At 43.8% G+C, this 144179-nt stretch overlaps 2 protein-coding genes, 1 non-coding gene and 2 pseudogenes across 3 annotated transcripts; 1 reads left to right on the top strand and 4 right to left on the bottom strand.

Moving 5' to 3' along the window:
* Nucleotides 1-8796: 8796 nt before the first annotated feature.
* On the bottom strand, nt 8797-9541 carry LOC133235867 (large ribosomal subunit protein uL23-like; annotated as a pseudogene).
* A 44335-nt stretch (nt 9542-53876) lies between these two features.
* On the bottom strand, nt 53877-81988 carry COPS7B (COP9 signalosome subunit 7B). Its single transcript, XM_061388245.1, has 9 exons — nt 81841-81988; nt 78187-78342; nt 77014-77278; nt 75137-75314; nt 71228-71303; nt 67638-67726; nt 65521-65723; nt 62334-62439; nt 53877-55110 (listed from the first exon to the last, which is right to left on the bottom strand). The coding sequence occupies exons 4-9, from the start codon at nt 75296-75298 to the stop codon at nt 54952-54954; spliced, it is 795 nt and encodes a 264-aa protein (XP_061244229.1). The 5' UTR covers nt 75299-75314; nt 77014-77278; nt 78187-78342; nt 81841-81988; the 3' UTR covers nt 53877-54951.
* Nucleotides 81989-82344: 356 nt separating this feature from the next.
* On the top strand, nt 82345-137450 carry PDE6D (phosphodiesterase 6D). The gene is made up of 5 exons (XM_061388268.1): nt 82345-82601; nt 132953-133041; nt 133575-133700; nt 134648-134753; nt 136868-137450. The coding sequence occupies exons 1-5, from the start codon at nt 82552-82554 to the stop codon at nt 136947-136949; spliced, it is 453 nt and encodes a 150-aa protein (XP_061244252.1). The 5' UTR covers nt 82345-82551; the 3' UTR covers nt 136950-137450.
* Nucleotides 105819-105891, bottom strand: TRNAK-UUU (transfer RNA lysine (anticodon UUU)). The gene has a single exon. It is a non-coding gene; the product is annotated as a tRNA-Lys (tRNA).
* On the bottom strand, nt 108666-110005 carry LOC133230578 (phosphoglycerate mutase 1-like; annotated as a pseudogene).
* Nucleotides 137451-144179: the final 6729 nt, after the last annotated feature.

Here is a 144179-nt window from a genome sequence, read left to right as displayed (position 1 = left end):
GTGAGACTTACAGTCACATTTAACTGGCCAAAACAAGTCACGTGGCCCGTAACTTACTTTTCAGAGCTGAGGAAGCACAGTTCTCCCTTGTGCCCAGAATTGGAGGAGACCTGGACTTCAGGGAACAGGAGCGAGTGCCTGCACCCACATGTAGGCACCACTTAAATCCTTCCTTCGATGTGAGCTGTCCACTTCCTAGCAGATTCTACGTTATCTGGTGTGAATGTAACAGCCCTACTTAATTTTTATTTGTGCTTGATATCTTTGCCCAAGCTTTGATTCTTTCCCTTTCTGGTATTTTTTTTAAATTTAGGTGTGTTTATAATGTATTAGATTAAAAATATGTAATTCGAGACATTTTGCCTTTTAATAAGGAAACTAGATTGTTCACAGTTATTGTCATTATTGCTTATGCTTGGCCCAACTTTTTCATCTGAATTTTGACTTTGTGTTTTTAAGGTTCTTTAAAGCTTTTTGATCCTTTTAATTTAATTTTTTTTCTTCTGTAGACTCTGGTGCTTGCTTTTATCTTCTGCAATGATTTGGAAAGTAGATATCCTGTTTTTAATTCTGTTAGCAGTTCCATTTAGTTTTTCATGAAAATTATTAAACACACATTTATATTATTATCAAAATCAAAATCACAAACAAACACTGAGCTCCTTCACATGAGGGACAAGAATTCAGCCCATTTGCTCCTCCCCCTGCCTCCTCTGCCATCTCTGGGTCTCTATTAACATAATCTGAGGACAAGCTCCCTCACTGGATGTTACAGCTACCAAACACCCTCTCTCCAAAACACCTTCAGCTTTCTTTTTGTTCCCCCAGGTTCATCAAAGATTCTAATTTTTCCACCCAAACCCACTTCTCCAGACAGGGCCCCATTGCACACATCTTAGTCTGGGCTAGCTTCTCGCTCCACGGCCTGTTCTCCATGGCAGCCGGGCCCATCCCACGATTGTGAGGTTTGAATTTCAGGTTCAGTATATGTATGGGGTGTTGTGAGCGTGTGTGTGTGTGTGTGTGTGTGTGTGTGTGTCAGAGGTTTGATTTTCAGGTTCAGTATATAGGGTGAGTGTGTGTGTGTGAGAGAGAGAGAGAAAGGTTTGAATTTCAGGTTCAGTGTATAGGGTGCGTGTGTGTGTGTTGGAGGTTTGAATTTCAGGTTCAGTGTATGGGGTGTGAGAGTGTGTGTGTGTGTGAGTGTGTGTGTGTTGGAGGTTTGAATTTCAGGTTCAGTGTATGGGGTGTGAGTGTGTGTGTGAGTGTGTGTGTGTTGGAGGTTTGAATTTCAGGTTCAGTGTATGGGGTGTGAGTGTGTGTGTGTGTGTGTGTGTGTGTTGGAGGTTTGAATTTCAGGTTCAGTGTATGGGGTGTGTGTGTGTGTGTGTGTCGGAGGTTTGAATTTCAGGTTCAGTGTATGGAGTGTGAGTGTGTACATGTGTGTGCGTCTCAGGGCAGTACAAGTGCTGTGCGTTACACTGGGCAGCACAGGTGTGCTTCCCCACTAGAGTCAGCCAAACCTTTCATTTCTCCAGTGGCTGTTCAGACATGAGCTCTGCACTGCATTCCTGAGAGAAATTCACAGCTGCAGCGTGTCCTCCTCTGGCCGAAGAGTAGTGGGTCCGGAGCTGGAGAATGGACAGACCAGTCATCTCTGGGGCTGTCTGGCTCTCCAAGGCATCTCTTCTACCCGGGCTGGGGTAGGGGACCCCAGGTGGGCTTTGAGACCCAAGAAGCACTGCGGGGCTCCCTCTCCTGGCTTAGGGCTCGGGTCACTTGGGGGGTCTGTGGACACCAGGGCTGGTGTGAATTGTGAATGTGAGCAAAGAGAGGCAGGCAAGCTGTAGTGCCGCCAGGGCTCAGGCAGCTCGGAGAAGGACTGGGAACCTTTGGACGGCCGTCTGCAGAAAGGCTGCCAAATCCACTCGAATCTACCTCTTTTTCATCACTGAACATACCCCATCAGTAAAAGGTTGAGTATAATTATTTATTTGAACATTAAGTGCAAGCATGTGCATGCTCAGTCACGTCTGACTCTTTGCAAACCTATGGACTGTAGCCCTCCAGGCTCCTCTGTGCGTGGGATTGTCCCAGCAAGAATACTGGAGTGGGTTGCCATTTCCTCCCCTAGGGGATCTTTCTGACCCAAGGCTCCAACCTGCATCTCCTGCATTGCAGGCAGATTCTTTACCACTGAGGGCTCAAATAAATACAAGCACTTCTGTGTTAATAAAAGTATGATAGTATTGTGTGTATACACACATACTTTCTTCCCAGGCCATGGGATGCACTCACACTCCTTTTGCAGAGCACTGACCCAAAGAACCTTCAGCAACTTTGCATCCATGGCCTGCTGGGGGGAAGGTGTCCCTCTCCTGTGTGATCCATGACCCATGAGCGGGGAGGAAGCAGGGCCCAAACTCAAAGAAACCTTTTAGATAATTTCTGAGACTAGAAATGGGATAACATCTGGTAGGATGTCTGCCAGTGATGACAGCTATTACCTCTAGGTGAGGGATTTCAGGTGGCTGCTTTTATTTCTTGTACTTTTTGGTTGTACTTGTTTGCAATGAAGATATATATATATGTGTGTATGTGTGTGTGTGTGTATACATAGTATACATACACATATATATGTTATTTGTATGAACATGTATATAGGGGCTTCCTCGGTGGCTCAGTGGTAAAGAATCCGCCTGCAATGTAGGAGATGCGGGTTCAATTCCTGGGTCAAGAAAACTCCCTAGGGGAGGAAATAACAACCTACTCCAGTATTCTTCCCAGGATAATCCCATGGACAGAGGAATCTGGCGGGCTACAGTCCATAGGATCAAAAAGAGTCAGACACTACTGAGCACACACACAGACACAAGCATATAGACACACACAGGTGTTCACAGCCGCATTATTCATAATAACAACAACAAAAAAAATCTCAAATTAATTTCTTCAGTTTGTTCTGATATACTACTAGCGTTTTAAAAGCTTGTGAAAAATTTAATACTAAGAAATGAATCAAATTTAGCTCTAATACCAAGCTTAGCATCTTATCCACATATATGAATAATTACTATAATAAATACTATAATATATAATTATAGTATTAATATTAAATAATTAATAGTCTAGCTTCATAATGTTAATTTATAGTAAGAAAGCCATTATTATATTTTAAGTTTGCCATTTAGTAAAAACTATTTTGATTAATAGATCTTGGAACCACTCTATGAGTAAAAGGAAATGTTTTGATCTATCTAACATTTAATTATCAGAGTAATAAATAAATTAATAATTAAAAAAAATTTTTAAAGTCCATCACAACCCAAATGTCCATCAATTAGTGGATAGATAAGTAAAATGTGGTCTAGCCACATGTGTGCGCTTGAGTGCTGAGTTGCTTCAATGGTGTCTGACTCTATGCAACCCTACAGACCGTATTCCGCCAGGCTCCTCTGTCCATTGGATTCCCCAAGAAAGAATACTGGAGTTGCCATTTCCTACTCCAGGGAATCTTCCCGACCCAGGGATCGAACCCATGTCTCTTACGTGTCCTGCATTGGCAGGTGAGTTCTTTACCACTAGCACCGCCTGGGAAGCCCCTGGTCTATTCCCACAGCAGGATGTTATTTGGAAATAAAAAGAAATGGAGTTCTTATTCGTGCCACAACATAGATGAACCTTAGAAACATCATGTGAAAGAAGTCAGACACAAAGATCACGTATTGAATGGTTCCATATACACAAAAGGTCCAGAACAGGTGAATCTCTAGAAGCAGAAAGTACTGGGCTGGCCAAAAAGTTCGTTCGGGTCTTTCTGCACCGTCTTATGGGAAAACCTAAAAGAACTTCTTGGCCAATCCAGTACAAGACGAGGTGCAGGCACGCTCTACCACACGAGCGCCCAGGCTTCCCAAACTGCACACGAAAGCCAGGTCTCATCAACCTGAATTACCACAGCCTGTAGGATTGTGCCTCCCCTCACAGTCACCCCAGTAATTTCAGGGAAATCTCCAAACACTTTCGTTCCCCATCCTCCAGATGGACCATCGATGGCTCACAGCCCTCGAAGGGGACACTGGCCACCTCACACTGTCGAAGCCCCCACCCCCAGGAATGCCACCTTGCTGGACACGGAAACTGCCCCCTGAGGCCACTCTGAGGCTTGCTGGGCGTTCCTGTTTGGAGCTGGGGTGTGGGAAGCTCTGATCCCTAAGCGGTGCTGCTGGGTCGGATCTCATGAACCCCTCCTTCAGCTGCCCCTACCAGCCGCTCTGGTCTTTGGGTCTTGAAGTCAATCCATAGGGGGAGGGGCAGGGGCGGAGGGTGGCCGGTGACCCCAGGTTCTCGCCTCTCTTCTCATCACACTGTTGTGTTCGTCCTTTGCTTTGTCCTTACAGGCCATCCAACACCTCCTAACACTAATCCCCTCCCAGACTTCTTTCTCCTTCAGCCAAGCGGTAAAGGTCTTTGTGCCTATTGACACCGACTAACAGGTAGTCAGATGGCATCATTAGCTCCCAGTGAGAACAATCCCATTTGGGCAGAACCAAGATGCTCCCCCAGAGTGGCTGCAAGTTCTTCAAGGGCAAGGTTGAGGTCTTCTCATCCTGATGTTCCCAGCATCCAGCCCAGTGACTGGCACATCACTGGCGCTCACTGAAAGTTTGTGGCAACAAAGAGCAGGCTCAAGATTCCAGCGCTGATCCCTGCTGACAGGAAAATGAGTGACTCTCATGGGTGAAACCCCTGGGGTCTCACAGAAGGGTCAGGGAGCTGTGAGCAGATCACACTCTTATTTCCAGTAAGCGAAGCCAAAGTGGCTGGCCTGGGGATGTGAGCATCTGTCCCTTGAGATGGTCCCATAATCAGAGTGCTCAGGACAGGTCGCATCCAAGTCACGTGGTAAAGGAGAGAGGCCTCTAGGAAAAGCCCCATTCAGAACTGGGCTTACTCCCTGCACATCGCCGCTCAAGAGCAATAGAAATGGCTGCTCAGTCTCCGTCCTTGCCACCACCAAAGTTTCAAGACTGCCTTTATGACCCCTGTTGTCGTTGTTCAGTCGCTCAGTCGTGTCCGGCTGTTTGTGACCCCATGGACTGCAGCACGCCAGGCTTCCCTGTCCTTCACTATTTCCCAGGGTTTGCTCAAACTCATGTCCATTGAGTCAGTGGTGTTATCTAACCATGTCATCCTCTGTCATCCCCTTCTCCTCCTGCCCTCAACCTTTCCCAGCATCAGGGTCTTTCCAGTGAGTCAGTTCTTCAGATCAGATGGCCAAAGTATTGGAGCTCCAGCTTCAGCATCAGTCCTTCCAGTGAATATTCAGGGCTAATTTCTGCGAAGCCCATTTTCCCTGGCTCATGGTTTCCATCTGTCTTCTGACAATGTTCCCAATCTGCTAAGTCTCTCTGATCCTTTGGACTTATGAATAACAACTTAGGAGACGTGTGGTCAAACAAATATCTTTGCCTGTTTGAGTCTCAGTTTCTTATTCTGTAAAATTGAGATAAGACCTAATTCAGAGCTCTGTGAGAGAGCTAGATGTCCGAATAATGTCTCAGCTATTGGCATGTGTGTGAGTCTAGTCATTCAGTTGTGTCTGACTCTTTGAGACCTCATGGACTGGAGCACACCAGGCTCCCCTGTCCTGCACTATCTCCTGGACTTTGCTCAGATTCATGTCCATTGAGTCAATGGTGTTATCTAACCAGCTCATCCTCTGTCACTCCCCTTCTCCTCCTGATCTCAGTCTTTCCCAGCATTTTGGTCTTTTCCAATGAGTTGGCTCTTTGAATCAGGTGGCCAAAATATAGGAGCTTCAGCCTTAGCATCAGTCCTTCCAATGAATACTCAGGGCTGATATTCTCTTGATAGATTCGCTTATTAATATTATTCAGGTCTTTGCTCAGATGCCAACGTCTTAGCCAGACCGTCCCAACTGTCTTATCTGTAATCTCCTGAACCATCTTATTTGAAATATCTTCCCATCTTACCACCCACACAGTGGTTATGCCCTCACCCTGCTTTATTTTTCTTCTGACACTATATTCTGTAAGTTCCAGATGAGTTCCAGAAAAACATCTATTTCTGCTTTATTGACTATGCTAAAGCCTTTGACTGTGTGGATCACAACAAACTGTGGAAAATTCTGAAAGAGATGGGAATACCAGACCACCCGACCTGCCTCTTGAGAAATCTGTATACAGGTCAGGAAGCAACAGTTAGAACTGACATGGAACAACAGACTGGTTCCAAATAGGAAAAGGAGTACGTCAAGGCTGTATATTGTCACCCTGCTTATTTAACTTATATGCAGAGTACATCATGAGAAACGCTGGGCTGGATGAATCACAAGCTGGAATCAAGATTGCCGGGAGAAATATCAATAACCTCAGATATGCAGATGACACCACCCTTATGGCAGAAAGTGAAGAGGAACTAAAAAGCCTCTTGATGAAGGTGAAAGAGGAGAGTGAAAAAGTTGGCTTAAAGCTCAACATTCAGAAAACTAAGATCATGGCATCCAGTCCCATCACTTCATGGCAAATAGATGGGGAAACAGTGGAAACAGTGGCATACTTTATTTTGGGGGGCTCCAAAATCACTGCAGATGGTAATTGCAGCCATGAAATTAAAAGATGATTACTCCTTGGAAGAAAAGTCATGACCAAACTAGACAGCATATTAAAAAGCAGAGACAGTACTTTGTCAACAAAAGTCCATCTAGTCAAGGCTATGGTTTTTCCAGTAATCATGTATGGATGTGAGAGTTGGACTATAAAGAAAGCTGAGCGCTGAAGAATTGATGCTTTTGAACTGTGGTATTAGAGAAGACTCTTGAGAGTCTCTTGGACAGCAAGGAGATCCAACCAGTCCATCCTAAAGGAAATCATTCCTGAATATTCATTGGAAGGACTGATGTTGAAGCTGAAACTCCAATACTTTGGTCACCTGATGCAAAGAGCTGACTCATTGGAAAAGACCATGATGCTGGGAAAGATTGATGGCAGAAGAAGAAGGGAACGACAGAGGATGAGATGGTTGGATGGCATCATTGACTCAATGGACAGGAGTTTGAATAAACTCCAGGAGTTGGTGATGGACAGGGAGGCCGGGTGTTCTGCAGTCCATGGGGTCACAAACAGACAGACACAACTGAGAGACTGAACTGATTGATGATATTCTGTGCTTATTTATTGCTTGCCTTTCGCACTAAAATGTAAATTTTGTAGGGGCAGGATTTGTGTTTACACTGAAAGCCTAGCATCTAGAATATGATAAGTACTCAATAAATATTTGTCAAATGAGTACTTGACAGCTGAGTCCTAGATAAACATTCGGTTACAAGTAGGTTTAAAAAAATATGCAAGTTGGGACTTCTTTTATGGGCTAGTGATTAAGACTCCATGCTTCCACTACAGAGAACATGGGTTCAATCCCTGGTTGAGGAACTAAGATCCTGAATGCCATAAATAAATTAAAAAATTTTTTTTGAATACATAAAATTTATCCAGTTCTGAAAATCTAGACTTCTCTTTTACGTTTGTATCTTGTTCAAAACCCTGCAAAGCCCTGTGACCTGGAAGAGCACCTGGGTACCCGAGGGAGGTGTCTAGGGGCTTTGCAAACTACACAGAGAGACTGCTGAGGTCTGAATTGTTCTCAAAAAAAGGACGTCAGCAACCATATGAGGCAGAGAGCCAAACGCTCCTTCGAGGTGTCACCAAGTTGGACCCACCGAGTCACTGCTGGACCCTGTCCTTCTATTGGGACTTGCAAGAAGGGATTCCCTGCCCAGGGCCCACTGATCTGAGTTCTGAAGTGCACTTGGAGGCCCTCAGGTGCCTTGAAAGTGAAAGTCACTCAGTTGTATCTGACTCTTTGCAACCCCGTGGACTATAGAGTCCATGGAATTCTCCAGGCCAGAATACTGGAGTGGGTGGCCGCTCCTTTCTCCAAGGGATCTTCCCAACCCAGGAATCGAACTGGAGTCTCCTGCATTGCAGGCGGATTCTTTACCAACTGAGCTACCAGGGAAGCCCTGATATCACGGAAGACCTATCAGGTGATTTAATAGCCACCAAACACTGTGTTTGAAGGAAGATGGAGAGAGGGAAATAATTGGGTCCATCCTAAAGAAAATCAGTCCTGAATATTCATTGGAAGGACTGATACTGAAGCTGAAACTCCAATACTTTGGCCACCTGATCTGAAGAACTGACTCACTGGAAAGACCCTGATGCTGGGAAAGGTTGAAGGCAGGAGGAGAAGGGGACAACGGAGGATGAGATGGTTGGATGGCATCACCGACTCAATGGACATGAGTTTGAGTAAACTCCAGGAAGGTAATGGACAGGGAGGCCTGGCGTTCTGCAGTCCACAGGGTCCCAAAGAGTCGGACATGACTGAGCAACTGAACTGAACTGAACTGTAAGTTTCACTTTTAAAAAAATCCATGGGGGCAGTGACTACATTTTTCAAAGTGTATTGAATTTAATTCATTGTACACTTCCAGTGGGTACACTCACCATATGTAAATTACACCTCAGTGCAATTGATTGGAAAATAACAACAAGGGAAAAAAGAGGCAACCAGAGGGAGGAAGGGACACTGATGAGAGCCAGGCTCTCGGCCCAGGGTGCACTCCCCCAGCCATGGTTATAGAAAGTCGGGAAATGCAGAGAAACAAAAAGGAAGAGCTGTCTCCTGCTTTTTATAGAATACAAACATTTCTTAAGCGATCATCTTTTTTTTTTAACATAGTGAAAACTTTTATATTTGGAATTAGCCACCTGGACTCAGCTTAGGTGATCCCAGTTTTGTTGGTAATATCCAAAGCATCATGCTGCTGCTGCTGCTAAGTCACTTCAGTCGTGTCCGACTCTGTGTGACCCCATAGATGGAAACCCACCAGGCTCCCCCGTCCCTGGGATTCTCCAGGCAAGAACACTGGAGTGGGTTGCCATTTCCTTCTCCAATTCATGAAAGTGAAAAGTGAAAGGGAAGTCGCTCAGTCGTGTCCGACTCCTATCGACCCCATGGACTACAGCCTACCAGGCTCCTCCATGCATGGGATTTTCCAGGCAAGAGTACTGGAGTGAAGTGCCGTTGCCTTCTCCCCAAAGCATCATAGTCGGGAGCCAATCGAACATATGCCTTCTTCTCTCCATCAGGCCTGATCAGAGTACTGACCTTAGCCACAACAATGTCATAGAGCTTCTTCACAGCCTGTTTCATCTGGTGCTTGTTGGCCCTGACATCCACAGTGAGTACCAGTGTGTTGTCTTCTATTCTTTTCACGGCTGACTTCATGGTGATGATGGCATAGTGGTCAAGTTTGTTTCTCCTAGGGGTGCTCTTCCAAGGATATTTGGGCTGCCTCCTGAGTTGCAGTGTTTTGGGCCACCGGCAGGTTGGTGACGTCTGGATCTTATTTTTTGTGTGAGGCTGTGGACACTGCTTCCTTGGCCTTCAAAGCCTTTGCTTTGGCTTCGACTTTAGGAGGGGCAGGGGCTTCCTTCTTCGCCTTCGGCGCCATCTTCATGAAAAGCTTAAGTGATCGTCTTTACTACTGACCCATAATGCTTCTGCATTTCTTGATGCTCCAAACAAAACAAGTGCTGTCAAGTATGTTCCACCACTGCCAAAACACTGGGTCCACGGTCGAGCAAGGACCAGAATGACAGCTCAGTTTGGCCCAAACACGGTGGCATTTAAAGTTTGTCGATAATTACCGAAATATCATCAGGCAATCTTTATTCCAATTTTTAAAAAGGAAGAAAGTGTTGCAAGGTCTCTGTCGCAGGTCCTTAGAGAATGAAAAAGTTGGCAAGGCAGGGGAAAATCACAGCCTGCTGGTGCCCTCTGGTGGTAACGTAGAAGGGCTGCGTTGGGATCACAAAGGTGCCAACCAACGGTTTCCCAACTGTTGTTGTTCAGTGTGGCTAAGTCGTGTCGGACTCTTTGCCACCCCATGGACTGCAGCATGCCCAGCGCCCCTGTCTTTCACTATCTCCTGGAGTTTGCTCAAACCCATGGTTCCCCAATTGGAGTTCATCAAATCTATTCAAGCAGAGCTGGCTGGGCCCCACCCCGGTTTCTACTTTGGAAGGCGAGGCCTGAGACTCAGCATTTCTGACACTGCCACTGCTGCTGCCATTCCTGAGGCCACACTTTGAGAATCACTGGTGTAGGTTTATCCATCCCAGCACCTTGTTTGTGTCATACTAAACTGCGTGCTAAGAAACGGGGCTTCACTGGTGGCTCAGTGGTAAAGAAGTTGTTTGCAATGCTGGAGACGCGGGTTCCATCCCTGGGTTGGGAAGATCCCCTGGAGAAGGATATGGCAACCCACTCCAGTATTCTTGCCTGGAGAATCCCATGGACAGAGGAGCCTGGAGGGCTACAGTCCATGGTGTCACAGAAGAGTCAGACACGATTTAGTGACTAAAGAACGCTAGGAAATTAATTAAAACAGCAGTTTTCAACATGTCAGTAGTAGTTTATGGGTGACGCTTTTGTTGATTTTTCTAAATTTTGTACCATGGCCATGACTCTAAAAAAAAAATTTTAGCAAAACCAAGAAGACCCGAAGTCCATCACTCTTGTTGAAGAATTGTTACGATAGTGCCCTCCCAAGAGACGAGCACAGACTACTTTTGTGAAGATGGACTGGGCACTTCAGTCTGGCCCTTCTTGGCCACTCTAAGCCTTCTGTCTAAGGCGCTGTGCTTGCAAAGGCCCAACGGGTAGATGAGGGCTGTACCCCAACGCTGTGGGGCTGACACCCCAAATGAGGGCTGGGCCCCCGGAGGAGCCACCTCTTCCTCTGAGCCATCTCTCACCTTCTTCCAGGACTCCAGATGCCTTTCCTCCCACCACCCCCAGTCCCCGTCCCACTTGTTTGCTGATGTCAGGCTTGGGCTACACTTAGCTCTACCATGAGCACTGATGTTCCCACACCTTCCCCCTCCCAGCTCTACCATCACAGAGGGTCTGGGGGCTTGGGCAGGGGTCACTCTGGAAAGAAAAGTCCAAGAGTTGGACCCCAACTGGCCTAGCAGGGGTCAAATACCTACCTGGGGCCAATTAACTGTAGCCAGAGTTCAGAGGTCTCATGAGAGCCACCTCTGCCCATGAGGACAATTTGGCTTGGGACAAGATTCACCCTCCTGAGGAACAGGGCAGACAAAGCAAAGGTCCCAGCAGCTGGGTGGGGGCATACACTATTCCCCAGGCTCCCAGGGGTTGGAGTTCAAGTCCAGTGCCAAGGCAGCACCCCTGCCAAGACATAAGCTCCCTCCCTCCGTGGCTGCTCTCCTCCCAGCTGGGCTCTGCACAAGGCTGTGCTGCCCCTTCCTGAAGCAGGTGGGTGCTCAAGAATGTAGTGCCTCCAGGGGGCTCTATGCCACCTCATCAGAGTGGAGTGGCCCCTCCATCTGTAGTGCCAGAGCAAGTGAACGATCCCCCAGGAGTACAGAGCTCTTGGAGGGCCTCAGGTCCTTCTTCACCAGGAGCCATCCCAGAATAAAAGATCTTTTTGTAACAGTTTTATTGAGCTATCGTACAATTTGCCTTTTAAAGTGTACAATTCATCATAGAATGTTAAATGTTACCTTACCACCTCTGGACACAGCCTCCACCTTTTGTTTGTTTTTTGGCCACACCGCATTGCACGTGGGATCTTAGTTCCGGGACCAGGGATCGAACCCATGCCCCCTGCAGCAGAAGTTCAGAGTCTTAACCACTGGACCACCTAGGAAGTCCCTGGCATGCACCTTTTAACCTCCGAAATATCCATCATTAACAAACTCCAAGTATATCGCCAGAGGCTTACATAAAATATTTTCATAACTATAGCTGGTTTTTAAATTAACAGTTGATATCAAACAGCTCATCCTTGTCCAGTCGTGCTTCCTGATTCAGAGGTTCAATGTCAGGTGAAAGGAAGTAAACTTGTTCTCAGTTTAACAGCTGGCAGCAGAGACCCCATGGGAGAGGCGCTGTCTTTGTAGAAAAACACCTTGATATTTTGAGAGAAAGGTGAGATTTCAGAACATAGAAGGTGACAGGCGTCTGGGAGGCTGAGCTGCCTGAGTTGTTCCGTTTGTGGTGGTTGGGGGCGGGGGACGGGCGTGATGAGGAAGGACACTGATGCAAAACCTTTGAAGATGTTTTGCTGAGACATAAATCCACCTCCCATGGCTCAGCTTTTGAGGGGACGAGGGATGAAGGCCTGAGCCCCAGCCATGAACTTTGCTTGCAATGCAGGGTCACTTCACAGTGACCTGGGGAAAGCAGGCCCCACCGGGCGCTGCAGGAATCTAGCGCAGTCTCCTGGGAGAGTGCTCAGCATGTGTGGTGGGCCCCAGGCTGAGCTTCTGTCAAATCCAAGGCGCAAAGGACACCGCCAGCTGACACGCACACCAGCCGAGCTCACAGGCACACAGTTGGGAAAGGACCGCAACATTCTAGATGCATCATACAGCTCTTTAGCTTTCTTGAGCCAATGTGTCCATGTCAAAATAGTCAGTGTTTTGAATCACCAAGTAACCAGTGTCCTCCTGGCTCCCTTCTGTGTTTCTGTCCCATGGACAGATGTCCGGGTACCTGCACCCCTAACATTTGTTCCCCTCCATGTGGGCCCTGAGACTGTCAAGCTCTGGGGTGTGACTGGGGTTGACCACCACTGCTCCAGGAGCCTGCAGGGCATCATGTCTTTCAGCAACGACCAGGTGTACAGAGGCTCGGGCTGCTGGTGGCACTGGGCACATAGGGGTCTGGAGCTTTGGCTGGCATCACCTCCAGCCAGCAGAGCACCACCAGGTGGACTTCAGTCTGGGGCACATACCTGACCACACCCCCAGGACGAGCTGGTTCAGGATGCCCAGAGTTTTTCCAAAGCCAGTTTCCCAGAAGCCCTACAACTAAGGTCCTCTGTCTCTCAGGGATTCTCCAAGAGGTTAGTCAGAGTTTTTTCTTTTAAACCTTTGAAACAAGAGGGTCTGTTTACCTCCCCTTTGCACAGGCCATTGTCATGTTCCTTCTCTAGGACCGGAGTCATCTCGCCTGACCCCTCTTCTCCTGCAAACTCAGTCTAGGGACCCACGTGTCCTTTCCTGCTCTAATGGGGGTGAGGACTGCCCTCGAATCCAAGGAGGCTTTCTGATACCTTCTCAAGGAGAAGAGGAACAAAATGCAAACATAACCCCTAACAAGGAACACTGAACATAACAAAAATGGTGAACATTTTTGTATACTTTACACTACAATTCATGTTTATTAAATTATCTGCTTTTTATACTACTTAGATTATTTAAGACATTGCAGTCATCATGTGTTTTATAAACTAGCACAAACATTGCTTTGTAATATGTGAAAAGTAAATGTAGAACCTCAGCTCCACGCAGGCAGGGATTTTTGCCTATCTTGTTCATCTCTGCTTCCCCAAGTGTCGGGAAAAGAGCCCTGTCACAGAGCAGGTGTGCAATATGTATTCGCTGAAGGAGGGGATTATCCAATTAATCAATTTCACAAATTTAAAATACCTTTGGCACTATAACTCATAGCTTCTTTGCTATACTACAGAAGTAATACAAGACGGTCATCCTCACATTCTTCTTAAGATGTTTAATCTGCCCGTTGTGTCTTACAGTAAATGGATGCAATGTTTTATTAAGAAACAAGATTGGAGCTTCCCTAGTGGTTCAGGGGGTAAAGAATCTGCCTTCCAATGCAGGAGACAAGGGTTCGATCCCTGATCTGGCAAGATCCCACATGCCAAGGAACAACTAAGCCTGAACACTACAACTATTGAACCTGTGCTCTAGAGCCAGAGAGCCACAACTACCGAGCCCACGTGATGCAACTATGGAAACCCGTGCACCTAGAGCCTGTGCTCTGCAACCAGAGAAGCCAGAGCAATACGAAGCCCAGGCACTACCACTAGAGAAAGCCCACGCAGCAGCAAAGACCAGCACAGCCATAAATAAATAAATAAAGTTATTTTTAAAAAGAAACAAGCTTGGAAATTCTTACGGCATCAAATTTATTTTCCTTGAAATGAGAGCATCATATATTAGCATTAATAATTCTGAAACGTATGAACTGATGGAAATTCACTGAAGAAAGATTTAGCCAGCTTGGCTCTAAGAAACTGAAAGTGAAAGTCGCTCAGTCTTGTCCGACTCTTTGCGACCCCATGGACTGTACAGTCCATGGAATTTTCCAGGCCAGAATACTGGAGTGAGTAGCCTTTCCTGTCTCCAGGGGACCTTCCCAACACAGGGATCAAACCCAGGTCTCCCACATTGCAGGCAGATTCTTTACCACCTGAGCCACAAGGGAAGCCCAAGAATACTGGAGTGGATAGCCTATCCCTTCTCCAACCCAGGAATTGAACTGGGGTCTCCAGCATTATAGGAGGATTCTTTACCAACTGAGATATCCAGGAAGAAGCCATGATATAATAAACATTCAGAGAACTACAAATGAACCCCTGACTACTTACTATCTCTGTGACATCAGGAAAGTAACTTCACTTAACCTAGGGCTCTTTATTTGTAAAATAACATCAGACCTCACCTTCCTACTGTATGGAGCTGCTAAAGATCAAGTAGGGTCACACACAAGGGCATTTCATAAAATACCACTCAAAACTAAGGCTTCTGAAGAATATGTATGGATGTCTCAATCTGCATACCAAAAATGGATGTCTTTTATTTTTCTAAGATTTTTTTGATATGGGCCATTTTAAAAGTCTTTATTGAATTTGTTACAATATTGATTCTGCTTTATGCTTTGGTTTTTTGGCCATGAAGCCTGTGGGATCCTAGCTCCCCAGTCAGGGATGGAACCCACACCCCCTGCACTGGAAGGCGAAGTCCTGACCACTGGATCGGCGGCGAAATCTTTGAAACATTTTTGAAGTCAATCAGATAGTTAAAAAATAATAATTAGGTACTAAACAACTGCTATCATTTGTGTTTCTTTGAACCTCACTGCTTGTTTATTGGCCACTTGGATTTCTTCCTCAGTGAAGGACTTGTTCTTATCCTTTGCCTATTTTCCTCTTGGGTGCTGCTGCTGCTGCTGCTAAGTCACTTCAGTCGTATCCGACTCTGTGCGACTCCATAGACGGCAGCCCACCAGGCTCCCCTGTCCCTGGGATTCTCCAGGCAAGAACACTGGAGTGGGTTGCCATTTCCTTCTCCAATGCGTGAAAGTGAAAAGTGAAAGTGAAGTCGCTCAGTCGTTTCCGAGTCTTCAAGACCTCATGGATGGCAGCCTACCAGGCTCCTCCACCCATGGGATTTTCCAGGCAAGAGTACTGGAGTAGGGTGCCATTGCCTTCTCCGTTCCTCTTGGGTATTTGCCTCCTAATTGATTTCAGTAGCTCTTAAGCTGTTTAGCATATTTACTCCTTATCTGTCATATATGTAGCAATTACATTCCCCAGATGATTTAATTTGCCAGATAAATCTTACAATGAATCTTTATCAGTCTTACATATATATTTATAGGCTTTAGATCAATGCTTAAAGAAATGTCTCCAACTTCAAGGCTATAAAGTATTTTACTTATATTTTTTTTTCTTTGACAGATTTGTTTTTATTTAAATATTTAATCCATCTGTCATTTATTTCAGCATAAAATGAACAGTGCATGCATGCTAAGTGGCTTCAGTCATGTCCGACTCTGCAACTCTCAACTCTGACTCTTTGAGACCCTGTGGACTGCAGCCTGCCAGGCTCCTCTGTCCATGGGACTCTCCAGGCAAGGATACTGGAGTGGGTTGCCATTCCCTCCTCCAGGGGATCTTCCCGACCCAGAGATCGAACCTGCATCTCTTACATCTCCTGCTTTGGCAGGCAGGTTCTTAACCACTAGAGCCACCTGGAAAGCCTGAGAAGAAAAGTGAAGTGAAGTGAAGTCACTCAGTCGTGTCTGGACCAGGCTCCTCCCTCCATGGGATTCTCCAGGTAAGAATACTGGAGTGGGTTGCCATTTCCTTCTCCAGGGGATCTTCCCAACCCAGGGATCAAACCCAGGTCTCCCGCATTGCAGGCAGATGCTTTAATCTCTGAGCCACCTGGAAAGCCCAAGAGGAAAGGAGGGAATCTAATCTCATTTCCCCCAGTGATGAGCCAAGGCCATTTACTGACTCACCTATACTTTTCAGACTAATCTGAATTGCCATCTTTTTATCTGCTGAATTCCCACTGTAACTTAGAGTCAGATCTGGATTCTCTTCTATTCTGTGGATCAATCTGTTTATTCCTATGCTAACCTGACACTGTTTTGATTTCTATTCAGTTCAGTTCAGTTGCCCAGTCTTGTCTGACTCTTTGTAACCCCATGGACTACAGCACTCCAGGCCTCCCTGTCCATCACGAACTCCTGGAGTTTACTCAAACTCATGTCCATTGAATCAGTGATGCCATCCAACCATCTCATCCTCTGTCATCCCCTTTTGTTCCTGCCTTCAATCTTTCCCAGCATCAAGGTCTTTTCAAATGAGTCAGTTCTTTGATTTCTATAGGCTCAATAAATTTTTATATCTGATAGTGTATGAATCTCACAGACATCAATCACACTGAGGGAAAGAAACTAGATGCAAAAGAGAACATTCTGTAAGTTCCTAGTCAGATGATATTCCAGAGCAGGTGAAACTAAACTCACCTATAATGTCAGATCAGTGGTCACCTGAGTCAAGTCTAGTGTTGGGACCAGGGGGGATTGGACGAAGGTTAACCTAAAGGGGCACACGGGAGCCTTCTGGGGAAATGGAAATGTTCTATATTTTGACTGGGTTGGTGTATACATTTGTCAAAACTCATTCAATTTTACACTTAAAATGTATTCATTATGGCGTATGTAAATTATCTCAATTAAAAATACATGACAAGGTAAGCCTTCTTATTTCATTGCTGTTTCCAAAAAAATGCTTTTCTATTCTCAGTCCTGAATATTCATTGGAGGGACTGATGCTGAAGCTGAAACTCTAATACTTTGGTTACCTGATTTGAAGAACTGACTGGAAAAGACCCTGGAACTCATTGGAAAAGACCCTGATGCTGGGAAACATTGAAGGCGGGAGGAAAAGGGGACCACAGAGGATGAGATGGTTTGATGGCATCACCGACTCAATGGACATGAGTTTGAGTAAATTCCGGGAGTTGGTGATGGACAGGGAGGCCTGGAGTGCTGCAGTCCATGGGGTTGCAAAGAGTCGGACATGACTGAGCGACTGAACTGAACTGATAATTATTATTCTTCCAGATGAATTTTACAATACCTATATAAAGTTAAATTTTTCTCATGGCTCTTCATAGGAATTGTGTTAAATGTGTTTATTCATTTGGGGTAGAACTAACATCCACAAAGACTTTCCATCCTGAAAGAGAATACATCTCTTCATTTATTCAATTCTTCTTTGGTAACTTTCTGCCATCTTGGTAAAAGTTTGTTTTTTCAGGTTTTGGTATCAAAGCTGCCTCAGGAACTGGGTCTCCACATTCATTTCTAATTCTGAGGATTTTCCTCTGTAAGACTGGCCAGCAAATTTCATCATTTGTTGATATTTTCAAAAAATGATTCTCTTTTCCCCTTTATTTTGTATTGACATCATTCTCAAACTAAAGTCTATTGTGAAAAAAAAACCAAAACTGATCTGTTGGAACTGGCTCATTTTTTAAAATCATTTCACACTATTTTAACTTTTATAACTCTACAAAGTATTTTAGTGTCTCTTACCCAGATATTTGGTAAATCCGTTGAGCATTTTAAAACTCCTCTTTTCTAACTGCCCTGCTCCCTCCAGGCATCTGGTAGAAGGTCAGGAGAGAATGACCTCATTTCGGAAAGGCTTCTCCACGTGCCATTCAGCTTGTTGGCAGCTGTTGCTGTGTAGACATGTGGGCCCCCAGACTGTCAGGCCCGAAACACATGTGCACATTAATAAATCCGCTCTACCACACGCTGAGGAGTCCTGAAGAGGAGCCTGGACTCGGACCAACGCAGCCAAGAACACTGTCCCATCTTCCATTTTAATGCCTGCTAAAGGAGGCACAATTTAAGTATATTGTTTAAAAAGACCTTCCACTGGTTAAATTTTGGTTCCTGCAATAAAACTCTCTTCAGGCACATTCTCCAGCTTTGGGCCCTGGAGGGCTGAAGGTTCTCTAGACTGCACTGCAGACAGGGGTCTCGAGGGGTCAGGTTTCCCGGTGGTGGTTTCAACTCTCTGAGTCAGGGCATCAGGAGCTGCCCTGACCTCCAGAGGACTTCCTCTGTGATCCGAGTGATCCACCTCTAGAGTACTCTGGCCAGCTAGGAAAAAGTTTACTCAGTAAAATATTTCCAGTGAAACAGTGGGCTGTTTTCCTTTGCCATGATCAGGCAGGTCCTCCCTCCCACTCTGCTCTGAATGCACTGAAGTCCTGATGCTCACCTGCCAGGAAGAGAAGGGCCTTCGTGAGCTCTAAGTCACCTCCCAGTGTCAAGGTTGGGCTTCCCCGGGTCCCCACCAGCAGGCTCTCCAGGTTCAGGTGGCAGGAAAGGCCTGGCATCCAGGTTCAGCCTGGTCAAAGCCCCGAGCGGCTTTGTCTTGTTCGCCACTTTGAGGGCTTTTCCCCTGAGCTTCCAACATCCTCTCCTCCATTCAAGGAGTCACCTGGGTCCTGCTAACATGAGGATGGACCAGGACACAGAGTGGCAGAGGGGTGACGCAAGGCAGCCAGGACTATGCAACAGGGGAATCTGGGTGAAAGGCAGGCAGGGCTGTGCCAGACCCTGCTTCTAACACAGAAGGATGGAGGGGCCAGGGCAGGGCACTGGGGTGAGAGAGAGGTGAGAATTCGACTGCATGGCTGAGTGACCTGCTGTCTGACAACCTGTGTTCAGGGGAAGGAGGGATGAATGGGACTGGGTTGGTTGTCTTCATGAGGTCTGGGGCTGAATTAGGTGGAGTAGAGAGGCTGGGCTTGGGGAGGAATGTTCAGGTGGCTTAGGTATTGGCAGAGAAAAGAAGAGATCAGATTGAAAAATTGGTTGCATTTCAGGTGAGAGGAGCCTTCGCCAAGGACAGTGGATTTCACTCCACAGACCCTGGCAACGCCTGCAGCCAGAACTCTGCTATTGACACTACTCAGCCTTTGAGGTTGAGAACATTGTTATCAGACAGGTTCCTGCTGAGTCCTGCTGGTAACAAACATACTCAAAAATCTCAGTGACTGAGAGCGGCAGCCATCGAGTTCACATTCACAGGTCTGCAGGTTGGCTGTAGCAGCTCTACCTCAGGCTCTTGATGGTGTTTAGTTCTCCATGTCTCACATTCTGGGACCAGTGGCCACCTGGAGTTTGTTCTTTCCATGATAAACATCAGAAAGTGCAAGAGGGGTGGGTGGCAACACAGATGCTCTTTGAACTGACCTCTGCCCATATTTTAATGCTCAAAGAAAATCACATGGCCAAACCCAAGAGCCACAGAGCAGAGAATCACACTGTGCCTACTCTAGTGGGGATGACTCAGCATCCCCCCAAAAAGGGCGTGGGTCAGAGACTGGAAACAAAGGTTTGTTTACTGCCATCACCAACCTACCTTCTTCAACTTTACCTCCTGGTTCATGAGTGGCTGTGTAGTATAACAGAGTGCTGGGAGAGGTCTGGGGTCCTGGATTCTAACCCCAGCTTGCAAGTCATTTCATCAACAACCTCCATTCTCCTCCTCCACATACGATGGTTGTTTGGGTGGGTTCCCAAGATCTCCTCCAGCTCTGGCCATCATGAACCTTCAGTACTCAGAGAATTCCATCTGCTACCAGCCTGATGGCTTCAGGAGGCATAGAGACCAGGGGCGGGAGACCTGTGAGACGAATGTGCAGGAATGCAGTCAGGGAATGGAAAGAGGGGACTGGATTTGCAAAGTGTCAGGAAGGAAGAATAAAGCTGGGTGTTAAGGAGATTCTTATACTTAGCCCTGTTTTATAGATGAGAAAAGCAAAGCATCACTAGGCTGAGGAGAATTTGAATGGGGATTCAAACCCAGATAGTCTTGGTTGAAATCACTTAATATTTCCATGAATATCATTTAATGTTTCTTCAGAGGTTGCCACAGGAACTCAGGACAAATACTCAAGAGGTCTGAATCAAGGGAAACAGGGACTATTTTGCAGGTGCCTGGAACAGGAAATAACCATGAGACCAAAGGAGACAGAGATTGGGAGAATGCAGTTTTTAAAATTCAAAAAATAAAAGGATGGAAAGCTTAAAAAAAAAAAAAAAACCTTTGAGGATTTCTCTGAAGTGTTGAACTGTGGAGAGTTGAAAGAGCTGCTAATATCATTTCATTCCCACTTCAACTCCTACCTGGTGAGGGACTCTCGCTTCCTGTGGGTTCCCGAGCTGGTTTGTATTCTGCTCCTGACTCGTCTCTCACGCTGACAGACCCGTGTGTGGAGCCAGGTGTGGAGCTGAGCACAGCTGGCTCTAATTTGAGGGGCCTTCCACCATCTTAAGATGACTTCACCCCATTCCCTTGACTTTTCAATATGCAATTCACGTCACTTTTCTAAACTTCAGGTAACAATTTATTGGCCTTTTTTTTTTTTTTTTTTTTTACTATTCTGCAGTGTGAGGTTTTTTGGTTTGTTTAATAACTGCCCTTGATAGGAGGGTTGTCAATGTATCTATTGGATTGACCAAAATGTTCGTTCAGGTATGGAAAAACTCAAATGAACATTTTGGCCAACCCAATACTAAAGGAGAGAATCAAAAAAATACCACTTTCTTATTTCTACCTTTCTGGCTATTCTTCCTGTATCTCCCATATCTACGTCTGAAAGCCCAATGTAGACCAAGGGACTGAGTGGCTTTGGAATGAGCACGCTCAGATTTGCAGCTTGCCTCTGGCACTTGTAACTGTATGCGTAGGGGCTGTACTACAGTCAGTCCTGGGAGCAGCAGGGAACCCTGTTCTAAAGGGAACACACTCTACCCCTGGGTCCTTTCTGAAAGAAGCGGTTCCTAGTAAGGGAGCCCACGGGCAGTGTTACACTGACCACAGCCGATTGGCCAGAGTGGGCGTCTGACCCATGAGTGCCTGGCATGAAAGGAGAACCAATCAGACTTCATTTCAGAAATCTTAACTTCAAAAAACAAGGAGCAAGTCATTCAGTTGGTCAAGGGGTGGGCTGGGGACCAGGCACCGGTGAGCAGCCAGAAAGCCTGGCCAGCTGCAACTCTTTTTTAAAAAAAAAAAAACCTTTTATTTTGTACTAAGGTATAGCTGATTAACAATGTTGTGATATTTCAGGTGAACAGCAAAGGGACTCAGCCATACGTACACATGTATCCATTCTCCCCCAAACTCACCTCCCATCCAGGCTGCCACATGACACTGAGCAGAGTGCCCTGTGCTCTACAGTAGGTCCTTGTTGGTTATCCATTTTAAATATGGCAGTGTGTACATGACCTTCCCAAAGTCCCTAAGCATCCCATGCCCCTGTGGTTCCCCCCAGCAACGGTAAGCTCTTTCCTGAAGTCTGTGAGTCTGTTTCCGTTTTGTAAGTAAGTTCATTTCTGTCATTTCTTTTTAGATTCCACCTATAAGGGATGCCATGATAGTTCTCCTCCTCCGTCTGACTTACTTCACTCAGCGTGACACTCTCAGGTCCATCCACGTTGTGAAGCTCCTCTTTGGAACAGATGACAGGATATCTGGTCCTGGAGTTGCCCTAAATCTACAACTGCTCATCTTCAAGCAGGGGTAGCCCAGGGTCCCTGTGCTTGGAGTGTGGCAGGACACTTCTCTGTCCTGTTATATAAAGAAACCACCTTTGCCTGGGGTGGAGGAGGAGGTGATGGACACAACCTGCTTGTGGGGGAGGTAAAAAAAAAAAAAAGTGGGAAGGGTAATGCCTCTGGCACTTCTTCGGTGCTTCCAAAATGTGGGCTAGGGGAGCTCTCTGTTTAGCAGAGAATATTATTGGGTTTGGGGTGCCCAGGGAGGCCCAGGACCCAGTGTGGGGGGAGTTAAACTGCTCAGCATAATGAGAAGGATCGAGTTTTAAGGGAGCAGAGTGGAATCCACTTAGGTTGGGGGCACCTCTCTGGCACTCTGGAGGCTACAGGCAGTTAAGAGGGATTCAGGGAAATTCCTTGTGATGGAGACAGAAAGCCTTCTTAAGACTATAAAAATATTCACAGTGAAGCAGTTTGTGCCTTTCCACATCCAACACCTTCAGTAAAATAGTACAAAATGGCCATTTAAAAGATACTGCAGAAGACAGTACCTAGGAATTTCCAGATCGCTCAAGGAGCACCTGCAGCCAACGGCAGCCAGAGTAAGCCTCTTGCTCCTGGAGCCAAGAGTCTGCAGCAGAACCTTGCCCACCACGGGCTGCATGGACCCAGGAAACAGTGTCCACTGAGTGCCCAACACAGCACCTGGCCCAGAGCAGGAGCCCAGCGCACATACCACACAGAGGTCAACCAGGACCAGCTCCAGAGTATCCACTGGGAGGAACATGCAATGATCTTACTGAGATAAGCAAGAGCCTTGTTGACCTAGGGACTGAGAGGGCAGGTGCATTTGTCAGGAGAAAATTTAATGCCCCTAAAGCATCTTCCTCAGATGCTAGATGCCTCAAAGGGACCACTGTGCCTCCTGAAACACCAATGTGCTCTGGATTTTGCATGGCCCATTTCCCCAGACCCCGTGGTAGTTACCTGGTGTCTCGCTGTTCCTCACTGTGCACACGGTTCGCTGAACCCGGGGTAGGCAAGGCGCAAGCGGGGAAGCTGGAAGAAAGTGCCATAGGAACTGCAGTCACGTTTATTCTCTGCAGGCTGGCACAGCAGCTGTAGCATTAGACATGCTGTATTCTCACCTCTCGTGGTTGATACAGCTGAAACAGCCACAAGGGCTTCTCAGGTGGTGTTCATATAGATCAAAAGTGGCCGGTGGTCAAGCAGGTCCATCATGACATGCACGCGCAGTAGTATAAGTGACCTCAGCTGTTACATGCCCTTGTATTTACAAAATGCAGGGCAAGAGAGCCTGACCACCGCCATCTTGGCTAATTTGCTCTTACCCCTTCAGGGTCTCTCGCCTCACAACCTACGCACAGTCCGTCTTTTGCAATATTCTCTTGGTGAGTAACACCGACCTTTGAACCCCCCTTCTGCAACAGCAGTAGATGCTACAACAACAAACAGTCACACCCCCAACACATAGCAAAACTCAATGCCAGGTATCACCTGGAACTCCTGTTGCAGTCCTTGCCCTCATGGGGCTAGAACAGCCCCACTGGGACTGGAGTGCCTTTATCTTCCATGGGCAAGGCCAGTCCACCATGTGTCCTTGTGAGATTGCAGGAAAGCCCCCACAAGGGCAACCCCGCCTTTCGTTTCTTTTCCCCCCAAGGACTGAAAAACCCCCCACAGGCAGGAGGCCCACCCCTCCAAGGAGGGGATTTTTGTGGTGTTCACAGCCCACCACGTGATTCCAAATGCTTTCACACTGTCCGAAATCTGCAAGAGAAATAGATGTTAGTAACACACCACACACAACCTTTACAGCACACTGTCTACTAAATCTACATCATCTGGCCACGAGAGCCAGCAATGTAGGCTCTAGGGCCAGGAAACTGCTTCAGCTTGCTGAAAGCACGGCCACGTTCAGCACCAGTGTCAACCAGGGCTGTTACTCTCTGTACATCAGCCGGTGACCAGTGAATTGCAAGTTCTACATGGGGCCTCCAGTCCCTGGCCTGGGCTCTTTGGGTGGGCACCATGGTCTGAGCCCTATTCAAAGCGGAAAAGGACATCTAAAGGAACATCCTTGGGAGCCACGTGATCTTCTAACTGAACCGCCTGTATCTCTTGCTGTGGGTGCTTCCCAAACTTGGTAAACTGCTGCTCCGGCCTCAGTTGCCTCCATAGCTCCAGGAGCAGAGCGTTGGGCTGTCTATCAGTTTTATTCCTGTCAACTCCCGCTGTCAGAAAATCTGTCCACATTTGCGATACCCGGATTGGGCCTTTACCAGCTCGGCCCTCTTCGGAGTGTATCTCACTCCTTATCCCCTTTGCGTGCTGCCGTCCCTCGACCTCTCCCCAAGCTTGCCACTATCGAGGTAGCAGTTAGGGAACCAAAAAGAGGTGGACAGGGCATCGTTCAAAATGACATCTCGTGTGATGTCTGTAAAACACCCACCATCTGCTGGAGGCTCCTCCGCCTGCCCAGCCAGTGTAGAAGCTGAGAGGGTGGACCTCCAGCCAGCTCCAAGCATTGCAATAGTTTCCCCCATCGTCGTCCACCACCCTGAAGTCCAGGTCCTCATTGTATTTTCTGAACTTCATTTGCCGTCCTGAGTGATGTTTCTGTCTGCAGACCCAGTGGACTCCTCTGGGCTCTGCAGGGATGGGCTCAGCAGGCCCTGATCCAGCTCTAAACTCTCCCCTGTGGTTTCCCTTCCCTTTTTCCTTTCTTCTCTCTCTCCAGTGGGATTGGTCCTTGCTCCTTGTCGGCCTTCCTGGACTTCCTCGTGGCTGCAGAGTCGGGCACTGGCCTCCTCAGTGCCCAAGGCCTCCCAGGGCTTCCATGCCTTCTTGGCCCCATCCTGCTGCAGAACAGGCCTCGCTAACCAGTGAGGACCCGCAGTCTCAAAACGTTCCATAATGTTTATCATCACTGTCCCTTACCGCCTCACTCTCAGAGACGCTGGGCTCTTCAGGGCCACAGGGTTCTTGCTCTAATGTCAGCGTACATTGCTCTAGTTCTTCCAAGCGTCTCTGCACATCACATGCCTGCATGGTTTCACACAGGGCACTGTCCATATTCGCTTTCAGAGAAGTCTGGAAAATCTGCACCACAGTGTCAGCAGCAGTCCATGCCACTTTGTCTGGCAAATGGGAACTCACTGCCCGTAACACCTTTTCAATGTTCTCCAGTGACCCGTCCACTACCTCCCAGTCTTCCACTGGGCCCATGCCGAGAGGGCCACAGCCACTGGTACCACATGCCATGTGGTGGCCCTTGGCTTCCTCCATCCATTGGCGCCTCAGGCTTCTCCACCTGCTGGGAATCCTGCCGACCTATGCCAACTGTCTTGCTGTTCCTCACTGTGCACACCATTCACTGAACCGAGGGTAGACAGGGGATGAGCAGGGAAGTTGGAAGAAAACTCGAGGAGCCATAGGAACTGCAGACATGTTTATTCTCTCCTGGCTGGTGTGGCAGCCTTAGCAGCAGACATGCTGTATTCTCTCCTCTCGTGCATAACCCAGTGGACACAGCTGTAACGCAGCCACAAGGGCTTCTCAGGTGATGCTTATATAGAACACAGTGGCCCATGGTCAAGCAGGTCCACCATGATGCATGCACAGTAATATAAGTGATCTCAGCTGTTACATAATCTTGTATTTACAAAACGTGGGGCAAGAGAACCTGACCACTGTCATCTTAGCTAATTTACTCTTTCCCTACATCTGTATTCTGGGGGAATAACCCCCATCTACTCCCAAGAATGCTCCCCTTTGCAAAGTTCCCCACAGGCATGCTCTAGGAACCCCTGGAGGTTACATAGGAGCTCCTGGGGTGTGTGACAGCCACCCCATCTGTTCTAGGCAGGCACAGATGTCTCCCTTCAGCACAGCCTGCAATACTCTGGATGCCTCAAAGGGCCAGAGCTGCATCAGTGTCCCCTGGGCAGATGGCACTCAAAGGGCTATGAGGCATGCCCAGAACAACGGTTCAGATGTGAGTCTTAAAGAATGTGTCATTCTAGGGACTTCCCTAATAGTCCAGAGGTAAAGACTTTGCCTCCAATGAAGGGGGTGTGGGTTCAATCCCTTGTCAGGGAACAAAGATCCCACAAGCCACATGGTGAGGTCAAAACAAAAAGAAGAATGTCATTCTGCTCCTTGACCCAAGCTATCAGAACCACCAACTGAAAAGGCGCTCAAGCCAGCTTCAACACCACAAGCGAGTTGGCTCCAAGGTCACGGTCATCAGCTCGTTCCTCTACAGAGCAATGGCTCACTTATTCATCCAACATACCTGTTCCAAGGGCTCCACCAGGTTTACACTGAACCTGGCATTTCCAGTCCAGATTCTGTGAGGGGTGCTCTGGATGTCTTGTGATAATCAGTGTGCCATCTGGGGCACAAACTGTGATCTGTTCACCAAACAGTGTTCCCTTCCTCCTAGGCATCTCTCGTTGTCTCTGCCCAGTCTCCTCGTGGTGAGGTGCGGCCCTGCAGCTGAGTTCCAGTCTGTAGGTTGTGGGCAGAAATGACATGTCTTGCTCCCAGGCCTGGCCTGTGGAAAGCTCCCATGTATGGGTCTTCATACTCCTCACCCTCAGGACAAGCATGATGACCCCAGAAGCGACATGCTGCAGAGATCAGAATCCTGGGTGCAGGCATCAGTGCTTGGAAGAGAGCCAGCGAGCCAAGCACAATACCCACCTGGATTTCCTAGATGTTTCAGCCCTAGGTATTTTGATGTCTGTTTGTTATAGCCACTAGCATTATTTTAAAGTAAAAGCTGGAAGGAAAGCCAGCTGGAAGATATATTTGACCATTAGAGAAAATGTGGTTCTATTCTAAACTTTGAAACTTATATGTGTTTGTGATAAACATCTGCTTCCTTCCTAAAAGCTGCTCAAACTAATTCGATTTTGCAAAATACTGAAAATTAGTCTATGGTGCTAAGTGTATGGGCTTCCCTCATGGCTCAGACAGTAAAGAATCCACCTGCAAGGTGGGAGACCTGGGTTTGATCCCTGGGTTGGGAAGATCCCCTGGAGGAGGGCCCACTCTAGTATTCTTGCCTGGAGAATCCCCATGGACAGAGGAGCCTGGAGGGCTACAATGCGTGGGATCACACAGAGTCAGACACGACTGAAGCAACTAAGTGTGCCGAGAGGAACAGTGGGACTTCACTCCACCAGCTTAGCATACAAAAAGGAGTCACATCTCTCTGAATTTCCAATCTCATGTCTACAGGCTTCTATTAGCAGGAAACTCAGTGCTTCCACCTGAGGCCTCTCTAACATGCCCCAGATGAGGGCAGCCAGATGCTGTCTTTGCCACCGATGCTATCACCCAGCATCACTGCTGAAAACTGGTCCCAAAGTCTGCAGGATGCTGAGGGCCACTGCAGTGATGCCGCTGTAGGTTCTGACCCAAGGGTACCCCTCTTTGGGGCTCCAAAGCCTCAGTTTCCTTAGGCCATCTTCACAAACCTCCACACCAGCAGGGTGGCTGGACTTCCGGGCTCAGCCCACACTGTACCAGGAACTGCATAGCCCTGTCAGTCAAGCAACTTTGGCCAGAGTCCGTTACATGACTCTATAGGCCTCCCTAACTTCAAAATCTCAGGGAGAAGGGGCTGAGGTCTCAGGACGCCCTTGGTTTGCTTGTGCCAGATCCCTGCACACAGGGGAAGCCAGCACCTGCTAAGCATGTTCTTCACTGACCCCCACCTGGAAAATGAGAGATCACTCTCCTTCCATCATAAAACAAAGGGGCCACCCAGTGACTCTCCACAGACCCAGCTCCAAGATGTCCTTCTGTCTTGGCTTCGTAAAAAAAAAAAAAAAACAGCTGGCAGCTTTTTCTTCTCTATTAAAAAAAAAAAAATTCTGCATATTACACTGAGCCGAGGGAATGGATGATGAGCCCCTGGGAAGAGATTAATTTCCATTTTGCTACAAAAACATGCAAGTAGGTTGCTGAGAATCTGATCCCCTCATTTTGTTTGTAAAACATGTTTTGTATTAGTTCCTTCCTTTTTCCAGAGTATATTAATTTGCATTTGCTCCTATTTAGAGTTTGGCTAATGACTTGTTAATTTTTTTTAAGGCTGACTGTAAGGGGAATGGCCCCTTCAGATAAACATAACGTTAAATCCTCAAAAGAACCAGTCCCCAAAGAACCTGTGAGCCCAGCATAACCAGTCTCCCCTCTCTGAGCCCACACTGGCTGACCTGTGCCCCAACTATACCCAGCACAGGGTATCTGACCCCCACCTGCTCTGGTTGGGGAGCAGGCAAAACCTTTTCTCCATCAGGGTGAAATTTTTTGGACTGTTACTAAAACCAAGGAGACAGAGGGAAAGGAAGACACAACAAGCAGCGTAAGGCTAGAGGGGCTTACCCAGGGCACACACCCTGCTCACCGCAAGCTCTGCACCTCGCTCTCCCTGCATACTGGGTCCACCGGGTGCTGTCCTAACTGTGAGCATTCTCTACCCCACCCCACGAACTTCCAGGCTGGCTGGGGCAAGAACTCCAGTCAAGAGTTCATGGCCAGTGGGTGGCCACAAGGTCAACAGAACCCCCTAGCTCAAGCCCACCTGCCTCCCCGCCGCTCCCCACCAACCCCCGGCATCTGAGTAGAAGGAAGAGCCAGGCTGCCGGGTGGAACCCAAGTCTCTTCCTCCATCCTATCCCTCTTTGCCCCACTCGGCTGAAGGGCCATTTCTTCCCATGTGCTATTGATTAAATTTATCAATTCTCTCTCTTCTTCCCCCATTTTGCCTAAATTTATTACTTCCTTTTTCTCCTTTCTCTTGGTTTCTAACTTAAAGGGAACAAAGTTCATCAGGTATCGACTTGATTTATTGTTTTGCTCTTTTTTTTTTCCCTCCCTAATATAAGCCCTGGGAACAATAAATCTCCCCTAAGTACTGCATTGGCAGTTTCCCAGAAATCGAGATATGTCACTTGCATGCTTTTATTCTTTAAATATTCTGTGGAGTACTAAATGTCTTCCCTAATGAAAGGTTTATTTAAGAAAGGATCTGCTCTGCCAAACGCAATAAAAAACAGCTGAAAAAGAGGTTCAACTAGAGGAAGGGAAGGAAGGAGATAAAATTGTCATTTGTTGATAATGTGATTTTATTCCTAAGATAATCAAATGAAAAATTCTTAGGATTGATAAAACTTTAGTTAAAGTGAATGGATACAAAGTAAACATTCACAAATCAATTCCTTTCCTCCATACGAACAATTAGAAAATAAGAGTCGGGTGGAAGGGGGGCAGATACCGCCATGATAGCAACTGTGAGAGTAAAGTACCCTGAAAATGACTTTAGCAGTAAATATGCAGGAACTATATGAAAACTGAGAGTCATAAAAGAAGACAAGGAAATACAGAGACTTGTGGTAAGACTCAACATTGTAACGATGTCATTTTTTTTTTTTCAAATTGATGTATATATTTAAACAATGTCCATCACAATCTCAGTGGAAGTTTTTGGGAACCATGCCCAAAAAATTCTGAAGCTCATCTGGAAAAATAAAGAGACAAGAGACTTACCTTTCCCTACCTCTCCTCCTGGGCTGCGTGAGGGGGCCTAATGGCAGGAGTGGGAGGGACAAATGAGGACAGAGGACTAGCTGTCACTTGAGGTCTAGCTGTGCCTGAGCTTTCAAAGGAGACTTTGGGTTTTTCCCACTGAGGAGGGTGTGAGTTTATTTTAGTTGTTCAGCAAATATTCACTGAGCTTCAGGTATGACTGTAGGAACCAGGGATGGAGTGCTGAACAAGACAAAACCCTGCCCTGAGGAGTTGATGTTAGCTGGGGAGGCTGACCACAGACCAGGAACTTGTGTTAGCACATCAAGGTGCTGTAAGGACCTGAGTCAGAGCCAGTGGGCAGGAAGGCACCCATGGGGGGTGGGATCATTGCTGCATGGTCATGCAGGGTGAGGGCATCGCCAGAACTGGACCCGTGAGAGCAAGGGGCAGGACCCGGGCAGGGGAGGGCTGGGTTGGCCATTCCCTCCCTCCTGCTTCACTCCTTTTTCACAGAAGCCTCGCTGCCTTAGAAGGTGTAGCCATGCCCAGTTAGAGAGACACCGGACCTGAGACAGCCAGGCAGTCTCTCTCAGGGAATTTTAAATCAGACACATTGACTGAACAGAATCCTTGAGTAAAGGGGCGCTGAGCAGTGGGGGGTGGGGAGTGAGGGGCAGTGGACAGGCTGGACCACCTGCCAGCTGAGGAGTGAGAGCTGAAGGCAGCTGAAGCTGTTTAAGGGAAAGCAGGGACTTGGCTGTCCCCAGAAGAGAGAGACAGAGAAAAACACAGAGGGACAGAGAGAGAGGGGGACAGAGAAAGAGAGAGATGCAGATGGAGACAGAGGGACAAAAGAGAGACAGAAACAAGGAAACAGGGAAACCACCCATGACCTTCCAGGGCCCCCTGACTCTCAGTTTTGTGGGTCTCTCAATTCTTTTTTATCAATTGGTCCCCAAGTGATCACTTCACCAAACTTAGCATGTACATTGATTTTCAAAGCACTGTTTTAGGGAATATGCTTTTTAAATGTTTAATATTCTTTTTTTAATATCTTACCATCATTTTAAGAAATGTTCAAATTGTTGAAAACTATCCCAAATTAACCTTTTGACTTCACTCTTTATATTAAGATACTCCAAATTTAAAACAATTCATATAGAAATTTTCAGTTTACACTGATTTCTCTTGAATTCTCTTGAGTTATCTTCTGTTTTGTCAATATTTAGCACCGTTAGAATTCTCATACCAATTTCTCTGAGTGACCAATCTGATAAGTTTAGCTGATGTACGGATGTACAGACTCGTGGCTTCTCACTGTGTATAAAGCTGACAATTTGTATTTCATGGAACATTTTACAAGATGCAAAAGCAGTTTTGATTTTGTTTTCTATGGTATTCTAAGGAATGTTCAGTGTGCCTCTACCTCAGAGCAACAGAGAGGAGAGAAAATAGAAAGGAGATCTGGGAGGCTGGGGCAGAGGGAGGGAGGAGAATTTGTAAGCAAGGGGGAAAGGGCTGGTGGATCTTAGGTGCACATGAAGGCTGTCAAGAGCAGCTGGGGGGTTAGGGCAGACACACAAGGAAAGTGGAGCAGACCGCAGGAAGCCCCAGAGGAAGGATGAGAGCCTGTCCCGGGCCCCTGGCCACCTTGCAACAAACCCCATGTGAGTCTCTTCCTTGCAGCTGGAAAAACCAAAGTAAAGTACAAGTAGATGAAATATTTACCTAACCCCATGCATATGTATAATGAGGCTGTTTCTGCTTTTTTCTATTATAATAACGTTATACTAGATATAGTTGGACATTGAGCTTTCACCATGTATAGAATTATTGTCTTAGGATTGAATGCCTGGAAATTAGTGGGTCAGAAAGTTAAAACACCAATGTTCATGCCAAAGGACTTCCCCACTTGAGGAAAGAAGGTTTTACCAGTTGATACCAGCAGTGTCTAACAGAGCCTATTGGCCTGTACCCTCTATGCCCAGTATGTGCTCCTTAAAATAGCCTATGGTTTCATGATCTACAGCTGCAAGGGGCTTCCCAGGTGGTGTTAATGGTAAAGAACTCACCTGCAATCCCTGGGTTGGGAAGATCCCCTGGAGAAGGAAATGGCCACCCACTCCAGTATTCTTAACCGAAAAATCCCATGGACAGAGGAGCCTGGGGGGTAAGTCCATGGGGTCCCAAAGGGACAAACACAACTGAGCGACTAACACACACAGCTGCGAACCACGAAAGGGTAACTTCGGTTTTGCTTCTGAAACATAAATCAAGCCCGACTGCCAGCTCCTCATCTCTCCTGTCACACAAATCAGATTCTGAAGGAGTGAAGCAGTGGTGTCTTCTGGCTGTGTTACTGCATTCGAGGTGCCTCTCCTTCATGTTGAGTCCTGCCCCAAGGCCGCAGGTGCGAGGCCTTACACCAAGGCCACAGAGGCAGAGCCCAGAATCAAGGACACCTCCGAAGCTGACTGAGCCCCTTTGCCAAAACCTCACTAACCATCACTAACAAGCTTCCTGATTCCCCATTTGGCAAAGATGCCCACTCCAGTAAACACCCTATAGCACCCCAACCAATCACCTAACGCCAACCTCCAGCAGAAATTTTCTTTGTTTTGAGGCTATAAAAATTGACTACTAACCCACAAAAACTGTCAACTTTCCCTGGTTTGTCAGGAGGTTGGCCCACTGTGTTCACAATGCCCACATTATCTCTGCTCTTTGTTCTTAATAAACTCCCTCCATTCTGAAATGCTCTGTGTCTGGAAATTCTTTTTCAACCCGTGCTTGGGCTGCCTCAACACTTCACATCCAATCTGCAAATGCTGAACCTGGAGCTCTGCATTCCCCAAACAAAGGCAGTGACTTTCATCACTGCGCACTGTTAACATTCTCGAGAAGCTGACTGACCTGCAGAGGGAGTCCTGTCATGGAGGGAAAAGAAGTGGTGGAAAAAGTCCTTGGTAGAGCTCCAAAAGCAGAAAGTCTGGCAGGAACAACAACAAAATCTCATGCTCGCTTATTCTGAGAGTGAACAGAGTGGAGGGAGGACCTTCAAGTCAGCTGCCCTCACTGTTCTCTCTCCTGCAGGAAAAAGGGCTGATGACGGCAGAATGGTCAAGAGAGGGGCAAGGAGGGGGCCTCCATGTGGACCCTGATGTCTCAGTACAAGTGATTGTCCTCAGCAAACAATGGACAAGTTCAGAAATCATGCTACATCTCAATTTAAAACCTCACATTGGTTTCTGCTTTGAAATGCTCTTCATTTAGTGATCAGATGTGTGTGTGCTAAGTCACTTCAGTCATGTCCAACTCTGCAACCCCATGGACTGTAGCCCACCAGGCTCCTCTGTCCATGGGGATTCTCCAGGCAAGAATACTGGAGTGGGTCACCATGCCCTTCTCCCAACTCAGGGGATCTTCCCAACCCAGGGGTTTAAGCTGCATGTCCTGCAGCTCCTGCATTGTAGGTGGATTCTTTACTGCTGAGCTACTGGGGAAGCCCTAGTGATCTCATATGAAGAGGCAGATTCTTGCAGAAAAAAAATTTTTGTCTGGGTGTGTGTTAAGTCATTTCAGTCGTGTCTGACTCTTTGCAGCCCTATGGACTGTAGCCCACCAAGTTCCTCTGTCCACAGGATTCTCCAGGAAGAACACTTGAGTAGGTTGCCATGCCCTCCTCCAGGGGATCTTCCCAACCCAGGGATCAAACCCTTGTCTCTTATGTCTTCTGCATTGGCAGGCAGGGTTTTTACCACTAGCACCACCTGGGAAGCCTTTTGTGTGGGAAAAGTATTAAAATGGTAGGTTTTTAATGGTTTATAGGAGAACTGCTGCCTCAAAATCCTGGATTTCACACCTACTGCCCCCTCTCAACAGATGAAGAAAATGCCCAGGGAACAGCTTTGGACTTTGTACTGGTCCAAAGGGAGAAACCAGTGTCAGCGCCTGTGTGGAAACTCCCAGCACCCTCCAGTTCCAAGCCAGTCCCTGTTGGAATCCTCGGGTTGGGGGCCATGGACTTTGTTCCTGGATCTGACCGGGCTGCCCACACACTGACAGCTACCTATTTGGATTTCCTTAGGCACCCATCCAGGAGACTCCAAGTGACTAGCAGGAGGACTCTCAGAAGCCAAGGACCTCAAAGAGGGGGTGACAGATTCTCTCGACTGGGCCCAGACCTAAGCTCCCAGATTTCACCAGGGTTCCCAGACCACTGCAGAGGCTTCACCCACCCAACCCAGACTCCCTACCCCAAAGGTTCTGCCTCCCCTGGTCTCACCTGCCTTCTGAGTCCCGGGGGAAAAGTCAGGAACAGTAGGTGGGGAGACAAGAGCTCTGGAGGCCAGGGGATTATCACCTTCCCCTAGAGAAGGATAACACCCAGAGCCAGAGCCAGGACTTCATTCCTGGAACCTGGAAAGCTCGGGACAAGTCTCACTCTCCAAAAGGAAGCAGTAGATCGTGTATTCATGCATTCATCAAGCACCTACTGTGTGCCATGTACTCTGCTGGGTGCTTCTGTAAGGTTAGATACAAATCTAATTTAAAATTAATTTTGATTTCCCTTGGTGCCAGTTGTGTCTGACTCTTTTTTGGACCCCATGGACTGCAGCCCACCAGGCTCTTCTGTCCATGGGATTCTCCAGGCCAGAATACTGGAGTGGGTAGCCATCCCCTTCTCCAGGGGATCTTCCCAACCCAGGAATCAAACTCAGGTCTCCTGCATTGCAGGCAGATTCTTTACCATCTGAGCCACCAGGAAAGGGAATGTCCCTCCTCTTTAGCATCCCCTTTAGAAATGTGAAATTGGAATGCTTTCTATGTCTCTGAGATGTATGTAAATCTTTTTAAAAGCCAGATGAGTCTGTTGTTTTGCAGCCGCTGGAATGCCTTTCTTGGGGGTCTTGAAGCCATCTCTGAAATGTGACCATCAATAAAGGGGACCCCCTTCTGTTTGTCTCTATGGGAGTTTTAGCCTAGGTGCTTGACTCCAGATGCAACTTCCTGCTGATTGAGAAGATCTGAGCTGTTTTGCATGGAGAACAAACATATAGATACTAAGGGGAGAAGTGGGGGTGGGGTGGATTGGGATTGTCAATTATACACTACTATGTATAAAATAAATAACTAATAAGAACCAACTGTATCAGTTCAGTTCAGTTCAGTTGCTCTGTCGTGTCCGACTCTTTGGGACTCCATGAACTGCAGCACACCAGGCCTCCCTGTCCATCACCAACTCCTGGAATTCACTCAAACTCACGTCCATCGAGTCGGTGATGGCATCCAGCCACCTCATCCTCTGTCGTCCCCTTCTCCTCTTGCCCCCAATCCTTCCCAGCATCAGAGTCTTTTCCAATGAGTCAACTCTTCGCATGAGGTGGCCAAAGTACTGGAGTTTCAGCTTTAGCATCATTTCTTCCAAAGAAACCCCAGGGCTGATCTCCTTTAGAATGGACTGGTTGGATCTCCTTGCAGTCCAAGGGACTCTCAAGAGTCTTCTCCAACACCACAGTTCAAAAGCATCAATTCTTCGGCGCTCAGCCTTCTTCATCAACTGTATAGCACAGGGAATTCTAATTAGTGCTTTGTGTTGACCTAAATGGGAAAGAAATCCACAAAAGAGGGGATATATGTGTATGTATAGCTGATTCACTTTGCTGTACAGCAGAAACTAACACAACATTGGAAAGAAACTATACTCCCATTTAAAAAAAATAAGAAGAAGAAAGAAAGTAAAGGATCTGAGCTGTTTTACCTTTCCTTCAGATAAAGACCGTTAACATGTATGGGCTGGCTCTGCCTGGCTATATGAAAGGCTGAGATTTCTTTCTGTCTTTCCAATCTCTTTGGTGGATACCTGTAATGTTCATGCAGTCTTGTTCAATGTTTATTCAATAGTAAAACTGTTTTCTTTCTCTTCCACCTTTGTGGAGAGTTTTTCTGGGTTGGCAGGTATCTTAGTCCATTTGGGCTATGATAACAAAATAACATAAATTTATAACATTTATCACAATTCTGGAGGAAAAATAGTTCAGAGTTCAGCATGGTCAGGTTCTAGTGAGAACCATTTTCCAGGTGGCAGACAGATGATCTCTGTGTCCCCACTGGTGGAAGGGATGAGCTAGTTAGACACCACCCTTGTGTGGGGTCTCACAAGGGCACTTACTCCAATCCTGAGGGCTCCACCTTCATGACCTAATCACTTCCCAAAGGCCTCACGTCCTATTACTATTACCTGGGGGGTTAGGTTTCAATGTAGACATGTGTTTGAGCAAACTCCAGGAGACCGTGAAGGATAGAGAAGCCTGGTGTGCCATAGTCCATGGGGTCACAAAGAGTCAGACACAACTTAGCAACTGAACAACAACAATAGGTTTCAACATATGAATTTTTTTTTTTTTTTGGAAGGGACACAGACATTAAAACCATATAGCAGAAGGAGCATTTATTTTTAGTTACTTTCCTAACAATTGGGATATAGCAGTGAACAAGGCAAAAATGGTCCTTGCTTTTAGGAGTCTCCAATCTATTGGTTTGAGGCAAGATACAGATGGCACCCCACTCCAGTACTCTTGCCTGGAAAATCCCATGGACGAAGGAGCCTGGTAGGCTGCAGTCCATGGGGTCGCTAAGAGTCAGACACGACTAAGCGACTTCACTTTTACTTTTCACTTTCCTGCACTGGAGAAGGAAATGGCAACCCACTCCAGTGTTCTTGCCTGGAGAATCCCAGGGATAGAGGAGCCTGGTGGGCTGCCGTCTATGGGGTCACACAGAGTCGGACACGACTGAAGTGACTTAGCAGCAGTAGCACAGAAACCTTTAAACACTGAGGAAGTAAAGACAAAGGGTTAGGAACAACCCTGAACAATAGGAGAGTCCCTCTTCTCAGGACCATCCAGGCCCCTTTTCCTGGGGGAGGACAGGGAGGCCTGTTACCCCCAGTTTCTCCTGGGTTATTAGCACATCAGCACTGGAAGTGTTACCCAGAATACAACTAGAACGAAGACCAAAAGAACCTGATCGACTGTCAAGTTAAACTCTGCTGACAGAAGGAATATACTGTACTCAGATGCAAAGGAAGAAATCACAAAGGAAAACATGAACAGATGTGATTATATAGGAATTTATAACTTCTGTATTTTTCCTCTTTTACCTTACCATAATCATAAGGCTTATCCAAGTACAGAAAATATTTACAACAAAATTATATAAAGAGTTCATAAAGACTGATAAAAACACTAAGCCCTTAAAAACAGATGGGCAAGGGGTGAAAACTGGTCCTTCTCAAAAAAGAAAGCACAGCATAGGAAATACATTCCAGCTGGAAATAAAAACATCCACAACTTAAACCAGGAACAAGAGACCATTTCTCACGTCTTGTAAATAGAGCACCTGGTGGCTCAGTAGTGAAGAATCTGCCTGCCGATGCAGGAGATACGGATTCAGTCCCTGATCCGGGAAGATCCTGCGTGCCACGGAACAACTAAGCCTGAGCAACACAACTCCTGAGCCTGGGCTCTGCCATGAGACGCCCGCGCAGCACAACTAGAGAGAAGCCCCCGCTCGCCGCAACTAGAGAAGAGCCCTGCAGCAGCCAAGACCCAGCACAGCCAAAACATTTAAAAATTAACTAATTCAGTTTTTTAAAAAAGAATTACAAACGGAGCACCCACTAAGGGCAGGGCTAGAGGTAACCCAAAGAGGAACGGAGTCCAGTGAGCCTCGGGGAGCCTCGCACCCACAGGTGGGTGAAGAAGGGATCAGGTAAGTGCTTTAAGAGAGGCCCCGTGATGAGGTACAGAAGGAGAGAGGCGCTGGGTGGAGGCTACGTTTGGGGAGAAGTTTTCAGGGAGGACTTAGCCTTGAAGGAAGGTGATTTGTGGACAGGGACAACTAGCAGCAGGAGGGAGAACTAGATGACAGAAGAATATTCATGTGGGCTCAAGTGTTGTTAGAGAGAAAGCAGGAGAGAGAGGGGTGGCCATCCTGCAGCACATATATTCACACAGGGGGTGGGGCAGAGCATATGGGAGAGGGCGTCAAACTCACACCCAGGCTCCAGTTCCCTAAGAAACAATCCTGCCCTGTCCTGCAAAGGCACCTATGGGCCTCATACCAGCCACATGCCCACTGCCCCGAAGTAAGTCCCACCCTACCAAGGCCTCTACCTCGGGGGTCTGAGCACCAGGCCTCAGGGGACAGCTGATAAGAATCATGGTTTTGGAAGCGTATCATTTATAAAGGAATTTCGCTACGATGGGAGCTCATTCTTGGTGAAAGTTCGGCTGGTTTGTTTAACTCTCTTGTGTGTGTCGAAGGACCATACATCTTCAAAGAGCTATAAAAAGAAAGCTTCCGAGCCAGATAATAAACTTCCATTGTGCCATTTACTGACAAAGATAAGGAAGTTTTTCAATGACAGTGTTAAAGTATAAGTGGGGTGTTAAATGCCCATATAAATTATGGCTGAGGCCAGGTTAATTTTTTTCTAGGGTTACATATGGATGAGAAAAAGAGTGTTCGCATTTTTATGAGGTCACAGAATGTCAGAGCTGACTAATGTCTCTGGTGAACTATATCATGGATAGAATTTAATCTCCCAGATGCTTCTGAGAGGAAAGCCCAGATAGGGGGACAGCCACCTAGAGTCTGCCATTCTTGTGTTAGAGTACTTACTTTCCAATGTGGAGGCCCACGGACTCACTCTTCGTGGCAGAAAAGCACTGATGACCACCCTCCTGTTCCTTTGGGACGCTGGACCAAACAACAAGACGTGCATGTGCCTGTCACCATACCCACTGTCTTCATGGTTTGGAAGTCACATTTCAGGCCCCATACCCAGAGGCCCTGCAATACTGCCTGATTAGTTATGGATGAGTGCTTGACAGCACTCCTCGGGGCTTACAATAAGGCTTTTCCCACCTCCCCAGTAATGTAGAAGACAGAGGGGAAAGACTGTCCTCTAAGTGGTATCAAAAACAGCCTGGAAAGAACACTCAACCAGGAGTCCGCCTGATCCATCTTTGATCACCGCCTTTCAATTGAAAGAAGGGCTAACATTCATGTACAGGTTTCTGTGCAGACGTGTATTTTCAGTTTTCTTGGGTATATACCTAAGAGTGGAATTGCCATATCAAATGAGAGCTCTGGGTTAAACTTTTTGAGTGTTGCCATATTGTCCAGAGTGGTTGCACCATTTCACATCACCACCAGCAGTGTATGAAGCCTCCCATATCTTCACATTCTCACCAACACTTGGCATTAACTGCCTTTTTGATGATAGCTTATTCTAGTAAGTGTGGCATGCATGCTAAGTCGCTTCAGTTGTGTCCAACTCTTCGTGATGCCATGGACTGTAGCCCACAAGGCTCTTCTGTTCATGGCATTTTCTGGACAAGAATACTGGGGTGGGTTGCCATGCCCTCCTCCAAGTAAGTGTAGAGTGGTATCTATTTGTGGTCTTCATTTGCATTTCCCCAATAAAATATGTCGGGCACCTTTTCATGTGCTTATTGGCCATTCGTAGATCTTCTTTGAAGAAATGTCTATTCAGATCCTTTGCCCATTTTTCAATTAGTGAGTGTTTTTTTTTTTTTTCCTGACACAAACACACGGTATCTTTTCCAATCTCACTTTTCCAACTTTCCAACACCAACTGAAGGGAGTCCTACAATTTAAGCCTACACTGACACTACCTGGAGTGAGCATCAGATTCCACAGGTTTAAGAACTCAGTCCTCTAAGACTGGCCCATTTCAGATACCAGCCACAAGGATCAAGTTCCCAGGTTACCTGTAATTCTGTCCAACTTGGCTTACAGTCAGAGGCTCCCACCTGCCCCAGGTTCAACAGTTTGCTAGAACAACTCACAGAACTCGGGAGAATGCCAGCGAATCCTGAGCACAGGGGCCTCTGTCCCTGTAGAGTCCCTGTGTACACCCTTCTGGCATATGGATATGTTCACCTACAAATCCGCTCTCCTAACAGCATCATTTAGGTGTTCTTATGAGAACTTAATGTGCCCATTGGTGGCTTTTTTTTTTTTAACACTTTCATTTTTTATTTTTGGGTCTCTTTTGCTGCTCACAGGGTACTCTCTAGTTGCAGTGTGTGAGCTTGTCACTGCAGCAGCTTCTCTTGTTGAGGAGCAGGGGCTCTAGACACTTAGGCTTCAGTAGTTGTAGCTCTCGGGCCCAGTAGTTGTGGCACACTGGCTTAGTTGCTCCATGGCATGTGGGATCTTCCTGGACTAGGGATTGAACCTGTGTCTCCTGCATTGGCAGGCAGATTCTTAACCACAGGGCCACTACAGAAGTCTCGACCATTGGTGATTAACTCTATCTCCAGCTCTTTCCTCCATGAAGGTTGGGGTATGGAGCTGAAAGTTCCAAGCTTACAATTGAGGCTTGGTCTTTCTGGGAACCAGTTCCCATCCTGAGCTACCTAGGGGTACACCCAAAATCACCTCAGTAGTAACAAAAGATGTTCCTATTACCCTTATCACTTGGGAAATTTCAAAGGTTTTAGGAGCTCTGTGCCAGGAACTAGGACCTAGACCGCAGTTGCACTGTCTTTTAATTATTGAGCTATAAAAGTACTTTATATAGTCCCCTAGCAGATATATGGAGAAGGCAATGGCACCCCACTCCAGTACTCTTGCCTGGAAAATCCCATGGACGGAGGAGTCTGGTAGGCTACAGTCTATGGGATTGCTAAGAGTCGGACACGACTGAGCGACTTCACTTTCACTTTTCACTTTCATGCATTGGAGAAGGAAATGGCAACCCACTCCCATATTCTTGCCTGGAGAATCCCAGGGACGGGGAGCCTAGTGGGCTGCCGTCTATGGGGTTGCACAGAGTCGGACACGACTGAAGCGACTTAGCAGCAGCAGCGGATATGTAATTTGTAAATTTTTTCTCTCATTCAGTGGGTTGTCTTTTAATTTTCTTGTTGGTGTCTTTTGAAGCACAAAAGCTTTTGCAGAAGTCCGATTTACCTTTTTTTTTTCTTGGTTTCTTATGCTTTTGGTGTCATATCTAAGAAGCCATTACCAATAAAGGTGATGAAATTTTATTCCTATGGATTTTTTCCTAAGAATTTTATAGTTTTAGCTCATATTTAAGCCCATGATTCATTTGGGGCTAATTTTGTATCTGGTGTGCTGAGGGTTTACAACTTCAACTTTTTTGTACTTCAATTTCCAGTTGTCCCAGCACCACTAGTTAAAGACACTGACTTGTCTTGGCAACCTTGTAAAAAATCAATTGACTGAAAATATGAGGTTTATCTGTGGACTTTAAATTCTCTTCCATTGATCTACATGTCTATTCTTAAGCCATTACCGCACCGTCTTAATCATTGTTCTTTTTATTAAATTTTGAAATCGATAAATCCCCCAACTTTCTTCTTTTTGAAGATTGTTTTGATGTTCTTGAGTTTTCATATGGATTTTAAGATAAGTTTGTCAGTCCCTGCAAAGAAGCCAGCTGGGATTATGACAGTATTGCATTGACTCTTTCATTGACTAGAGGGCTACTCCATTTCTTCAAAGGAATTCTTGCCCACAATAGTAGAGGTAATGGTCATCTGAATTAAATTCACCCATTCAGGTCCATTTTAGTTCACTGCTTTCTAAAATGTCGATGTTCACTCTTGCCATCTCCTGTTTGACCACTTCCAATTTACCATGATTCATGGACCTAACATGAATCTTTACAGCATCGGACTTTACTTCCATCACCAGTCACGTCCACAGCTGGGCATTGTTTTCACTTTGACTCAGCCCCTTTGTTCCTTCTGGAGCTATTTCTCTGCTCTTCTCCAGTAGCATATTGGGCTCCTCCTGACCTGGGGAGTTCGTCTTTCACTGTCATATCTTAGTAAATTTTAGTAAATTTACTGGATAGTAAAGGGGAAAAATCCTTTAGACAACTATGGAGAAAGGAATAAGTGACTTATGAGAAAATGAAAATTAGATTATCATCAGACTTTTCAACAACACTGCTTTGCACCAGAAGAAAAGGGTGTGACCTATCTAAGGGGGTGAAAGAGTAAGCCAAGGAAAACTGACTTTATATCCAGGAAAACTATCAAGTATAAAAGGTACAAACTGTTATCAGCATACAAGAACTCAGGGAACATTGTTCCTAAGAACCCTTCCTGAAGAATTTACTGGAAAACAAGCCTCAGGCTGCCAAAATTACTAGACACATCAGCATAAGAAAGCATAAAAACTAGTAGAGACCATTAAATACATTACTTGGAGTACCAAAACAATATGAGAAGTAAAAGGAAGAGAGTATAAATGTGGACTCTAAAAAACAAAACAAATAAGACAAAACAAAAACAGATTCTTGGACACAGAGAACAGGCGGTTGCCAGAAGAGAGGTGGGGGGAAAATAGACAACAGGGATTAAGAGATACAAACCTCCAATTAAACAATAAGTAAGTCAGTAAGTCACGGGGACGTAGTACACAGCATAAGGAATATGGTCAGTAATACTGTAATAACTGTATGGGGACAGATGGTTATCAGATTTACTGTGGTGATCATTTCAAAATGTATGCAAATGTCAAATCGTTATGTACACCTGACCTAACGTAATATTGTACGTCAGCTATGCATGCATGTCTGCTAAGTTGCTTCAGTCATGTCTAACTCTTTGTGACCTCATGGACTATAGCTCCGGAGAAGGCCCTGGCACCCCACTCCAGTACTCTTGCCTAGAAAATCCCATGGACGGAGGAGCCTGGTGGGCTATAGTCCATGGAGTTGCTAAGAGTTGGACACGACTGAGCGACTTCACTTTCACTTTTCACTTTCATGCATTGGAGAAGGAAATGGCAACCCACTCCAGTGTTCTTGCCTAGAAAATCCCATGGACGGAGGAGCCTGGTGGGCTACAGTCCATGGAGTCGCTAAGAGTTGGACACGACTGAGGGACTTCACTTTCACTTTTCACTTTCATGCATTGGAGAAGGAAATGGCAACCCACTCCAGTGTTCTTGCCTGGAGAATCCCAGGGACGGCAGAGCCTAGTAGGCTGCTGTCTATGGGGTCGCACAGAGTCGGACGCTACTGAAGTGACTTAGCAGTAGCAGCAGCAGGACTATAGCTCACTAGGCTCCTCTGTCCATGGGATTCTCCAAGCATGAATACTGGAGTGGGTCGCCATGCCCTCCTCCAGGGGATCTTCCCGACCCAGGGATCGAACCCTTGTCTCTTATGTCTCCTGCATTGGCAGGTGGGTTCTTTACCTACCTGTGTCACCTGGGAACCCCATACGCCAACTATGTTTCAATAAAAAACATAAGCTAAAAATAAGAGAATATGGTATAAGAGGCTATAGGCTCAATTGATGTAGATATTCAATAACTATAATGGGGGTGAGAACTTTAAAACTATTTTCACTTGTCATTCTGGTGGTGGTAGCATTAGTATTCCCTGTTGTGTGTGTAATGTTGCCTGAAACAAATGAGTAATTACGGGATATTTTAAATGTTATCCCCTGTGTCCTAAAACTAGGATTCTCAGTATGGAAGAAAAGAGATACAGCAGTAATTTTTTTTAAAGATTAAATATAAAATCTGTAGTCCTGAAACTTAATTGAAAATAACAGCACGACCTTATAAGGTATTTGATCTATCATTCTATCTGTATCTATTAGCTCTAACCACTGAAACGACCTAGGAACCATGACCCGCTGAGTACCACTGAGAATACCCAGAGTCCACACTGTGGTCAGGAAACATCATTTCCCACTAAAAGTCAGGGCTGTGTGGAGAAGTGACTGCTGGTCTGAGGAAAAAATGTACAAAAGCAGCCTGGAGCATCTTGACATAAACGACAGCACACAAGCCACCACAGATAAGCCATATGCAGACTGGAGCAGTGCCAAAAGAAAACAGGAGGGCCTTTCTCTGTCTGTCCAGTGATTACAACTTCACCTTCCAATGCAGGGGGTATGGGCTTGACCCCTGGTTGGGGAGCTAAGATCCCACATGCCTCGTGGTCAAAAATCCAAAACATAAAACAGAAGCAATATTATAACAAATTCAATAAAGGTTTTTAAAATGGTCCACATAAAATAAAAAAAAAAAAAAAAGCACCCACCAAGAATCTGCCTGACAAAAAAGAGACGTGGTTCAATCCCTGAGTTGAGAAGATCCTTTGGAGGAGGGCATGGCAACCCATTCCAGTATTCATGCATGGAGAATCCCAGGGACAGAGGAGCTTGGCAGGTGACAATCCACAGGGTCGCAAAGAATCGAACATGACTGATTTGACAACAACAAAAACTCACCAAATTTATTTAAATCCATGAGTTCATGGTGATATTGAAAAAATGAAATGGTCTCCACCAGATGATAATAAGGAACCAGTTTATTATTTTGCAAACTGGCAAATACAGGAAAAGAAGGGAGCATTTATCCTGCCTCTCTTCTGTGAGCTATACCACTGGGTAACCTCATGATAGACGAAAGAAAGCATCTGTTTATGAAGAATTCCAGCAAATAAATGAAAAAGAAATGATGGAATTAGAATAGCATCATCATTTTGCAGGGGTGGCAGCTGTAGTGCTTTTCATTACCTTATGTAAAACACGGGAACAGTCTCATCAACGTTGCCATCATCTGTTGAACTCAAGTATATTTTTCTCAAAGCCTATTTACTTACAAATTGTGTGCAATGACAAAATTAATAAGCAATAAAATGTGAACCACAGCACAGTGAAAAGAATGTGTCACCATGTTGGCCCCCCAGTGAAGTAATGGATCCAGGGCCTGAGCCTCCACGGCTAAGAACATCCAGCAGAGAGGCAGCTGGTGCAGGAACCCATAGAGCCTTGTCAAAAGGACAGAAGCTGGGTCTGGTGGAGCCTCTAGATCCAGCTGACTGTCCCAAGAGTGGGCAGCCAGCAAAATCCAGACTGTGGGAAAAACTGCAGTCAGATGGCCTGGTTTCCTCAAGCAGTAAAATGAAAGGAAAAGAAAGCAATGAAGGAAGAACTTGTGCATTATAAGAGGTAAAACGTTGGTTTTTTTAAAGGGGGCAAGACTGAACCATAGTTGAAAGATGCACACTTGGATGATGCAACTGTCAAGAAACAGGAGGAAGTGACTGCAATAAAAGTCAAATGGGGATGGTGGAGGAGTAGGTGGACGTGGAGTACGTCTCTCTCCATGGATACATCAGGAATACACCTTCAGACACGGAAGAGCTTGCAGAACACCAGGGGAGAGCAGACAGGAGTACCTGACCACGGGGGAAAAGCCAGGTGGTGGTTCCTCCGGCTGTGGCAGAGAGGGTCTACCACTGGAACAGGCAACATGGAGGAGCTGCTGGGGTGGCTGCAATGTTCCATCTCTTGGGTTACAAGAGCACTGCGGGTATTTGCCCTATTAAACTTTATTAAACTCTATGTTTATCTCATAGCTTTTTCTGTATTTTATTTCACAAAAAGATGTTCAAAATAAGGACTGTTTACAAATAAATGCGTATCTATAAAAATAAGTCACAAACTAGAATGGTATGAACAGCATGCCTGGAGAAATGCCGACCTTTTCCATAAACCTGAGTGACTCGGACCCTAGAAGCCACCTTGCCCACCTTCCCGTAGCCTTGGGAATGCATGGACTTCATGGAGGGGCAGAGCAGAAAACTGATGTCTACATTGGACAGCAGGAAGGTACAAAGGGCAGCCAGTGGGCATGGTGCGCTGTTGGGGAGTCCTACCTAAATACATCCCAAGCCCAACATATACAGTTGAAACCCAGGATCCTGCTTCAAACACAGCATCTCCTCTGCTGTTCCCTGGGCCCCTGAAGACCTACAGCAGGCCAGCGGGAGTGGCTAGAAATGCCATGACCAGGTTAACATCCTAAGGCGAGGGGAGATGGGCAGTAACACTGTTTTAGACACATAAACCCTGACTGTGGTAGAGACCTCCTGGGGCACCTGTCCAACACTCACTCCCCGGAAGCACGAACTGACCCCTATCCCAGGAGACATGTCTGTACCACATGGTCCAGTCCTCCCGGTCACAGCTGATTTGATCAGGGAGGGACAGACTCCATGCCAAAGATGGGGGACACCTATGGTTTACTGCCAGCATCTATTCCCACTCTCTAGTAATATCACCCAAATTTATTTTCAGACACTTTCCCTGTCCCATGTGGTCAGGGTGGAATAAACCAACCTTCCGTCTGAGATTAGAGTAAACCAATAAATTATCCCAATCACCAGGTGTTCATGGAGGGGTTAGGAGTCCAGGCAAGAGCCAACTAGTGTAGCTCATTCTCCTGGCCCTGTGATTGGTTGAGGTGTGGGCACTGGATCCAAGCTAGTCCAATCAGAATGAATCCTACAACTTCTATAGGAATGATGAGACTCACCCCCCGAAACCCCACCCCACCAACCCCGCTTCCTCTGTGGTATGGGATGATGATGAAAAGTCTGGAATCATCACAGCCACAGCCACTGCTGGGACCTTGAGGGAGGATGTCTGAGAATAAAACCAGAACTGAGACGTGCACAGAGAGGGGTCACTGCAGAAAAAAGGAGTGAGCTCTGGCATGACCTCCTGAACCACTGGCACCAGTTAGGTCATTCCTCTGGATTTCATTACATGAACCAATATTCCTCCCCCTTTCTTTTGTCTTTTCTTTTTAAATTGAGCCAGTTTACATGAGGTTTTCTGTACGTTATAATTAGATGTTATGGTTAGGAATGTTAAGGCTTCAAGTACAGAAAGCTCTACTAAAGCCCAAAAGATGGAGATCCAGAGCTTCTCACACAGCCCAGAAATGTCACGTGCACGCACGCACGCGCACACGCACGCACGCGCGCACACACACACACACACACACACACACGTGCATGAATCGGAATAAGGCCTGAATTGAACCAAAGTCAATTTCCTGGTTAAAGTTACAGGAGATGTTATCATTGGGGATAAGTGGGTGAAAGGTACACAGAGCCTCTCTACTGTTTTTGCAACTGTGTCTGAATCTAAAATTATTTAAAATTTAAATGTTTTTTACCAGGGCTTCCCTGGTGGTTCAGACAGTAAAGAACCCGCCTGTGGTGCAGGAGACTCGGGTTCCATCCCTGGGTCAGGAATATCCCCTGGAGAGGGAATGGCTACCCACTCCAATATTTTTGGCTGGAGAATTCCATGGACAGAGGAGCCTGATGGGCTACAGTCCATGGGGTCAGAGAGAGTCCAACACAACTAAGCAACAAGCACATAAATATAAGTACATAGACAATTCTGCATATGATTTCAGGGGTTTTGCATCTCCCTGAGGCTCATCCAGCTTCCTCCAGGGAGAGGCAAAGAAGTACCCACCGGCTGGCCCCCTTCTAGGACCCGCCCCCCCATGCCTACGTGACCACCCAGGCCCTGCCTATCAAGCCGCTTCAATTTCTCACTGAGACAGAGGAGGAGCCAGCTCAGACAGAGAGGATGGTATATATGAAGCTTATTCAGCTATCTTTCTGGAGGGTGGGTGTACATTTTTATTCACACACATATCCCATTATTCTGGCGATAACCTGAGTCTCCCATCAGATACTCTGGGACCTACCGGTTTATCCTCTTCTTGTTCCTAGCCCACCTATAGACTTTCAGACAAATAATTCAACTTGGAGAGGAAATTAACCACATTATTTGTTCTAAGTTTCCCTAGTCCACTGATGCCAAGGCCCCAGGGGCTAGGCTGTGTTTTTGTCCAAAATATACTATTAAGCTTCAGGTTCCAGCACCATCCCCTTGGTATCCTGATGCACTGCTGTCCTCTGCTGGTGACTTCTAGGTATTACTTAGAAATTCTTGGTCTTCCTGGTGGTTCAGAGGGTAAAGAAATCTGCCTGCAATGCAGAAAACCTGGATTCGATCCCTGGGTCAGGAAAATTCCCTGGAGAAAGGGATGGCAACCTGCTCTAGTATTCTTGCCTGGAGAATTCCATGGACAGATGAGCCTGGTGGGCTACAGTCTGTGGGGTTGCAGAGCTGGACACAACTGAGACTAACACTTTCATTTTCTTTTCATGATCCTGACCCCACTGGAATGCAAACATCTACAACCAAAATATGAAAGTCAGTTAACCAGCACTAACACCTGTGCTCATAGCAATCTGGCTTTGCTTCCTGTAATTCTCATGACTCTTTACAGAGGAAGGAAGAAGCCAGAGGGGCCAGCCACACTGCCTGCTGCAGAGTTTCTTCCCCAACCAGCAGGCCATATTGCCTCTCCATGGCCCTGTCCCACTCAAGACCTCAGGTGTTCGAGAAGCTTATGAGGTGAGTGAAGGTGCTCTTCCCGCCAGAACCATCAGCACCCGCCAGAACACTCCGATTCACAACTCCTTCTCAATGGCCAGCAGCACAGAAAGACCAGTGGTTTAGTGGGAAAATCCTGGCATATTTACTGAAATGACAATGTGGTCCCTGGACTTAATATATATGGTTCCTCATCATGTTAAGGAAGCATCCTTCTCTTAGATTCCTAAAAGGTTGTTTAGGATTGTATATCTAATTTTATAAAATTCTTTTCATCTACATTCATAAATGAAATGAGACCAAGAAAAATAAAAGCTATCTTAGATTTGGGTTAATAGGACTAACCTAGAAACTTTTGTTTTCAGTTCCTTTTTTTTAAACAAAAACCTGTTCAGCCTATAATGATGAAGGGAATCACTGAATCATTTAATAACAGGAATTCACCCAGTAAATAATATGAACCCAGAGCCTTGTGAAGCCTTGTTAGGGGCTTCCCTGACAGCTCAGTTGGTAAAGAATCCACCTGCAATGCAGGAGACCTCAGTTCAATTCCTGGGTCAGGAAGATCCACTGGAGAAGGGATAGTCTACCCACTCCAGTATTCTTGGGCTTCCCTGGTGGCTCAGCTGGTAAAGAATCCACCTGCAATGTGGGAGACCTGGGTCTGATCCCTGGGTTGGGAGATCCTCTGGAGAAGGGAAAGGCTACCCACTCCACTATTCTGGCCTGGAGAATTCCTAAATCCATGGGGTCACAAAGAGTCAGATACAACAGAGAAACTCACTTTCAGAGCCTTGTTAAAGATACATCTTCAGTAGCATTTAAGTTTCATTTCTTGGTTTTTAGCCAGTTCTAGCATTTTATTTCTTGAATTATGGTCACTCAATTTTCCAGAAAATTCTCTTTATCACTGAGTTTCAAATAGATTGATGTAACATCTTAGTTTTAAAATACTGTTCTCTTTATTCATTTATTGCCTTTTATTAATTAGATTTGCCAGGTATATATCTTTTTCATTATTTAAAAAGCCCTCTTAAACTAACTTTTGATCTGGCCAGTTAATTTATTTTTGCATTTATCTTTATAGTTTCCTTCCATATACTTTTCTTAATTTCATACTTTTTAACTTTTCTTTGGCTGCCTTCCTACTATTAACACATAGTGGATATCCACAGAGTACACTGAATGAATGAATTTTCAAAGAGGCAGAAAAATGGGAAAAAGATGGGTTCAAAAAACAATAAAAATAGAATAGTGAGGATGTGGTATATCAGATGTGAGGTAGGGAGGAATTAAGGATGAACCCCCAAGTTCTGGCTCAGGTAGCTGTGTTATGGGACTGAATTACGTTCTCCCCAAATTTATATATATTAAAGTTTTAACCACAATATGACTGTACTAGTCCTTTAAAATAATTAAGATTAAATGAAGTCATAAAGGTGGAGCCCTAATCTAATATGACTGATGTCTTTATGAGAAGAGGAAGAGACACCGGGGATGCATAGGCTCAGAAGAAAAGCAGTGTGAGGACACAGGGGAAGGTGGCTGTCTGCACATCAAGGAGAGAAGCCTCAGGAGACACCAAACCTGCCAACACCTTGATTCCCTCCAGAACTGTGAGGGAATAAATTTCTGTTGTTTAAGCCAGCTAGTCTGTGCGCTTCATTATGACAGCCCTATAAAACAATACATTTGATGAACTGTGGGCATCATTTACTGTCTATGAGAGTAGACCTGGGAAGAAAACCACCAGCAGATGGCTGGCAATAGGAGCCATGTGGCCAAGGATTTAGGTGTGGATGAGGGAGAAAGTAGAAACAAAGTGTACACAACTCTCAAGAAACTTACTTGTTAAAGAGAAAGAGCAGTGGTGGTCAGAAAGAGACATCAGGCTCAGAGAGGGTCTCCATCACATACAGCCACTAGGAGAGGCCAAAGACACAAGTGAAAACTCTTGAGAGAAGAGGTGAGGTGGATCCCTACCACACAGGTGGACAAAGTACACTCCTGTGGAAGGAGGCTGCGTGTAAAGGGTAGATGTAGGCGATTCTGTAGATGAAAGACAAGAAACTGGGCATTTCCCCATCTGGTGAGATTTTCACTATTCTACTCTGAAGTAGAATAGTCTTCTGCTCAAAGTGAGGGGTAAGATGGAGTAAATGACTTTAAAAGAACAGTGAATCAACACAGTACTGTAAAGCAATTATCCTTCAATTAAAAAAAAAATGAAACTTAGCTCTAGGGAATGAGTGAGAGCTGACAAGAGGCGTGTGATGGGATGGCCCCACAGCTCTGAGGAGCCCGTTTAGAGACAAGAGGCACCACCCCGCAGCTGTGTGCCTTCTCCAGTGCCTGTATGAGATACTGTATGAGGCCCCATTCTCCTTAGATTCCATGGGTGCTCTGTTGTAACATTTCTTCAGGGATAGCACTTCCTTTAGAATCCACCAAAGCATCTTCTATGGTTCCACTGTGACTTCTTTTACTTGTATACATTCTCCACAGCTTATATGATCCACGCCCATGGTGACACTTCATTTCCTGTGACTCAAAAATTTGGAAAGGTAACCAACTGGATGAGACCTTAATAGGGTTTTGCTAGGAAAAAACAATGTAAGACAGGAACAAGTGACCCCAAAATTTGGGCTGCCTCTGAACTTTGCTCTCCCAGTTAACTTCATTGTGGGTTTCATCCTTAACCAAAGGAGAAAGTTCTCAACCCTAACAGATCAACCAGTCTGTTGTTCCATGTCATTCTAACTGTTGCTTCCTGACCTGCATACAGATTTCTCAAGAGGCAGGTCAAGTGATCTGGTATTCCCATCTTTAACAATTTTCCAGTTTGCTGTGATCCATACAGACTGGCTCCAAATATGGAGAGGAGTCCATCAAGGCTGTATATTGTCATCCTGCTTATTTAACTTATATGCAGAGTACATCATGAGAAACGCTGGGCTGGATGAAGCACAAGCTGGAATCAAGATTGCCAGGAGAAATATCAATAACCTCAGATATGCAGATGACACCACCCTTATGGCAGAAAGTGAAGAACTAAAGAACCTCTTGATGAAAGTGAGAGAGTGAAAAAGCTGGCTTAAAACTCAACATTCAGAAAACTAAGATCATGGCATCCAGTCCCATCACTTCATGGCAAATAGATGGGGAAACAGTGGCTGACTTTACTTTTGGGGGCTCCAAAATCACTGCAGATGGTAACTGAGGCCATGAAATTAAAAGACACTTGCTCCTTGGAAGAAAAGTTATGACCAACCTAGACAACATATTAAAAAGCAGAGACATTACTTTGCCAACAAAGGTCTGTCTAGTCAAGGCTATGGTTTTTCCAGTGGTCATGTATGGATGTGAGAGTTGGACTATAAGAAAGCTGAATGCTGAAGAAATCAATGTTTTTGAACTGTGGTGTTGGAAAAGACTCTTGAGAGTCCCTTGGACAGCAAGGAATCCAACCAGTCCATCCTAAAGGAAATCAGTCCTGAATACTCATTGGAAGGACTGATGCTGAAGCTGAAACTCCAATACTTTGGCCACCTGATGTGAACACACACTGGAAGACCCTGATGTTAGGGAAGATTGAAGGTGGGAAGAGAAGGGGACGACAGAGAATGAGATGGTTGGATGGCATTACAGAATCGATGGACATGAGTTTGAGCAAGTGCTGGGAGTTGGTGATGGACAGGGAGGCCTGGAGTACTGTAGTCCATAGGGTCGCAGAGTCGGACACAACTGAGCAACTAAACGGAACTGAATAGATCAACACTCCCTTCTTGTAATGACCATGTATTGTACCCACTTTTACAGTCCTAAGGTCATTATAAATAATCTAAATTCATTTTTTGGCTGCACGGGTGTTCCCGGCTATGCACAGGCTTTCTCCAGTTGCAGTGAGCAGGGGCTACTCTTTTCGGTGTGCGGGCTTCTTGCTGCAGTGGCTTCTCTTGTGGAGTGCAGGCTCTAGGTATGCGTGCTTCAGTAGTCGCAGCAAGAGGGCTCAGCAGTTGAGGCTCGCAGGCCCTAGAACACGGGCTCAGTTGTAGCACACAGACTTAGCTGCCTTGCAGCTTATGGAATCCTCCTGGAGCATGGATTAAACCAGTGTCCCCTGCACTGGCAGGCAGATTTTCAACCACTGGACCACCAGGGAAGTTCCAGACATAAGTTTAAAGGATCTACTTAATTCCCTATAGGTAATGTAAAGGAGACGTAAAATGAAATTTATAATAAAAAATTTACCTTAATCTGTAAATCTCAAGCGTAACTATAAGAATAAAGACTTAGTGAAGCAGTCAGATGCTCATGGCTGTATACAGATCCCCAGGAAGACAGGATCACAGAATGAAAAGGGTATAATACACTTGGAAGCCAAACACATGAGTACTGAGACACTCCATCAGGTCCAGTAAAAATGAACCAACTGCTGCACTTCAAACAAATGTTTGGAGACTCAAGCTGTTAATGACTAAGTACAAAAACTTAAATGTGGTTTGGTTTCAGGCACCCCAGCACATGAGATACAGAAAACCGCCTTTATGTGAAACATCACAGGTTGTCATATCAGCTTCTTTGATGACCACCCTTTCCCATTACTCTCAAGTTTGGGGACGGAAATACTATCAGTGGTGGCCATCTGGATCTGGGGGACTTTGACCGCCTCCCTCATGTTATCAACATAATGCCTCTCATCCAGAAAGTAAAGACGACCAACGAGGCCTCTAGGAAGCGGATGGCTTAGGGGTCAAAGACGGGCGGGCGCTACTACCAAGCTAACTGCTTCATACTGCAGTGTCTCCTTCCCGAACTCAGAGGGTTCCCTGCTGCTGTGGACACCTCTTCTGAACATTCATTGTTTTGATATGGAAAATACTCAAGCAGATTTCAGACCCAAGCCTGGCTGACATAGCAGGCCAGGTGGGAAACTGCAGAGCTCAGAGGGCAGGCCTCCTAGAGTCCAGCAGAGCCAAGAACTTCCAGCTGTCCCCACGATGCCAGGTGCCCCACCCCACCTTCTGCTTCCTTACAAAGTGGCTGCGTGGGTCTGGGAAACAGGCTGTGATGCATTGGGTGTCAGTTAAGAGCAAGAGGGGCCCTCAGAGGAATAAGCAAGCAGAAGGGTACTGAGGGTGAGTTTGGGGACTACCTAGAGAAGACAGCTGGGCACTCAAGTCCAGAGATCCAGGAGTCTTCATTTCACCCCTGAACACCAGGGGACTCTGAATTTCTGAGCTTCCATTTTCTCACATGTAAAGTGAGGATGGCTCTAGCAATACTTACCTTACCAATCTCAGGAGACTGTTCAGTGGAGGGATTCGATGACTTACTGTAGATGAAGCCATTCTGTAGAGCACCTTGGGAGTGTTGTTCTTATGACTGTCACTACTATTCGTAAGAACAGCAGACCCGTGGAGAAGGTGAACCTCGAGCCCCTGAGGGCCTGGGGCAGTCAAACAACAAGCGGGTGCACACTTCCTACAGATGAGTCACGTTTCCTAACCTGCTCCCTGGCAGGAAACATAAGGATCGATGACCACTTGCAAGAGCAAGTGACTGTTTTTGGATCTAGAAGGAATAAGTGGAAAAACCTATAAGGCTGGGAGGTGTTTTTGAGAAATACTATGTTTCCAAAAATATCCCCAAAATGTGTTCCACTAAAAATTACCAAAAAGGACTGGATGCTGAGATGAGTGTGGGAACCGACTTCCTCCCCCATGCCTTCTCTGAGATCTTAACAATGAACTTCCAGTGAGGATATGGGATGCAGGATGTGCCAGATTTATTTAACAGAACCTCCTTTCCACAGAGCATCTACCAAAGGGTTTCATGAAACATACTTTGGGAATTAAACCCTCCAGCTCAGCATGTAATATGGGGACATGGATTATAAGAAAGGAAACAAGAACACTTTGTTAACATTCAGTCAATGGTAGGCAGCTGCTGGACATTTTGGAAAAAGGAGAAATCTGTTTTTTACCATGGCACTGACACAGTATCACCTGTTCCCTGAACCCCCTAATTCCAGCCCCTCGAGATCCACCAGCTATGCAACCCCACATTTTACAGTCACATACATTAAATCTATGTTTATTTTTTGTTCTAAAATGTGCTTTTTCTCTCTTTAATATCAGCCCAGGACCTCCACCTCCCCTTAAAAAAAAAGCCAACAAACACCACCACACGCACACATACACACACACCACCCTCCAACCAGGTGAAAATCCCCGGCGATTAGTCTATAACAAATATTGACACGAGGGGGAAAAAAAGCATGTTGAAATGTATTAGAATCAGAACCTGTACAAAAAAAAAAAAAATTAAAATATAACCTGAAACTGTTCAAGTTCAGAAAGGCTACTAGTCAAGTCCTTTTCTCTTGCCAGGAGAATGCCATCATCAGAGGGCTCTGGGTCACCAGCCAGGGAGGGTGGGAAGAAAGAAACAGAAGCAGCAACAAATCCTTCACCAGAGGGACCACGACACACCATCCCCACCACAGATGCAGCCGGGAGGAATTAAAGACCTCGGGAGAGCGAATGTTGGCAGACAGCCTCTGTGGGCAGCCGGGGCCTTCACACCAAAGGCCAGTCTGAGTAGTCAAAAGGCAGCAGGGAGCGAAGCCAGCAGAGAACACCAAGCCAGAAGAGACTTCTGCCACCCAGCAGACCCATGGCAACCCAGCACTGGTGCTCAGATACCAGGGGTAAAGACAGCCCAGTGCTCCCAGCTAATGAGAGATTGGAGCTGGGCATTAAGAGGCTGAAAACCCGCAGGTTTAGTAAACACAGCCCAGCGTCGGCATCCCTCCATGGCCTGATCGGAGCTGCCAACAAGGGGTAAGGCAGGAGAGGGAAAAAGAAGCATTTTGATACCTGGCTACTAGAGAGCACCCACACCTCTGTGGGTACTGTGTACAAGGGGCTGGAGAAGGAAGGCGCCCCCCTCACTCAGAGAGCACCCATCCCTGTGGGCCGGTTAAAGCTGCTTCCGGCTTATGAACAGCCTGACAAAATGACACGAAGCAAAAGGAAAACTGGGAGACAAGCCCTTAGACAGGAACGAGAACCTCCTGGAGGGAAGCTGGGCAGTGTCGGCCCTGTTGGGATGGCATCCGTGGAGCCCCTGAGTCTGAAGGGAGCAACTGGGGACAGGGGCGGTGGGCTGGTGGGGAGGGACTTAACGGTTCTTCTGGAACAGTACCAACGAGGGGGGAGGCGCTGGTGAGGGGACGGGCAGGTCTGGAACTCACGGAAGGTGGAGAGGGGAGGAAGAAGGCCCTCGGTGTCCCCTCCCCACCTGACCCAGGCCTGGTGAGTGCCAGCTGCCCCAGCCTGCCCTAGTGGCGGCTGGAGACCAGACCTTTCACTTTGGACATCTTCTTAGTGGGCTGCCTCTGCTCGGCGTGAGGGGGACACTCTCGTTCGGCCAACTGCTGTTCCATCTCCTGAGCCGAGGAGGATGCGGTAGCTTTGAGGGTCTTCTTAATGTTGGTAACCTGGAGGGAGACAGAGAATTGGCGTGCTCAGCCCGTACGTGCCAGAAACTCACAAGTTGCTCCTGCAACAACGGGGGCCACTCAGTGAAGAAACCAGAGCCCTCTGCAAGAAGACCTGAGATTATCTTCAGAAACCCACGCAAGGGGAGAATGAGCAGGGGCTACTCAGAGAAGATTATGTGGAAGTGAGTGGAGCAGAAAAGCGGAACGAATAACGCTTTCTTGGTTGAAAATGGGAAACAAGCCAAGTGGTAGTGGACCATTTGGCAAAAAGGTACAACAGAGCAGGTGAGAGAAAGCACTGACTAAAATGGCCACAGAAAAAGAAAGGGGGACATGAGATGCTATACTCAGCTGACCGCTTTCAGGTATGAAACCGCAAACTACTTTCACAAGAACTTTGGAATACAATTGCATGAGCCTTTATTTCGGCTTCCCTGGTGGCTCTGATGGTAAAGAATCAGCCTGCAATGCAGGAGACCTGGGTTCAATTCCTGGGTTGGGAAGATCCCCTGGAGAAGGGAATGGCAACCCACTCCAGTATTCTTGCCTGGAGAATTCCATGGACACAGGAGCCTGGTGTGCTGCATTCCGTGGGGTCCAAAGAACACGACTGAGCAACTAATATTTTCTTTCTTAAATAAGCAACTAAAAGGTAAACTTCAGCCAACTAAGTGACCAATGGCAAAAAATGTAGTCAAAGAAAAATGAAATCACAGTACTGTTTTCAGCAGACCTTTCTTAACGGATATTTAAGCACCTCCTCCTGAACATATCCTATACAGTAACATGGGTGTACTGTTCTATGAATGTTCTGCTAAGTCGCTTCAGTCGTGTCCAACTCTGTGCAACCCCGTAGACGGCAGCCCACCAGGCTCCCTGGTCCCTGGGATTCCCCAGGCAAGAACACTGGAGTGGGTTGCCATTTCCTTCTCCAATGAATGTTCTACCATTTCTTAATTAGTTCCTAGCTTGCTTTCCACTTATGTATGGTGCTTCAATGAACAGCCTTGGCATACTTTTGTGAACACCTGTGGACTTTCCAGATCAAAGGGTTTACACATTTTACTTTAGTAACTACTGCTATACTGCCTTCTGAAACATGACTGTACCAACTTGTCCTACAAACTATGAGCTCCTATGCCCATATTATACACATTTCCCAACGCCAGTTCTAAAGGATCATTCATACCTTTGCCCTTCAGCTAGCTGAGAATAATAATAAAGGGAAGAAAAACAGAAGAGGAAATATCAACTTTTTCCCCCAATCATTAGAAGGAAGAAAGAGGAGAAAGCTGGTGCAGAGAAAGGTGTATGCTTGTTAGTAAGAGTAAGCAGCTTCCCCTGTTTGGTGGCTTCTGTGTTCTCTGGGAAGAAGCCCTGGTTTCTTATAGAACAAGAAGGGAGCTATTACTGTCAACACTTCTCAACAGGCAGAGTATCAGGAGCTTGAGTAAGAGACAGTCCAAATGCAGAAAGGAAAGCAACATAAAAATTAGGTTCCTGGAGGAGAGCTGTCATCTGCGGAATGGGCCTAGACTAGACTGCAGGTCATTTTGTTTTTTGTTGTTCTGAGATGTAGGAACAGCCACGCCTCAACACTGCTGTCCCCTCAGTCATCTCAATGGCATTTCTAAGAGGAGCATCAACAGAGGACTGTGGACGGGGACAGTGGACACGGAGGGCCACCGAATCCAAGGCTGGGTGCATCCGGTGTCGGCCAGGCCCAGACATGCCATCTCAGGACCCTGGGCATCCCACGTTCCCGGGCTCACTGCTGCTCTGTTATCTCCTGTTCAGGAGAGTTACCTGGTGAGGTAGTGAGCAAAGAATGTGAAGCAAGTGGACAGCCTGCCACTCTTTCTCTTACTTCAAGGCGTATTTGATGGCCGTGGAGGAGAGATTAAGAAATGTGACTTCTCAGTTATCACTGCTTTATAAAACAATACTCCAAGTGCCTATTTACCTCTTCAGTTTCTTATAGAAACTTATCTCCCAATAAGCTGATATTTTGGGTGCTCAGTGACACTGGCATGCCACATGAAGAAATGAGACCTACCTCAAGGACAAATCTGGCTTGTTCTCCATTTCTGACATGCCACTCAAGACCTTGTACCATCCTTCCCTTCGCAACACATGCCCCCCATTCGAGCCACACCAAGTCCCCAGCCACACACGCAGGAGCAGTCATTTCCCTCTACCTGGCTACCTGTCCTGCACACCCTGTCATTCCAGCCTGGGCAAGCCTCCTCCTTCACTAGCCCCCTCCAACCCCACCTCTTCCACAAACCCACCCTGACCACTCGCCCACGCTGACCTGTCTCCCCTCAATTACACTGCCTGGCAGCGCCGCTCACTGTCAGATGGCGGCCTCCTACATGCTATGTCTCCTCTGTTTCAGGGGTTCACATCTAGCTTCCTACAGTGAGACTACACGCTGACAAAGCTGAGCCCTCCACAGTCGGGTAAACAAACCTAGGTGAAAAGAGGGCTTCCTGAAGAAATGAGGCCCTTTTTCCTCACAAGGCCTCAGCTGGATGGGGTGGGGGTGGGAGTGGGGTCATGACATGGCTCACAGTGGGTCGTTATGCATATACCATGCTCAATCAGTTTGACTGTTGGCATTTAAAACACATGGAACTTACAAAGGAGACTGCTGAGCCAGTTACAGACTCTCAGAGTTGAAGGGAGAGTCAACCAGCTTTCTGTAATAACTCCCCAGGTCTAACCATAGACACCTCCTTTTAGAACCCAAGACTGGCCACTCAGGCAGGTCCGTCAATTAAGCCTGTCTCAGCTCCATGGAACAATCCTGAGAAGTCTAACTCTGCCTTCACAGAGCCACTCTTGAAACAATGATTGATATCCCGCAGGCTGGACCTCTTTGGCCTCAATGTCGTGCTGCCTTCTAATTTTCTTCCTTGAGCAGTCTGGCTTGCAGGCCAGAACCATCCTACTACCCCAGATGACCTAGAGTTTGTCAGGTCCCTCAGATGATGAGTGCCGGATTCTCACATGGGACTGCATGTGCTGACACAATCACAGCCTAGCTCTACTAGAGACTTTAGATACTCAGGTGAAAGGGGAATCGAGACAGCTCAGGGCAGGAAGACACCTTTGAGCTGTGGGGCCGAGCAAAGGCAGACAACATGAGTAGAGCGCATAGTGGGGAAAGGGCCACACAGAAAAAGGAGACCAGGGAGACGGCAAGAAGCCTCTCAGGAGGCACGGGAAGTACACGCTAACAGCCAACGCGCTCAAGGTCTGTCACTAACTCAGCTTCTGGAGGATTTTCCATATTGAAAGAAAAGAGTGTACTTTGTCCAGTTATGCTGTATTACCTACCTGACTGGAAAATGGCTTATCTTGTAAACGCAGCAAGAGCTATATATTGACGTTCCACAGAACATCAGACTTATAAGCACATTCAAATATGAAGAAGAATACATTCCAAAATCAAATATAAGTGATGAGGTACTTTGTGGAGGTGACCAATACCTCCCTCCAGAGCATTTGCTCGGGGATGACAAACAGTTCGTGACATCACTGCTTTATCTCCTGCAGGTATGCTGGCATTGTGACTAGTTTGTGTTATTTCTGTGAAAGACTAAAATGAGAGAATATTCTTAGGCAGTTTGCATGGGGCTGACTTCACTAAGAGGGAAAGCTCTTAAAGCTAATAGCCACCAGAAGTTTGCTGTTATACGATTTGAGGGAAAAAAAAACATGGAAGTTTTCCCCTCTGAGAACACCAATCTAACTTAAAAATAAATAAAGATCAACTTAGTTGAGAAGATGACTAAAAAAGTTAAGAGTAACAGAAGCATAAATACAAGCAGAATAGAACAAAATTACAACTTGGTGGTAGATCTGTTTTCAAGTCAACAAATACTTAGTGAGCTACATGTAGCAGCCAGGTCATACATTTAGAAAAACTGACAAGGCTCTGGGCTTTGACCAGGCTCCTACTCTTCTCAGAGTTGTCTGCTCTAGATTTCCTAGAAGAGTATCAAATTAGTGAAAAGTGAAAGTGTTAGTTGCTCAGTCATGTCCAACTCTTTGCAACCCCATGGACTGTGGCCCGCCAGGCTCCTCTGTCCATGGGATATTTCCCAGGCAAGAATACTGGAGAGGGCTTCCATGCCCTTTTCCACAGTATCCTCTCGGCCCAGGGATCAAACCCAGGTCTCCTGCATTACAAGCAGATTCTTCACTGTCTGAGACACCAGGAAAGACCAAATTAGAAGGCTGCCTTAATTGGTAGTGGAGGTGACCTTGGTTATTGTTGTCGATGTTCAATTGCTAAGTTGTGTCCAATTCTTTGTGACCCCATGGACTACAGCACGCCAGGCTTCCCTGTCCTCTGCTGCTGCTGCTGCTAAGTCGCTTCAGTCGTGTCTGACTCTGTGCGACCCCAGAGACGGCAGCCCACCAGGCTCCGCTGTCCCTGGGATTCTCCAGGCAAGAACACTGGAGTGGGTTGCCTTTTCCTTCTCCAATGCGTGAAAGGTGAAAGGGAAGTCGCTCAGTCGTGTCCAACTCTTAGCGACCCCATGGACTGTAGCCCACCAGGCTCCTCCATACATGGGATTTTCCAGGCAAGAGTCCTCTGCTGCTACTGTTAAGTCACTTCAGTCGTGTCCGACTCTGTGCGACCCCATAGATGGCAGCCCACCAGGCTCCGCTGTCCCTGGGATTCTCCAGGCAAGAACACTGGAGTGGGTTGCCTTTTCCTTCTCCAATGCGTGAAAGGTGAAAGGGAAGTCGCTCAGTCGTGTCCAACTCTTAGCAACCCCATGGACTGCAGCCCACCAGGCTCCTCCGTCCATGGGATTTTCCAGGCAAGAGTCCTCTGCTGCTACTGTTAAGTCACTTCAGTCATGTCCGACTCTGTGCGACCCCATAGACGGCAGCCCACTAGGCTCCTCCGTCCCTGGAATTCTCCAGGCAAGAATCCAGGCAAGTGGGTTGCCATTTCCTTCTCCAAAGAGTCCTCTAGTTGGCTCAAATTTCTTTCTCTTCCACTTAAGCAAGCCCTTACTGCCACCTGGTGGCAGCATCAGGCCCTGCCAGCTGGAGCAGCTGTGTTTTCCAGTAGCGGACTGCTGACAGCCAAGTCCACACGTGCTGGCTCTCTCGTTTAATAACCGTACTTTAAGGAGTCCACACTGTTGTCTAAGTACTGGTCGGGCTTCCACATTAGGCAATCAGTGTCTTCTTTCATGAGATGCCATTTATTATGGAAATAAACTGGAGCCATTCAAAGTTCTACAACTAGTATCATTCATGTTGGCAAACCACCACCATCAAGCCCACCACCTGACACACAATTAGCAGCAGTCCAATCACCCTGGTTCGATTCTTGAGTTGGGAAGATCTGCTGGAGAAGGGATAGGCTACCCACTCCAGTATTCTTGGGCTTCCCTTGTGGCTCAGCTGGTAAAGAATCGCTTGCAAGGAGGGAGGGGGGTTCAGGATGGGGAACACGTGTATACCTGTGGCGGATTCATATTGATGTATGGCAAAACCAATACAATATTGTAAAGTAATTAACCTCCAATTAAAATAAATAAATTTATATTAAAAAAAAAAACAAAGAAAGAATCACCTGCAATGCAGGAGACCTGGATTCAATCCCTGGGTTGGGAAGATCCCCTGGAGAAGGGAAAGGCTATCCACTCCAGAATTCTGGCCTGGAGAATTCCATGGCCTGTATCACAGGGTCACAAAGAGTCGGACACGATTCAGTGACTTTCACTTCACTTCACTCCAACCACACTGGGGCAGCCGGCAGCTATCAGGCTCCTCCTGGGCGACCAACCAGGTTAAAGAGCATTTCAGGTGATCCCAGGTCAAGTGAGCATTTTGCCTCTAAATCTCCTATTTCCGGGGTCTGATTTACAGGGAACAGTCAGTGAAGAGGAGAGAGGCTAGCCTTTGCTACTTCGCTCAGACATCAATCCCAGGTCAAAGAAGAAACTACAATCTTCAACAGGGGATCACAGAGCTCACTAGAGGAGCAGCAGGCTTACTTTCCTAATTGCTTCTGTCTTTGACTAATGCTAAATTGAATATAGATCACACTTCTCCTGCAAGAAGTAGGGTTAAAAATTTACAACAGGTGGAACATTCCCAAAGTAGGTGTGCCTGTGTAGTATACATGGGTGTTTGTGCACATAAATTCTCTCTGGTTTGTGAAAAGCAGACTTCAGCAGTTCACTGAAACAGGGTGTGCCTGAAATATACAATAATCATGTGAGCACTTATTATGCGTAAGGCACGGGGCAAAGAGCTGATCTTACAAAGATCAGGTTTTAATTTAAATAAGACACAGGTTTTATTTTTAAGAAATACATACAACAGAGTAGGGGAAATCTTCAAATTTCACAAATCCCCCTTTGAAAGGCATGACCACCTATTTCTTATGTTCCTTACCTCTAACTCTGGGTTCCAGTCTGCCATACTCTAGGACACCTGACTTTTAAAATTCATTAAATATCATTAATGCCTCAAGCTCCATCATACCAAAACAGAACTTTCAGTGCTAAAATTCTGATCTTCAGGGCTCCAAACAAATTGGGAGATGACTCACACGGGTGTCCAGGCTACAGTCTCACAAATGCCCATTCACTCCAGGGCTGGAGCCTGCATCTCCCCAGAGGCTAAAAGTGTCCTGAATAACCAGGTGTCTAATACCACAATCACAAATTTTACCTTCACTTGTGTTTCATTCATTGAATCTTTTCCCTTTCTTCCTTGTTCAGGATAAAACATATGATGCATTTTCAAAGGTTATGACAAACACGCACAGATTAGAGAATAAAACGAACATAGTGTACCCACCACACAGCCGAGGAGCAGAGCAGCATTAGGCCTGGATGCCAGGTGCCTCAGCCCAGCCTCACCCCGCCATCCACCCAGCCTAGTAACCATCAACCTTCCATCCACCCTGAAGGCCATCCCCAAACTCGTTTCTTGTGCTCTGCAGCTGCAAAGTGTGTGTGAGCTGAGTAATTACAACATGCTGGTCTCCAAGCCCACTCACCCTCTGGCGACCGGGAATCAGAAAGGAGACGGAGAGCACCAAGCCCAGGGATGGGTCACACTGTCCTCTACCTGAGCACCTTGCCCAGGGCCTGCTCGTGAGCGCTTCATCTACGCCAAGATTCACGAGAAAAGGAACAGGGATACCTGGGAGTGGGGACAGACACCCCCTGCCTTACCTCGGCCTCTACTTGCTGCTGAGTTCGGCTGTGGTTCTCCTTGTACTGGTTGGCTCTCAGAACTTGCTGCTCGATGCCCAGCAGGACAGCCTCGCAGCCATCACACCTACACAGGAGAGAACCAGCCTTGAGCTGCAGAGAAGCCTGGGAGTCCACCAGTCTCCCAAATCTCCCTCCCCAACTCCATAGACGCTTGCTGGAACATTCCGTCTGCAGGGGCTCTTGCCCCTTCAATCCTGCCACAGGACAGGTTGTTACTAAATACATAAGACAAGGCATATGGAAACAAACACAGAGGATATGGAGCAGTTTCCTAAGAGTTTATTTTTGACCATGGCATGCAGAATGCAAGCTCTTAGTTCCCCAACCAGGGATCAAACCCGCGCCCCCAGCAGTGGGAGCACGGAGTCTTAACCACAGGACCACCAAGGAAGTCCCTGGGGTGGTTTCTTAGAATACAGCTTCAATTTCCAACCTATGTGTCCCATGGGAAAGTGGCACAGACCATGCAATTAAAGGAATTAGGAGAGACTGCACAGGTGGCAATGACTGATCAGTTTTCTCATCAGAAAAAATTATTTTCTAAAAGCATTCTATTTTGAAGATTGCCCTTTTTCTTAGAAGTGTGTTACTTCCTGGTTGCCACCCACCTCCTCATTATTTCATTTTCCACACTTTTTATTTTGAAAATTTTTAAATGTAAAAAAAAACAGTTGGGAGAAGGAAATGGCAACCCACTCGAGTATTCTTGCCTGGAGAATCCCATAGACAGAGGAGCCTGGCAGGCTACAGTCCATGGGGTCGCAAGAGTCGGACACGACTTAGTGCACTATCTCACCCCAGAGATCCTGCCACATATACCACAAAAACCAAACACCCCCAGTGACCTTGGCCCCCCTGCTCCAATCACTCCCAGGTGGGAATCCAGGCACATGTCCACAGAGGTCACAGACAACACACATACGGTTCTGTTATGTCCCATATATTATCCTTTCATGTCCCAAGGAAGACATTTTCTCTTAGAGATTTTCATTTAGTGTTATCTTTAAAAAATCTTGTGTTAAACTTGCCTCCATCTTTTCCTTGGGTAAGGACAACCCAGAAATGGCCCTTTTGTGTCTGTGATGTTGCCATTCACAGCTTTCTTGACAGGCCTAGTACAATCTTGAGAACAGGGCTGCTGTATGCTGAATGTCAGACGGTAGCTCTTAGCTTTCCCTATCTTAGGGAGTTATGCTGTGCATTTTTATTGGTGTACCATGTTTGATTTGTCCCTAGTACCTTTGAAGTTTTTCTGAGAAATGAAATAATGCAACCTAAACTTATTAAAATACATTTTAAGCCTTAAAAAAAAAAAAAACAGTTGAAGCTGTAGTACAGTAAATACCCACCTCCCCTCCATTTCAGAGTCAGCAGTTGTGAACATCCTGCCATACCTGTGGAACCACTCTACGTACCAGCTTTGTTTCAAATCTGATTCCAATGCCTAAAAACAAGGGGTAAGAATTCGTAGACACCCTGGGATGGGAGCTAGGAGAGCCCTGAGTGCAAATATGTTGACGCCAGATGTTGGAGGTGAAAACTGTGTCGGTCATCTCAAAGACAGAAACAGACAGCCAACTTCAGCAGGACTAGATACCGAAAGCTTCTCTTCCAGACCATGTTCGTGTTAGGGGTATATTATAAGTTTCTTTCCCATCTATTCTGACTTAACAGTTTTACAATCTTTTGAAAGCTCCTGTATGTGTCACATGTTGTAAAGGGAAGATGTATGGAGTCACACCTAGGACGGAACCCTGGGTGAAGTGTGGGCAGCAACAGCCTGGGGGTCTGACAGGAGCTGCAGCGAGGGAAGCCTCTAGAAGGTCAAAGCCGGGCTGTACCTCCCCGATATGCACCTCCTGCGGCTAAGCCGGAGAGTCAGTCTGTTTAAAGACAGTTTTCACCCCCACCCCCACCCCTTGCCCAAAGTCTACCTGCCCTGTTTCATGATCTCAAACGTGACATGAGCCCACCTGCAACTGTACTCTTCTCACCTCCAACTATACTCTCATCCTGGCCCTCCTTCACAACTCGGTTTTTAATAACTATATCAAATTCTTATAGAATGTGCAACAGCTTTCACAAGCATCCAATTCCATTAAAATAGTTTATGTGCAAATGTCCCACTCCTTTTTATATACCAGAATACGGTTATCAAATATTCTATACCTGGGTCTATGTCCCAATTTAGAATAACCCATTCCTTGTCTTCAATATCCCTCATGGGGTTTTACAACAATGGCACCCCACTCCAGTACTCTTGCCTGGAAAATCCCATGGACGGAGGAGCCTGGTAGGCTGCAATCCATGGGGTCGCTGAGTCGGACACGACTGAGCGACTTCATTTCACTTTTCACTTTCATGAATTGGAGAAGGCAATGGCAACCCACTCCAGTGTTCTTGCCTGGAGAATCCCAGGGACGGGGGAGCCTAGTGGGCTGCCGTCTGTGGGGTCACACAGAGTCGGACACGACTGAAGCAACTTAGCAGCAGTAGCAGCCCAATGTTACTGATGCTGAATATGGTTCTCTTATCCACAAAATCTTACTGACACAAATTCCCCAGCTTAGTTGAAGGCTGAGGGTGAGTCTGTGAAGCAATAGGATCAGTGTCAGGCTTAAAAGACTCCACCTACCAACCCTGGGCATTTCACAGCCTGCTGCTAAATAGCCCCCAGTTGCACAGGACAAGAACAATTTTACAACTATGACATTAGGCAGCCTGAAGTGATTCTTGCTGTCACACAGATATAGTCACAAATGCAGCTCACACCCTGCTTGCTATCCCAAGGTCCCAGCACCCAGACAACCCCCGCTGATACCTGAAGACCACATTTCCCCAAACAGAAGCCCAAAGGCCAGGCTAGATATCCCCTTCCTAAAGGCGGGCGGCAGGGGGCAGTTGGCTTCCCTGGTGGCTCAGTGGTCAAGAATCCGCCTGCAGTGCAGGAGATGTGGGTTTGAGCCCTGGGTCAGGAAAATCCCCTGGAGAAGGAAATGGCAACCCACTCTAGGATTCTCATCTGGGAAATCCCATGGACAGAGGAGCCTGGCAGGCTACAACCCTTGGGGTCACGAAAGAGTCAGACACAACCTAGCGACTAAACAACAACAAAGGTGGGGGTGCCCCCTTCTTGGAGCCTCACCATTCATGCAAGGTCTTGACAATATTATTGATATCTTTCTTTCGGATGTCACGGCCAATGCAGAAATCCACTTCCAGCAGCTGGTTTCGCTGGTCCAGCTTGCCCTGGATGATGTCAGTGTAGACTGCCTCAATGATGAGGTCCTCCAGTTCCCGGAGGTTCCGCATCTCCAGGTCCTTCAGCAGCACGGAGTAAGGGATACACTGTGCAGAAGGTATGCATCATACTTACAAAACCACTGGTAAACATTCAAGAAAATTCAAGTTATTACCCAGATAGCCAATGTCTGCCTCAGGGCTTTGGGAAGTGCGGTCCAGTGGTAATTATTAACATTTACAGTGCGGTGAGATCTGGGCTTCCCCAGTGGCTCAGCTGGTAAAGAATCTGCCTGCAATGCAGGAGGTCTGGGTTCCAATCCTGGGTTGGGAAGATCCCCTAAAGAGGGGAAAGGCTACCCACTCCAGTAATTCTGGTCTAGAGAATTCCATGGACTGTATAGTCCATGGGATCACAAAGAGTTGGACACGACTGAGTGACTTTCACTCATGGCAACAAGAGATGGATAAAAGAGCTGTGAGACCGGTGGGATCCAAACCAGACCCACAGTATCTAGGAATGCATTCTCCTCCATCCTCTGCCTAGTGGACGTTGCTCACCTTTCAGCTAAGAAGAGAGAAATACTCAGTATCTGGCACTGTGCTGCCTTCTGGAAGCTTGCAGAATTTGTGTAACATGCTAGGTCATCAAAAAACTCCAAACAATCTCAGACACCAGAGAGACAAACTGGCTGCTTGCCCAGCAGAGCAAAAATTTTTAAAACTTACAGGCTAACACACCCACCTACAGGTGGCCACTGGGTACTGCCGGCTCAGGGGTCATCCTGAAATTTACATTTGCTTTCTTAGTCTCTTACCCAACAAAGTCAACTCCCCAATAGTAGTCCTGTAATGGGCTGTACCAAAATTCTGCATGACTCCAAGGAAAATGGATATTTAAATACCCAGTTTTCTGCAATTCCTCTGACACATCACTATTTGCTTGAAAATTAACAGAGCAATCAAATCTGCAGAAACAGACAGGAGGAAGATGTATGCAGAGAATATGACAAACCTACCTGAGGGGTGTTCTATGACTAAAGGTCTGAAATCCAGAGTTGGTACATGGGCTTACAATGAGAGGTTGCAAAAATGAGGTAAAGAGTCACTACTACTCTTTGCTATACTTGAGAAGTCCATGACCAGGACAAAAGGAAAAAAAAAGTTCAGGTCCTCATTTCCTAACAAATTAGGCCTCCCACCTGTAATGCCCAGCTGAGAATCAGAAATCTGTGATTAGACCAGATAAAATAATATTAATAAGTGAAAACAACAATCCAAGAACAAATATACATCTTTCTGGCTCAATCACAGAAGGAAAATGCAAAAAGCAAACTTTTTCAAAGGCACATCTTCATGAAAACTTAAGACATTTAGGTTAGGATTGAGCAGAGAGCCAAAACCCAACTATAAATTGACTGAACCTGGATCTTCTTTGTTAATGGCTATGAGCAGATGGTTGCATGTCACCTAAACTGAGTGGGGCAAAGACCTCAGAGACACAATGGTGTGGTATTTTACAGGAGGTTAGGGTCAGAAGTCAGCATATAAGGCAAAAAATTCCAATCAGTATATTCAACCTTGAAAATCCCCAGAGGAAGGCAGCCTATTAAAAAATCAACCTCTCAGTAAGTCCTCCAGCACAGAACAGTTCACTGTGTATTGAGTAACAGCTGAAGTGGTTAACTTGCCTTCAGATGCCTTGCTGTTTGAAAAATCTGCATCTTAAAACAGCAGTCTCCTTTAAGCATGGCAAATGCTTGAGCACGTGGGTTACCACGGCATGCCAGAGCTGAGACCTGCTGATTCACATCACTCCTGGGCATACTTTTCCTAAATGGAATCGTGAGTAATTATCTACACTATTTTAACTGCTATCTTATTCTCTTTTGTCCTTTGCCAGACAAATTTTCTGCATTTATGATGCAACTCTACCATGTGCAGCTAGGAGTTTCCACACTGATGCCAATGAGACACCTGCCTCGAGGTGAGGAAGAAGACAGGAAAGGGCTGGGGCCATACCTTCATCCTCGACGCCAAGCTCACGATGGTAAGGTGTTTCAGCTTGTTCTGCTGAGCTGTGCTCAGTTCTGGCAGGCTCTCCTTGTTGGCTGCTCAGTCCCACCCACCACAAAAATCAAGACACAAAACAAAATTAGGATTTCTTCACGGAATAAGCACACAAACTCCCCACATCAAACCTACTACTGAATCACTGTCATGACTCTGCACTTACTCATGAGGCAAATGTTCCATAAGCGCCTCCTGTCTTCACTCAAAGACCATGTGCTTCCAAAGAAGAAAAAAACTGAATCTCTACACCTAAGAAGCTGGGTCTCCTAAGAAGCCAGGCATGACTGCACAAAATGATATGAAAATTATCTTAATGAAATACTATTTTCAATGTCTTCCCAGAGTACCTGTTATGTGCAATGCACTATCTTAAGTGATTCAAGGGGAATAAGATGGGCCTTATCAGGGCTGCTGCACTCCACAACTCCAGAAGCACCAACCACCACCCACAGTTGGGCAATTCAATGGCCCTGGACTTGTCCTCAGTTGTCATCTGACATTTCAACAGCTACAAATGCAGGAGAACTACCAGAAGAAAGGTACAAGTTACCAGAAAACGACAAGAGGGTGAGAAGAAGAAAGGGAAAAAGAGAGCGCACAAGTGAGTGCAATCACACTGGGGAGATAGGAGAGAAAAAGAAAAAAAGGTGGAGCTTTGGATGACTGTGGAAGGACAGGCACAATGTGAGCAATGGCAATAATGAAAACAACTGCGATGGCAGCAGCCAAGGGAACAGACGGCAAGTTGTACTTAGTGCAAGTGCACACACAGATCCACACGTACACACACACAACCAGGGAGTCCTCACAACCACCCCACAAATCAGATTCCAAATGTCTTCGGTTCCTTACTCATAATTCTAGATTCCAACTGGTGAATCCAAACTGCCTTTTTTTCCCCTTGAGCACCCTGCTGAAATTCACGTGATGGCAATTCCTGACCTAAACTGAGTTAGGCTTTTTAATCCCATTTGTTGTGAACAGTCATTTGTTTTGCTGCAAAACTTGAATGCATGTGACTACTGGTTTTGCCCACATCTCTCAAGGGTGTTACATAAAAAAGTATATGCATTATACAACTTTTTAAAATCATATAACCTTTTTAGAATCCCTAAAATTCTAAATGATGAGACATCCAGCCCAAGAAGTGCAAATAAAGGATTGTGGACCTTTTTATTACTCCCCTCTGACAGATGAGGGGACTGAGGTACAGAAGATCACTTAATTTGCCAAAGGACACACAACTGGTGCAAGTGGAGACAGAGTATAAAAGCCAAGAATCCTGGTTCCAGAGTCTGTAAAATGCTGCTCTCTAGTAAGGACAGAAACAAAGGATTCACTCATTGGAACAAAGTGAAGGTCAGAAAAAACTAGCAAGTGGCAAACTGTCCAGTGTGATGGCAGCAAAGAGTTAAGTAAAAGTGACCAGGGAGAAAGAAAGTGAGAGAAAAAGCAGTCAGGGATACCACAGTGAAGACCTTGAGTCATACCACTGAAATAAACTGCCAGGTCTATGTCATACCACTAAAATAAACTAGGAAAGCCAGACAAAAACGCCTTGAGTGGAATATGAGTTAGTGTATGGACATGCATGTACCTCATTCCTGACAGTTACAATGACGATGCTGTACAATAACTTACAATGACTCAAATGATCTAGAAAAGAGAACTAGGTAAGTAGATTATGGAGTATTAGATTATAGAATATTAAAAATGACTATAAAGACGTACAGTAAAGTAATGCTCAAAATTCTCCAAGCCAGGCTTCAGCAATATGTGAACCGTGAACTTCCTGATGTTCAAGCTGGTTTTAGAAAAGGCAGAGGAACCAGAGATCAAATTGCCAACATCCACTGGATCATGGAAAAAGCAAGAGAGTTCCAGAAAAACATCTATTTCTGCTGTGTGGATCACAATAAACTGTGGAAAATTCTTAAAGAGATGGGAATACCAGACCACCTGACCTGCCTCTTGAGAAATCTGTATGCAGGTCAGGAAGCAACAGTTAGAACTGGACATGGAACAATCAGGAAGCAACAGTTAGAACTGGACATGGAACAACAGACTGGTTCCAAATAGGAAAAGGAGTTCGTCAAGGCTGTATATTGTCACCCTGTTTATTTAACTTATATGCAGAGTACATCATGAGAAACGCTGGACTGGAAGAAACACAAGCTGGAATCAAGATTACCAGGAGAAATATCAATAACCTCAGATATGCAGATGACACCATCCTTATGGCAGAAAGTGAAGAGGAACTCAAAAGCCTCTTGATGAAAGTGAAAGTGGAGAGTGAAAAAGTTGGCTTAAAGCTCAACATTCAGAAAATGAAGATCATGGCATCCGGTCCCACCACTTCATGGGAAATAGATGGGGAAACAGTGGAAACAGTGTCAGACTTTATTTTTCTGGGCTTCAAAATCACTACAGGTGGTGACTGCAGCCATGAAATTAAAAGACACTCCTTGGAAGGAAAGTTATGACCAACCTAGATAGCATATTCAAAAGCAGAGACATTACTTTGCCAACAAAGGTCCATCTAGTCAAGGCTATGGTTTTTCCTGTGGTCATGTATGGATGTGAGAGCTGGACTGTGAAGAAGGCTGAGCCCTGAAGAACTGATGCTTTGGAACTGTGGTGTTGGAGAAGAATCTTGAGAGTCCCTTGGACTGCAAGGAGATCCAACCAGTCCATTCTGAAGATCAGCCCTGGGATTTCTTTGGAAGGAATGACGCTAAAGCTGGAACTCCAGTACTTTGGCCACCTCATGTGAAGAGTTGACTCATTGGAAAAGACTCTGATGCTGGGAGGGATTGGGGGCAGGAGGAGAAGGGGACGAGAGAGGATGAGATGGCTGGATGGCATCACTGACTCGATGGACGTGAGTCTGAGTGCACTCCGGGAGTTGGTGATGGACAGGGAAGCCTGGCGTGCTGCGATTCATGGGGTCACAAAGAGTCGGACACGACTGAGCGACTGATCTGATCTGATAAAGGCGTAAAACATGGATAAACGCCTATGAAATAAGTGAATAAAGCCAGATATAAAATTGTACACGTAATCTAATTACACCTACAGAAATCATAAGCACAAGGGAGAAAAAGTCCAGGACCATAAAATGAACAGTGGTTATGGGTGGTACAACTACAAGTGACTTTTTTCCCTATTTTCCAAACCTTCTTCAATATGGTGATGGTATTTAGATAATATTTAACACTTAAAGACTTTCCAAATGGTATTCTGACATTTCACAACACTCCAAGTGCTCTACCAATACCAGTCCTCAAGAACCTCATCTGAAAAAAAACAAGGGCTGTATTTATGGATGAGCATAAACACAGCCCCCTTTAACCCACTGGGAAATAAAAGGAGGGAACCAAGGTCATCATGGGATGTCACCTACAGAGCACAGTGAGATGAGAAACAGCCAGGTAAGTGCCCACCCCATTATACCCCAGACCCCAGTGAGCCTCGGGAAGACAACACATCCAGGCAGAGTAACATAGTGGAGAGAAGTCTGGAGGATGTTACCAACTCACCTATGTAATCGGGGTATGTTCCATAGGCAAACAGATTCAGCAACTGCAAGTAAGCAGCGTTGGCTCCTTCTGCAAGCTGAGGAGGGAAAAAAGAAAACCGTTCACAGAGTGAGCTGTCTACCCATCACTGCAGCATTTGAGCAGAGGGCAGGTGATCACAGGCCTCAGTTCTGTACTGTGTTATTGCTTGGTCCCTGAGATCCCTCCCAACTCTGATTCTTTGGGAAAAAATAAATAAGGTTATTAAGGGCCCATATTTAAATTCTCTCTCTCAGGAATACACACTTTACACTCTACCCAGCTTGCCCAAGGAACTACTTTTGTCACACAGATGCGCATACATGCACACAAAGCAATAAGCACTGGGAGCAAGTGGAATTTTCTCAGCGTTCCCCACCATTGAAACAAGGACTGGAGCATCTTTGTCAACACCCCAGCTTGATGGGTACAGGGTAAGTCACCCTTAATCCAAACTGAAAAAAGTACAGGGGTGGCTCCAAGTTTCAAGGCCTACAAGTGGACTATGAATGCCAGAGATTAGCAAAGCCTAAGATTCGACAGCACAGCCCAGCTGGGACAGGAAACCAGGCTATCCGTCAGCCCCAAACGAAACTGTTCATTAAAATTACCTGCTCCTCGCTAATTGGAGAAGGCAACGGCACCCCACTCCAGTACTCTTGCCTGGAAAATCCCATGGATGGAGGAGGCTGGTAGGCTGCAATCCATGGGGTCGCTAAGAGTCGGATACGACTGAGCGACTTCACTTTCACTTTTCACTTTCATGTATTAGAGAAGGAAATGGCAACCCACTCCAGTGTTCTTGCCTGGAGAATCCCAGGGACGGGGGAGCCTGGTGGGCTGCCGTCTATGGGGTCGCACAGAGTCGGACACGACTGAAGCGACTTAGCAGCAGCAGCAGCAGCTCCTTGCTAATACTAACTGCGGAAGAAAAAGGAAAGAGGTCCTGCTCTGCTCTGCTCTGCTGCCAGTCACCATAACTGTGTGCTTTCCCTACTCGCAAATATGACCTGTTACTCTCCCAATTTACCAAACTCAGGAAAGTCTAAACAGGAACTAATTGGCATTCTGTGGACACCGATAATAATACCACTCAACTTTAAAAGGTTCCGAAAACTACATCTATAATTTCTGACCACTGGAAGGCAACTAGCTTATTCCCAGCTCATAAATGGAAAGAAAATCAACTGTGGGAAGATAAAGGTGTTCTGCTGAGCATGCCAATGAGAACTCTGACATCCTAATACCCTGGCCTACTTTCTCAGATTATCAAGAATCTCCTGAGGTCCTGAATCAGAAGTGGATGAGACCATCAAATCTAGCCCCTACTTTTCAGATAGACAATTTCAAAACCAGCCATAAAAGACTATTTTCTCTAGGACAAACACTCTAAAATTTCTCCCACTGGCCCAAATCAGTAACATCTTTCTGACTTTAATTTTCATCCATCTCCTCTTACCCAAACTTCCATAAAAAACAACTACTTGTTTATATTCATTCAGGCTTTTCACAAACCTGGCCATCTCTTCTTTTGAAAGATGATGACCTATCAAACCACAAAAAGACATGGTGGAAATTTAAATGCAATATTACTAAGTGAAAGAAGCCAATCTGAAAAGGCTACATATGTATGTTTCCAACTATATGACATTCTGAGAAAAGTAAAAACATCAGTGGTTGTCAGGGATTACAGGGGAGGAAGAGAATCTTGTGGGCAGTGAAACGCTCTCCCTGATACTGTAATGGTGGATACATGTCATCAAACACTTCTCTAAATCCACGGCTTTCCAGGTGGTGCCATGGTAAAGAATCCACCTGCCAATGGAGGGGACACAAGAGACATGGGTTCAATCCCTAGGTCAGGAAGATCCCCTGGAGGAGGGCATGACAACCCACTCCAGTATTCTTGCCTGGGAAATCCCATGGACAGAGAAGCCTGATGGGCTATAGTCCATGGGGTCTCAAAGAGTCAGACACGCCTGAGCGCATACACACATACACATACACACACACACACACACACACACACACACACAGAACCCATGGACTGCACAACACCAAGTGTGAACCCTAACAGAAACTCTGGTCTCTGGGTGATGATCATGCATCAGTGACATTCCACACTGGTGGGGGACATTGGTAACGGGGCAGGCCATGCATGCATGAGAGCAAGGGATATGTTAGAACGCTCTGCACCTCCCTCTCAATTTTGCTGTAAATCTAAAACTGATCTAAAACAATTAAGTCTTTAAAAAAAAAAAAAGAACTTAAATTTTCTTAAATTTTCCTCACAGGATTCCTTTTCTATCTCTGGTAATTAAATTTTTACTGAAAGTCTATGGTGTGTCAGGGTACATAAGAAGCTCTAAGAAAACAACAGTGGGCAGAACAGACCTTACCCTCACAGAGCTTACAGTCCAGCAAGCCAGTCTGATGTTAAATAAAAATTTACAATTAAAAAAAAAGTGGGTCTTCCTGTTTTCAACTGTTGCAGGGACAGGAACTGATGCCACACCCATACATCTGCACGGGATGATCCAGCGGAACTGCTCGAGCTTCTTAATCAAGAGGAATGAGCTCATGTACAACCCAAGTCCAGTAACCTGAAGACCCAACTCCTTTTGCTACAACGGGCTGACTAACAGCAGGGCTATAAGCATGAAGCCAGCAGCCAACGGCAAAGGCATGTGTCCTACTGTCGTGAACTGAAGAACTGGCCAGCAAAAGTCAGTCACCCCACTTATGTGGACCACCATCGACAAGAAAGCCCAGGCAACTCTAAGTAGCATCATGCACCTGATCCTCATGAACAAGGACCACCCAGACCTGCACATGGCAGCCTTCAGCAGAGCAGGAGTGACACTGGGCAACCAGGAAAGAGCTCTGACAGTGTAGAGGAAGCCAGCCTTCCACTCCAAGAGCTCCGGGTGTAATAAAGTATGTAATACAATAAAGTATGTAATAAAGATGTCACCAGACTTTTAAACCAATCAACATAAAAGCATTAATCAATAAATATGAAAATATCCTAGGTGGAAAACAGAGGTGGAAAAGTATGGGATCCTTTACAGCTCTGTTCCACCTGGTTATTCACATTTTTAAGATACAACAACCAAAGGTGATACCCAAGGGTTTAATAACCTACCAAACAAACAAGCAAACAAAGCAAAAAGGACTACTTCCCAGCTTTTCATGTCATATTGTTTTTACACATCTTTAGCACTCAACTGCCTTTTTCACAGAAATAAAATATTCTTTATCCATGCCCATCTCATGCTCAATAACAAATACTTCCTGCTACGTATGTGCCTGACCAATCTTCAATGTCCATATTTACACCGGAGGCTTTTTGTCCCTAAGAATGACTGGAACTACCAGTAACATCATTCATGCTGATACTATACTTTTCTAATTTACCAGGTTCAACTGGATTTTTCCCCTATCTTTCAAATTACTACCACTTCCCTGGTGACTCAGACAGTAAAGAATCTGTCTGCAGTGCAGGAGACCTGGGTTCAATCCCTGGGTCAGGAAGACAGAAGATCCCTTGGCAAAGGGAATGGCAACCCACTCTAGTATTCTTGCCTGGAGAATTCCATGGACAGAGGAGCCTAGCAGGCTACAGTCCACAGGGTCACAAAAAGTCAGATACGACTGAGCAACTAACACTACTACTAATCTCAATTTACTCCAAATTCAGATGAAAATACTGACCAGAAGGAGCCCAGAATTTCATCCCCACTCACTTCCCCTGCCTTACCAATTTCCATCCCTTGCTCAAAAATAGCACCTCACAGGTCCACAATGCTTCAGCACCAATAATCCCTGGAAGCCTGGAGAATCTCAGGAAGGTTTAAAACAAAGAAGATATTGTCTGAAAACTGCCCTTACCTCCTGCACGTTGGCCAGCTCCAGCAGTTCTCCGAAGACATATACTCCAGGAGCCTCCAAAACTTGGCTTATGAGAGCAGTGAGAGCTGAACCACTGGTACCTTTGGCTAGTAAGATAAACTGTTCCAGGAGGTTACTTGAGGGCTTCTGTTCACCTGCCATTCTCTGGCCTTGAGATCTGTCCAAAAGAAAAGCGTTTCAGTCATTTTTCCTCCTCCTTTGCAAAATCTATGCTTATTTCATGCTGGATCAGACATCAGAATAGTCTTGCAGTATTCAAAAAGAAAAAACAGGTTCTGAGTCCAGATCTCACTTTGTGACATGGTAGGGTCTAACCTGGAGTTACAGGGATTTGGTCCTTATTCTGAGGTTTGAAACATTTAATAAAAGCCACTTTATTCCATCTGACCCTTCCCCAAAGGCAGCACCTTCGAAGCCCTTAAACCTAACCAAGACCTGAAGAAACACACAGGAGTATCTCAGTAGCTGTCTTATATTCACCTCATTTTTAGACTCTGGTTAAGAAGCAGAGAATCTTGTCAAAACACAGAGGCATCAGTTGTAAGCAAAAGCAATCAGTTATAGCTTCCATTGTGTCATTAGAATCCCACCTACAACCAGATACAGATAAGGAAAAATAAAAGGCAGACAAGAAAGACGATGCATTTAATCAACAAAATCACTGACTGAATAGAAAAGGGGAGAGGAGGATCATCTTGAAAGATAAAGAGCAACATATTCAAACTAAGAAAATACACACACACATGCTCTTTAAGTCCATGTGGAAAATCCCTTTATTTGGCCTCCTACCGGTATGTGACATTTCACAAAATACGACTTCAGAATTTGTAGAAAACCTCCAGAAAACAATAAAAAGATTTGAGGAAACAATGAAGATACAGTATAGCCATCCTGAAGACATTAGGACAGGAGGGTTCCTCGATTGTAAAATCTACTGACTACAAGCTGAGTGTATGTGAACATACACACATTGTATATCTACTCTACAGGAATCCTACATAAGAAAAGATCACTTCTCTAAGAATGATATATCCTGGGCAGTGTGACAAAATGAAGGAGTAGTAGAGGGAAGAAGAGAACAAACCGAAAAAGGATAGCTTGGTGCAAGAGAAACTAAGTTTTCCTTTGCAGGCAGGCACCAAGAGCTGCAGTCCTTTCACAGTATTACAGGAACAAGTATGTCGTTTCACCAGGGTTACTTAAGAAGGTCTTGTTGGAAACAGAAAAAAATGAAGTGCTAAATAAAAGGAATAAAGGTTGCTAAGGGAAGGGGAAACTGGAGGGAGAAGAGGAGAGGGTATGAGGGAGATGTCGGGGGAAGGTGATGTGTTCGGAGAAGAAAAAACAAAAACCTCCCTTCCAAGTGGAGATGTGTGAGGACACTAAATGATAGGGCATGGAGAAGGGGTGAAAACATGGACACAACTTCGGTCCCTCAAAAAAAATCTCGGCCTAAAAAGCAAACCCCGTGGGGGCAAAGAGATAATAAGGAGGTGCTGATAACCGCTTTCCTCTGGAGTGGGAGGGCCCAAGGAGGCGGCTAGGAACTCAGGGGAGAATTCCCGTCCTGCGGGGGGCGCTATTTTCATGGACCGCAGAGGGGCAAAGTCGCACCCTTTGCGGGTGGGGAAGCGAGAGCAAGCACGGTGCGGACGCTGAGGGTCGCGGGCTGGGGTGGGCTTTAGGGCGGGCGGCGTGTACCGCGCAGGGCCGCGGGTGCAGGGTGAGGAGCGGAGGGGCGCGCTCCGGGGCGGGGGCGGGGCGGTGTAGCCGCGGGCTTTTCCCACGGCTGGCGCTAGGCCTGACCGCCCAGCTGCGACTGGCGCGCCGGGCCCCACCCTCTCGCCGGCCCCTACCTGTCCTCGGCCGCCTCTCTGTCCTCTCGGTCGCTGGCTTGGCCTCCCAGCGCCTGCCTGTAGGTTGTCAAGCGTCCATGATCGGCCCGGCGTCCGACGCTTTTCTGCCTCCGCCGACCCGTTGCCCTTGCGGCTCCCCCGGAAGCCTCCCGCCGCTACACTCGAGTTCCGCCCACACTCGGTTCCTCTGTCGCGTTCGCAGTCTCGGAGCTCCAGTGAGGCCTCCACCAGAGAAAGGGGGTCCGAGCCGGCTGGGGTGGGGGTCCTGAGGAGAGGAATGCAGCCTAGACAGGACTGGGGGCCCAAACCATTGCCATCAGCAGCTTTGAGCCCTAAATCCATTCTCCCTGCAGAACTGTGGCTACCCATGGGGTACAGAGCATCTTTGCGCCGAATGCTGTAAACCGTCTGGTTGAATTCTTAAAACAACTCCAGGCCTGTAACATTATTCCCATTTTTTCAGATCCAAAGGCCAGGGTGTCGAAGTCTGCTTTGAAACCCAGGCTCTCTGAAGCCAAAGACCATGTTCTTCACCTCTATTCAGAAAATGTTTAAAAATAAGTAAAAGATGGGTTGAACCAACCATGATTCTGTGACCAAAATGATATTTGTGGTGTTGCATCTGGTATTTACCAACGCCCCTGGAAGATAGCTAGGAATGCCACGCAACTGAACACCTAAGCTGGCTCCTTTAACGTGTACACCAGACTAAGGTCTTGAAAATGAGAAGGGGAAAACAAAACAAAACCCTATTTACCTTTCGTGAATTCAAGTGCAGAAATCAGACAGCGGCAAAGGTGTGGAGCACCAACACATTCATTTTGAAAATTTCTTTAGTGCCTATTATGTTCTAGAAGGTTCTATGAAGATAAAGTTCTTGCCCTCAAAAAGCTTCAATTTGTTAAGTGCTATGAGAGAGAGAGATGACACCACTTTGGAAGCACAGAAGAGAATGCACTGGGGAAGAGAAAGTGGGCATCTTATGGGCAAGAGCTGAGAAGAAAAAAGGTCCGCACTATGTAACGTATACTGATGCAAAAAAGAAACCCAGAGTGACTGGAGCCCAGGGTGAGAGATGGGGGCTGCAGAGCCAGCATCAGGTCATCTTGTGTTCTTGGAAACCACATGCAAGGCACTATACCCATAAAAACCTAAATACAGCAAAGTTCCTACCTGGGAGAGTTCATGGTTCTGGGGGAGACAGGCCTGTCTGGCCAGGACAGATGGTGCCACAGGTATCCCAGAAGTACAGCCAAGGCTCTCCTGACTGTGCCCTGGGGAGAGGTGATTCAAGGCAGCCTTCTAGAGGAAATGAGGCTTGAGTTGAGCCTGAAAGAATGAGCAAGCAAATCAGAAAGAGGACAAGCCATGTAAAAGAGTTTTTCTTTTATCTTAGAGGCACTGGGGAGCTACTAAAGGTTTTTAAGCTGTGGAGAGGTCTGAATAATTGCCATTTTGGACACTAGCTGCTATAGGAATGGACTGGATATGGAGAAAACTAGAGGCTGGGAAACCCTTGAGGTGACTGATGGATTCCGGTTAAGAGATTGTGAGATCTTGAACAAAGGTGGCAGCAGTTGGGCTTGAAATAGAAAGGTCCTTGTTGGAGACGTTTAGACCATAGAATCTATCCTGGCAACCAGTTGAATGCAGGGATAGAGACGGAAGATATCACCCAGGATTCTGGCTGGGGAGGCCAGAGCTGTCTGGAGGTGGTGGTAAGTGAACAGGGCTGAGGAGGAAAAGGGACAAATTTGGTGTTGGAAAGAGGACTAATAAGTCTTGTTTAAGTTCATAAATATTCTGGCTGTGCCTCTGCTTCCTCCAGAATAATGTTCATATTTGAAGGCTCAGGATGCCTCCCCCACCCCACCCAGCTTTGTCTCACTGCCCTCCCCTCATCAGAGCTCAAACTCCATGCCGTCCCAACACAACAGGACTCAGATCTTGCCTCTGACGCCAGGGCCTAGGCTCAGACTTGCTCTCTCTTCCTTTGTGCAGTGCTCTTCCCTCATATTTGTCTGCTAAAATTCCACCAACTATGTAGGCAAAGAGTTAAACAATTAAAAAAGTACTAATCATGAAAAGGGAACACTGAACTATGACCCTTCATTAAAATTAAGAATTGCCCTTTCTCAAAAGACACCAGTACAAGACTAAAGGGACAGGACACAGACTTGGAAAAGATATTTGTAAAGCGTGTATCAGACAAGGAACTCTGTATCTAGACCATATAAAGAACTACAAATCAACAAGAAGATAATCAGCCCAATTAAAAAAGTGGACAAAAGACTTGAACAAACACTTCACAAAAGAGGATAGCAAACAGTCAACAAGCATATGACAAGGATTCAACACCAAAGACAATGTAAACAAAAACATAATGGGATACCACTTTTAGTCAAAATGGCTAGGATTTTTAAAAACTGACACCACTCTCTATTGCCAAGGATAAGAGTCAGCCAGAACTCTCTTATGTTGCTGTTTAAGGTGAAAATTGGTACAAATATTTTGGAAAACTGGCAATATCTACTATTGCTGATCACACACCCTCCAGACAAGCCAGAAACTTCTCTCCTAGAAATAAGTGCACGAGTCCACAAAAAGAACCATTTAAGAATGTTCACTGCAGCTCTGTTAATAAAAGCCAAAAATTGGTAAATGAAAACCTAAATGTCCATGAACAGTAGAGAAGATAAACAGTGCTACATACCTACAATGGAATACTACTTAGCAATTAAAAAGTAAAAATAAAAAACTTAGCTACTGCCACATACAGCATAGATGAATCTCACAAAAATACTGAACAAGAAAAGCCAGACTTATACTGTACATAGTGTATGATTACATAGGAATTCAAGGGACTTCCCTGGTAGTCCAGTGGTTAAGAATCCACCCTCCAATGCAGAAGACATAAGTTCAGTCCTTGGTCTGGGAACTAAGATCCCACAAGCCGTGGAGAAATAGGGCCCGTGCACCACAACTACTGAGCCTGCCAGCCCTAGAGCCCATGCTCTGCAACAAGAGAAACCACCACGATAAGAAGCCAGGGCTCTGCAACCAGCCAGTAGCCCCCACTCGCCTAAACTAGAGAAAGCCAGTGTGCAGCAACACAGAACCAGATCAGCCAAAAATAAAGAAATAATACATAAATAAATTAAATTCAAGGACAGGCAAAACTGTTCTATGGTAATAGAAGTCAGAAGAGTGATTATCAGGACGGAAGGATGACTGGGAAGGGGCAAAGGGGTGCTGCAAACATTTTCTATCTGGATTTAGGGGTTCATGTCACAAGTGTATACGTAGGCAAAAATTGTGCCCTTGCTGTATGTGTTATATTTCATTAACAAAAACAATTTACAGATAAAGATTTTAACGTAGACCCCTGCCACCTCCTCCATCAAGTTTTGCCAACTGAATGTATCTTTCCATGGGGGCCTCTGTAGCATTCTAATGTCCTTTCTTTTGTACCATGCCTACCATTTCATCTTGAATTCCAGTGGAATCTCTTTATTTCCCTAACTACATGGTTATCTTCCTGGTGGTAGTGACCATGTCTTTCACCTTCTACCAACAAAGTCTGGCAAGTAACAGAAACTGAAAAAGGTGTTTGTTGAATTACATGGAAGGAAAAATCAGGTGGGTGCCCAGAGGGGCAAAAGAAGTAAAGGAAGAGGAAGGAAGGCCTAGAAAAAGAGTATAAGATCGCTAAAGAAACTTTAGCTTAAACTACAGTATTTATCTAGTTTCTGAAATCATATTAAAGCTTTACTGTCTGAGCTACCAGGGAAGCCCTTGAACACAGAACAAGTCAAAACACCAAGTCTTACCTAGACTGAGGATAAACAAACACTGCACTCCTTCACTTGTAGGAAAGTCACCAAATAAATGTTCACCTAATATCCACTGAAGAAAAACGCACAACCTAAAACTTGCAAGTTATGTTTTATACAGGGACCTTACTGAGGACTATAGCCCAGGAGACAGCCTCATATAGCCCTGAGGAACTGCTCCAAATATGTAAGGGAGGAGCCAGGATATATAGCAGTTTTTGCTGAAAGAGAGCTTGTAGTTGAACATCAAAAGATTACTGCCAATTAACAAGAAACAGAGAACTCAAATGGATGATTTCTGTGGTTTTCTATGCATGGGAAGATGCAACTGTCTGGGCTCATTGACATCATTCCTTAGATATGTATCTTAATTATCTAGGGCAAGTTCCTATTTTTCTCCATCCTAAATCCTCCTCTGGGCCCATCTTCAGCGGTGGCTTCAGTGGCTGACGGCTTGACAGTGGGCAACGTTTGTTGTTGTTTACTGAAATGTCAGGGAACATTTTTTTGTCCACAGTATCCTCTGGGTGTTTCAACCTTGATAGGAAAACTTCACCAAGGAGAGGAAGATCGCATAGCCATGTTGCTAAAAATAATCACTACCCTAGTGTACTGCAAAAAGCCCAGACTGCAGGAGTCTTAGAGCTGAATTCTAACTCTGCCCCTACTTTCTGTGACCCCGACAATCTCTCTGCCTCTCTGGGCCTCAGTTTCTTCATACGTAAAATAATAGAGGTTGGATTAGCAAATCCTCTGAATTCTGACTGTATTGATAGTCTGAGTACACAACCTTTACATCTCTTGGTCCACCGCAGGAGCACACCAGAAATCCCTGCGAAATACCTAACCGGCTCCCCAGGCCAACAAACAAGTACGACTTGAAGGAGTCATTCTATTACATTCTCTTTCATGATTTAATCAGTGTTTGTGTTTGTTGTTTCAGCCTTACCATGATGTGCAGGAGATTTCTGGGTTCCATGTAAATAGAAGTTACCTGTCTGTGGGCTGTCATCTTTTGAGGCTGAAGAGGATCTTCCCGCCTGGTTTCAACCCCTGGGATTCAGAAACCACCAAGCCTACAAGCAGATTTATGGATTTGCGCACACTTTGCGGCACACTGGAATCGAAGTTAGAGGAACTGAGTGCGGAGAATGCTGGGATTTGTAGTCCCTGGGCTTTCTGTTGCGTGCTGGGATCTGTGGTCTCCCCGGGCGCCCCCTGGAATGCTGGGAAGTGTAGTCTCTACCACATCGCACAGGGCAACCTGCTGTCATCTCAAAGCCCTGCTGTACCCAGCCGCAGGAGAGCCTCTGCAAATCTGAAGCAAACTCTCCTCTGGGACAAACTCTAGGCAACCACGCCGAATGAAAATTTTGTCCTACGGGACTTCCCCGTGAGGGCCCTTCCCATTGACGCTCTTCGTCCCCCTGCGAAGCCGCTGGGTGTTTCTATTGGTCGATCAAGATGCCAATCGCCGAGGCGGGCTTTCTATTGGCTTCAGGGCGGGCGCTCAGAGGCTAGAGGGAAGGAGAAGGGATAAGGAGCGGGAGCTGAGGGGAGGGAGAGGCTGGTTTGGGTCTGGCCGCTGCCGCTGTTCGCCCGAGGTCTTCAGGCCGGGCTGCGGCTCCGTCCTCAGTTCCTGGGCACCGTCTGCGAGGCTCCGCCAGGCCAGCGTGAGAGAGTCACAGGCGGCGGCCGCCGCATCATGTCAGCCAAGGACGAGCGTGCCAGGGAGATCCTGAGGGGCTTCAAACTGTATCCGCCCGGGAGCGGGGCGGGGCCGGGAGGGCTCGGGAGGCGGCCGCTCGCTGAGGAGAAGGACCGGGGGCGGGGGCCGCGCCAGGTGGGCATCCGGGGAGAGGGTGGCGGGAAAGGAGGACAGGAACGGCGTCCGGGGGCCCCCGGCTGGACCCGGCGCGGGAGGCGGGGAAAGGGGCGTCCGGAGGAAAGGAGGGGACGTTGATGGGAGCCCTGTGGGTAGAGGCAGAGGAGCCGCCGAATGGGACTGGGAGAGACTCCAGGCGTCGGAAACCGGAGTCTGGGAGGCGCGCTTGGGTCCGAGAAGGGAGGCAGGGAAGGGGCTGCGGCCCGTAGGGGAGGGCCGAGGGACCTCGGTGGGCTGGCCTCGAAGCCCAGCAGCCTCTGGCGGGAAGCCCACCGGGCAGCAGGGGGAAAGTGACTTGGAGCGAGTGACCTTGTGTGGGACAAATACAGATGCTGGTGTTGAACTCTCTCAATGCGAGTGGGGTTCTCGCATCCCACTCCGCACCCCCCAACCCCACCCCACCCTCTACTCCCCTTCTTGTTTCCACAACTTCTCTTCCTCACTTGTGGCTCCTTCCAGGGCTGGAGCGGAGGAAGGTTAGGAGTGAGAAATCCGAGATGGACCTCACCTTAACTCTTGGCCCTTGGAGGCGTTGGACGGTCGCTGCTTCTCCCTCAGCTCCTCAGTTGTCTTTCCAGCGAAATGAGGACCCTAGATGTGTGCGTGAGATGCCTTGAGGCGTTTTGGTTTTGCACTGGGACTCCTGGCGAAGGTGTGTCTGCTCGCACGAGTTTGTGTGATTAAGGCGTAGACACGCTGGAACTGTCCAGCAATTATTTGATTACGTTGGGGACACGGTAGGGTTTAGTAGGGTGTAGAAATCATTGTCTCGGGCCTGTTGTGATGCTGCGGATACTACCTTCTCCCCTTACCCTAGTGAAACTGTGTTTGAATGCAGTGTTCATCTGTGACCATTTGATGCAGATGGAAAAAGTGCAATCTTGTCCGTTCCAATCTCACATTTTCCTGCTGACCTTAATCTCTTCTTACATCCTATGTTTACAATATGGAACATTCTTCAGTTCGTCTCTTAATGAACTTTAAGAACAGTTCGTCTCTTAAGTCATTCCTGTAGGGCTCCTCCCCTGGAGATTTACTCAAGCACTGTTCTCTGAGCTGACTGTGTATTTCCACAGTGTCCATTTCACCCCTGCAAATTTTCATTGCCTTGTCATAATCAGAAACCAAGTTGGTAGTTTTAGAACCCAACAGCAAAAAAGTTTAACAGGAAGTTTTGAAGGTGCAAATTAAGTTTTTCAAAGGGGAACTGACCTGCTATGCTTTTTTTTAAGGGAAGGCAGTATCACCTAAGCTTACTGCCATTTATGATAAACTTTCAGTACTTTTATGCAGTGAAGTTTCCTAACAGCCTCTTTTATGTATTAATAGCTTCATGTACCTTCCCCTCTTTCTCTTGCTAATAGTGCCTATAGATAGGAATGGCTGAAGTGTTACAAAAGCTGACACGGATTTTATTTTTCCCTTAAGTAATTTATATTGTTACTTTACATTTATGCTGTAAACGGTAAACTGAAGACTATGAAGAATTGAGAGATTTCAGAAGCCATGTTTTTATCTGATTGGAGTTAACATGTTGCTGAAAATAAGAAAGGGTCTTTTTAATGGCTTTGAACAAACCAAAAAGGGAAAGTTTGAGCTTCTCACCTTCAGCCTTGGTTCTTGAATGTTGTTCAAGAGAAACTTTGGCTCTTGAGAAAGAGGCAAAGGACAAATATGGAAAAGAATATAAAGTAGAACGAAACAGGCTTTCAGGGAAAATTTGACCAGGGCTGATTAAATCACATGGGGAGCAGCCACTGAGAAAAGTTAGCATGGAGACAGCAGAATATCATCCTCTGGTAGCTTTTATTCATATCCGAGAATTAAGAGAGAAAAGGAAAGAGTTCTAGGATTTCTTACTACCTTCAGGGAAAAATAAAATTAATGTTTTAATAAGAAACTACCTGTTATCCACCTTTTATTGGATAAATTGTTCTGAGTATCTTTTTTTGTAAGAAGAGTCATTTCTACAAAAAGAAATCACCATTTTATTCTCCTGCCAACAATATTGATAGTACTCATTTTCCACATTGACTGTGTTGGTCAAGATTTCTTTTTGTCAGTTTGAACAGTAGATGACATCTTGTGTTAACTTGTGTTTCCCTGATACTGCTATCTCTGGAGAGGTAACAGCATAGTGGTTAAGAGATATACTGGCTTGAGAGCTTTACTGTCTGCAATGGAATTCCAGCTCAGGTTGTGTGTCCCTGAGGAGCTTCTTTTAACTGCTGCTACAATTTCCTCAGCAGTTAAAAAAGGATAAAAATAGTATCTTATCTCCTAGAGTTATTGTGAGCATTAAATGAGTTGATATCTAAAGCATTTAGCCAAGCACTTGATGCCTATAAGCACATTGTATTAGCTATTATCGTTGTCATTGTTATTATTATTATAAGTCACAAAATCTTCTGTTTGGCCATTTCTTTTTCTTCTATGGATTGTTTGTTGATTTTGTTTTTGCCCATTTTACTATGGAATTGCGTATTTTTCTCATTGCTTTGTAGGTGTTCTTTATTGTAATATCAATCCTTTGTGTACATTACATACTGCCAATGTTTTCTCTCGACATTTTACTTTTTTTTGTTGTTGAACAGAAGTTTAATACTATAACTTTAAATTCATCAATATTTTTCATGTGACTTTTGAATTTTGTGTCTTGTTTAAGAAGACCTTCCTTATCTTACTGTTAATAAATATCCTCCTATGTTTTTTCTCTTTTCAATGTTTAGCTCTTTAATCCACCTGAAATGTATTTATACATATGGTATGGGGTGGAAATCTAACTTCCTCTGCTATTTGGATAGACCGTTGTCCACTACCATTTACTAAGTAGTTAGGCAATCCTTTCCCCACTGTTTTGAAAGCCATCTTTGTCGTGTACTGCTGCTGCTGTTGTGTTCTAAGTCTCCATAAGACCTGGGTGTATTTTTTGAATATTTCTGTTTCACTGATCCATTTAGCTCTTCCGATTCCTTTCCTGTATGCATTGGTTTAATATAGTTTTATAGCGTGATTTAGTATAGTTTACAGTAGGATTGGTATGTCACAGAGTTATGTGTTTGTTTTAAGTCATATAAGTTCCTTATAAATATTCATGTACTGTTTATACAAACAGAACTTTGCCCATGTGCTCATAATAGGTATTCAATAAGCATGAATAACATACTTCATAAATCAGGCATAGTCTTTGTGTCTGAGAGAATCCAACATGAACTTTATATTTGTCATAAGTTTTTTCAAAAATGAAATATTAAAAAAATTTTTTTGGCTGCTCAGGCTTGCGGAATCTCAGTTCCTGAGCCAGGGATCGAACCCGTATACCCTGCAGTAGAAGCTCAGAGCCCTTAACCAGTGGACCACCAGGGAATTCCCAAGATTTCTTTTTCACATCACTTCCACACCACCTGCTTTTAGCTCATACACGTTAGAAACTAAAGTTGTGAATGAAATATGACTTGGGGAACAAATGTGATTCTCCTGCAAGGTTTTGATTGTGAGTATTTAAGTAGCTAATATGGAGATTTTGTTTGTGAATTCTGCATTCCGTATTTTATTCATTCAATAAATGTCTGTTGGGCAATTTCTGAACAGGGCACTGTGCACTTAAAGGACATAAAAATGTATGAGTCACAAACCCTTCAGAAGTTTAACCATTTTTGTGTCTGTTTAGAAGGGATATCTTATAAAGCAATGCATTTTTTAAAATAGTATTTAATTTTTCTTTTACAGACTCCAGCTACCTAGATATGACCTTTGTTAATATTTTAATATAGTCTTCTAGTGTAGCTAATGTTTATTGTATTTCCTCTTATTAAATGGAATCATAAGTATTATTTTGAAACTTTTTAAACTGAATAAATTTATCGTGTTCATAATTTTTGAAGATAGGTATTAATACTTTGAATTGCAGCCAGTGACATAGATTTGTCACAGAAAGCCTTATACTAGTTTTGTAGTGTAGGCTGTAATGCACTGTTCTGCCTATCAGATTATTTTTTCCTCAACATAAATCTATAATTTTATTAAGTTAATATCAAGAAACTGACACACTGCCAGAAGAAAGAATTATGCTTTTATGATCTCATTATTTTTAATCTGTCTGGAATTTGTTTTGGTATAAGGTATGAAGCAGTGATTTAATTTTATAAAGATTGCTGCTGCTGCTGCTGCTAAGTCGCTTCAGTCGTGTCCGACTCTGTGCGACCCCATAGACGGCAGCCCACCAGGCTCCCCGTCCCTGGGATTCTCCAGGCAAGAACACTGGAGTGGGTTGCCATTGCCTTCTCCAATGCATGAAAGTGAAAAGTGAAAGTGAAGTCTCTCAGTTGTGTCCGACTCCTAGCGACCCCATGGACTGTAGCCCACCAGGCTCCTCCATCCATGGGATTTTCCAGGCAAGAGTACTGGAATGGGGTGCCATTGCCTTCTCCGTATAAAGATTGCTAATTGTCTTTATTTCTTCATTTCCTTATACTCCAAATATTAATATAATATCCAGAATATAAGTGACTGCCTACAAATCAATAAGATAAATACTTAATTCAAAATGGGCAAAGGATATGAAAAACAGTTCACAGAAGAAAAATGCAAATGACCAATGAATAGATTCAGAGATGTACAACCTTCTTAAAACAACAAGGGACTTGCCTGGGGTTCCAGTGGCTGAGACTTCTGTTCCCAGTATAGGGAGTATTCCTCGATCTCTGGTTGAGGAACTAAGATCCCACATGCCTCGTGGTGTGACCAAAAAAAAAAAAATTTTCCTAATTAGTTGACAAAAACTTAAAAGATTGATAATAGTCAGTGTTGGCAACTACTGGGGGAAAAGGGGTGCTTTGTTTGCTCTGTGTGCGTGTGTGTCTGTGTAAGACCTTATGGAAAGTGATTGGTATCTATCAAAAGTGTATATGTAGCTGCAGCAAAGCACAGAGCAGTCTTTGGAGCATGGACTATAGATTCAGATTTTATTGCCTCTACCAGTGTGACCATCGGCAGAGCCCTCAACTCTGAACCTCAGTATCCATTTCATTTCTTTAGAAGGTTGTTAAGAGGATTAGATGAGACTTCATATAAAGTGATTAGTACAGTGCCTGGCTCATAGTAAGTAATAAATGTTAAGTGCTATATTATTTGCTTTATTAATACTTATTATTATTAACAGTAATAGTAATGTTAATATTACTGTAAGTGAAAAAAGTGAAAGTGTTAGTCGCTCAATCATGTTCAGCTCTTTGTGACCCCAGGAACTGTAGCTCCTCCGTCTGTGGAATTTTCCAGGCAAGAATACTGCAGTGGATAGGCATTCCCTTCTCCAGGGGATCTTTCCAACCCAGGAATCAAACCCAGGTCTCCTCCATTGCAGGCGTATTCTTTGCCATCTGAGCCACCAGGGAAAGCCACTTATTTTTCTGAGGTATAACCAATGACTTCATGCTATCATTCTTTCTCACTGAACAGCTATAATACTTGTTTTGCTTCTTTGAAGAAATGGTTCAGTTAAGTAGCATCAATGTATACCTAGTATTTATCTTGTTTTCTAGCAACTAATCACATTCCAATTTATGTCAGTAAGCAGAAAAAGAACTAGTTTGACTCAGAGGTTTCTGAAAGCAACTTTCACTTATGTTGTTGCATTTCCTCTCTATAGTTTGCTCCTGGATCCCCCACCTTCTCTTTCTCAGAGCACTTTGATCTTTGACTTTACTTCCAGTCAAAAATAATTGGTTTTGCATCATCTATTCACTTAGATTTCCTTGTTAAGAGTAGTAGACTGTTGAACTTTTCTTGAATGTCAGTATTGCCTAAGAGATACCTTGACCAAGTGTTAAAAGTGAGTCCGGAGTTTATAATTCCTAAAATATACCAAGGGAACATTTCAGGCAAAGATGGGCTCGATAAAGGACAGAAATGGTATGGACCTAACAGAAGCAGAAGATATTAAGAAGAGGTGGCAAGAATACACAGAAGAACTGTACAAAAAAAGATCTTCATGACCCAGATAATCACGATGGTGTGATCACTCATCTAGAGCCAGACATCCTGGAATGTGAAGTCAAGTGGGCCTTAGAAAGCATCACTACAAACAAAGCTAGTGGAGGTGATGGAATTCCAGTGGAGCTATTTCAAATCCTGAAAGATGATGCTGTGAAAGTGCTGCATTCAATATGCCAACAAATTTGGAAAACTCAGCCGTGGCCACAGGACTGGAAAAGGTCAGTTTTCATTCCAATCCAAAGAAAGGCAATGCCAAAGAATGCTCAAACTACCGTACAATTGCACTCATCTCACATGCTAGTAAAGTAATGCTCAAAATTCTCCAAGCCAGGCTTCAGCAATACATGAACCGTGAACTTCCTGATGTTCAAGCTGGTTTTAGAAAAGGCAGAGGAACCAGAGATCAAATTGCCAACATCCGCTGGATCATGGAAAAAGCAAGAGAGTTCCAGAAGAACATCTATTTCTGCTTTATTGACTATGCCAAAGCCTTTGACTGTGTGGATTACAATAAACTGTGGAAAATTGTGAAAGAGATGGGAATACCAGGCCACCTGACCTGCCTCTTGAGAAACCTGTATGCAGGCCAGGAAGCAATAGTTAGAACTGGACATGGAACAACAGACTGGTTCCAAATAGGAAAAGGAGTACATCAAGGCTGTATATTGTCACCCTGCTTATTTAACTTATACGCAGAGTACATCATGAGAAATGCTGGGCTGGAAGAAACAGAAGCTGGAATCAAGATTACCAGGAGAAATATCAATAACCTCAGATATGCAGATGACACCACCCTTATGGCAGAAAGTGAAGAGGAACTCAAAAGCCTCTTGATGAAAATGAAAGTGGAGAGTGAAAAAGTTGGCTTAAAGCTCAACATTCAGAAAACGAAGATCATGGCATCTGGTCCCATCACTTCATGGGAAATAGATGGGGAAACAGTGGAAACAGTGGCAGACTTTATTTTGGGGGGCTCCAAAATCACTACAGGTGGTGACTGCAGCCATGAGATTAAAAGACGCTTACTCCTTGGAAGGAAAGTTATGACCAACCTAGATAGCATATTGAAAAGCAGAGACATTACTTTGCCAACAAAGGACCATCTAGTCAAGGCTATGGTTTTTCCTGTGGTCATGTATGGATGTGAGAGTTGGACTGTGAAGAAGGCTGATCCCCGAAGAATTGATGCTTTGGAACTGTGGTGTTGGAGAAGAATCTTGAGAGTCCCTTGGACTGCAAGGAGATCCAACCAGTCCATTCTGAAGGAGATCAGCCCTGGGATTTCTTTAGAAGGAATGATGCTAAAGCTGAAACTCCAGTACTTTGGCCACCTTGTGCAAAGAGTTGACTCATTGGAAAAGTCTCTGATGCTGGGAGGGATTGGGGGTAGGAGGAGAAGGGGACGACAGGGGATGAGATGGCTGGATGGCATCACTGACTCGATGGACGTGAGTCCGAGTGAACTCTGGGAGTTGGTGATGGACAGGGAAGCCTGGCGTGCTGCGATTCATGGGGTCGCAAAGAGTCGGACACGACTGAGCGACTGAACTGAACTGGAAATATAGTTTTAATCTTATAAACCCCAAATTTGGGGAAAGTAAAACACACCACCCATACAGCCTGTGAACACACAGACTTTTTAAAAATATTGATTGATTTTATGTATCTGGCTGCTCAAAATCTCAGTTGCAGCTTGCAGAATCTTTTTTATTTGGCATGTGGAATCTAGTTCCCTGACCAGGGATCGAACCTGGGCCCGGTCTTAGGAGCACAGAGTCTTAGCCACTGGACCACCAGGGAAGTCCCCAAACAGATTGTTTTGATCATAGATCATAGACTTCATGGAGATTGTGATTGGTAGTTTGTTCTCCAGAACCTTCTTGCGTGGGCTTGGAGAAGTTATTGCTATCCTGAATTGATTAAATGATAACATCCTATTGTTTTTGTTATTTAGGATTTTTAAACAGGAATTGCTGCTTTTGCATTTGGGGGAGGAATTTAGAACTTAAATTCTTCAGACCTTCTAAATTTCTTTCCAGGATTATATTTATAGTGAAATGTAGTATTGACTCAGAGAAGGCAATGGCACCCCACTCCAGTACTCTTGCCTGGAAAATCCCATGGATGGAGGAGCCTGGAAGGCTGCAGTCCATGGGGTCGCCGAGGGTCGGACATGACTGAGCAACTTCACTTTCACTTTTCACTTTCATGCATTGGAGAAGGAAATGGCAACCCACTCCAGTGTTCTTGCCTGGAGAATCCCAGAGAAGGGGGAGCCTGGTGGGCTGCCTTCTATGGGGTCACACAGAGTCGGACATGACTGAAGTGACTTAGCAGCAGCAGCATAGTATTGACTTCTGGAAAAATGGAACAGAATATGGTAAAACTGCCATGGAAAATTCCAGTTGTATCATCATTGTATTTGATAGAAGACTAGCAGTGGTGCTGAGGTTTGCCAGCTCTAGGTTCCTATTAGGCTTGACCTCACTTTTGCCTCACAGGCATCACTTGTCAGGACTCTGCGTCCCCAAATCACCATGTTAGAGGAGGACTTGACTTCTAAAAGTATGGACCTGTCCCTATTCCTGAGCTTTGGCATCAGAGGGAGATGCTATAAAAGGCAAGGCCATCTTATCTAATAAAATCTGACTGTTCCAACCATTGCTTGAATGCATAAAACTCAAATTATCAAGATTTTAGGAGCAACATTCTTCTTTTGCTTTTCACCTGCTGATAATTTTGAAGTTGAGAGGAAAAGCAAATATATTTTCTTAAGTCAAATATCCATAAAGATCTCAATGGATTGGACTAAAGAAGCACACTGTTTATAGAGGAATTTGCTTAGACTGCAGTGAGGATGTGGGGACACAGCAAAGTGGAGCTGGTCCAGAGGAGAGACACTTGAAAAATGTCAGCACAATAATTGGAGAACTGAGGAAGATTAACCTGAAGATTAATTGGGCAAAGGATATGAGTGTTGTAAAGTTTTAAAACAGTGTTCTAAAGAGTTAAAATTGAATGTATTCTTTGTGGCTCTCAGAGGACACAAGGTTAGCAGTTATAAGGGACAGAGGTTAGCCCAGTTGTTTTTTGTCTTGGAGGATTTTGCGGGGTGGACCTCTGTGCAGCAGGCAGGATCTAGTTCCTTGACCAGAAATCAAACCCGTACCCCCTGCAGTAGAAGCAGAGTCTTAACCACAGGACCACCAGGGAAGTCCCAGCCCAGTTTTAATAATTAGAGTTACCTGAAGAGAAAAATTTTTTCCAGAAAATATTTTAAGCAGCAGATGGATGCCTATCCATCAACAGTATTGCAGAAGGGAATTATATATGCATCAGACAAGATATTAGAGTAGATGGTTTCCAAAAGGTCTCAAATCCTTTCAACACTGTAGTTCTTTGATTTGGTGACAAACTTTCTTAGTTAACAAGGACTCTTCAGCAGCTTATTTCTATTGAGATATGTACTATACCTAAAATAGGCAAAACACTTTTTTGTCATTTGACATAATGAAAGCATGATGTCGTTTCCTTTTTGTTTTTCAGACAACTCTTTAGGAACTCAGTATTGTTAATGTGTTTTGTTTAGTGTATTGTGGATCCACTGATTCAAAGTTATAGAGAGCAATTTTTGCCTCTGAATTTGGACTAAACATAAGTAGCTCTAATATAAAAAACACTTTATATATAGCCACAAGAAGAAAGAGGATAGTCTAATAATATCTCACATTCTTGTAGTCTTTTTCAGTTTTTCAAAGCCCTTTGATGTATTATTGCATTATTATTATATACAACTCTATGCAATATTAACCTCACTTTATTGACAAGAAAAGTAAGGATTGACAAGGTTGTCACTAAGATAAAGGCAGAATCTTAACTTAAACCTTGGCTTGTCTTTCTACAAACTACTATTTTCTATAGCATATCATGATGCCTCTCTGGAGAATTTATTTTTGTTGCTATATTATCGGATGGCATCACTGACTTGATGGACGTGAGTCTGAGTGAACTCCGGGAGTTGGTGAGGGACAGGAAGGCCTGGCGCGCTGTGATTCATGGGGTCGCAAAGAGTCGGAAACGACTGAGCGACTGATCTGATCTGATCTGATCGGTTTTCAGTTTGAAATTTTTCCTCAAAAAAAAATAGAAAAGAAAATTTTCCCCAGTGGTCAAGTCACAGATTTATTTTTCAGTTGGAAATTATTCTCTTCTGTTGTGATCCTACCCCCTATATTCTTTGTTTTTCCTCAATTCTCAGATACAGAGGACTAAGGGAGAATTTCCTAACAATTAGAGTTAGCTGGGGGGGAAAAAAGATGTTTTTCAGAAAAAGACATTTCCCCCACAGACTGGGGGCCTTGAACAACAGAAGTTTATTTCTCACAGTTCTAGAGGCTTGGAAGTCCAAGATCAAGATAGTGACTGATTTGGTCCCTAGCTTCCAGCTGGCCACCTTCTCCCTGAGTCCTCACGTGGTGGAGAGAGGAGATGGGCAAATCGTAGGAGAGTCATGACTCTACCATGTGTGGCACCACTGCCTGGCCGACAGTTCTACTTGGAAAGGATGATTCGTAGACAGGTTACTGCCAAATAAACTTTTTTAAGTGACTAAATCTGAGAATCTAGCCTGATCACTTAACTTCACAATAGAAATTAAGAGATTTAAATTAAATGTCTTTTGCTTTTGAGCCACTTTCTGTGAGAAGGATAAAGGCAGAGGAACTCTGGCCTTAGGGCTCCTGCTTACTGGTGGTTCATTCAGACATTTGTTGGCAGGGTCTGTAAGTGCCAGGTAATTTACTAAACCCAAGAGATGTAGAATAATAAGCCAGTTTGTGTATCCAAAGAGCTTTTATGAGGGAGGGAGAGACCGAGACGGAGATGATAACAAGCAGAATACAATGCAATAAGTGCCTAATAGTTTGAAGTACTGAGGAACCTCAGAATACTGTGGAACCTGAGGCTGGAGGCGTTCTAGAAGACTTCAGAATTGTCATTTGAGTCAGGTCTTGGATGATGAGTAGGTGTTGAGCAGTTTAATTTTAAAGATACAAGACAGTAACATAGAGGAGGAAAGTGATGGCATGGAAAATGAGGAAAGAGAGGATTTCAGAGGGGAGTTGGGGTCAAAAATGAGAAAGAGGGCTTCCCTGGTGGCACAGTGATCCCCGGTCTGAGAAGATTCCACATGCCACGGACCAACTGAGCCAGTGCAACACAACTACTGAGTCCATGCTCTAGAGCCCAGGAGCCGCAAGTACTGAAGCCCGTGAGCTCTAGAGCCCACATGCCACAGCTACTGAGCCCAGGTGCTGCAACTACTGAGCCCTCCTGCCTAGAGCCCAAACCCCCACAGTGCCCTGAACAGATTAAACAGGGTGGCATAACTACTTCTTTAAACCTTATTCTCTTGTGGAACCTGCAAAATTTGCAAGCTGCAGTAAAATCCTTTATTAAAATGCTGAATTAAAAAAGAGAAGCCACCACAATAAGCTTACACACTGCTACGAAAAGTAGCTCCTGCTCACTGCAACTTCAGAAAGCCCACTCACAACAACAAAGACCTTGCACAGCCATAAATAAATAAATTAAAAAAGAATGAGAAAGGATGAGGATCAAAAACAAGTCCTTGAGATTGCTGGAAATTTCATTCACTCATTGCATATTTGAGACTCTACTGAAAGTTCCATGATCCTTTCTTGGTGATCTTTTTGAGAATAGTAGCTATTTGGGGAAACAAATTAACTACCAAGATTTAAAAAGTGGATAATAGGGGAGGAAATAAATTCAGCAAGAATAGATTACTTTTCCAAGAAATCTGGTGACTTGAGAAAGCAGAGATTAAGGAAGTAGCTTGAGTAGGCAGAGAGATTTTATTAAAGAGTGGAAGTCACTTATTAAAGCTTATCCAACTTTATGCAAGTTGCTTAACACTTATAAGACAAGGATAATGCTTGTTCCATCTGCCTCATAGAGATACGAAATTTGAGTGGAATAATATTTGTCACCTCACTTTAAAAACGGTAGCTCTATAGATGCATTGTGCTTACTATTACACTGTTAAATTATTTATCTTTGCTTTAAATTTCAGGATTGCTTTCTATTTTTCAAATTTTAGGTTCCATGTTTCAGGGTGTTGATAAAACCAGAGCCTTAGTGATCCTTTTTTTTTAACTCCAGATTAGACATCTGAAGCCTTTTTCACAATTCTGGAGGATAATTATGGCTGCTGGAGTGATGAAATAAGCCCCCTCCTTGGCACGTATGTCCCATTTGAAAGCCAAAAGCATCTTTGGTTTTCCTTTTTTTTTTTTTTTTTTTAAGGGTTATAACTTGAGGAAGTTGATTTTTCAATATGGTAGCATTTTTAAAGCTAGGTAAAATTTGGGATCTCTAAATGTGGATTTCAATAGGATTTAAGGTAATATTCCTGTTCCTCTGAATAATGTATAAGAAACAGCTGCTGATCCTTTTGGGAAAGTACCCTGTGTTGTCTCTTCCTCCATCAGGAGGTTTTGGGAAGCAGGTAAAAATGCGAAGTGAGTCTCTATGAATCTCTTTGGTTGTGTCTCTTCTAGCTTGTTTCTGAGCAGTTTCAGACACATAACCACACATATATCAGTAGAAGAATACACCTACTAGAAAAAGAAAGGTTTGTTTCATTGTTGTCTTTGCTAGTGAGAAGGCTGTGTTATGTTTCAAATACTGATCTTTTTCTCATTATAAATTACTTGCCTCCACTCTTTTCCCAGGCCAGTTTGAATTTTGATTACGCACTTTCCAAGTATAGTACCTCTGCCAGGCCAGAGTATTATTTCACTGGGATATCACCACTGATCACAGTGTGCATATTATGTTTCAAGGATACTGATAGCAAGTTTCTCAGGGATCCATTTATATTTTCTCACCTTGTCCCCATGCATAAGAGAAATACCACATGGAAAAATCACTGGGAACTTATTGGGCAAAGAAAAATGTTGTTGTTCAGTCGCCAAGTCATGTCCAACTCTTTGCAACTCCATGGACTGCAGGAAACCAGGCTTCCCTGTCCCTCACCATCTCTTGGAGTTTAAATGTCCATCAATTAGAACTGGTTCTTTAAACATACTAAAAAATAGGACACTCTCTATAACCAATGCTAGGGCAGAAGGAGCCTAGAAGTAGGGTTTTGGTATTTAAAATTAATGAAAGGCAGGGGGAGTTCTCTGGTGGTTCAGTGGCTAAGACTCCATGCTCCCAAAGCAGGGGGCCCGGTTTCCATTCCTGGTAAGGGAATTAGATCCCATATGCTACAACTAAAAGAGCCTACATGCCACAACTAAGACCCAGTGCAGCCAAATAAATAATTTTTTAAAGGATTGCTGAATGAATACCTTATTTAAAAAAAAAAAAAAAAGAATGATAATGGGAATAAGAGAAGGAAGTGAATTCATAAAGTGAACTAGGAAGAGAGGGTTCTAGAGGGGAGAGATCATAAAGGCAGAGTGTTAAAGTACAGAGAATGAGAACAAAAAGAAAAAGCTACAACCAAAAATGAGGAAAGCAGAGCAAAGAAAGGCACTCCTATGATGAAAATGCTCAGAATACCACTAAATAGAAACTCCCTTTGTTTACTGCTGGTCATTGCAGCTGCTTCCACCCCAGAGGAATGAGAAGGGGGAGGTTTTTCCTCATGCCTGTGACCTTGGTGTTGAAGCTTTGCCTCCTATTGCTCAGGTCAGCCATAGTAGACGTTAGCATATGTCATTTGTGCTTAGTCAGCCGTTTTGCCTGACAATTCAACTTACCTTGAAATTCCTCCAGACTATGGGTAATGAGCCACATTCCCATGTATAATTTACTCTGCCAAGTGATGAATTCAACTTAATACAGAATGGGCTTTTCATTCTAATGTGTTTTCATGTACAGTTTGGCTTAGTGAAGAAACTGTTCTCCCTAAGGAGAATGGGGTTTTGGGGTCTGTCTGTTGCCTTTTGTTTTTTGCTGAGCTCCATCTCTAAGCTGGCCTTTCCATAGCCTATTGAACCCTGAATGAGCAGCTCTACTTGTTTGGCTTCTAGGCACTTTTCAGCGAGCCTTGCTTTCTGATTGCTCAGCCTGAACAAGAATCTAATCAACCCCTCTAACTTGCTCTCTGATGTTCAGTGTGGTTCAACACGTATTTGAAAGGCAATTATGTGCTGAGCACAGAGAAGAGAAGGGTAAATAATACAGTGCCAATGGAATTTGACTCACAGACTTATATTCATGGTACATTCTGATAAGTAATGTGATCCAAGTTTAAACAAGTGTCCAAGTGTGCTGAAGAGGGATAAAAGCTTTCCCTCAGGGTGTGTCAGGGACCACAGTCAGAGAGGTTGACAGCAACACTTGAGTCCTTAAGAAGAGTACTGGATGGGGGGATACATACTCTAGGCGGAGTGGAGCAGTAGTCTGCTAAACACTCAAGCAGAAGAAAATAATGTCTTTGGGAAGTATAGCAATTAGGGGTAGCTGGAGGGTAGGCTGTGCCTAGGAACTAAGGTAGGAGGTTACTGGAGAGTGGAAAGGATGGCTGAGACTAGACTCAGTGTCTCCCTCCCTCCAGTAAGCCTTGACTGACCCTCTTAGCTTCACTCCAGGCTTTCAGCAGTTCATCATACCTACTACCCTCCTGGCTGCCTGTTGGTTTCCTGTTCTGTGTTAAATTGTCCTTTCTACTTGACCTGCCTTCTTATCTCACCCTTCTCCATTGTTCTTTTAGCCTATTATTAACTTATAACCTTTAAAAAGAGGGTCAGTATTCCCCAAACCTATTTACAAAGGTTGAACTTTATATCAAGTTCCTTAGAAATGTGTGTGTCTGAGGATGGAAAGATTTTTTTTTTTAACGCTCACATGGGATTAATTATGCCCATGTCAAGCAAGAGCCAAGGTCTTATCTTTCTATCCTCTCGAATAGGGGTCCCCAACCTCTGGATCTAATGCCCGATGATCTGGGGTGGAGATGATGTAATAATAATAGAAATCAAATGCACAGTAAATGTAATGCGCTGAAATCATCCTGAAATCATCCCTTACCCCAATCCAGGGAAAAATTATCTTCCACAAATCCAGTCCCTGGTGCCAGAAAGGTTAGGGACTGCAGCTTTAGATCAATGCTACTTAAACTATTACTGGTAACAAGCCAGATTTTTACTTCTAATCCTTTATAGACTAGTGTTTTCATAAAATAAATAAAAATGAGTTATTAGAAAGATGACATACAAAATGTCAAAAATTTTATTATTAGAATCAACATTCAAATTACTCTGCCAAATTCCTGTTAAACTTTTTAGACCCTTGTCGAAGACAGGTAACCAATGCATTCACAAACCAGCACCAGTCTGTGGACCACTTTTTGAGTAACATGGCTGTAGAATCCCCAGTACAATTTGTGCCTGATACACAGTCGAACTTCAGTGCATGTTTAAAGAGTAAGTATGTGAATGAGATGGTTAGCAAGATTATAGTAGTAGAAAAGGGAAAATGAACAATGGCAGCTCTCTTTGGAGAGTTGAAGGGAAATAATTTAGTGAGAAAGAGTACCATAGCAGTGTTACCCTCCATGTAAAATAAGCTTTCTGTCATCACTTTCTGAACATTGTTCCTTTGGCTCTCTAGGCAAATACTAGTAAATCACCTGTGTGAATTTATGAGAAATACTAGTTTTGATCTTGACAAAAATATAAAAGTTACTGTGAATGTCTATAGAGAACTGTCAACCTGCTTATCTGAACTAATTTTCAGGAGCAAAGCTACAGTTGGCAAGGATTGATTCAGATAGTAACCCTGCTCTTTCAGTCACAATATCCTCCATGTCATAATATGGACCATACTGCCAAATGCTTTCCCTGCCTGAGATTTTTTTGTTTCCTTTTGCATCTTTTCGAAGATTAGCTGAGTAAGGTAAGAAGTCTTTATATTAAAAACTTTATAATAAACAAGCTTTCTGTGTCAGGTAAGATAACTTCAGATTGCTTATTACACTACAGATTTTCAGTTCCTTAAAGCAAGTTGTAAGGTCTTGAATTCCTTTCAGTAAGAAATTCCTGCTATTGTTCAGAGGATAAAAAAGCAGGAGGTGTACTCTGATATTTGAACTCACAGCTGCATTTCAAGGAGATCATTAATCTAAGATATTTAATTAACTGAATGCAGCTTATAACAGGGGACTTCTGCTGTCATAAGTAGATTCTTGTTTCCATTGTGGATCAGTAAAACCAACCCTCCGTATTCATGGGTTCCACATCCAGGGATTCAACCAACTGCATTATCAGAAATATTTAGGTATTTAGGGGACTTCCCTGGTGGCGCAGTGGTTAGGACTCCACCCTTCCAGTGAGGGGGCATGGGTATGATCCCTGGTTGGGGAACTAGAATCCTACATGCCCAGTGGTGTAGTTAAATTTTAAAAAATATATATATTCAAGAAAAAAAATTCCAGAAAGTTTCCAAAAAGCAAAACTTGAATTTGCCATGCCAGAAACTATTTACATAGCATTTACATTGTATTATATATTATAAATATTCTAGAGATTATTTAAAGTATAGGGAGAATGTACCTAAGTTGTATGCAAATACTATACCATTTTATAAAGAAAGGACTTGGGCATCCACAGATTATGATGTGAGGGGGTCCTACAACCAGTCCCCCACAGATACCTGAGGGTACAGCTGTACAGCATCAATAACTCAATCCATAGTCCTTACTCTCTACTAACCATATCCCAAGAGAACATTGTTAGGTGGAGCAAAAGGACCATTTTTGTGAAATGTTTGAGGTCTGCCTGCCTTTATCATCCTCTCATCAGTTTCCTCAGCTCTTCTAGCACTGGAAGCCTATCCTCATAAAGATACCCAGGATCTTGCAGCTGCCTGAAGTCACTTCTTTTCAAGAACACGTAGTACGGACAGGCCTCACCTGAATGCGAGCTGTGTTGACTACCTGAGTACCTTTCTCATGAGTTCCTAAGAAAGGTGTTTAACTTCTGAGATCAGTACTGTTTCCTGTGAGTGTCATTATCAAGTGAGATAAGATTGAAAAATAGAAAAGAGAGGGGCTCTTAGGACAGTGCTTAACTGGTATATTGAATGTAGGTACTCAGATAGTAGTTCTTTCCCCTGCCTCTTTCTTTGAAAGACCAGCTTTAAGCAATTAATGTAGCCAAACGTCAAATAAGGCTGGAAATACTATTTGCCTTTTCCCTGGTAAGTTTGCAGTTATCAAGTTGAATAAGACTGCTAGGAAACTGGCTTCTCAGGTGGCTTAGTGGTAAAGAATTCACCTGCTAAGACAGGAGACGTGGGTTCCATCCCTGGGTGGGGAAGACCCTCTAGAGAAGGAAATGGCAACCCACTCCAGTATTCTTGCCTGGGAAATTTCCACGGACAGAGGAGCCAGGCGGGCTACAGCCGAGAGGTCCCAAAGAGTTGAACGTGACTGAACACGAATGCATGCTAGAAAGCTAGCTCTTAGAAATGCAAAAAAGTTAGGACTTTCTTTATCTGTCTGCACTGGTAATGAATCATTGATTAAGAATTATTGATCTTCATCACCACTGTTTAGCTAATACCTTCAGTGGGGTTTCCCTTAGCCTTTGGAGATTTTTACAGAAACTCAGTAGAAAGTCAAGAACCGCAATCTGAGACAGATTTCTTTTTTCCTAGTCCTAACTGGACTAGATTATCCAGCAACCCCCCTTACCATTTGAATGTGGAGGAGACCAACCCCTCAACTAGTACTAGATCTCTTATCTGGACATTGTTGTGGCTTTCTTGATTTTATAGAGTTAGAGTGGTTCAGTAATTTCTGGAAAGCTTGCCTAAGCTAAAAGAAATTATGTCTATAGTCACATAGTATGTCCTCTTTGTAAATATGTCTTTTGCTCATCAAGAATATATAAAAGATCAAGAATCAGGGACCCCAAAGGTAAATGAGTTCTGACCCATGGAATACACCAGCAGCATAATCTGAGCTGACATGCCACAACACCATACAGCATCCTGTATTCTACAGTGTTTGAAGTACCTTTCCAGCCTCGTGTCCCAGAAGAACTGCTTATCCTGTACCACAAACTTAGACATCATAACTTACCTTCTGTCCCCCAGCCTTGAGTATAGTTTCTCCCTGGTACAGACTTAGCACACAGGAGGGCTGTTTATGTCATATAAATGTTAAGAGAATAGATATTGCAATCAGGCACTCAAAAACCAGCATTATGACATACTGGCTTCATGACCTTTGAGCATGGTACTTGCCATCCCTAAACCAGATTTCTTATCCATACAAGGACTGTAATAATCATGCCTATTTCATAGGGTTGTGCAGATTAACTTAGATGTGGATAAAGCACTTAGCCAACATCTGGCACTCAACACATGTTAACCATCACTATCACACAGTAAGTAAGTGCTGAATATACAGATCAGTGGAACCGTTATGGTTGGGTATGATTCTGCCAAAGATTCTTACATCCAAGAGATGTGTAACATGAATCATATGACATCAGAATTCTTTTCATTACTTGGTAAAGTCTTCCCCTTTAGTTTCTTCCTCTTTAGTTTATTTGAACCGAACTTTACTCAGACATGGCCGAGCTGATAAGCAATATCTGATAAAGTGTACCAGCTGATTCAAATAATTTTCCAGATAATTTTATGCAAAAGTTTTCCTATTTTATTGTTTTTAGAAGTTATTTTGAAGGACAGTCTGGTGATTTATGAAAACTTATGTTTTCTATTTATGAATACTTACATTGTTTGTCATTCTACAAAATAGGCTAAACTTCTAATTTTCAGAAGGAAAAAAAACCTTTTTTGTTCCATCTCCATTGAAATTTAGAAATCTGAAGTAGAGTGTTGCTAAGAAGCTTCATGCATGCTGAGTCACTTCATTCGTGTCCGACTCTTTGCAACCCCATGGACTGTAGCCCACCAGGCTCCTCTGTCCATGGGATTCACCAGGCAAGAATACTGGGGTGGGTTGCCATTTCCTACTCCAGAGGATCTTCCCAACCTAAGGATCAAACCCCCTTCTCTTATATCTCCTGCATTGGCAGGCAGATTCTTTACCACTAATGCCACCTGGGAAGCCCCAAGAAGCTTTGTAAGACCCCATGTTTGAGCATCTCAGTGTTCTTTCTGCACACAGTGAGAAGCGTTTGGGCAAATAGTCCACTGTTTGTTGTTGGTTCCTTAAGTGCTGCCAGGAGAGACTTATACTCCTGGGGTCTCTTCTTAGGTCCCAGGAGTGGGTTGATGGAGGATGGTTAGTAATCTGCACCAACTTCAGTTTATTAGCTGTACTGCTTCCCAAACATGTTTTTGGCAGTGAAATATTCTACAAATCTCCTTGTAGTGTTTCTCCATCCATTTCCAGCACAGCAGCCAAAGATTTTATTTTTCCCATAACAATTCTTTAGACAGTTGATTTTTTTTTCTTACACTGCCCACCTTTCTTTGTCTTCATTATCTCTTGTCCTTCTTTGTGCACACAAACTATATAAGCTCTAGCGACTGTTTTCCCCTGAAAAATGTAGTTATTCCAAACTTTCACTTCCCTAAAATCTTATTTTTTAGAAACATCTTTTAACTCCCTGTATCAGTTCTTTGTCCATCGTGGTAGACTGCCCTCCCTGCCTGGTGGCATAGAGCATGGGCTTCAGTGGCTGTAAGTGTTTCTTTCCATTTAAGAGTTTTCCTTCCCAGAACCCTGTAGCTACTCAGACCTCGGCCTTTGAGACAATGCTGAATCTCAAGTCCTACCCCAGCCCTACTGAGCCAGAATTTAGATTTTGACAAGATTTCCACATGGTCTATATATATGCACATGAAAGTTTAAGAAAGCACTGCTGTAAATCACGTTTTGCTCAAAGCAGGGAAAGCTGTCAAGTGGTGGTTCTCAACCCTGGTGTTCAGTGGAATCACCTGGGGAACTCTGAAAAATACTAATGCCTAGGTCCCATCTCCTGAGATTCTGATTTAATTGGTCTGTGGGAGTGGTCCAGACATTGGGAATTTTCAGTATTCCCCTAGGCAATTCTAATATGCAACCAAGGTTGAAAACCACTCATGTGCATGAATCTTATAATTTACCCTGCTGCTACTGCTGCTAAGTCGAATCAGTCGTGTCCGACTCTGTGCGACCCCAGAGATGGCAGCCCACCAGGCTCTCCCGTCCCTGGGATTCTCCAGGCAAGAACACTGGAGTGGGTTGCCATTGCCTTCTCCAATGCATGAAAGCGAAAAGTGAAAGTGAAGTCGCTCAGTCGTGTCTGACTCTTAGCGACCCCATGGACTGCAGCCTACCAGGCTCCTCCGTCCATGGGATTTTCCAGGAAAGAGTACTGGAGTGGAGTGCCATTGCCTTCTCTGAATTTACCCTATTTTCCTAGAATATCATTATATGTTAATCTGTGCAAGACTAATGACTAAGAAAAAGATTAAGTTTTTCACAATTACATTTATTGGGAGGACATATATATATAGACAGAAAAAATTGGAAATACTGACACAAATATTAAGTGGTAATCTTTGGTTTATAGGAATACAACTATTGTTTTTTGTCCTCTATTTTCCAAATTTTCTATAATAGCCATGAATCCTTTTGGTAAAAAATCCTCACATATATATATACTTTTTAATAAATGTGATCACATTATATGTGTTTTGTAAACTTCTTAATTTTAAAATTTTATCTTTTTTCACACACAAATAAATAACATTTCCTCATACCATTAAATATCATTTAAATAGGCACAATTGTTTAAAGTGAATCTTGACCCAGGATGACTGTATTTTTACTTAAAAGATACGTTTATATACTGACTAGAATCTTTGAGAGACTAACTCCTGGAGAAACCTATAGTGTTTGGAAGCTTTCCTTGTCCACAGAAGGAACTGTGTTTAAATGGAGACGTCAGAACTGCAGTGAGGTCAGGTCAGACCTTCCCAGAGGCTTTTGCAGCTGTCATCAATTGAGTACCAGCATTTTTTGAGCACTTAACACAGAAAACTTGACTTTACCATCCCAGAAGATGCTGCCCCCTAGGGAATCCTTAATGCTATTTGGCTTGCAGCCTACATGTCCTGTTGAAGGACATTATACTTCTGAATTTTCTCTGCAAATCCTTTTTGGTTTAGTTGGAATTGTGCTTCAATACAACAAATGCCTCTCACAGTTTGAGTCTCCTCTACATTACTGTGTACATTATGGTATGTAAAGCTAGAATATCCTTTGAGCAAAATCTTGAAAACATCAACGGTGTATTATAGTGGGCCAGGCTGTGTTGTAATTAAAGAAATTCAAGTACCTCCTTTTTCCCAAACTTGGGAATAAATACCAGTCCTCCCCCAACTTCAAAAGAAAAAATAAGTGATTTGCCTATTCTTCTTGACTGTTCTATTCTTGACCCAGTCCAGTTGCACTATATGGGAAAGGAATAATTTTGCTGATAGTGTCGTTACAGTTGGAAGAAAGGAGATACATTCTATAGTTGGGGAACCTTTTAAAAGATGTACAGTAGCTTTGTGGGAGAAAAATTCTTATTTTTTTACTCCATTTAACCTTTTCTCTACCAGAATCTATATATAAAAGTTTCAAAAATGTACAGTCTTTAATTTCAGAGAAATAGGCTTAATGTTTTATTTGCATATTTGTGGTTCTAACTGAGCTTTTAAACTTAGCTTTTCTTCTGAAGAGAAAAATTTCACAACACTTCACAACCTAAAGACTTCAGGAGTTATACCTACTAAGATCATGAGGGAATTTATGTTCCTTTGAGTAGTATTTGATCTGAGTTTGTGCCTTAACCTGAGACAGTAGTGCTATCAACCTGGGCTATCTTGCCTAGTTATGCAAATCAGGAAGAGAGGAGACACCTGGGTATGGCACAGTATCGAAAGATGATACAGGTTAGTGAGTGGCTATTCAGCTTTAGAGGCATGTTTTAGTCACTGATACTTATCTTATCTCACAAGACCTGATCATAAGCAAGCCAAAGATGGTACTTTGTACAAGTCTTCATTATAGATAGTCATTCTCACATTGCATTGTAATTATTCTTTTACCTAATAGTTTTCCCTACCTGGAGGAGCACTCCAGAGAACATGCACACAGTCATGTCTTATTAGTCACGGTGTGTGCTAGCCTAACACTCATAAATGTTCAGTAAAGTTAGACAAATGAAATGTCCAATTCAGCCATGTTGTAATACAGAACCCTTTGGCCATATTCAAATGTAGATTCAATTGATTTCTTTCTTTTTTCCCAACAATTATAGGTTGATCATTACTTAACACCAGTGTTTAACAACTGTACAGTAGATGATCGTTCTGGAGTTCTGGACATTCTGGAAGGAAAATAAAGGGGAAATGATTTAGGAAAACTTCTATCTAAAATTATATCAAAATTTGGGGATTAGCTTTTCAGACCATATTTATATTCAGACTGGTATTGTGTTTTGGAGGACATGCATGTACTATACTATCTGTCATTGCTGCTGCTGCTGCTAAGTCGTTTCAGTCGTGTCCGACTCTGTGCAACCCCATAGACGGCAGCCCACCAGGCTCCCGAGTCCCTGGGATTCTCCAGGCAAGAATACTGGAGTGGGTTGCCATTTCCTCCTCCAATGCATGAAAGTGAAAAGTGAAAGTGAAGTTGCTCAGTTGTGTCCGACTCATAGCGACCCCATGGACTGCAGCCTTCCAGGCTCCTCCATCCATGGGATTTTCCAGGCAAGAGTACTGGAGTGGGGTGCCATTGCCTTCTCCGTATCTGTCATTATAGTGCCTTAATTCTTAAATAAGATATGAAAACACAAGGAAAGATTATTTCCTGATGTTAGTATATTAAGTAAATTAAATGGTTGAGACACACATTTGACTTTTGGATGCATCGCAAAGTTATTGCCCAAAAGCATTACTTTGACTTCTTAACCATTAGTCAAAAGCATTATTTTGACTTCTTAGCCATTAGTCAAACTCTGTAGTAGTCAGCTTGGAATCTGTACATTTCTGAGTAATTGTTTTTGAGGGGTTTTTTTGGCTGCACTACACAGCCTATGGGATCTTAGTTTCCCAACCAGGGATTGAACCTAGGGCCACAGCAGTAAAAGTGCCGAGTCCTGACCACTGGACCACAAGGGAACTCCCCGTGTAATTGTTTTTTTGATTTTTAAAAAATGAAATATAGGATTGAAATTAGTATAGAATATATATTATACTGTATATTAAACTATGTTTCAATATGGACCAAACTGCTATTTAAAATTAGTTCCGAACACTTTTCGTAAGAGAAAATTCAACAAGAAAAAATTGTATTTACTAAAAGAATATTGTATACAAAAGAGCAGTTTCTTTATAAACTTAGAAAGTGGCCTGGGTTCTAATCTGTCTATACCTTTCACTAGATGTGAGGCTTTAAATGTCTGTTACTATTTCTGAGGCTGTTTCTTCATCTTTAAAATGGGGGTGATACTTGCTTTGAGAGGATCAGCTGAGATAAAATGTGTAAAAGTGATTTATAAACTTTAAGATTCTATGCAAATGAATGATGGATTTCATTGATTGCCTTAGTAAATCTGATAGCCTAATTCTGTATCTTTTTTTTAATTAGAACAATGATTTAGAAAATATTAGGGTGGAAGGTGTGTTTGGCATGAGAAATAACTACTACTAAGCTCTTCCTATATCTAAAGAGTCCATGTGCAGACCAGACCTTTTTTGTCATTTATTAATATCAATAAAACTGCAACCAAAAAAAGAAGGGGGAACAGTTTGTGGTAGACTCTCCCTCTTGTGTTTTCTAAATTTTTTCTAGTTTTACTGAGATAGAATTGACATATAATGTGTTTTTAAAATTGAAATATAGTTGATTTGCAAAGTTGTGTTAATTTCAGGTGTATAGCAAAGTTGTGCAGAGATCAGTTCAGTTCAGTCGCTCAGTCGTGTCCGACTCTTTGCGAGAGATATTCAGAGATGGATATTCTTTTTTAGATTCTTCTTCATTATAGGTTATTACCAGATATTGAATATAGTTCCCTGTACTATACAGTAGGTCTTTATCTTTTTTATATATGAAATAAAGTGTTAGTCGCTTAGTTGTGTCCTACTCTTTTCGACCCCATGGACTTTAGCCTGCCAGGCTCCTCTGTCCATATGATTTCCAAGCAAGAATACTGGGGTGGGTTGCCATGCCCTCCTCCAGGGTATCTTCCCGCCAGGGATCAAACCGGAGTCTCCTGCATTGCAGGCAGATTCTTTACCATCTGAGCCACGAGGGAAGCCCAGGGATTAACATACACACACTACAATATAATGTGGCTCAGACAGCTGCAGTCCCTGGGGTCTCAGAGTCAGACTCAACTGAGCCACTAACACTTTCACTTTTCATGTTATCCCAAACTTCCAGTTTATCCCTCCTGACCACAGTGTGTTTTTTAAAAATTTGTTTTTCAGAATAGATCCAGACTAAGGATGTTTTTAATTTCCAGTCCTACAGCTTTCCTTTTCACATACTTACCAAGTGTTTTTCTGATTCTTTTGTGGATTTTTGTTTTTGAAATATTTCCTGACCTTTTCATTAATGTTGAAGCCTTTTTCTTGATATCCCTGTAATTCTTTTTATTTATTTTTTTTAGTGTGGTGATTTTTTTTAATATAAATGTATTTACCTGTAATTCTTTTTAAAATACACATTTAGCAGCTTCATTGAGATATAGTTCACCCATTTATAATGTACAGTTCAGTGTGTTTTATTCTATTCACAATGTTATGTAGCCATCATCAGTCACTTTGGGAACATTTCATCACCTTTTTAAAAGAAACCCTGTTTCCTCTAGCAGTCATTCTTCATTTCCTCTACCCTCCCATCCCAGCTGTAGGAAACCACTAATCTACCTTCTGCCTCTATAGATTTCACTATTCTGGATATTTCATATAAATGGAATCAAGGAATTTGGGGGCTTTTGTGACTGATTTCTTTCACTTAATGTTTTCAAGGTTCATCCACGCAATAGCGTATATTAGTGTCTAATTCCATTTCAATTCCAGATAATAGTTCATAGTGTGGATGTACCACATTTTATTTATCCATTCATCAGTTGAACATTTGGGTTGTCTTCACTTTTTTTTTTTTAGTTATTAAGACTAATATTGCTATCAACATTCATGTACAAGTTTTTGTGTGAACATGTGTTCTCAATTCTCTTGGACATATACCTAGGAGCAGAATAGCTGGGCTATAATGTAACTCTGTTTAACCTTCTGAGTAACTGCCAGACTCTTTGAAAAGTTGCTCCATTTTACATTTCCACCAGCAGTGTATGAGGGTTCTAGTTTCTCTACATGGTTTTGAACACATGTCTTCCTACGAATACTCCTCCTAGAGGATGTAAAGTAATATCTCAGTGTGGTTTTAATCTGCATTTCCCTGGTGACTAATGATGTTGAGTATCTTTTCATATGCTTTTGACCATTTCTGTATCTTCTTTGGAGAAATGTCTATTCAGATTCTTGACCATTTTTTATTTATTTTTTTGTTGCACATCACTCCTTTATTTTATACTGATCTGGAAAAAAGACATTTTTAGTACAGTTATGCTCAAATGAATACTGGGCCCAAGTGCTGGGCCAAGCAACTGGAACATGATTCAGAAGTCAGGTACAGTGAGAGACACACTTGGACATGATCAAGAGGCATTCCGCTGCCACAAAACAGTAAGGCAGGGGAGGGATTCTAAAACACAGCAGGATGAACTCCTACACCTTAGACGTCAGGAGCTTATCCCATGATAGTGTAAGGAATGACTTATTTGCTGATGACCACATGTGGGAATATTTCAACCTCCACTAAAAACCCCAGAAGGGTTTTGTTTTGTTTGTTTTTTTTTATTTTTATATATATATATATATATATATATATATATTTTTTTTTTTTTTTTTAAGTAAATGCAACACAAAAACATTCAGGATTGATCCAGCCTTTTAGAGTCAGGGAGGAATATTTGATTGAGTCACCATGCAGGTTACATTCATCTTCCGCTGGAATGATTAGAGCCCCGACTCACCTAACAACAGTGCCCGGCTGGCCTCTGGGGACACGAACAGGCTCTTACTTCTCATTGGTCACACCTCAGCATGGTTTTCTCCCTGTTCCCTACTCAAGCAGCTCCTTAGTAATAAACCACCATCAAACCCCCCAGTGATGACCTCTCAACACTTGGATAAGTCTTCCCTCAGCTTGGACTGAGGACCATGCCCCAGACGTGCCATTCTGACTAGACTGTATGAAGGGAGTGGGTGCAAGAGATAAAATGGCTAATGTGGAATTGGGAGCCGCTGGTCCCCACCTGCAGGTACAACTTACGATGCCTACAGATGTCATCAGTGGGACATGTGCCAGGGAGAGGTGCAGAGGAATAGGGTAGGCCAGGGCAGGGGAGGAAGGTAATCCTTGGGAAAGTAATCTGCTGCTTGCCCTCACTTCTTGGCCTTGCCCTGGGCAGCCACAGCCTCCATGGCTTTACGCACAGTCTCCTCATCCCCCAGGAACTGCATGGGCTTGATGGGCTTCAAGTTCTTGTCCAATTCATAGACCATGGGAATGGCAGTTGGCAGGTTCAGCTCCATGATAGCCTCTTCAGAGAGACCCTCCAGATGCTTGACGATGCCCCTAAGGCTGTTGCCATGGGCTGCAATTAGTACCCGTTTCCCCTCCTTGATCTGGGGGACAATTTCTTCATTCCAAAAGGGCAGAGCTCTGGCAATTGTGTCCTTCAGACTCTCACAGGAGGGCAGCTGGTCTTCGGTGATGTCTGCATACCTGTGATCCTTACTGATGTTGCTGTAGAAGGGATGGTCAGGCTCCATGGAGGTGGCTGGACATGATAGGAGCACCTCCAGAGCTTTACCTGGGCCTCACCATGCTTGGCAGCAGTTTCTGCCTTATTGAGGCCAGTCAGACCCCAGTAGTGTCGCTCATTAAGGCGCCAAGTCCTCACCACTGGCAGCCACATTTGGTCAGTGGCATCCAGCACTGTCCAGAGGGTCCAGATTGCTCTCTTCTGCACTGAGGTGAAGCAGATGTCAAACTCATAGCCAGCATCTCTCAGCGCCTGCCCGCCTCGCTTCACCTCCTCGTGCCTGGCTGGGCTCAGGTCGTGTCGTACCAGCCGCTGAAACAGTTTTCCAGGTTCCATGTGCTCTCACCGTGCCGGATCAGCACCAGCTTGTAGGCAGCCATGGCTGCGGTTCGGGATGCGGCCTGACCATTTTTTAATTGGGTTATTTGTCTTATTGAGTTGTAAGAGTTTTTTATATATTCTGGATACAGTTTGCTCCTCAGATCCGTGATCTGCAAATATTTTCTCCCACTATGTGAGTTGTTTTTCCATTTTCTTAATGGTGTCCTTTGGAGCATAAGAGTTTTTAACTTTGATGAAATCCAGTTTATTTCTTTTTTTTCTTTTGTCATCATGTTTTTCTAGTCTGTCATATCTAAGAAGGGTTTTAACTAACCCAAGGTCACAAAGAGTTATTCCTGTATTGCTCCTAAGAGTTTTGTAATTTTAGCTCTTACATGTGGAGCTATGATCCACTTTAAGTTAATTTTTATGTATGATGTGAATGTTGGGGGTCCAGCTTTATCTTTTTGCATGTAGATAGCCCATTGTCCCTGCACCATCTGTTGAAAAAACTATTCTTTCTCCCATTGAATTGTCTTGGCAGCCTTGTCAGACATCAAGTGACCATAAATGTGAGGTTTATTTATGGACTCTCAGTTCTTCCATTGATCTATATGTCTGTCCTTATGCCAGTACCACACCATCTGATTACTGTAGCTTTATAGCAAGTTTTGAAATCAGAAAGTGTGATTTGGCCAACTTTGTTTCTCTCTCAAGGCTGTTTGAATTCTCTGAGTCTCTTGATTTCCATATGAATTTTAGGATCATTTTGTCAATTTCAGCCCAAAAAAAGCCAGCTGGGATTTTATTAAGTTGAATTTGTAAAGCAGTTTGGGAAATATCATTATCTTAATCCCTCCAGTCCTCATAATTCTCTTCTGACATGTAGGAGAGAAGCATTGTAAAGAAAAAAGTTCTTTGCCCTCTTTCCACAAGTAAAGACCCTCTGTTGATAAGTGGGTAAATGAAGGGAGAGACCTTAAAACTCCTGTTGGTCATCCACCAATCTCAGTCTCCCAACTCAGGAAGTTACTGACACTGAGCCTTAGAGAATCCATGCCCAGGGTGTCTGTCCAGAGGCTGGCAGTGGGCAGCTCCCCTACTGATAGGAATGTATATCTATTCCTTCTGACCTCTAAAGTACCCTTGATAGTTAAGAGACAGTAGAGCGGGGGAGACATGTTTATTTCTTAAGTAGATGAACTTGTTTTATGGCTGTTGGTTTCTTTTGTTTGCTTGTTTTAAAGAAGTTCTTTCACCTTTATCAGGCAAAACAGTTTGAGAGTTAGCAAGATAAAATTTGCAGGTTTCACTCAGAGGCAGTGCTTTCTCATGGTCTGGAAACTGTAGGCTCCTGAAGAGGCCTAATGTGTGATGATTCTACTGGCAATCAGTTTGTAAACATAATTACCATGTCAGTTAATACAGTGGTTCATTTTTATGTTCGTTCAGTTCTTACCAAACAAATCTAGTTGTATGTACTGGCACTCTCATGTAATAGATCAGAATAAATAATACACAGTTGTGGGGTCTGTCCTTCTTTTGTCCTTTAGGGTTTTGTCTTTCTGACTCTTTAAGACTTACACTCTTTTATGTTGCCTTTGGGAAAGGTTGGCCTCTTCTGTACTCAGAAGGCTTGGTTCTTTCTATTAAGAGCCTCTCTTTCTCCTCAGAAAGACAGGGAAGACAGGGTGCTTCTTGTTGATGGAAACCTGGTTTTTGTTCTGATGACTTATGGCATGATTTCTCATGCCAGAAATGATCTTCCTCTCTTCTTATAACAAAACATGGGGCTTCTCGTGTGCTTTCTTTCTTAAAGTCAAAGGGTCAGAGCAGTCGCTGGAGGAAAGCGCAGGCTCTGGCTGTTTGGGGAGCGAAGCTGAAGCCAGATCTGGTGACAGTGCTCAGTTCTCCTTGGGAGGAATCTCCCGATGAGGGAAGATCAGACCTGACTCATTAGGACTGTCCAGCGATCATTCATGGAAATCGTAGACAGTTTTCAACCTTAAAAATAGATCAATCAAAAGAAAATCACCTGCTTCTTCCTTCCAGCTGTTTAATATTAGGTTCGGTTTTTAATATCTCCAGACTTTTTCCCATCCAGAAAGTGAAGTGATGGAAGTAACAGTACCTAACATGTCGTTTTGTGTACATAAAGCATCTAACACAGGGCTTTATGTCCAGTGTTAATGAGTATAAAAATCTAAATGTAAGAGAGAAAATAGCAGTGCACACAAGCACCAAATCATAAGAAAAACTTTATACTCAGAGAAAAGAAATGTATTTTGGACAGTAATAATGAGTACTGTCTAGTGAACTTCCGGGCATTACTACTGATCTCCTGTGCTCCAGGCACTGTGTTAGTTTTACATACATAGTTCTCATTGAATCTTCACAAGAATCGTACAAATATTTATTACATTTTGGAGTTGAGGCAAACTAAGCCTTAAGGAAGCCGCTTCCCCTGTGGCTCTGACGGTAAAGAATCTGTCTGCAATGAAGGAGACCTGGGTTCAATCCCTGGGTCAGGAAGATCCTCTGGAGAAGGAAATGGCAGCCCACTCCAGTATTCTTGCCTGGAAAATCACATGGACAGAGAACACTGGTGGGCTACAGTCCATGGGGCCACAAAGAGTTGGACATGACTGAAGCAACTTAGCATGCAAACCTAAAGAAAGTGACCCCAAGGTCACAAAACTATTAAATAATGGTGCCGTGATTATCACCGGGGCTGTGAGACTCCACTCTTGTGCTTTAAGCATATTGTATACTCGTGGGAGAAGAGGGGATGAAACTGAATGTGAAAAAATGCTAGACCATGGAGAAGTAAAAAGGAAAGGGTCTTTTGAGTGTGAAATCAGACTTAGGAAAAACATAAAAAAGGCTTTGGGGGGATGGTGGCACATACAAGGACAGGTCTGTGATGGAACCAGTTTGGCTGGAGCAGGTGTTTTTGAAGGGAACCGGAGACTGCTCGTGGTGTGTCTATGCTTGACCCAGTGACAGTAGAAAGCTCTGAGAGGTTTATGAGCAGGGAGGAGACAAGATCCAAGTGATATTTTAGAAACAATAGTCTGCCAGTAGTGTGCAGATTGGATAGAGGGGAAAAAAGGTGAAACTGCATTTTAATGGAAGAAAATAGCAGAACTTGGTGACTGACTGGAAAGGAAGGTCAAGAGAGGTCAGGAAGGTCAATGCCCAAAGAAACAAAGCCCTTTGGGCAAGTTTAGTACCAAAATAATTTTGTCAAAAGTTGGAAACCTTGAGAACAGGCTATAAATGACTCCATAAACTTCCTGTACCCTCCCAAAGCGCAGGCTCCTCCAGGCACCAGTCCATTCTGGTGGTCTCACCCTCTTGCCTTTTACTCCACCCAATTCTCCCCAACACCACCCCATCAGAAAACCCTTTTCTGCTCTAAACACGGTCTCCTCCCTCCAGGAGCACTTCCTGGAGCCCTCCCCTTCCCTGAAACCTGGTCCTCCCTCAAGGAGGCACCTCTCCCTCGGGGTCCCAGGGAGGCAGCTCTTTCTCTCTCTCCTCCTGTGAGGGCCAGGCTGGGCTGGGGGAGTGTGACAGGTGAAAACTTGCATTTCCTGCATGTTTTTGCCTACTGTTCTTTTGAGCCATTTTGTCTTTTTCTCATGTAAGTGCTCCTTCTGTGGTAAAGACATTGTCCCTTTGCCTGTCATATTTTTCTAGTTTTTCATTTGACTTAACTTTGTTTATGATGATTTTGAGGTATAAAGTGTTCTATGGTTTGACTTTTGAGATACTTCATAAATTAAGTAATAGAGATACATTCTTCTTGTAAAAACTTAAAACAGTTTGAAAAACCTAGTCTGTTTCAATCTCTGTCCCCAGAGCACTCTGTCTAGTGCTCTCCCCCTCCTGCTGAAACCACTTGGGTTTTATTCTGGAATTTGTACACACTTTATTCTTTTATGTTTTTTTTTTTCTTTTGCATTTCTTTTTAGAGAGGCATTCTTTATCCTTAGGTTACATATTCATCTGTATTTTCTTTATATGTAATTATTGAGGTCAATTGCAGTGTATTATAGTAAACAATATGAGATAATTAACCATTTTTCTTCAATAATTTGGAATTTAGCATATGGTATAGAACGAAGCAGGGCTTCCCTGGTGGCTCAGACAGTAAATTTGCCTGCAATACAGGAGACCCGGGTTCGATCCTTGGGTTGAGAAGGTCTGCTGGAGAAGGAAATGGCAACCCACTCCAGTATTATTGCCTGGGAAATCCCATGGACAGAGGAACCTGGTGGACTACAGTCCATGGGGTTGCAAAGAGTCAGACACGACTGAGCATGCTCATAGAGTCTTAAATGTCTTAGAAACTAATACTAGTGTAATATACACATGGGTGTCTATTTTTTAATTTTCAAATTCCATTTTGGAATAATTTTAGGCCACAAGAAGTTGTGAAAATAGAAAGTGAGTCTTCATGTACCTTTTATCTAATGTCCCTCAATGATAACATCTTACATAGCTATACTACATTATCAAAACCGGGAAAGGGACATTGGTACAGTACTATTAACCACTGTTTTTCCTGGGTCACATACCTTCTAGGATTACCCTGAGAGTCCACTTGGTGAATAACCATGCAAAACAGTCATGGAAGTAGCTGCTTTTCAGCTATCTTATTTACAGTCAGACTCCACAGTGTGTATTAAAAGAAATAAGAAGTGGAGTAAAGAAACCGAGGATATCAAGGAAGCTAGTGGACATTCTGGTCAAAGCCAGCTCTACACAATTTCCTTTTTTTCCTTCCTCTGACAGACTTTTCCATGTTCCCCAAGTAGCCAACCAAACATTTCATAGAATAGCAGATTTCTTGTCCTGTTTGGTAACAATACATCTTTCTTCAGCTTTACCCTGTTTCCAGGAGAGGAGCCAGGAGTCAGGTTTGTCAGGGCAGCAGAGGGAATCCATAACCTCTGCTGTTGTTACAAGTTAGAAGCAAACCCTGTTGCCCTCCCCTGTGGCTGAGACAAAGGAAAATAATGTGACAAGGGCGAATTGACAGCGGCCACCTCTGCCAGCAAACGCTAGAACAGCCGAGAATTTCAGGTTACCTTGGTTGAGTAAACTTAGGGCTGCCCCGGACGTTGTTTCTCATGCAGATAATTTGGTCTTGGCACTTGCTTGAGGTCATATTGAAAGAAAATGAAAGTATTGGTCACTTAGTCATGTATGATTCTTTGCAACCCCATGAACTGTAGCCCACCAGGCTCCTCTGTCCCTGGGATTCTCCAGGCCAGAATACTGGAGTGAGTTGCCATTCCCTTCTCCAGGAGATCTTCCCAACCCAGGGACAGAACCCAGGTCTCCCACACTGCAGGCAGAGTCTTTACCATCTGAGCCACCAGGGAAGCCAAGCATAAGCTTATTATAAGGTGCCATTGATGTGATAATGATGCACTTCAGGTTCTTAGGCTTAGGGGGAAAAAAGGAAAAAAAATGTCACTTTATGAAGACATCAAAGATATCTTTTTCTACGAGAGAGGCCTTGTGTGGTAGGGAAAGATACATTACAGTGATGTGACAAATTAAGTTCTGGCTTTTTAGGGGGTTCAGATCTGAAATATGATTGTATCTAACTGGGGTATAATCTTCAGAAGCTGTTAACTAACATGACTGGCATTTTTTCCTATCACAATAAAGACTTACCATGGATGTGCCCTGCCTGAAGAAATCACAGTAAACAGAAATTTGCTTTTAGAGATTTGCTAGTTAATCTCAAATTAGGGCTTTAAACATTAATTTACAGAAAATTTTCTCCATTTATGAGATAACTTATTTGGTACTTTTAAAACTCCTGCAGAGCAATTTAAACCATGTAATTTACCAAAAAAACAAAACCAAAACCCAAACAAAAACCACGCTTCATTTTTACACAACTGTTCTAAACTGCTAACATTAAATTCACCTGCATAAAAAAGCAGGGGCACTCTCCCCCTCTCACTCCCTCTCTCCCATTTTTCTCTCCCCCTTCTCCCCGCTCCTTCCCTCCTTCCCCCTCTTCATATCAATCTATATCTTTGTCTCTCTTCTCTCCCTCTTTTCTCTCTCAATCTCTCTCTCCTGTTACACGAAGGAATATCACAGGATCTTAAATATGGTACCTCATTCTAGTTAAATGTGTGCATTCAAATGACCAACAGGCAGACATTTATTTTTACAAACTAGCAAATCTCTAAAAATAGTATGAAAATATAAAAAATACTCTTCTATTTATAATAATAATAGTCCATTTAAAAATGATCCCTTTGTCTTCCGTCAAATTTCAAGCTAATAAAGCTAGTGATTTTTGTTTTCTCTGGCATAGTTTAGGAATGTGCCCCTGTTTTGATTTTGGTAGCATCTGTAAGAGACTACATTTTCGAAAGTTTATAATTCTAAACTATAATTAAAATGGAAGAAAAGGATTATGTCTAGAAATTGATTAGGATTCCAAGTCCGGAGTAAACAAGAACTGTACAATAACTTTAAGATACCTGTTAATAGTGAAGTGAAAGTCACTCAGATGGAATTCTCCAGGCCAGAATACTGGAGTGGGTAGCCTTTCCCTTCTCCAGGGTATGTTCCCAACCTAGGGATCAAACCCAGGTCTCCTGCATTGCAGGTGGATTCTTCACCAGCTGAGCCACCAGGGAAGAATATGTGTCATGAAAAAAAGTACAAAGTAGAATAAGAATAAAATACTAATTAAGAAATTAGTCCCTTTTAAAGCCTTAATTCAGGCATTATCCTAAAAGAAAAATCCTTTCTAAGAAAACATACTCTATGAAAACTAATGTTGACTGTCCTTATACAGAGTACCCTAGACTTAATAATTTGGAAGCAAAATCTTGTTCATTCTACTTAGCCCTATTACCCCACCCCACCCCCCCATTTTTTTTTTTTTTTTGCTAATTACTTTTGGCACACTGGAAAGTTACTGATTGATGTGATGCAAAAGCCACGATAGCCAAAGATTTCCATTTTTTGCTATCAACTCAATGAGTGGGAATACCTCTGCCCTCAGTAAGTACATAAACCAAATTAGGGAAAATTTGTAACTAGTACACAAAACAGCTGCTAAAAGCCTGTGAATGTTCAGAATAAAAGGAATAATGAGGAGCAAGTACTAGAAAATCAGACAGAGGAAGACAAAAATAAGCATTCAGGAGAGCCATTTGGCAAGCAGAGGCTCATTTTTAAATCTTGATTCGTTCAGAGATGGTGGATTATAGTGTCTGTCTTAGCCAGGAGATACACACATGTAACGCGATTATTCTGCCCCTCTTTTTAAAGTAGCCTGCACACCACTGCCATTATGAAGCCAGTGACTCCAGAACTGACCAGGGCAGAAGCTGCTGCAAAGGTTAATCTGATCAAATTCAATAGATCCTCCTGGAATCCTCTCTATCCGCAGAAGTTACCATATATTAGAGCAGTGAGGGAGCCGGGGCCAAGTCTTCACTACTGAGAAAAGCTTCCAGAGAAAGAAATTCAGGTGACCTAGGGTATGAAAAATTAGGCCTCTTCTTTGGTGAAGAATTAGGAAGTGATTCTTATTGAAGTTATTTGTGCTTTTGTTTTTAAATAATATACAGATTAAAATGTTTTCAAATAGTATAAAAGGTTATACAGTGAAAACTAAAACTTTTGCAGTTTAAAAGCTGAACTGTGTTTTCTTTAAAAAAATCAGATGGAGGAATACATTATGTATTAAAAGAAAAGCCTCTAGAAGATCTAAATGGGAGGGATAAGACAATGACAGAAGAAATGAGGATTTCTGGCAGTTTGCAGTTTTGGTCAGAGAAGGAAGAGACTTATTTAAAGGCTTCTGGATTTTTCATCATATCACACCTTTCCCAATCCTACATTATAAAAAAGATCCCCATATTTCCCTTTGTATTTTTCTCCTTCCTTCCTTCCTTTCTTTTTTAACTTTGATCTGTCTGAAGTACATTTTAATAGAAGGAGTAAAGTAGAGATTTAATTTTTTCTGTATGACCACCCTTTTGTCCTAACACTATTTATTCAATAGTCCCATCTTTTTTTGCCACTGATTTTAAATGTTTCTGTTAATACATTCAGTTCAGTTCAGTCACTCAGTCATGTCCGACTCTTTGTGACCCCATGGACTGTAGCACGCCAGGCTTCCCTGTCCATCACCAACTCTTGGAGTTTGTGCAAACTCATGTCCATCAAGTCAGTGATGCCATCCAACCATTTCATCCTTTGTTGTCCCCTTCTCCTCCTGCCTTCAGTCTTTCCCAACATCAGGGTCTTTTCAAATGAGTCAGCTCTTTGTATCAGGTGGCCAAAGTATTGGAGTTTCAGCTTCAACATCAGTCCTTCCAATGAATATTCTGAACTGATTTCCTTTAGGATGGCCTGGTTGGATCTCCTTGCAGTCCAAGGGACTCTCAAGAGTCTTCTCCAACACCACAGTTTAAAAGCATCAATTCTTTGGCGCTCAGCTGTCTTTATAGTCCAACTCTCACATCCAAACATGACTAATGGAAAAACCATAGTTTTGACTAAACAAACCTTTGTTGGCAAAGTAATGTCTCTGCTTTTTAATATGCTGTCTAGGTTTATCATAGCTTTTCTTCCAAGGAGCAAGCATCTTTTAATATTATGGCCGCAGTCACCATCTGCAGTGATTTTGGAGCCCCCCATAATAAAGTCTGTCACTGTTTCCATTGTTTCCCCATCTATTTGCCATGAAGTGATGGGACCAGATGCCATGATCTTCATTTTCTGAATGTTGAGTTTTAAGCCAACCTTTTCACTCTCTTTCACTTTTATCAAGAGGTTCTTTAGTTCTTCTTCACTTTCTGCCCTAAGTGTGGTGTCATCTGCATATCTGGGATTATTGATATTTCTCCCGCCAATCTTGATTCCAGCTTGTGCTTCATCCAGCCCAGCATTTCTCATGATGTACTCAGCATATAAGTTAAATAAACAGGGCGACAGTATATAGCCTTGACATACTCCTTTCCCAATTTGGAACCAGTCTGTTCCATGTCCAGTTCTAACTGTTGCTTCTTGACCTGCATACAGATTTCTCAGGAGGCAGGTCAGGTGGTCTGGTATTCCCATCTCTTTAAGAATTTTCCCATCTCTTTAAAAATACTCTTTAAGAATTTTAATATGTACTGAATTCCATGTGATTTTTTTCTCTTCCATTGATCTGTCTAGTCATATTCAACACTATTTTAGTTGTTATAACTTTATAAGTTTTAATATCTGTAAGGATATATTTCTTGTTACTTTTTTCTTGTTATTCTTCAGGATTTTACTGATGATTCTCGTACTTTCCATATGAATTTTAAGATCAGTTTTCGGGTTTTTAAAAAATCCTATAGTTTACATTTATCTGAATTGCATTAAATTTATGGATGAATCTATGGCATTAATTTTTTCCATCCAAAATTAGGGTATGCTTTTCCATTTATTTAATATTTCTTTTGTGTCCCTCAGTAGCATTTAGAGTTTTTTTCTGATAGAGCTTGAGCCGAGCAGCCTTACTTTTATTGTTATTTACAGTAACTTTTCTTTTGATTCTTTTCAGTTTTCCAGATAAATAACCATATCACTGGCACATAATGATTATTTTATTTTCTCTTTTCCAATTTTTATATTTCCTATTTCTTTCTCTTATAATTGTGTTGTCTAGTACCTCCAGAATACAGTAAATAATAGTGGTGCTAGAAGATGTCTCTGCCCTACTTATGACTTTAAAGGGAATGTTTCTAGTGTTTACCCAGTAAGTGTGAATCATAGCTTGTTTTACATAAATATCTTTATTTCTCCTTACTCAGCTTTTTTTGGGGGAATGAGGTAAAGTAGAAAAGGATAGCTTTATTGCTTTGCCAAGCAAAGGGAGCCACAGTGGGCTGATAGCCTCAAAGTAAGTGTCCCTTACTTAACGTTTCTTTCTTTTTTTTTCAAAAGGGAAATAATCTTTAATTTGTAAATCTCTTACATGAGTCGAGAATAAAAAAGAACCAACAGTTTCTAAAAGTGAAATAGATAATATTGGAATATTTAAAGTTTACTGAGTGGAACTTTTTTTTTTAAGTGGAGTATAGTTGATTTGCTTACTGAGTGGAACTTCTTTTTTTTTTTTTTTAAGTGGAGTATAGTTGATTTGCAATGTTGTAGTAGTTTCTGCTGTACAGCAAAGTGAATCAGTTACATATAGTCATATAGCCATTCCTTTTTATTTTTTTATTTTAGGTTTGTTTTTTTTTTTGCCACATCTCACAGCTTTTGGGATCTCGGTTCCCCAATCAGGAATTGAACCCGGGCCACAGCTGGGCAAGCCTGGAATCCTAACCACTAGGCAATGAGAAAACTCCCTCTCCACTCTTTTTTAGATTCTCTTCTCATGTAGGCCATTACAGAGTACTGAGTATAGAGTTCCCTGTGCTATACAATAGGTCCTTACTAGTTGTGTATTTTATATATAGCAGTGTGTGTGTGTCAACCTGGGTCTCCTGATTTATCCCTCCACCCCCCTCTTTTCCCGCTTGTTAACCATAAGTTTGTTTTCTGCACTTGTGACTCTGTTTTGTAAATAAGTACATTTATACTCCACATTTCTTGACTCATTCTCTCCCCTGAATACAAAATATTTCTTTTCATCCATTGTTAAAAACTTGTATTTGTTCTTCCGTTGCCTAATAGTCATCCTTAATTGCATCATCCAAAGACAGTAAAACTCAGGATGTGGACGAATAAGCTAAAAATAAGGGAAACCTGAATTAATGGTTGAAAGAATTAAAAGCTCTGTTCTACCTGTGAATCAGTTTCCTGAGCAATCAGCTTCACCTAGAGTAGAAGCCAGTGACTGAAACTGGAATTGCCATTGGCTTGAGCAGTTTGGTGTATCAAGTTTGTGTGTGTGCTCAGTCTTGTCTGACTCTTTGTGACCCCCATGGACTGTGGCCCCCCAGGCTCCTCTGTCCATGCAGTTTTCCGGGCAAGAATACTGGAGCAGGTTATCATTTCCTACTCCAGGGGTTCTTCCCGACCCAGAGACTGAACCCACATCTCTTGTGTCTCCTGCATTGGCATGTGGATTCTTTATCATGGTGCCTTCTGGGAAGCCCTGTATCAAGTTTATCAGTTTATAAACCATTTTTATAGGTATTTCATATAATCCTGCAGTAACCTTAAGGGTTAAAGTATTATCAGTAGTTGACAAACTAAAACTTGGGCAGGATAAATGACTTAATCTAAGATCACACAAATATTATATGGTAGAAATTGGACTCTCATCCAGGTGTTCTGCTCCAAACCAATTTTGTTTTCCTCTGTCTCAGCTTTTCCTTGTTACTGTATACTAATATACCCTGTGGTGTCTGTCTTCCCCTCTACAATCCAAATGAATCCCTGAGACTTAACAGGTGAACATCTTAAATATTTTTTTTAAATATTTACTTACTTGTATTATTTATTTGGCTGAGCCAAGTCTTAGCTGAGGCATGCAAACTCTTAGTTGCAGCGTGTGGGATCTAGTCCTTGACCAGGGATGGAACACAGGCCCTCTTCATTGAGACAGCTGAGTCTTAGCCACTGGACCACCAAGGAAATCCCGTCTTAAATATTTTTAAACAAATTGCTTAGTGTTGAAATATTTTCATGTAGATAGATCATTTAGGTATCAGAGCACAGTTATTTGATAATAAAACCAACTGAACTGATATAAATAAATAATTTGATTTTAAAATAAATAGGAAAAAAGACAAATCTCCATTGCAGAGTTCCAGATAATTCATCTAGTTATTCTTCCCACTGGGACATGGAGTATAACTCCCCACCCCTTAATTCATGCTGCATACAGTGACTTATTTCTAAGAGTACAATATGGAAAGAAGGGGAAATGATTGTGTACAATGGAGAAGGCTAACAAATACTACCTCAGCCAGGCAATTGAGGTCAGCATCAACAGTGATAAGTCATGTTGACATTATGTACCCTTGACATGATATGATGGAAATGGCCCTTTACTTCAGTGGTCTTCCTCCTCAAAACCCACAACTCCATTCTAATCATAAGAAAAAACATCAGACAAACCCCAGTTGATGGACATCCAGGAAATACCTAACCAGTTCTCAACACTGTCAAGGTCACCAAAAACAAGGAAGGTCTGAGAAATTCTCACAGCCAAGAAGAGTTTCAAGGGACTTCCCTGGTAGTCCAGTGGTTAAGACTCGGTGTTCCCAATGCAGGGGACACCAGTTCAATCCCTGGATGGGGAACTAAGATCCTGCATGCTACATAGTGGCACAACCAAAATAAATAAATAAAAGTTATTGTTTAAAAAAAAAGAACTTCAGGAGACACGACAACTAAATGTAATGTGGATTCCTGAATGGGATCCTGGGACAGAAAAAGGACATTGCATAAAAACTAAGGAAATCTGAAGAAACTATGAAGTGAAGTGAAAGTCGCTCAGTCATGTCTGACTCTGCGACCCCATGGACTATACGGTCTGTGGAATTCTCCAGGCCAGAATACTGGAGTGGGTAGCCTTTCCCTTCTCCAGTGAATCTTCCCAATCCAGGGATTGAACCCAGGACTTTAATTAATGTTAATGTATCAGTGTTGGTTCATAAGTTGCAGCAAACACAAGATGTTTATATAAAGGGAAACTGGTGTTGGGTATATGAGAACTCTACTATCTTACAGCTTTTCTGTAAGTCTAAAACTAAAATTTAAAGTTTATTTTTTTTTAAAAAGGGCTAGAATAGAATAACACTTGATAAGCCAATTCCCTTCTTGGTGAATTGCTGTGAATTGAAATCTTATGTATCTTCCATCCTTAGATTGGTATCAGGGTTGCAGTTAATATCATTAGAGAATTATCTCAGTATCATTGCAGATTATCCAGCTTGAGTATGAATTATCTTTAAGGAAGTGAGTAAATTTTTTGGTTTTAAGTAAAGAAAACCCACAAAATTATCAGAATAATGCCTAAATATATGGTGACCCTGAGTATAAGGCAATTTCTTATCTTTCCAATGAAAAAATATTTTAAAAAGGGATGTGGATGAAATATTTTTGCATACATATTTAAGATCATAATTTTAATAAAATAATATTAATTTAGAACTATTATTTCCCTCCACCTGTCACTTTTTTTTTTTTTAGTTCTACCAGTTTATTGCTACCAACACATCTCCCTCCACCCTGATACACACATGGTCAATCATGTAACCCCATGGACTGCAGCCCACCAGGCTCCTCTGTCCATGGACTTTTCCAGGCAAGAATACTGGAGTGGGTCACCTGTCACTTTTTATGAAACAACATTGCCTAGATTTTTTTCACATGTGACTTTGATGTCAGTCTTCGGCACACAGTAGGTTGTCAGTAAGCTTTTATTGAATGAATGATAGTTTGAAATCAGATATATGGGGAGCCCTGCGTCAGTCTGGGAGGATCCATTGAAGGTTTTTTACCAAGAGAGCAACACACAAAGGTGGAGGGGTATTTAGCCTTTTTTTCAGGGGAGATGAAGGTACCACAAATCCTCTGCTTCTGGGAAGCCAGCTGTGGCCAGGTGTTGGCCTTGGGGCAAGAAGAAACCTTGACCCAGGAGTCAGGCAGATCTGATTTTAGAAACTGCTGGAAACTGAGTGGTCCCAGGTGTCTTTGAGGAGGTGGCACTGAAGCCAGGACCTGAGGGTGTGAAGAGTCAGGACAAAAGCAGGGAGAAGAGACTGTGTGAGCAGAACATAGCAACTGGGGGACCCTGGAAACTACACAAAGGACTTTTTTTTTTCCTAAGTGCAAAGGAAAAAATGGGGATTGACATCTGATTTACAGTTCTAAAAAACCACTTCCATCTGTGAGAATGGGTTTGAGGAGGAGGCAAGAATGGAAACAGAACTTCCCTGGTGGTCCAGTGGTTAAGAATCTGCCTGCCAGTGCAGGGGACACGGGTTCAATCCCTGATCTGGGAAGATTCCACATGTTCTGGGGCACCTAAGCCCATGTGCCACAGCTGCTGAAGCCCTTGCACCTAGAGCCTGTGCTGTGCAACAAGAGAAACCACTGCAATGAAAAGCCCGAGCACCACAATGAAGAGTAGTTCCCATTCACCGCAAGTAAAGAAAGCCCACACAAAGCAATGAAGACTCTGTGTGGCAAAAAATAAATTTATAAAAAGGAGACTAGAAGCAAGGAGGCCAGGTTGGAAATGATAAGCAATAATAGTGATAATAATAATAGCTAACACATGGCTAACTAAATGCCCAGGCACTTTTTAAGCTCTTGTATGAACCAACTCACTTAAGTGTACCTCCCAGTAAGCAACTCTTTCATTCTTGAAAATACCACAGTTGTTTTTTTTTTTTTTTAATATAGTTGCTGGACAATATTAGATAAGTTGCAGATGTATAATATATTGTAATTCACAATTTTTAAAGGTTATACTCCATTTATGAAAGTGTTAGTTGCTGACTCGTGTCCAGCTCTTTGCAACCAACCCCGTGGACGGTAGCCCACCAGGCTCCTCTGTCCATGGGATTCTCCAGGCAAGAATACTGGAGTGGTAGCCATTCCTGTCTCCAGGGGACCTTCTTGACCCAGGTCTCCTGCATTGCAGGCAGGTTCTTTACCATCTGAGCCACCAGGGAAGCTATACTCCATTTATAGTTACTATAAAATATGGCTGTATTCCCCATGTTGTTCAATATATCCTTGTAGCTTATTTTATAGCTAATAGTTTGTACTTCCTCTTCATGTACTCCTGTATTGCCCCTCAACATACCCTCTCGCCACTGGTAACCACAGTTTGGATAATAAATTCCAGAAAACTATGAATCAGCCAATTCAGAGGGGCTTAATGGTTGGATTGCTGTTTCCTTCTCCACCCATCAATTTCAAACCATTCTGTGAAAGTCATTAACCAAAACGCTCTATGGTGCAATATTAAAGTAGAAAAAACTAGAACTGACCTCTCAACTTGCCGAACCTCTTCCTCTCTGTTCCCTTCTGTCCTCACCCTATCTCTTGGTTCTGAGTTTATATGGGCTTTTTTTTTCCTTCTTTAGCTCTCTCCCTCGAGTCCCTTTTCCTGTTCTTGTGTGTTCTGTGTTTCTTTCCTCTTTCCCCTCTTTGCCTTCCTCATTCCCTCTCTATTACCTTGCCTTGCCTTAATGTCCCTCATTTTTCCCTCCCTTAACTGGCCAGTGAGATACTGGCATGTCCAGTGAGTCTGTTCTGTTCAGCATATTAATGTTGTTAATACAATGTATATTATATATACAGTATAATAATGAATGTTCATCTTATTCAGTAATCAAAAATTAATGTTTACTATTTCCATTTAAAACTAATTAAGACCCACAAGATTCAATGTACTCTTCCAAAATGCTTCTATAGATGATTGTTATGAAGTATTTTAAGTCTTTGTATCCCAGTTCCTGAACTGACATCTCTAGGAGAAATTTACCTAGTACCCTGTTCATGTCCAGTATTCTTGCCTGGAGAATCCCATGGACAGAGGAGCCTGGCAGGCTACAGTCCACGGGATCGCAGGAGTTGGACACGACCTAGCAACTAAACCACTACCACAACCACTCATCTAACTGGTTTCTTCCAACCCCCACACGCTCCCTTCCCACTCCACTACCACCTCTGCACCTCCACTGCCTTCTGTACCTCAGGACTGTCCCCAGCTCCTACATTGGACTGCATCTAATTCATACCAGACCATGTCTGTTCTTTAAAACATCAGAGGACTTATGCAACTGTCACGTTGAACCAAACGTCTCATTCTTCCATAGTTTCTCTTAGTTTATTTCCTCTGTTAACTTTCGTAAAGCCTGATACATTACAAACTATTGCTTTTGTTCTGAAGCTTCTTTTTAATATGCTTTTATTTTACATGTGAGAGTGCATCTCCTTTTGGGTGCCTGGTTCCAAATATAGAGGTACCAGGGACAACCCCTCTTCCCCAGCAGAGGCTTCCCTTAGTAAAGGAGTGTTCCTCTGTGCTCATCTCATATATAAATCACCAGGGAGCTTTTAAATGAGAAAAGACCTGGCTGACCCAGAAGGTGGTATTTATAAATAGTCCTCCAGCCCCCGCTCCTTAAAGCTTGTCCACCTAATCCTCTTCTGTCAAGATAGGAAGTGACTTGAACTTTGAGCCTTAAAACTCACATTCTTTTTTCTTTTAAAAATCTCGTTGGCAAAAAGCTGTTAAAAAATGTTTTCAGCCAGATGATGATCGGTCATAAGAGCTTATCTTTCATTTCCAACATTTTTAGGCAAATATGCTTCTTCTTTTGTGGACCAGCTTTTCTCATTGTTATTATTTTAAGACACTTTCCTCAATCATTTTTATTTCTTTTTACTGATAGGGTATCATGGATTTGTATTTTTATGATTTAGAAAGCTGTTCCCAAATGACTCCACAGGAGATGTGGATTCGATCCCTGGGTCAAGACAGTCCCCTGGAGGAGGAAATGGCAACCCACTCCAGTATTCTTGCCTGGGGAATCCCATGGACAGAGGAGCCTGGTGGGCTATAGTCAATGGGGTCGCAAAGAGTCAGACATGACTTAGTGTCTGACTAACAACAACAACAAAAATGACTGCATCTCTATAATGAGCTAAGAGCCTTTCTTTTCACCCCTAAAATCACAGAACTTGGAGGGTCTCTAAGTAACCTTCACCCCAGTATCTCTGAATGGAGCTCTGTTTGTATTTCTCTGATTTTGTGTTGTATGTGTGGGTGTGTGTGTATGTATGTGCTCAATTGCTTAGTCTTGTTCGACTCTTTGCGACCCCTTGGACTGTGGCCCACCAGGCTGCTCTGTCCATGGGATTCCCCAGGCAAGAATAATGGAGCGGGTTGCCATTTCCTCCTCCAGAGGATCTTCCCAACCCAGGAATCAAACCCATGTCTCCTGCATTGGCAGATGGATTCTTTACCTCTCTGCTACCTGGGAAGCTTTTTGTATTATTTATTGGGGCTAAAATGTCACAGGTTTAGGATTATGAAATGAACATATGATATAGACACTAGTAAATAATATTCCAGATTAGGGTACATACAGGAAATGCCTAATTGTTGAAGTGGCCGAAGATACTTTTTTTTTTTTTTTTACTATATTTTCCCCAATATTAATTAAGTCCTTAATCTGATTATTTATAAAGAGAAGAGATGTTTACATTAAGGAATTAAGCTATATGTTTTTAGCAGCCTCTCTGCCTTATAAAATGGAGGAAACAAATTCACTATCTACTAACTATCAGACAGAATAATTTAAGGCTATTTTCTTTTTATCCCCTGACAGATTGAAGAGTATGTCGTGGTCCCAGGCTTTTGTTTGCTGACCTGGGTCAGGGACAGTAATGCTTTTTCTAGAAGCTACTAGGTCTGATCCATCTGTTGCTTTGTGAGGAGAACTCCTTCCCCAAGGCTTTTCTTATAGTAGTTTTGCTAGAATGTCCTACTTGCATTGTGAGCCTGGAAATTTAGAAGTAATTTTAGTTCTCTTATTTAAGAAAGGCTGGTGTCCATTGTGGCTATATTAGTACATAAGAGACTATCTGCAGGAAAAGAATGAAAAGCATGTACACTGCAGGTTGAATGAGTACTGTCTTCTGAAAACCTTGGGCTTAAATGTCTAAGGCAGTTCTGTTTAGATCTGAGTTCAGCATGGACTTGCTAGAGCAGTAGTGCCTGTTTTATTTCTCCAGTTGGGGAAGCTTTCTCTTAATACACGGAGACTCTAGAATGGGTAAGTATATGTATGTTGTTGTTCAGTCGCAGATTTGTGTCCGACTCTTTGCAACCCCCATGAACACCAGGCTTCCCTGTCCTTCACTGTCTCACAGAGTTTGCTCAAACTCATGTCCATTGAGTCGGTGATGCCATCCAACCATCTCATCCTCTGTCACCCCCTTCTCCTCCTGCCCTTATTCTTTACCAGCATCAGGGTCTTTTCCAATGAGTCGGCTCTTCGTTTCAGCATCAGTCCTTCCAGTGAATACTCATGACTGATTTCCTTTAGGATGGACAGGTTGGATCTCCTTGCTGTCCAAGGGACTCTCAAGAGTCTTCTCCAGCACCACAATTTGAAAGCATCATTTCTTTGATACTCAGCCTTCTTTATGGTCCAACTTTTACATGTGTACATGAATACTGGAAAAACCATAGCTTTGACTCTATGGACCTTTGTTGGCAAAGTGATGTCTCTGCTTTTTAATATGCTATCTAGGTTTGTCATAGCTTTCCTTCCAAGGAGCAAACATCTTTTAATTCCGTGGCTGCAGTCACCATCCACAGTGATTTTGGAGCCCAAGAAAAGAAAATCTGTCACCGTTTACACTTTTTAGGATATGGCCTAAGCAAGTGTGGATACGTTTAACTTGCTTTTAGATTCAGTTGCTCAAATTAAAAAGTGGAATGTAGAAATATGAAAGAGGTGAGAAAACCATGTAGGTGCAACAGAGCAACTGTATCAAGAGATATAATGAGGTTGCAGGAGAATTTGTTAGGATTTCGCACACTGAGAGGAGAGGAGCACAACCAACACAACTTCAAAGCAGTGGTGGGTGCATGTCCAAGGACAGTGCCCAAGCAGGTCAAGGGCATGGGAGGTTTAGGTACCAATCACATTTGGGGCACACTACTGGATAACCCTTGGTTCTCTTTTGTGACCTTTTTTATATAGCAGCAAAACTTAGAGTCTCTCCAGAGGGTTAAATGTAGAACTAGTCCATACATAATGATGCTCATCAACTGTGTTGTTCAGAGTTCTGCACTGCAAACTACCCAACCCATGGAAAAGACTCTCAGAGGCTTTCTGCTGCTTCAGAACTGACTGGCAGTCAGAGGGACAAGGGACACACTTCAGGAAGCATCAGGTTGGCACAACCTGCTGCCCTACCCTGAGGAACTGCTGGCTTTTACTCAAATCTTTGTGTGACGACAGCTTCAGGGCCCCGGGTGTCCCAGCCTAGGTCATATGCTTGCCCCCAGCTGCACCGTGACTAGGAGAGAAGAAGCTGAATCCTAGTTGCTATAGTGCAAAGCACTCACTGCCTCCCACAGGGGAAAGGAGGCTGCAGGGTGCTGGTTGGGAAGAAGGTTTGGTTGCTAGACAGCCGGGGGTGGGGGGGGGAGACATATAAACTATCAACTGTATTTGTCTGGAGCTCAGTCTCTTTACAAATATTAACCATCTTTTTCAGGCTCAGCCATGCATGAAGAATATTAATTTTCTTTTCCTTTAATGCTTTGTTCATTGTTTGAACAATGAAAACTTGGGACTATCTTTTTTAAACTTAGTCTTTATTTTTATCAGAGTTGTATGTATACTTCACATAGAGTCATAGTTCTCCCTGGTTTCTAAAGACAAAGAGCATTTCATTGCTCACACTGCGATTTTCTACTCCCTGCTGCTGCTGCTAAGTCACTTCAGTCGTGTCCGACTCTGCGACCCCATAGACAGGAGCCCACCAGGCTTCCCCGTCCCTGGGATTGATTCTCCAGGCAAGAACTCCAGAAAACTATTTTCACTTCTTTCTAACTGATTTATTTGGTGTTTATCTTGATATTTCCAAATAGTGCACTGTGGTTATATCTTAATGTTTCCCTTTTAAACATTATTTATCGACTTTCCATGATGAAAATGAGTTTTTTTCTGTCTCAATACTTTACTCTTAGTCACACACACATTCTCTTCTTTTCCCATCCTCCCAGGATAATTGTGTTGAACCTATGATCTGTGTTTTTATCATCACTTTTTCAGCACTGCGATGAAGCTGTGTAGTATGCTGTGACTACTCTTTTCTCCAGTACTACATTTAATTTTTCCCTGATGCTAATAATTGTTTTTTTTAATTTGCTTAAATTTTCTATACTTCTCACTAATTTGACCCCCAAACCTCCCCTAATTGAATCAACCCTCTTTTCATATAAACACATCAGATATATGAATTTCATCTTTTTGTTTTTGTTGTTTTTAATTTCATCTTCTTAAACGTCTCCATGAGTGTTATGGCTTGCTCTTGTCTGGACCCTGAACCAGTCGCCCTCCAGGCCTGTTAAGGAGCTCTTGTCTTGGGGTCTCCTTCACCATCACTCTGAGGACCCCTTTGCTGTTTCTTGTTTTAGATCTCTTGCTTCCTGGATTCCATGTTATCCTCTTCCTTGGTCTTCCCTGTCATTTTGAAGGAGTGTGTTACTATTAGTTTCTTGAGAAAGTAAAGGTTTATTAGTTTTAGGAATCATTTCTTTAAGAATTTTAAAGGCACTGCTCCATTTTTTTCTGTCCTCCAGAGTCCCTGTTGAAAAGTCTTATGCATTCTGATTTTGACCTTTTCGGTAACAACTCATTTTCCTTCTGGAAGCTTGTCTTTTAACCTTGATGTTCTGCAAGTTCACAGTGATGCGATTCAGGCCCTTGCTGGACCTTTTCAATCTGGGACGTTTTCTTGAATTCATTTTTTTGATGACTTCCTCTCCTTGTTTTTTTCTCTTCTTTCTCAAAGTTATATTAGCTAGATGTTGGGCCTCTTGTACTGGCGTCCAGTTTTTGTATCTTTACTCTCATTTTCTATCCTTTTGCCTTTTTTTCTTTCTAAAAGTATCTCTCAACTTTGTCTTTCATCCCAGGGGACTGGGGCAGTCCCAGGGGCAGGGTCCCAGTTCTCACAGCTTATTGTCCCTGACCTGACAATAGGAGGGAACAGCAGAGGTCATTTTGGTGTTGGAAGCTGACTTCTTTGGAATGCAGCCTTCGGTTAAGCTCTTCATGTGTTCAGCTCGATGGCTAACTTCCATCTCTGTCTATGTTGTACTCCTTCATGTTGACTCAAAGAGATGCCACCTGAGACAGTCATCTGTAAATGCTGGAGATGTGGGGTCACTGTTTCTGTGTCTCTGTCTTGGGAATGGGCTGTTTACTGTTAAAGTGATGTTTGTGAAGCCATTGCCTTGAGGCCCAGAATAACCAGTCATGTTAAAGTAGACCAGGGATGAGGTGCTTGAAGTTCAGGTTCGGGATGTTTCAGACTGAGGCACCTGTGAACATTCAGTCATTTTATGTGTTCCAAATGTATTTTTATGTGTCACATGTATGTACATATATGCATGTATCTCTCAGGAAGTAGGGAACTGGAAATGAGGGTATTATATAACCTCAAAATGGTGGTAAAGAACCTACCTGCCAATGCAGGAGATGCGGGAGATGTGCTTTTGATCCCTGGGTTGGGAGGAAGGCAGGGGGAACCCACTCCAGTATTCTTGCCTGGAGAATTCCATGGACAAAGGAGGCTGTCAGGCTAAGATCCATAGGGTGGCAAAGAGTTGACCGTGACTGAAGTGACTTAGCATGCACGCAGGCTAAAAATTAGGTAAGAGACATTTGCCTACTTGCAATGAATTGTAATAGAAATGTGATCTTCCCACGTCATTGGGAAACTTGTTTTCTGCTCAGGCCCTCAGAGAATCGTAGATCGTTGGGGTGAGGACTAAGTGAGTCCCCATTGGGTTTTTCTACATAGCAAACAGATGGTATGGCAAGCTTGACGCCTCTCCCCTCTTGCTGCCTAGGCTAGGCTTGTCCTGAGAACATCCCCCAGCAGTTTGATATCATCCCCGTGACCTTTGGGTGTCCTGTGCCCAGCTTGAGGAGGCCAAGGTCTACTCAGCAGCTCTTCCTGCTCCCAGGTTAATGGACTTGATAGATCCCTTGTCCCTGCCTTCCCACTTCTCCTGCAGGAAACAACAGCTAGGAAATTTGTAAGTGTAAAGACTGCTGAGCCCATGTGACCTCCTTAGGCTCCCTGCTGGTCTCTGCCTGCCAGCCTCCCAGATTGATATCTCAGCTTTGACTTTAATGGTCTCAATGGCACCCCACTCCAGTACTCTCGCCTGGAAAATCCATGGACGGAGGAGCCTGGTGGGCTGCAGTCCATGGGGTCGCTAAGAGTCGGACATGACTGAGCAATTTCACTTTCACTTTTCACGTTCATGCGTTGGAGGAAGAAATGGCAACCCACTCCAGTGTTCTTGCCTGGAGAATTCCAGGGACAGAGGAGCCTGGTAGGAGGCCGTCTATGGGGTCGCACAGAGTCGGACACGACTGAAGCGACTTAGCAGCAGCAGCAGCAGGCTAGGGGAACAGCCTAACCCAGACAGCCCATTGGCTTCCTTTGCAGCAGCTACTTAACTCGGACAGAGCCGAGGGGACTCCCTTTTGCCTGTGGCTATGATGTCCTTCACGGGCCAGGCTCCAGCAAGGAGGACAGACAAATTCCAATCTCAGACCCTGGCTTTCCTGAGATTGAGGCCCGGGGCTTACCATTTGGAATACAAAGTGAAGGGTTTTTTGTACCATTTTTTAAAAATATAAACTTGATAATTTTATTGCCAATTTAAAAATAAATGACTTTATATTGATTGTGAAGGGGTAAGAAGGCTACTTGAGGAAACTCTTTGGCAGTAGTTAGGACTCTATGCTTTCACTGCTGGGCCCAAGTTCAATCCCTAGTCAGGGAACTAAAATCCTAGAAGCTAAGTGGCACAGCCAAAAAAAAGCATTGCTTGAAAGGTCTGGATTTGTTAGTAACGCTTGTGGACAGTGATTTTCACTGTAGGGCTATCTCCATGAGTCATGTCCTGGGATTTTTCTCATACCTATTTCTTCAGGTCTTTTTATCTCAGCTGGTCAGTTTCTGTTGGAAAATTTAAAATTTTGCACTGTTCATTTTCTACCTCTTTCTTGCAATTGCTAGACGTGTACCATCTGTGAGCTCTCATGTTGCAGATAAAAATATCTCCCCTGGGTCTCTGCATCTTCCTTTAGATGTCTTCTGCACTCTCTTCCACATTTATATTTGCTTTCTTGGCACTTAGCAGTCAGGCCAGCTTGCTGAGAAGTAAACAGGAGTCAATAGGAGCACATTTGAGACACCTGGAGGACGAAGTAGGCGGCTTTAGGGTCTTCTTTTTCCTTAATATACTTGATCAGAAATTGGATGAACCTTCGGGATGCTGAGACAGGGAAGATACTTTGGCAAGGAACAGAAGACCTGTCAGTCCCTGGCGTGGAGCACGAAGGTACTTTCCACCCTTTTCTGCACAGGGCTGACGACGCAGAGCAGGCCTGGGGAGTCAGGGAGCTGAGTTGACACAGCACCACCAGTGGACAGGCCTCTACAGGCACAGCACGTCCATCCACGTGATGCTGAGATTTCTAGTGCCTTCTCCTACTTCCCAAAACCAACTCTGTGCTGAAATTTTAGCATTAAAACATACCCAAAGATATAAAGTAAGATCTTGATTTTTTATCATCCTGAAATAAAAGAAAAACCAAGGGGTTAAAACCGACAGGACAGACTAGAAAGAAGGCTCCCATTCAGCCTCCTTCCTGATAAGAGGGGCTGGGTAAGGCCTTTCGGTGCACTAAATCTGGTGTTCCTTGAAGATCTTTCAGTCAGATGCATTGGACCAGTTTGGGACCTCTGCCTTTAATCAAAAAGTATAACTCTGTTACCGAGGCATTCTCTGAGATTTAGCATAGATAAGATATGCTCTAAATCATCTCTAAGAAGCTCCCAGAAATGGTTTCAGTATTTCTTTTTCTTTACCAGCCCGTGTTCCCAAGAAAATCCTCAAATGCAAGGCAGTGTCTCGAGAACTGAACTTCTCTTCAGCAGAGCAAATGGAAAAATTCCGCCTGGAACAAAAAGTCTACTTCAAAGGGCAATGTCTGGAAGGTATTCTGCTGCCTACATGCCTCGTATCTGGGCTTAGGGTGACAGGGGCAGAAGTCAAGACTCAGGGAACTAAAGCCCTGCTTTGATAACATCCATTTTGCAACTCAGCTTGGGTAGGGTTCCTACACCCTGGGAGATTGGGAGCTTGGGCAAAAAGCAGAAACAAAGCTGGCAACTGTGAGGGGCTCTGAGCCCAGTGAGAGGATTACCGACCCTGGAGGGCCTGGGGGTGGTGCTGGCTTTTCACTGATGTGGTCACGAGGAAGCTGCTGGTTAGGCCCTGGTACAGTGCTCTCCATACTGCCACATACAGATTCCACTGGCAAGGGCACCCTGCAGTGAGTTTTCTTCACCATGTGTAAGAGTATAAAAGTGCACTCTGTGTCTTAGATCTGAAGTAACAAGTGAAAAGGCCTGTTCTGTGCCTCTGTGTATAATTTACATCTAGCCTACTTATAAGAAAATGCTGCTGGTCCTAGTGCTTTAGATCTCAGAGCATAGGAGCAGACCTCTGGTGTGGTTCAGGGGGCTTCCATGTCCTTTCTTGTGGCCTCTGGCCTGGGAGGTTTCTGATGGCTTCATTGGTGGTTCCTGGGGTAGGAAATGGCAACCCACTCCAGTACTCTTGCCTGGAAAATCCCATGGATGGAGGAGCCTGGTAGGCTGCAGTCCATGGGGTCGCTAAGAGTCGGGCACGACTGAGCGACTTCACTTTCACTTTCATGCATTGGAGAAGGAAATAGCAACCCGCTCCAGTGTTCTTGCCTGGAGAATCCCAGGGACGGTGGAGCCTGATGGGCTGCCATCTATGGAGTCGAAAAGAGTCAGATACAACTGAAGCAACTTAGCAGCAGGGGTAGGAAAAGGCTTGCTCAAAAGGATAGGGACACAGAGCCCCGAGACTCTGCCCAGGGCTCCAGCTCACCCACTTTTCCTTCTTCCTTCAGAATGGTTCTTCGAGTTTGGCTTTGTGATCCCTAACTCAACAAACACCTGGCAGTCCCTGATAGAGGCCGCGCCCGAGTCCCAGATGATGCCAGCCAGCGTGCTAACGTGAGTGATCGGGCCGCAGGGACGGTGGAGGTGTCCTGAAGCAGCAAGTCCAGGCACATGGGACGCATGGTTCCGTTCAGCAGGCAGGCAACCTAGGTTGAGAACAGGGGTAAGAGTATCCAGGGTATCCAAGGTTACAGCTTACTGGCTTCAGTCACGTGAAAAGACAGTATGATAGAGTGGAAAGAATTAAAAACTTCAGACTAGACCTTTAGACTAAATTCCTGATTAACCCTGACTAGTGAGGGCAATGGCACCCCACTCCAGTACTCTTGCCTGGAGAATCCCACGGACGGAGGGACCTGGTGGGCTATAGTCCATGGGGTCACTAAGGGTCGGACGCAACTGAGCGACTTCACTTTCACTTTTCACTTTCATGCACTGGAGAAGGAAATGGCAACCCACTCCAATGTTCTTGCCTGGAGAATCCCAGGGACAGTGGGGCCTGGTGCGCTGCCGTCTATGGGGTCGCACAGAGTCGGACACGACTGAAGCAACTTAGCAGGAGAAGCAGCAGCAGCAGTGTAACCTTGGCTAGGTAGAGTAAGGATAAAATGAGATCGTATGGAAGAAAACTAGCACATAACATAAATTAAATCTATGCTAATTTGCTCCCTTTCCTGACTATCAAACTCCTGATACTCTGTACTTCATTTGACCCTCAGCAGAATCTGGAAAAGTCCTAATTCTGTTTTAGAGGATAATGTTTGATTGTAGTTTTTCAGAGACTCACTTACCATTTTTATAAATTTGCTTCCTGCTCAAAGAATAGTTTGTCCTTTGTCCCCCAAATCAGTCAGTCACTGCCCACCTACCATTTTCTCTTGGGAAAAGATTTTAGTCTTTTAAAGGTTTTAGAAGTATTGCCTGGTAGCAAATCATGTACACAGATAGATAATTGTGTGATATTGGATCACCTCTTTAAACAGGTCCTTTATGAAAACCACATTGAATTTGTAAATAGAGGTTTTTTTATTTTATATCTTGGATAGATTTTTATTTACATAATAGTATAAACTATAAAATACTATAACTATATAATAGTATAAACTAAAATAATATAAATTTATATTTAATCAGTCAGTCAGATTTTGAGTTCCTTATTTACCCATTTTTTTATAATTAATTACCAGCAAAAATGCATCTGGTAGATATTAACTACCCTGGGAAAGTACAGTGTCATAAGTAGATGGGCATTTTTTAGATTTTGTTAACCCTTACTTGACTTCTTGGCCAGGCCTGATTTCTTTCAGGTGCTAACACCAGCAAGTCTATGATAATATATTCAGGTTATTTAAGTTGTCTTACTTTTTAGAACCCCAGAATAGCACCACTCTTGCTTTTAACTCAGTTCAAGAGGAGTTTGATTTGGAAACACTGACATACCCACCAAGAAGAATGAAATTGTACACTGCGTACAATACAGGTGTATCGTTTGGGGTTATTGAGCCGTAAGCCACAGAAACTGACTCTGGCTTATAGGACAGAGTTGAAAGGGTAGGGCTCAGACCTGAGCAGTCAGAGGATGCAGGTGGCAGGAATCATGGATTCCTCAAGGAGCAGCCATGGGAAGGATTTTGCTCAGAGGAGAGATTCTGATTGGTTCAAATTATATCCTGTGCCTGCCTTTTTGTCAGTCAAGGGAGGGGCCACTTGACTGACCATGGACTGGAGATAGGGGTTCCCCCAAGAGAAGAACAGAGTGTTGTTACCCAAAGTGAGGAGAAAGATGCAGGACAGGCCAACCCACAGCTTCCACCAGAGTGAGTTTTATAAGAAAAGATACCACCCCTGCGGTCTCAGGTTTTCATGTGAATCAGAAAGTCGTATTTATAGGCACCTCTGCATGCAGAGCACTCAGAGGGCCTTGGGTGTACTGTGGGTTAAGACATGCTCCCTCTTATAATTTCTAAACTTGAAGAAGATGAACCTCATCACATAAATTAAAAGGTCATGTGAGATGTCTAATCCCATGTGATCTTAATATCCCCAAGCCAAGGTTATATAGGTGAGTGCATGTCCACGGGCCCAGTAGACCTAGATTGAAACTACTTTGTGGAAATGAAATCTGTTGCTAACACGCTCACTCTTCTGCCCTCTCTTCTGACTTACAGTGGAAATGTTATCATAGAGACAAAGTTTTTTGATGACGATCTTCTCGTAAGCACATCCAGAGTGAGGCTTTTCTACGTTTGAGAGAAGAATGTGTGTGCATTTCAAGAATTCATTTTTTTAGGGGGATGGAGGAAACTGTTTACTTTTTTCCTCTACACCTTTGATTTTTGGCACTTTCACCCCTGATTCCTTCTACGGCAAAACCCACCTGCAGCCACCAGGGGACCAGCTCTGTGTAGGTAACCAGATGGCTTTTTTCTCTCAAGCCACCATCTTCCGTTGACCAGAGTATAAACTCCCAGTCCCAGACCAGGGCAGAGGGCATGCCTCGACTCCTTCCTGGAGTAGCTCCAGGGACAGACACACACCACGAGCTGTTCCCATCACCCTCCCTGCCTCCTCCTTGGGCCCTGCAGGCAACACATCTTCTTTTGGCCCCTGGTTTTGGAAAACTTCATGTTCCTGACCCACATTTAGTTTTTTCCTACTGTTTCTATTTCATACATTCATACATTTAACTTGTAAAATAGACTGATATTATTATTATTACATAATTAATTAAAACATGTTAATTAAAATATTCCTACGTCTTTAGCATGACACTTCTTTCATTTCTCCTTTTTTTGGAATGTGAACCTGGCTCCATGATGGGAAGAAAGACATTTATCAGACTGTAGGATCACAGCTCTGTTTTGCTCCAGAGAGAACTGATAGATCTTGCAGTTCCTGAGTGCTTCAGTCACTGCTTTCCAAGAACGTACAACACACTTGAGCAAGACCCATGACCTTGACATTTGTCTTTTAGATGTGGTATTTAGTGGCTGTCTTCAACATACATGTGCCCTCCATTTGTCTATTGTTTTTAACTTTTCCCCTTATTTTATAATGTGCATTTGTTCAAGAGGTTTCCAGAGAGGTTGGAGGTCCTAAGTTGGTCGAGTAAGGACTCTTACCTTCCTAAACGAGACACTAGAAGTTACAAAATGAAAAAAAGGTCTCCCTAAACTCACCTGGAGAACAGTGATGAGGAAGTACCTGGATGAGGAGGGATACTGGGAGACGTTGAAAACCGCAATCAGAGGGAGCCCGTGTAGGGGAGCAGAAGTTATATTTGCAGTGCTTTTAAGTATGACAATGGAAAGAAAACTAAAATGGGTTCTTCTGGAGACTTCCTTGGTGGTTCAGGGGTTAAGCATCTGCCTTGCAATGTAAGGGACTCAGGTTTGATCCCTGATTGGGAGCTAAGATCCCACATGCTAAGCAGGGTGGCCAAAAGAGTTTAAAAAAAAAAACCACACACACACAGAGAACAAGAAAGGGTTCTTTTTTATGAACTTACCTGTGAACTATCAGTAGCCTTCACTGTCCTTTATAAAATACCAGCAATGAAAAGTCTTCTGGTTCTGGGACTACCCTGGAGGCCCAGGGATTAAGACCTCATCTTCCAATGTACATGCCTTCTCACATGCCTCACTACCAAGAAAACAAACTTAAAAGAGAAGCAATATTGTAACAAATTCAATAAAGGACTTCAAAAAATGGTCCACATCCAAAAAAAAAATTTTTTAAGCAAATTTTTCTGGTTCCTAAAGTAGTAAGGTCTGAGGCCAGAGGAGGGAAAATACACTGAGTGGGCCCTCTTGGTGGAGCCCCTGCTCCTAGATCCCTGCTCTCCTTCCATCTGTTACTGCAAAGGGCCTGTTTGCATCTGTGGGTGGGAGAAGCAGAACATTTTTAGTACTGTATCTCCATCTTTCAGTGATGACTCCATTCTTAGATCTGTTATCTTCAAAACCTAATTTTTAAATACCAAAGGTTGAATTAAAAAAAAAAAAGATAAAAGTGAGTCAAGCTTTTCTTTTACTTTCCAAAAATGCCTTGTCTTTTCTCAGCATCAACCTGTCTCTTTCCTTTTTCCTGGACTGAGTCTTCTCCCCAGAATCCCCCCGGGGAAGGCTCTTGGGCCTGGACACATCCTGATGGAGAAAAGACTTCCCAAGGGGCTTCTCCACCTGCTTAGACTTCCTTCACTGCCCTGCCCCACTCACCCACCCAGCTAGCACTGCTTTGCTAGCTGCTCTGAGAAAAACAAAAAGAACCATGGCCCAGTCCTTCTTAGAAGCTTGCCATCTCTCCAAGGTACATGTGCTCAGGAAATATTGAACATGTGCAAAGAACTGATGCTTTTTTACTGTGGTGCTCGAGAAGACTCTTGAGAGTTCCTTGGAGAGCAAGGAGATCAAATGAGTCAATCCTGAAGGAAATCAAGCCTGAATACTCAATGGAAGGACTAATGCTGAAGCTGAAGCTCCAATACTTTGGCCACCTGATGAGAAGAGCGAACTCATTGGAAAAAACACTGATGCTGGGAAATATTGAAGGCAAAAGGAGAAGGGGATGACAGAGGATGAGATGGTTGGATGGCATTACCGACTCAGTGGACATGGGTTTGAGCAAACTGCAGGAGATAGTAGAAGACAGGGAAGCCTGCCCTGCTGCAGTCCATGGGGTTGCAAAGAGACATGACTGAGTGACTGAACAACAGCAGCAAATCATGAAACAAACAAGGAAGAAAAGTGTGTGCTTTGGGAACAATGCCAGTCAAGGAGTTCCAAGCACGGGTGGGACTTGAACTGATGGGGAGAATGGCTGAATGCTATGGTGGGAGGAAAAGGGAGGTGGTACAGGCCAGGCAGAAAGAGAGGACACGGGACCTGCAGGGACCAGGATCCTTGGTGGGTTCAGGTCAGCCCCTGTAGGGTGAGTGCTCGTCCAAATGCCTGAAAATCTGTGTGGGGTTGGTGCCGGGGACCAGCCCTGGCTGATCCAGGGTATTCGAAGCGGGGACGGCGTCGGCGAGGATCAGGAAACAACTGCTTAATTAAACGTTAATTAAGGATATAAAGAGTAATAGAATGAGGATAGCTCAGTGAAGAAATTCAGTGGAGAAAAGAGGCTGAAATAAGGATAGCTCAGTGAGGAAATTCAGTGGAGAAAAGAGGCTGAATAATTCAGCCAGAAGGTAAGAGAAAGAACGACATGGTGAGACCAAGTTTCGGTGAACAAGGCCCGCACTTTATTTTCCAAAGTAGTTTTTATACCTCAAGTTATGCATAGAGGATAATGGGGGAAGGGGTAGAGTCCTGCAGTAAGCCAGGCTTTCTTCCTGCAAACTTATCATATGCAAAAGTTTAGGTGATTTGCATCATCTTCTGGCCCGGAGGCCTTTTTCTCTAAAGGTGATTATTCTAAAGTCAGGTGCCAGCCTCCAAAAAGCATTAGATAAAGTTGCATTCCTACAGAGCAAAGGTGTGGTGGGCTATAACAAGAAAAAGAATTAACTCAAGGGTCCCAGGTTACAAACATTAAAGCTACTACTTACACCAATTATATTAATCAATACACTGCCAGGGACACAGCAGGTAAGGGATATGGAGACTTAGCAGCAAACATTGGCCCAACAAGTGAAAATCCCTTCACCAATACAATTTCTAATCAATCTTTTGACTGCTCAAAGGAATCTGTATTTAGACAGTTTAGAACATCTCATGCCTCTCACAGTTTGGAGGCTCTGAGCAATCACATGTGGCCGGAAAAACCTATTCAGGCAGGCTAGAGGACTTCCAAGGGAGTTTGTAGGTTGAAACACTGTCACACCCAGGAATTATTAACTGGAGCTATAAGCTAACTCTTTTTTCAGAGAGGTAGTGGGGGACAGCCCCCCGTAAAGTCAGAGGTGTAGGTGAAAGCACAAAGCAGAAAGTAGGCAGACTCTGGTTTTGGGGGTAGATTGCTCGAGAATTTCCAGGGAGACTCCTGAGGCTTGATCCCGCCTTTGCGTATGCCAAGCCTCCTTCCTCATGACCTTTGCCAGAGGCGGAGCTCGCTCCCCGCATCTCCCCCTTTTTATTTCTTAAAACAGCCAGAGGCAGCTCAGTCGCGAGCTTTTGAATGCTCTGCCGAAGAATCCTGACAATACAAGGAAGAATGATTATGAGAAGCAAAATTAGAACTAAAGATATTAGACAGAATGCTTTTTCCAGAAGTAAAGTTAGAGAAGGTGTGAAATAAGTCATTAGCTGCTCCAGCGGTGGTAAAATCCAGTTGACAGTGTTCCGGGGTCTGTATTTGATTATGAAATTTCCCTAAGTCCAGGCCAATGTCAGAGCTGTTGCAAACACCTGAGATATGTTTTTTGATTTTTTCCCATTCATAATCTGTCTCGTTTACCTTTAAAGATGTCACGCATATCCACCGGTAATCAGCGTGGCAAGACAGAGCCATTTTCACTTTTAAAGCCTGTAACTCAGTCCCAATATGCATTATTGCCTCTTTTAAGGTGTCTACTCTCATCTCTAATTTCTTATCTATAGCTTCCTGTGTTGCTAGAGTTAAAGAAACACTTTTAGACGTGGTATCAACATATTGGGCAGTATGCACTTGTTGAGTCAATGATATTGCTGCCGCAGTAACAGAACTAATTGCTGCTGTTAAAGCTGATATTCCTAAAATAAGTAAAGCCCACAAATCGTCGCGATCACATTAAATCTTGTAGTTGTTGTAACACAGCAAGACTATAGTTATATCAATAAGTGGTTACATCGTAAGATATGGTGGACATTGTAACACTACCAAAGAGCAAACATTATATTGAGGGTTTAAACAAGATGAGAGCATGCATTGTTCACAAGTCACTACATTGGGTCCACCAGTGAAAGTCACATGTACATTAAGTTTTCCAGAATCATTGGTAAAGAGAAAAACATAAGGAAAGGGTAGACAAGCCAAAGCAGAATAAGTAGAATTATTTTCTGGTTGGAGTTCGCACTGCAGCAGCCCCGTCAGTCTTGCCGGGATCTCGATGTTTATCTTGCCTCCCCTTCCGGCAGGCTCCTCTTTTGTGATCGAAGCAATGGGGGAACTGGATGTCTGGGGGTCTGCAACATGGCGAATCAACCTGTCTTGGATCTAAATTGGAGAATCTGCATCCTGTGGAAAAATACAAGCACATCCTCGACCGCTAGTTAATAAGGGGTCAGGACCCTTCCATTGTCCTGAGAGAAGGTCCTTCCATTTGACTAACGGTTTTGCATTTAATTGCTCCAGGCACCAATGACGAAGCATTGCAGTAGTTCTAGCCAGATCAGTATTTAGAATATTTATTACGAAAAGAGCAAATATTTATTACGAAAAGAGCATGTTGCAAGATTTGATGGGGACAGCTATACTTAAACTCCCCTTCTTTTAGTTTTTGAATTTGGATTTTTAATGTTTGATGTGCTCTTTCCACAATGGCCTGTCCCTGGGGATTATAAGGGATGCCTGTATTATGTTTAATTTGAAACTTTATACAAAATTCCTGAAAAGACTTAGAAGTATAAGCAGGAGCATTGTCAGTTTTCAAAGCTTTTGGTAGGCCCAAATATGAAAAACAAGTAAAGAGATGTTGTATTACATCTTCAATTGCTTCCCCTGTACGAGCAGTTGCAATAATAACATGAGAAAAGGTGTCTACAGTTAAAGAACAAAGGAGTTTTCCAAATGAAGAGACATGAGTTACATCCATTTGCCAGAGTACGTTAGGTTTGAGACCGCGAGTATTAACTCCCATAGGTAGACTATTATAAACAGTGGGGCAATATAAGCAAGAACGCACAATTTCTCGAGCAGTCTCTCTGGGAATTTGGAATTGATATCTTAAAGCAGTAGCGTATTGATGAAGTGAGTGAGAGGCTCTGGCCTCCTCAATCACAGAAGCCACTGTATTTCTGGTTAACAAGTTAGCCAAATCATTAAAGGCATTTTAAGGGCCGGGCAATCCGGAATGAGCCCGAATGTTTCCAATGAAAAATATTTTATTTGTCTTCCAAATTTGTTGCTGTAATTTACTTAACAAATGAAATATGGTAGTTTTACTTTCAGGCAAAACCGCAGTTTCAATGTGTGGAAACAACCTGACAATATACTGAGAATCAGAATAAAGGTTAAATTCCTCATCTGCAAACATAGCAAAAGCCTTTATGACTGTTGTTATTTCAGCGCTTTAAGCTGAAGTTTTCTGTGTTTCTAAAACTTTTTGGTGATTTTTAGTAACTATGGAGGCTTTACCATTTGCTGACCCGTCAGTAAAGGCTATCTGAGCATTTGGACTAGGAGATTGTTTACATCTGACAGGAAAAATAACTGGATGTCTGGATATAAAATTCAGCAAAACATGTGAGGGTAAATGATGCAAAATTTTGACCAAAATAGTTTCCTATAGCAATCTGCCAATTTTTATCAAACATTAGAAGAGCAACAAGTTGTTCCTTATTATATGGAATTACAATTTTTGATGGCTCTTTACCAAATAATTCAATGTTCCGCTATTTTCCTTTAATATCAAAGTAGCTATCAATCCCGGATAAGAAGCCACTACATTTTTAGTTTGAGCGGGAAGATGGACCCACTCTAGGGGGCCGTTTTTTTATAAAACCAATTTTTTGTCTGGTTATCCCAGTTACACCTATGGGGGGGTTTTATGGCAAAGGAATTGTCAAGCAGTTGTCAATTTAATTTTTTAAAATTTTTAAAAATTTACATTTTAACAACATAAATTTAGAGATATGTTAATTTAGGTCTAATGTTTAGTTTAGGTCTCCGTATAAATTTAAATAATAAATGTATAACCTCCTTATCTCATTTTAGTATACAGATATACCTAAATGCAAAATGTATTTATATATGGCAACAAGTATAAACTTATTGACATACAATATATATAAATCAATATACTTGAATTAATCTTATAATTAATATATTAATTCATATATATTACAGCAATACAACACGCACACAGCCAATACCAACCAACACAAACCAATGTACTGTAATAATACATGTCACACATATATAATTATACAGCATACAGAACATATATCACAGCACATCAATCCATACCAATTAATATCAGCCACACACATTATATTACTGCAATATACATTTAATTATACAGTATATATATAATACATATATTGATTTATATACAAATTAAGTAAGTATAGATCTATAAATAGAATTAGGTATACCTTTATTATGTTTTATTTATACCCATACCTAATTAGGCAAACTGTAGTTAGGCAAATATATTTATATTACGTATTTATAACAATATATAAAGTATTGTTAATTGTACCACCTGTTGATAACTAAGAAATTGAGAAAACCCTTCTCTGAGTATCTCCTATTTGAGACAGCACGTCCCTCCCCCATAGCGTAAAGGGGAGCGTAGGAACTACATACAGTTGGAAAGTTCCACAGGTATCCTCAAGC

Source organism: Bos javanicus, chromosome 2 (assembly GCF_032452875.1).
Source record: "Bos javanicus breed banteng chromosome 2, ARS-OSU_banteng_1.0, whole genome shotgun sequence".
Classification (NCBI taxonomy): Eukaryota; Metazoa; Chordata; class Mammalia; order Artiodactyla; family Bovidae; genus Bos; species Bos javanicus.
Note: the sequence above shows the minus strand (reverse complement) of the source record. Positions and strands in the feature narration are given on the sequence as shown.

Coding starts and splice junctions, on each gene's coding strand:
- COPS7B (XM_061388245.1), bottom strand. CDS start 75,298: ATGGCAGGTGAACAGAAGCCCTCAAGTAACCTCCTGGAACAGTTTATC. Junction 71,304..75,136: donor AGCTGGCCAACGTGCAGGAG/GTAAGGGCAGTT, acceptor TTCCCTCCTCAG/CTTGCAGAAGGAGCCAACGC. Junction 65,724..67,637: donor GCTTGGCGTCGAGGATGAAG/GTATGGCCCCAG, acceptor CCTTCTGCACAG/TGTATCCCTTACTCCGTGCT.
- PDE6D (XM_061388268.1), top strand. CDS start 82,552: ATGTCAGCCAAGGACGAGCGTGCCAGGGAGATCCTGAGGGGCTTCAAA. Junction 82,602..132,952: donor ATCCTGAGGGGCTTCAAACT/GTATCCGCCCGG, acceptor ATACTTGATCAG/AAATTGGATGAACCTTCGGG. Junction 133,701..134,647: donor CAAAGGGCAATGTCTGGAAG/GTATTCTGCTGC, acceptor TTCTTCCTTCAG/AATGGTTCTTCGAGTTTGGC.